The following is a 134,599-nucleotide window of genomic DNA, read 5'->3' on the forward strand; positions in this document are numbered from 1 at the left end:
AGACTTCTCAACTAGTTTTACGGAAAGCTGGGAGAAAAAACACCTGGATCTTTGGAGTCACGTTACCTGTTGCTTTCCAAGAAAAACTTGCTGGTATGCATTGTTGTAGCATTGAAACCTGGAGAATGGTTGGTACCAAGTCGTTTTCATTTCAAACACATAAAATATTTCACCCTGAACTTTCAGTCTGCCAGTTACTGGGATTATGTGATAATTTGCTCCTCGTGCAAAGTGTATTTAAAAGGCAGTCCGGATGGAGCGTGCTTTCTGGCTGGTGTGGGCGTTGTCGCTGTTGCTGCTACTGGCCGTGGTTGCCCGTCCCACTCCCGCCCCTTGGGTGCGTGTTGGCGCCGACACACAGGCAGGGAGGGGGGTTTCATCCCCCTGCGAGCGCTTCACTATTAAAACTCCAAGATCTCTCCCTTGCAATGGCCGGATGTCCACCATAAAGCGACATGCGAGGCGACATTGAAGCGTTTTGGGTCGGAGCTGAGCCCGTCCGCTCCCTCCGAGCCTCTGGGCGCCGGCCCAGCCGGCCCTGGGGTGGAGCCCGCGTCCCGAGGCCGGGTGACTAACTGCCCGGCCCCGGGCGGGGACTCCGGACGCGCCGCGGTTTGCAGCGGGAGGGAGCCGGAGCTTGCGGACCGCCCCCGGGTATCTTGAAGGAGGCCGACCCCCAGCTCGCCCCCTGCCATGGCAGCTCCCTCGCGGCTCCTGATCCGCGGGGGCCGCGTGGTCAACGACGACCTGTCGCAGGCGGCCGACGTGCTCGTAGAGGACGGCGTGGTGCGGGCGCTGGGCCGCGACCTGCTGCCGCCCGGGGCAGCGCCCGCCGGGCTGCGGGTCCTGGACGCTGCGGGCAAGCTCGTCCTGCCCGGCGGCATCGACACGCACACCCACATGCAGTTCCCCTTCATGGGCACGAGGTCCGTGGACGACTTCTACCAGGGCACCAAGGTACCCACCCTGCCGCTCCCTCACCCCGACGCCCGGTGGAGCCCTGGGGCCCCTCTCCGGCCACCCCGCGCCTGCACAGCGGCCACCGCGCCGGTGCTGGGCCGGGGTTCAGGTTCTCCACGCCGACCTCGCTTTTCTGGGGTCCGCTTCTCGGCAGTATCAGCCCACCTTGCTACGCAAGCTCGAGGCAGTCTGTTCCCTTGCCCTCGTTTGTCCACGCCTCTGTCCTCCTGGCCCCCGTTTTCCCTGGTGTTTGTTGTGTGGCAACCCGCAAGCATCTGTGCTGTGTTCAGCTGGCACTCCCAGACATTCCCCCTCACTCTCGGTTTCCCGCCAGAACCAAAGGAAAACTACTTTCACCTGGTAGTTCCTACCTTGACCCAGAGTTAGCAGTGGGTGGTGGGCAGTGGGTGGTGGGGTGGGCTAGCACCAGCGTGTCCACCGTGTTTGCCTCCACCCTCTAGTAGAAAAATTACAGCCGGGACAAGTGTTTCCAAGAGAAATATACCAGATGCGATCCCCGCAGCATCCATCCAGGTGGCCTGGTCCCACCTCTTCTCTGCCTTGCTCTTCGCCCCTTCCTGCCCTTAAATCCAGCCTCGGGTTCCTGCTTGGGCACCTGCAGCTTTGCTGCTGAGACAGGAGGGGCAGATCCCTGATCTCCTGTGAGAGAGCTTGGCTTTCTCCAGACAGAAGAGACTTGCAGGGGTGTCCAACCTGCGGCCCGCCGGCCGCGGGCGGCTCGGGATGGCTATGAATGAGCCCAGCACAAAACTGTAAATTTACTTGAAACATTATCAGATGTGTGAGTGTGTGTGTGTGTGTGTGTGTGTGTGTGTGTGTGTGTGTGTGATTACGTGTTGCCATGTATTTAATGTGTGGCCCAAGACAACTTCTTCCAGTGTGACCCAGAGCTGCCAAAAGGTTGGACACCCCTGGAAAGGCTCAGGTGAATGAAAAGAACCTTAACCCTTCCTCCAAGGCTCCAGTAGGCAGGGTTTGGAGATGAGTAGGGCAGCCGCACTGGAAGGTGTATTTAAAACTCCACTTTGTCCTTCCCCTAAAGCCAAGCCCTCACCCTCCTTGAGGTTGGTATTTTTGGCTGCATTGAGGGAACTGAAAGAATTGATACCCTTAAGGCCTAAGCTCTTCACTCAAGCATGTGCTTGAGATTTTCCCAAGCCTCATGTGTGAAACACTCACAGCTACTTATTCCAAGTATGGGCAGTTCAGCCTCTAAAAGTAGTTTTGACCATAGTTTGTTTACCCTGATGGTTTCTAACAGTTTTATTCTCCTTATATCTCCTTCTTCCACATTCCCTAAACACCTATGACTGACCAGAATATTTAACGGAAGAAAAAGAGAGAATGATTTGACCCAGAGAAAGGGGCCTGGGGCAGACTGCTCACACCGGCCTTTGGAAGTCTTCCTCCCAGTTACTAATTGCCAAATTGCACCATCAGGGCAACGGTCAAAGTCTTTTGTAAGACAGATGGTTATTTATTTTGAAAATGGAATGTTCATTTTCCCCTTTTGCCAAAAACTGAAATTTGCTAAATCTTAATGAACATATTTTTAAATTTTATGTGAAATGTTCAGACATCGAAGCAATACAATTATTAAAAATTGGAAAAATAACTGGAAAGTAGAAAGAAGAATAATGTTGCATAGTGTCCCATCCGACAACTGACACTTTAGCATGTTGCCTTTATGCTTTTTAATATGCTTTATTTTACATAGCTGAGATTGTATTGTGTTGTGTATACCTGTCCACAAACTTTTGTAAGCTGTTTTCAGTTATAGTACAACTATAACTGTTATCTTGGGCTCATAATTAACAAAGTGCTTTGTTGAGGGCAAAGTATTTCATGGACACCCCCATTTGCCAGCTGGAAGCCCTGGGGTTTGGCCAGGCCCACTAGCATCCTTTCCCCTCATCATTCCCTGTCTCTCATCAGGATTCTAGAGAAAGCAGCCAGGCAGAGGGGCTGGAATCCTTTTCTCAAGATCATCTACGTGTGCCCCAAGGTCCTAGGAGGTGACTCTCAGTTTCCACCTGTTCCTTGGCCACTCTGGGATTTGCAGCACAGATTTACAGCTCCATCCGGAGAAGACAGTTCATTGTAACACACCATATGGTCTGTTGCCAACATCTGGGAGAACTTAGGGCCAGCTAATTCTGGAGAATTTGTATACTTAGAGGTTGTCAAAACATTCGACAAAAACACATTCTTCCCAAGCTTAGGATCTTACGCAGAAAACAAGGTAGTCAGTGTTGTTAAGGTCAATGATTTAGCAATTACCGAATTCACATTAAATTTTAAACTGTACTTACAAAGGGGCTAAGCAACAGAAGTCTACTCCAAAAGCGGTTGGTTGGACCCCAGGGGATAATCAACCCCACCCCTAGGAGGAGCCGAGGCTCCCTCAAAGGGAACCAGATGGTCACACATAGGCAAACAGGAACATTAGAATATTGGCCCATGCTCTGAAGGGAAGGCGTGATGCGGTTATTTTGTCCTCTTGTCTAGAGTCTTCGCAGTAATTCCCTGGGCAGTGGTGGTGGGGTTTCTGACTTGGGGAAATAGGGACAAATAAGTCTTCTGCAAGTGCTGGTTTTATTATATATATTAAACTTGAAAACATCTTATTAATACTGTTAAGTAACATTTATTTTATGAAGCACTTATGCTGTACCAGGCACTGCAGCAAGCTGTGCGTTATCTCCAGCAATCCCGGGGGCCATTACTTAATTTTTACAGTTAAGAAACCTAAGTTGCTCAGCTCTTCAAATTCAGGACCGCCTGTCACCACACTAGAGGTCTTCCCTGCTAGTCTCTCTTCCTTTCCAGTAGACCCATTGAAATAGATCTGGTGTTTTGATTGATCAGAGTGGCAAATGACGGATGAAACCCTGTACAAGTTATGTGCTAATGTAAGATGGCTTTTCTTAAAAATAGAACAAAGTCACTGTTAAGAAATACGGTAGCCCTTCACTTTCCCAATGTGAAGGCAGTTAAGGTTATCAAAATGGACATTGCAGGGATTAGGTTTGGGGGGCTTTTCTACTTGCATTTACAGCCACATCATCTGTCAGGCACAGAGATGGGCACCTTAAATACAGAAAAGCGATAAGATAAAAATGATATTTCATGTCGTTGATATAAGAGGCATCCAAATATATAGATTATTTTTTATAAGAGTTCATTTGAGCCAAACTGATGACAATTGCTAGGAAGCAAGATCTCAACTTCTTCAGAGGATGACAGTTTTGCAGTTTCTCTTATGTACTTGAGATTAGGGAAGGAACATAAGGAAGGTTACATGAAGGTAGGAGAAAGCAAGGCAGGGGTTGGATTGCAGAATAGTTAACAGTTCTACTACCTTTTTGTGGGGTGGTTATGCTTATTTCAAAGGTGTGTTAACCTACAGGCACACAAACAGTGGACAGGGCTGACTTAAGACAAAGAAAAGCCTTTAACTAAGGAAGTTAGAGGCCTGGGCATGACTGCCCACCACGACCTGCCCAGTTAGGAATTTATGATCAGATCACCCTGTGAGGTGACTTTCCATAGAACCCCCTTTGTGTTCACAGTCCCTTCTCGTGGTAATAAACCTATCTTAAGGATGCATTGATAACCAACCTTTTGGTTGGATAGTGTGGTCTCACAGCTTTAGGAAGACTCATACGTAGGAAGTCTCAACTGAGTTGTTTTGTTGAAAAGATGGACCACTGGGGATGGATTAATACCATAACCATGGGATGTGAGTTGAGGCCAAATTTTCCAATATTAAAAAAAAAAAAGGAACGGGCAGGTAAGTGAAAGGTAGTTATGTCCTATGGCCTTCATTGCAAAAACACTGTGGGTTATTTCTACCCTGTGAACTATCATGATTCAAATTTTGCCTTCTGTCTCACTTTTCTGCAGTTTGCATCTAGTAGGACATTTACATAGGCCATAAAAAGAGCATTAATAGTTATCTTATATGTGCTCGGTAATCACAAGTGTGAGACTATATAAAAAAATCCAATGAACAAGTATAACTATTATTATGACTCATATCATTAGTAGAAAGGTAAAAACAAACAGTTGGTTTCTGAGTTTAAGTATCAATTGAAAGGTATACAGTCTCCGTCCAAGTCTTGGGGGAGCTGGCCACCTCTGATGTCAGTGACTTCTCATCCTAGCGGAGTCTTTGATGTCCCTTGTAGGTGGAGGCGAGTGTCAGGGAGAGGCACAGACGTGCATTCATGGTTAGGCACCTGATGAGGTTCCTTCCATCAAGGGTGGAGAGTGTCTTTTAAATGAGAAAAATCTCCAGGTGACAGTCAGTAATCTTTAAGTCTTTGTCTCCTGGGAGTCAGCTGTGAAAGGAAGCAGTTACCAATTTGACTTTTCCTTGAAGTGACTTTATCAAACCTTGGCAACAGGGTACGATGTCTCCTTCCTAGAGTGTCAGCTCGTACCTCCTTCATCTCATTTAAGTCCTGCTTAAATGCATTATGATGCATGAGGGAACGCAAAAGCAAAAAAAAAAAAAAAAGGGTGTTGCCAGGAGCAGAGCCAAACCAAGCTGCCCGCAGGGGTTTCTCATAGCCCTGACCATCATTTAACGTGCAACCATGAAGTTTTTCATCGCTTATTTTACAATGCTCCCCATGCAATTTAACACAAGAGCAAATTTGTTGAGGTGTCCCTTGTGGAACACTATAAAGTTATTCCTACACATTTTGATATTTTAACCCTTAAGTTCTCAATATCTAGTGAAAACTAGAAAGCATGCAGGTAACATTCTGCAGGCTGGCAGATTGATGGAGCTATTGTGTAACCTCCAGAGACATAGGCTCTTTCAGTCACAAATACATTACATAAGCCCAAATGTTCGGTAGTTAATGATTATTTTTGTAAGCCCGAGTAAAATGAAAAATGTCTGTGTTGTACAAACCAACACACTTAAACTAGCTTTTGCTCACTAAAGATTAATCTTAGATCACACCAACTTAGAAAGCATTTGAGTTAGGTTCCCTATTTCTGAGAATTTTAGGATACCCAATTCTTATAAAACTCTTGCCTTTAAACTAATTTTAACAATACCATTGGGAGGTAGAAAGTCATCTTCCATTTGCAACATAATGTATGACTGACACAAACAGAGACCTTCTACCCATCAGAAAAACTCACTAGTTTATAAAGAACAGTTGGATTCAAATTTTCTCTGGGAGGCACTTATGACCTACATTTCCTTGACTAGTCGAGTTTCAAATGACCTTTCTTATTTTAAAATGACAGCATTTTTAGATTTTATTATTTACTTACTTTTGGAGAAAGGGGACGTGGGGGAGAAAGAGAAGAAGAGAAACGTCAATATGAGAGACACAGTGCACGCCCACCAACCAGGGATGGAACCTATAACCCAGTTCCGTGCTTGCCCTGACGGCAGATTGAAGAGGCAACCATTAGCTTTGCAGGACCTCACCCAAGCATCTGAGCCACACCAGTCAGAGCATGGACAGCCATATTTAATACCCGAAAGAATTGGGTTGACACCTAAATGACACCATAGGTCGATCCACTTATCCAAATCCTCTTTTTGAAGCTTCAAGAGACCAATTAAATATGTTATTCATTCATTCTGCCTAAATTTATAACCGGCTTTTTCTAATTGTGATTGCAAAAGATTAATTTAGAACTGTCAAAGAATCGTCATCCTGGCCATCTCAGTATTAGTGGGAGGCTGATGGTCCCGGAGCTTGTCAGCCTCACAGATGTGATTTCCTGAGATAATTTCAGTTTTTCCTTTGGGATCTGTACAGTGGACACATTTCTAGGGAAAGCCAACCTTTACAGGCACATCTCTGGACAAGCCAAATGTAATGGATGTCCCTACAGAATTGCTTCTCGCCCAGGAGGAAGTTTTTCCTCAGGCAACCCAGCTAAGGTGCTTAGTCACCTCTGAATGCCCAAGCAAGGCTCAGAGAGAGCTAACCGAAAGCTGTCCAAGGCACAGGCCCCATCCCTCTCTCAGGGTGCACCCATCCCAGGGTGCCCTGCCCTTTTCTCCCTGGGGCTCCTGCTGGCTTCTCTGGGATCAGTTATCACACTGGACACCTCGTAACACCCACCTCTGCCACGCCGGATTCGGGGATCTGCAAAAGCTATCTTCACCCCATGGAGTATTTGAGTTTGGAAAGCAAGTGTCCTTTCTCTTTTGGAGCAAAAGAGAGTTATCTCTCATTTAAGCAGGAAGGATTTGTTTAGATTCTCAGTAAGCAATCGAATTACAAAGCAGAAATTAAAACCAGCAACTCATTTTTTTCCCCTTTCCCTGAGTTATCTCGACCTTCATCCATCTAGAGGATTTTCTAAGAACAGCTCAAATAAGTCGTGGACCTAGTACTTAAAGTAAGGAGGCCTGGGGTTTGGAGAGAAAACTCCTGCGCCCCCACTGTGAAGTTCACCCACTGTGAAGCAGGGAGCTGGCGGCACACGCTGGGCCCTTGCTTGTACCTAGCATGGGAGCTTGTACCTAGCCACACGCTCTTGTCCTGGCTGGCTTCTGCAGGGTTCCGTTGGCCACTCCAAGTAAATGTCGACATAAGGAATGTCCAAACCGGTAGTGAATTTTTATGAGCTGATTTGAGCCAAAGTGACTGATGACAATAGCCAGGAAGCAAGACCTCAAATGCTTCAGCAGTGACAATTTTGCAGTCCCCTTTATGCATTTGAGATTAAGGAGGGAACGTAAGAAATACTACATGAAGGTGAGAGAAAGCAAGGCGGGCACCGAGCCACAGGATATTTATCAAGGTTACGTGCTCTGTTGAGGGTGGTTATGCTTATTTCAAGGCATGTGGATCTAAAGGCACAGAAACAATGGTTGGGGCTTGTTTAAGGCAAAGATGAACCTTTTACTAATGACTCCCCACCAAGACCTGCCCAGGTAGGAATTTCTGATCAGGTTATTTTCTGAAGAAGGCCTTTTTCATTCAGTCCTTTCAGGAGATGACCCCCCAGAGGCTAGACCAACAGATCAATAGCTGTTTGCTTTCTGCATCCACCAGGCTGATCATTTATAATATCTGACAAATAGGAGGGGTACTATGAATGGTATTTTATTTATTGATTACTAGGTTATAAGGGGGCCCAATTTTAAAAATGAAATATATGTCAACCCAAGGTTACATACTTTGCAAATCTAATTTATGTCAGAGGTTGGTTTAAAGCCTATAATCAATTTACTTAATTAAATGTAAAAGCTTTCTATCTGCTATAACTAGTGAAAGTAATGTTCTGTTTTAAAGAAATAATATTTTAGTTTGTTGGTCTATACTAAATATCTGGTGGCCTTTTAATAATTTAATATCTGTGAGGAAAGACAATGGGATTTCTTGTTCAAGTGGACATTGTTAATTAGATAAACTAGGAGAAATTATGACTTTGTTTCTACTATATCCTATGGTAAGAGATTGAATTACAAAAGTCAGCCTGCTTTCAAATTCATGTATTTATATTTAGAGTAATACGTAGCTTGGAGTGGGTGACTTGTGTTAAAAACCTGGCAGTATCAATAGCTGGAGGGGGATTTTTTTTTAATTGGGAATACACACAGATCACTTTTTTTGTAAAGGACAAAAAGTCCTCTAAGTTGTGAAGAAAGAAAATTATACCTTGCTCTGAAACTTTTTGGTAAAATGCCATCAAGATGATCACTTATAATAAGGCAGAGGAAGGTCTGTGATTAAGCACACATTTACGGTTGTATTTATAGAGCTTCCTCACCTTGTGGAAGAGCTGTGCTCAGAAAACGTGGCTGCTTAACCCAGTCCCTTTTTCTGCGGCTGGCTGGGGCTCCAGGCTGGGTTTCAGAGGCTTTGTGGGATGGCCATTTGAACTTGAGCTAGTCGACTTCCTCTCTCAGGGCTATTATTTCCTTACTTGTGCAATGAAGCATTGATAAACAACTTCAATTAAAAATGCTTTAAAACTAACTAGAACAATATGTACTCATCCTCCAGCCCTGGGGAAAATTCTGGAGCATTATAGTTGCTCAATATATATTAATTGAATGAATAAACTGCTATTTTTAAAAAGGCAAAATGTACAAAGAAAAATATGTAAATCACCTATAATTCCAACATTTTGCTTCCTATGCTTTTAGGTTTTTCTTTTTTTGGGGGGGTGCATATAAACATTTTTTTTCTTCTACTCAATTGTGCACACTCTTTGGAGTCAGCCTTGTTCATTAAACACATCCCCATGACCCTAACTGCCACCGAGGAACGTGATTTCCGTGACCTCATTATCCTTTCCGAGTGGGGTCCGAGCCTCACATCTTTTTCTCCAGTCTCATTACTGCCCACAAATCAGGCTCTCCTGCCTGCCTTTCTGAAGATGCCACAACCTGATGTCCCAGAATCACCTCAAGCTCAGCATGTTCCAAACCAAACTCATCCTTCCCTCCAAGCCCCTCCCTCATTTTTTATCCTGTTTCCCAAGCTATGAACAGCCTCACTCCCTTCTTTTCAGTGTTGGACATTTGGGTGGCTTCCAGTTTTGGGGAGGGGGGGTTGTCTTTGCTTGTGTATAACAACATGATGTAAATTATTACTCAGATTCTTGATGGTTGACTTAGAAATGACCCCTAGGAGTGAAATGACTGGGCCAGGGCATATGAGATACATCTTCAAGGAGCTTAATACAATCATCCAGATCGCTCTTTAATTTCTGCTCCCACGAGCAATACATTATAATTCTCATTTCTCTGCATCCTAGCTGCCTGTGAATATTAACTTGAAAAAATCAATGCAAATTTAATAGAAAAAACATAGAATTCCTTAATGCTTTTAAGCAAGCATTTCTTTAATTGCTGGTGGGGCTGAGCTGTGAAGGTTCTTGATATACCAGCCAGAATGGTTCAGCTCTGACTTTCTAATTCTATGATTTCCTTGGATGGATCTTTATTGATTACAAGTTAACCTTTGCACTATTCATTAGAGGAAGGAAAAAAAAACATCTCAAATGTTCACTTGAAACTACTGGATGTTAACTAGGGCTTTGGCCTTATCGAGGGCATTGTAGTTAGGAATTATTTCACTGAACCTTACAAAATCTAGGGCTTGCTTCTTTCAGCATCCCTGCTTCAGTTCTTTACAGTATTCAATTCCACCACTGTTTTCTCCTTCAGTCTCCTGGACTGGATGTTTTCAGTATTTAACAGAATAGTGTAAATAAAAAATCAAGGTTTTCAAGAAGCTACTGTTTGGGAGGAAAAACTTTTCCTACAACCTTTTAAGTTTAGTTATCCGTGTTTGCAAATTAAACTAACAAAAGACAGATTAGAAAGAGAAAAGGGAGATTTTTAAAATTCAGATACACCCGCCCTGGCTGGTGTGGCTCAGTGGACTGAGGGTCTCTGGTTCTATTCCCAGTCAGGGCACATGCTTGGGTTGGGGGGGCAGGTCCCCAGTAGGGGGCGCACGAGAGGCAACCACAGATTGATGTTTCTCTCCCTTTCTCCCACCCTTCCCCTCTGCCTAAAAATAAATAAATAAAATCTTTTAAAAAATAAATAAAATAAATAAAATTCAGATACATGCAAGTTCCCCAAAAATATGACTCAAGGAGAAGGTGAGAATTGGAGACTTACACACTGACTTCGCAGGGGAAAGGGTGGAGGAGAAAGGCTCTCATCAGGAAACAAAATGACCTTTAGAAAAGTCAAATAGGCCTTTAGGAAATAGATGGGACATATGATAGGTTTTTTTAACCTTTAAAACATGGAATGCTTCTTGAATTTGCATGTCATCCTTGTACTGGGGCCATGCTAATCTTCCCTGTATGTTCCAATTTTAGTACATGTGCTGCTGAAGCGAGCATGAGATATGATAGTTTTGTGACAAAGGCTTTCAATGGATGGTTCAAGCTTCTCGTCTCAGGTGACGCATCAGTCTCCCCAATGGTGACCCTTCTTGTAAGAGACGATGCAACCGGATTCCTTCGGGAGGCTCTGCTTTTCGGCAAATAAGGGAGTTTGCAGGGGGTGGGGTGGGGGAGCCTATTCTCAAATTCCTTCAGCTCAGGATGATTTTTATGACACAGTGGCATATTCCGAACCCTGTCACTGCTGTCTAATACAGAATAACCCTAAACTAAGAATATTTCAAGTTGATGGTTAGGTTATATTAACCCAGTTGACAAAGATTTCTTGGAAACCCACTAACCGTCCGGCATTGTGGTTGGGGTGATAGAGATGAAAACGATGGTCTTGGTGCTCAACAGCGACAACTAGAGGCCGCAGGCTCCAGTGCATCCTGGTGCTGATGCATTATAGACGAGAGACTTTGGGACTTGGAGACTTAACTGTGATGACTGTGACTTTTTGGAGTGAACATTTGAGGTCTGGCATGAAGTCGCCAGTCATAATGCTTGCACCACCAAACTGTGTTCCTGAGCGGGTTGTTTCACGAAGTGAGCTTTGGCAATCACCCAAAGTCGACTCCTCACAACTTCAGGCTCCTGTCTTCACACGTCGAGTAACAAACTGAGGGAAGACACTTCGATATTTCACTCATGCTTTATTTATCTGAAAGGGAAACCGCATGTTCTGGTGATGGTCACGTGTTCCTGAACCCCAAGGATCTACTCATAGACAAAAGCAAAGGCCTTAACAATTAGCTTAAAATAAGACAAAATATAACCTTTTTTAAAAGAAGAAATTACTTGAGACATGGACAAAGAAATAGAGTATAGTTCTTTTGTCTTAAAAGTCTTCGTTAGCACTGGTCGGGTAATGGGCTTTGGACAAGACTAAGCATTCTGCTTTCAAATGTGCTCAGAATCGATATTCCATGCTAACATTTTCATAGAAGCATCCAGGCTAGGACTGGCAATGTTGTTGACAAATGAAATCTCAAATTAACAGGCAATTACACTGCTTTTCTATTCTGCTGTTGGAACAGGGAACCATCATGGTTATTCCAACTCATAGCTTTGGAGGAAATTCATTGGTCCCCCCCTTCCTTTCTCCCTTAAACATCTAAAGAATATTCATGTAGCAGGCTCTGCAATGGGCACAGGGTACGCAGAGATGAAACTACATCTGAGATTCTGGGGGGTTGATACAAATGTTCCCTAGAAGATGCCTGGGTTAAGCTTCACTGGACTGAGACAGGAGGAACTGGGGAGGGAAGGGCACGAATGACATCACCCAGAGAGGGCCTCAGAGGGCTCCCAAGAGACAGAGGGACAGTGTCACTGAAGTGGGAGGAATGGGACGGGAGGGGAGGGACTCAATACACAGCTGAGGAAATATCTGAAGTTCGGATCATGCAGAGACCCTATGGGACATATAATAATTGCTTTTTCCCTTCATCCTAAGATCAAAGGGAAGTCAGTGAAAGATTGGAAGTGGCAAGCATGGCTGGGGACAGGGTGACATTGCAGAGGTTGCTGATCTAGTCAGAACGTGAAGGTGGTGCTGGGCAGGGAGGCAGCGACGCAGGAAGTAAAGAGACTCCCAGAAAATGGAGGTGGTAGCCTGGGGTGGGAAGGTTGCTGATGGGTTGGATTTGGGGAGGTAGGGAAAGGAGAAGTAAAGTTCAAGGGGGACTCTTAAGTCTGGTTCGTGCACAGTTGGGTGGATGGTGGCATAATTAATATTTCAAATTTGGGGAGATAGGAGATGCCCATGGAGAGACCACGTCTTTACAACGCTGAGCACACTCTGGCCTTGAAACATAAATTGGGGTCGTGAAGCTTGTTTTTATATGTCTCAGTGCCTCTGAGAAAGCTGGAAATGCAGCCAGGGTTTTTCTCCCTGGAGCTCAAGTGCACTGTTGGATTCCTTTTCACTTTACTGGGGTTGAGCAAGTTCTGTGACTGATTTTAGTGAAATAAAGTCACTTGTTTCAGGATGAACTTAGAAAGGAAAATTCAATGACACCAGAAACTGCTTGGGATGCTTTCGGTCATGCTGTACCATCAAATGCATTCCTAAATACAGTCTTATGTTGCATGAAATGTCGACCCCACCATCAGAGCTGATCGCTATTTAAATGCCCTGATATTTGCACCTCAGACGGCACATGCTGTCTTCCCAGGAAAAGATTTCAGATCAACTGGAAGGCTTTCAAGGGAGAATAGCCAAGGTAATTAGGAGCTGAAAGAATTGATTTATGAGCCCAGATTAGAAAAGGTAAACGTATTTTGTTTAGCAAACTACATGTAAAAGGGGAGTGAAGTCAATCAGCAGTGAAGACAAAGGAAACAGTTAGGCTTTATGTAGAAATTTGAAAGACATTGTCCCCCTTTACGACTTCTCTCTCCAAACTCTCTTCATTCTTCAAATGTTAGGTAAAGCCGGAGGAACGTTTTGTGAAGTCAACCAAGAAGCATCTGATATTGAAAGAAATGAAAGAATATTGAAAATATCTGAGTGGGCTGGGCCTGTGGTGTTCTAACCAGCCGCTTTGCTGGACAAAGCTGACTCCCTGGTGGGAGATAGCTGTGTGAAGGCAAAGAAGGCAAATAGCTATGTGAATGGGCCTTTCCTGATAAATCTTTTAGGGGGATGTTACTTCATTAGCAATTGTCACAGCGATGCACATCACATGAGCTTAATAAACTTGCATTTCAGAGTCTGATGATGGGGTTTGTTTTGTACAGCTTGGGCTTCCTAAATGGTTGATTGATTTTGCCAACCTCTGCCTCTGTCCAAATAATGATTCCTTTAATGGGTTGGGGCCCCAGGCCAGAAAGCAGATCTCACCAAGTGGGAGATTGGAGAAGGGGGTGGGTGGTCTGCAGGGGGTGGACGCCCACAGCAACCTGAATGTCAGACCTCTGGCTCAAAGTTGAATCTTCTTCCTTGTGAGCAATGAGAATTTACCAGCTGTGTGACCTTGGAGAGTCATTTGACATCTCTGAGCCTCAGTATTCTCAACTGTAAAATAGGAAAGCAGTCCCCACCTCTCCAGATATAGCAAGGCTGAATTAAATGGGCTAATGAGTATAAAATGCTTAGCCCAGAATTGGGTATTTAAACAAGTACCCCTTTTAAGAGGCAAGTAACCCTAGAGAGGAGTGGGTCTCCTTCCCACCTCGGGGCTGGGCAGCATCCACTTGGGATTACAGCTCTGCAGGTCCACCCTGCGGCTCCTTGGCTCGAGTCTAAAGAAGGGAACATTTCAGATCTCGAACTAATATTCAGGGGTCTGAGATAGCTTTGGGCAACCAAAGGACCCAGGGCCACCAGAAAGACCAGAAGAGGAAGCAAGAGGTTCAAGAGGAAGCTCGGGCCAGACAGTGCCTGCAGCTGTTTGCCGAGACCCAGGGCAGCAGCTGAGATCCCTAGAGCTAGTGGCTAATGTCCCAATGGTTTGGAAAAAGGCAGGTTCCGTTTTTTATCCATTTGCCCATGCTGGCTGAGGCCTTCCTCCCATGCAGTAGAGTTTCTCTAAGTTCATCCCCATTGGGAGGGTGAGGAGAGGCAGGAAAAGTGGACAAGAGAAAGAGAACAAGCAGGAACAGAGAAAAGACAACTGGCTGCTCCCGCCCCTCCCCGTCCTGCTCCTCGTTAATTAGGGAGGTGGAGCGTTTGTGATAAATCTTACTCAGGAGCTTTCACACTGGAGCCCCAGGAATTTCCATCTGCTGTAGTGTTAGAAAAATGAGCCTTTGGCCATCACACATGTTCGTCTAGTAAGGAGACCATCAACAGTCTGTGTACTTATCCACACGGCATGCACATGTGTACGTCTGCAAAGCATCCTTTCTCCTTCCATAAGTTATGCATTGTTGTAGAAGATTTAGCAAAAACTGAAAATAAAATGTAACTGGAGGGAAATTGAAACAACGTGAAACCATGTCACGCAGAAGCAGCCACTGTGCTCGTTTCCCTGGGCTCAGTCCTGCCTTGTTTTCACGCTACGTGCATGTTCTGGAGCGTGTTCTTGCGGTTCCTGTTGTCACGTCTCGCTGCTCTTCCCACGCCCGGGACCCCTGGCACGCTCTCCAGGGTGGCTGCCTCGGCTTTCCCCTGCCCTTGACTGCTGCTCAGCATCCGGTCTGCGTGCGGTTCTGCCTGTATGTCAGACACGTGCCCGAGCCACTCCCACCGGGATGTTCCACGCGGAACTCGTGCTCCCCTTTCCCGTCCCCTCATCTGCCGCCCTCTCAGTCACCCCCATCAGAGTCACCCACCCCCTTACCCCCGTCTCACTGAGCCACAATCCCTGCTGGTCTTCACAGCCAGTAGTCATGCGGACTTCTCTCCCTGGTACTGGAACTCTGAGCTGGGGGTCCTGGTGGGGGCCCCCCCCTCAGAGGGGTCCTACGCAGCCAAGACAGGTCTTCTGATTTTTATCCACCATGCCACCCGTGGGTGTGGAACCAGCCCACTCCACGTCTCCACCCCTCCTACCAGGCTCCATGTGACTTCTTCTTTATGTCCTTAGTCCTAGGGCTTCAAACTTTAGTTTATGGAAAGTCTGCGTACGCCCCTCTGGGTCTTTTAAAGGCAGTTTCCGGGGCCTACCAAGTGCACCCAAGTGCTGGCAAATAAATGCACATTGTTCACGGAGATAAATGGCTTAAACGGAAAGCTGACGTCTCACCTGCTGACACCCTCGTGTGCTTCCAGGCCGCCCTGGCGGGGGGCACCACCATGATCATCGATTTTGCCATTCCTCGGAAAGGCAGCTCCCTCATCGAGGCCTTCGAGACCTGGCGGAGCTGGGCGGACCCCCAAGTCTGCTGCGACTACAGCCTTCACGTGGCGGTGACATGGTGGAGTGACCAGGTGAGCCTCCTCGCGGTCTGGTTGCTCCATTTAGTTCCCTAGTCCTTGCTCTGTGCACGATCAAGAGATTGGGCCACGTCAAAACACAGGGAACTGCTGCGAGGCTGGGGGGGGGGGGTGCGGGGAGACTCTACGTTCTTTCGTACTTTTTGAATTTTGATTCCTGTGAAGTATTGTCATTTTTTTAATGAAAAAATTTTAAATCATATGCAGATAATAGCAAAAATGCTTCATAATAATTCACCATACACTTTCCTAATATTTAATTCATGACATGTCATTTTTTTTTTTAAAGTTCTGGTCTCCCTTTCTCTCAACTTCAACCTGCCCTGATCTTGTAAATGGTATTTTTCCATAGTCTAGGACTTTAATTAGAGATGTGGAATTTTTGGAGAAAAACTGAGGACACTTCCATTTAGATGCCTCCATTCCCCACTTTTGGCCCCTGCCGCCCACCCACCTGTGCACTCCAAAGAGGAAGGGAAAGACCAGGAACGTTTTCAAGGCCTCCTCCCAGCCCTCTCCTGACCTGGCGCTTTCGCCGGCTCTGCTGGTCTCACCACCTGCTCAGATCATTTCGTGATGCAGCTTAAAGCAACCCTCCGCGCCTGCTAATTGCTGATGCCATGGCAGAAACGATACCATGGTAGAGATAGGAAGACAGTTTTGAGAGAGGCTAAAGTGTGTCCATTTCTCCCCATATAAATTTAGAATACATTGTTACTTGTGATTTAAATCAACATGATTTTCCCACATTGGACTTCAATCAGAAATCTCCTTACCAGGAAGAATGCACAAGGGTGACTTTATTTGACGTTACCGGGTCACTTATGCCTCCATCTCCCCCTAAAAATTGGGAGGCTTTAGACATCAAGTTAATATAAAATAAGTCATCGGTCTTCAACAGATAGGTCAGCAAATATAATAGCAAGGTTCATAGTCCACAGTTAAAGTTAATTTTTCTCCAAAAATGCCATTCTGAGTGATGCACCTGATCTCTTCTGTGATTTTAGGGTCTTCCTGTCTTCCTTGTCTCTGCTCTCCCCCTCCCTCCCCTCTTAATTCTACTGAAGCAGAAGTGATGATGTTTGCCCTTGCCAGCACTTCTCACACTTTAATCTGGAAATGGTTACCCGGTGAATATTGTTAAAATACAGATTTTCTTCAGTAAGTGTACTAGTTTTCTGGGACTGCTATAACAAAGTCCCACAAACCAGGGGCTTAAACAACAGGAATTTATTTTCTCACAGTTCTGGAGACTAGAAGCCCAAGATCAAGGTGTGGGCAGGGTTGGTTCCTTCTGGGGGCTGTGAGGGAGCATCTGTCCCATGCCTCCCACCAGCCTCTGGGGGTTTGCTGGGGATCGTCAGCCTTCCTGGACTCGACTCGGTCCAGAATCTGTCACTGTCTAGGAGCTACCAACGGGCAGATCTGCACCCTCTACTTCCTCTCTGGGAACTCACTCATCCTGTGGGTTTCCGATTTGAGTCTAAGCCCTTTATCTCACATGAGCTTTGATTCCTTCTAGGGACACTATTGTTTCTGTTGCTGCCACAGGGCTTTATCTTTACTTTACAAAATAATTTCCTCATATTGGGAGATAAATGCTAAGAATTTATATCTAAGTATAGAAGCCAAGTACTTTGGGGAAAACTATGAACTCTTCCATAATTTCAAAGTCTCGTAGCAGCAGACGAAATGGGGTCTAACGGGAAGAAATGCTCAGGGGGCCTTAATTGCTTTTCATCCGGAGTTAAGCTGTCCTTATTTTTCTTAATTCTCCAAATGCAACATTTTGAAAAATACTGAAATTATCTTTAAATGAAACAGTGACACGTTCTTGTTGTTATTTCCTCTTAGGTTAAAGAAGAAATGAAAGTCCTTACCCAGGAAAAAGGTGTGAACTCCTTCAAGATGTTCATGGCCTACAAAGACGTGTACATGGTAGGAGACGCGGAGCTCTATGCCGCCTTCTCTCGGTGCAAGGAGGTCGGCGCGATCGCTCAGGTCCACGCGGAAAACGGAGACCTGATCGCAGAGGTACAGTTGCCTTCCAAAGCTCCAATCTGCAGGAATGAAAACGACCGTAATTTTCTAAGGTGACGATGATTCGCCCTAAGTAGGTCAACTTCAGGCAATGCAGTGAAAGAAACTAATTTTTTTGAGTTTGGGAAACAATTTTGTTTGCTGAGTCCGTGCGCTGAGCTTTATTCAAGTGGTATATGCATTTGAATATGGATTTTCCTTTTCTAAACCAGCTATTATATTAGATACGTGTTTTATTAGAAAGTACAAATATGTTTCTTTGGGTAGCCCAGCACTTTTCGGGCGGGGGCAGCTCAGGCTGCTGGTTCGGAATGCCGGAGTGCGGACATCAGCTTGACCCCAGGATTTACGCAGTGTGTTAGGTAGTTGTTTAAAGTTCCACTCTTTTCAGAAACTGGGTATTGAAAAGTGCTCTGGAGAAATCTAGATGATATTTGTTTCTCGTGTGAGCTCCATCCTTAATGCGGGGACGGTGCACCATCTGCAAGATTTAAAGAGCTGTCTCGTACCCTTTACATTAGTTGATCTTTTCCCTCCCTGGGCTCAGTTCCCATTAAAGTCAGAGATGGAGGCTCATGGCCGAGTGGCAGTGGAGGATGAAGGGCGGAGAGCGTGAGCTGTGAACTCAAACAGACCAGGGTCTACACTTGACTCTCCCACTTGCCAGCTGTGGGACACAGGGCACGCCATTTTCCTACTCGTGGCCTTGACTTCTTCCTTTTTAGTCAGAAAGAGGGAACCGACTGGAGAGCGGAAATGCCTGGTCCAAAACCATTCAGTGGGTGGGAGGAGAGAGCGGAGAAGACTGACTCAGTAACAAGTAGAATTAACTACATAATATATTACCGTGAATCACTTCAACCAAGATCTAATACTGGGGATTCTCATATTTTTGCTTTGTTTTATTTTGTTTTGTTTTGAACCATCATAAGTCTTAAATGTAAACACTGCTTTTCAAAGAATGATTAGAACTAACCTCTTATTATTTTCATCTTTTCAATCAAAATAATTTAATTGTGAAATATGTCTTTGAAAAATGAACACACACCATCAGAGAATTAAATTTATTTTTACCAAATACACGCACACACACCTATACCTGATCGATCTGAAAGTCGGTCTGTGTATTTCTTTTGCAGTATGATAACGGCCTTTATCATTAGTAAGTGTTCCTTGCACATGTGTGTGTTCCTGCTGCCTTTGCAGGGAGAGAAGAAGATGTTGGCGTTGGGGATAACGGGCCCCGAGGGCCACGAGCTGTGCCGCCCAGAAGCGGTGGAGGCCGAGGCCACCCTGAGAGCCATCACCATCGCCAGCGCCGCCAGATGCCCTCTGTACGTCGTGCATGTGATGAGCAAGTCCTCGGCAAAGGTGATAGCGGATGCAAGGAGAGATGGTAATTCCTGAACCACACCCTCACTTATAACTCTGCGTTGGCTAGAGAGTAAGGTGAAATACCTGCAGTCTGTCTTTTGTTAATGAGAAAGTGGCCCGTGAACGTCCACAACTGATCATCCTCCCCTACCATCCTTCCCTTTCTCTCTTCCATCCTTACACGGGTCTGTTTCTGTTCTCCCTTGTGTTCACCTTCGCGCCTGCATCTCCTCCTTCCGGTTATGTTCTCATCGTCCTTGGAACTTCAAGCCATTCCCTCGAGCCACAGATCCCACCCTGAATACCACTAGTGGCCCATTTCCTAACCCGATGAACAAAGGCAGCCTCTCCGGTCAACTTTAAAGAAGCTTCTCCATCTCTTTGGCATCTCCACTATCCCTCCCAGAGTCCGAATCAGAGTGGCGCAGGGTGTGTAGCAGGTTTTGAAATTTCAAAAAAAAAAATTTTAATGCATTGGTTTGTCTCATAACAACTTGGGTGTTAGTACAATTGAAGCAATTATCCAAATGATATTTTTATGACAATTATGTTACAACTTTAAAACCAAAGGTATTTTTACCCCAAATTGCTTGATTGCCTCACTTCTTTAGTTCAATTGAATATGTAAATGGTCATGATAAAAGAAAGAGAACATTGATTTTTGATACAAATTGGGTACAGAAATAATTTTCATTCATTCGTACTGGTTGAGGAAGGAAGAAAACCAGTTAAGGTACATTTTATTTGATGACTTTAGACCCTCTTGGGATGTGCTAGCAGTTTCTATCATCTCCCTTTTAGAAACCGGAATAATCAGATACCCTCTCATAAATCATCCTGGCTGTTTGTTTAAACTGAAATGGGCTGCATCTTTATAATATAGATTATAAAAAACCATGAAAATAGATTTAGCATGTCTATAATTGACACAAAAATACATTTTTCAAAATTGGCTTTTGTTGCATGAAGTTCCAATAAGGATTTTGCTCCAAAGGAATGCATTCTTCAATTTTTACCAAATCATCAGAGAAAATGTATTTAGAGAGTCACAGAGGTAGTAGACTGGGCTGTGTAGGCTCAGGAAACAAGTCACAGAAACAAAAGGAGGGCCTTGGAGTTTAGGAGAGAGAATGCAAAGGTAAAGTCAGGTTAGGGTTAGTAGGGTGGGGGAGGAGGGGGCAGGGAAAGGCGGGGCTTGCTCCCTAGAGGAAAAGCTGGCCAAATGCATGGCAGTCCAAAAATATCTTGTGTTACGAGTAAACTCGGTTTCACACAGGAGTTGATAAGGACTTGCTACCAGCCATTTCTGGTTGCAACCCCCACCTCCACTCCACATGTAATGTAATTTCAGTTAAAAGAGTGCAACACTTCAAAAAGAAAATTCTGCCGTTTTCAAGTTACAGCATTAGGTTTTTGCCACCAGATGGCACTGTTGCCAACCCTATGGAATGGGCTGCTCTCTAATTATTTGCTTTGTTCAGTCATGTACTATTACCGCTTGTCAGGTCCATAATGTCAGAAAATGATTTAAGGAACAGCAAATTCAGCAGAAATGGTCAATTGTAGCCCACCAGCAAGTTACAATTTTGACAGTTCTGCCAGGAAACAGTTTCTTGATCTTGGGTATTTGATTTGCTTTGGGGTAGAATTCCATTAGGAGTGAAGTAAAAGTCTCGGGAAGGTTTCATAGGCAGAAACTCCAGTGTAAGCATTTTCATTTAATTTTAAATAATTTTACAGTTTAATTTTATTTTTGAATATGTAAAACATTACATGGTCCAAAAGTCAAAATTATATACTAAATATTCTCAGAGAAGTAATCATTTTATTAATTTGTTTCTAGTTTATCTTTATAGTGTTTCTCTTGGTGAAAAAAAATAGAATATCTATAATATTTTTACTTCTCTATCTTTTCTACATGGAAGGTAAAGTACCATACATAGTGTTCTGTATCTTGCTTTTTCACATTCAAAATATGTCCTAATGGTCAGCTAACATTAGGAACAGAGACTCCCCTCATTCTGTTTTACTGGTGGAGAATATGCCACTGTAGTTGTTCAGCTAGTCTCTGATGATGGGCATTGGGTTGTTCCCAAACTTCAAGCTGTTACGAACAGAACCACAGCGATGGCCTTATGCGTGCGCTATTTCCTATTTGTGGAAGGTGAGTCAGATTTCTGCTGCTGTCTAACAAGGCTACACAAACTTGGTGGCTTGAAGCGACACAGTTTTCCTGTTGGGTAGTCCTAGAGGTCAGGAGTCTGGTCTCATGAGCCAAAACCAAGGTGTCAGCAGGCTGTGTTCCTTCCGGGGGCTCTGGGCAGGAGCCCTTTCCTTGCTTTTTCTAGTTTCTGGAGAAGATACGAATTTCTTGGTATGAACCAGTTTCTTGGTATGTCCCCTTCCTTTATCTTAAAAGCCAGCCACGGTGGGTGGAGAACATCACCTTATTCCGATCTCCCCTTCGGCCTCTCTCCTCTTCTTTAAGCTCCCATGGGTGACCTTGAGCCCACTTAATTAATCCAGGATAATTTCTCTGTCTCAATGTCCATAATTTAATGACAACTGTGAAAGCCACATTCACCATGTAAAGTGACTTCTTCCCAAGGGATGGATGAGGGTTAGGACGTGGGACATCTTTGGGGCACCACTGTTCCACCCACCACAAGATTCTACGTCAGGATGGAGTCCTAGAAGTAGGACAGCAGGTTCAAAGGACAAATTCAATGTACATTTTGGATGTTGCTAAATTCCTTTACAAAGGGATTATGGGCATGGAATATTTAAAATGTCACCCCTACATGTCCTAGGTGAGTCAGATTTATTATAACAGTACTTGTGAGAATATGCTAATGCACAATTGTCAAAGAGGTAGCAGATCTCTCAGAGTAAATTAACCTGACAGATTTCACAGACTGGCATGTGATCCCTGGCAGGTGATCAAGGCATGTGATCAAACAGGAACCCGAGAGCAGGGGAGGGTTGAACAGGGAGAACCACCAGCCAGCCCAAGGGCACGTCCCTGAGGGTACAGAGTGCCCAGAGCTCCAGACCACACCCTTCACAGAAGACTCATTTACCCTGTCTGCACTAGTGTATTATCTAGCATCATTTCTGAACACTAACAAGCAGTACAAACCTATTGTCATCTTGTTTACATAAGAAACATTTATAATATGAATATTTTCTATCTGTAAATACCTTTGCCAGGCCATTCTATCATCCGGGGCTTTGCCACTCAAAGGGCGGTCCCTAGAAGGCAGCACCAACATCCCCTGAGAGCTCATGGGAAACACACAGCCCTGGACCGCATCCCGGACCCACTGAATCGGAATATGATAGAGCACAGGTGATCCAGATGCATAGTACAGCTTCGGACTCACTGTTCCTGCAGGCACGAAAGATATCCAATTATTAAATGCCTCTATTGTAGTTATCTGGATATACAAGGCTACTGTTTGATTGTATTGCCGAATTGCCAACTATGCAGCCAAAAGGTAGTGACGTGAGGGTCAATGATTGTAACAACCCACATTGTCTGTTCAGTGCTTAAGATGTGCCTGGCACATGTTTGAATAGCTTGTCTTATTTCAGGTTTTATTATCTCCGCAGTGTGTTTTAATATACATTGTCATTTTAATTGTCATAGCAATGCTTCACACTAAATTTTATCACTGTTTGTGACTTATGAAATTGAGACTTTGGAAAGTTCAGCAAATTAAGCCCAAGATCACTTTAGTAGTAAGTGCTAACCCTGGAATTCAAGCTCAAGTTCGCATGACTCCAAAGCCTACATTTCTGGTTACTCTGCACTTTATTAAAGGAGAAACCAGTTTACAAAGTTGAGGAATATGAATATCACGATTACATTTAACCAGTTTTGGTTTTTGGCCTCATATTTACAATTTTTATTTAAAGCACTATCATCATTTTATTTTTTTAAACCATTATTAAAAGAAAAACACATGCAAGGGATGGAAATGATCAAGAACATATTAAATGGAAAGCATTCACTATCTCCCCCAGTGCAGTCCTAAAACGGGTGATGTTTAACCATGCCTGTCTTTAGATTTTGTGGTGGCTGCACCCAAAATTCTAAACCGCAAATTTGCAAGGAGAGACTTACAATTTTTGATACTATCAGTTTGCTGGGGCTGCTTGTCCTCAAGACCTGGGGGTTTAAACAACAGAAATGTGTTTTCTCACAATTCTGGGCTCCCGAAGCCTGGGATAAAAGTGTCAGCAGGGTTGGTTCTCTCTGAGGACAGTGAGGAAAGGACGCACTCCAGACCTCTGTCCTCGTTTTCTCGGTGACTGTCTTCTCCCTGTGTCTCCTCATAGTCATCTCCCTGTGTGCGTCTGTGTCCAAATGTCCTCTTTGCATAAGGACCCCTGAGTGATTATTGGATTAAATTCATATTAATGACCTCGTCGTAACATAATGATTCTGTAAAGGACCCTATTTCCAAATAAAGTCACATTCTGAGATATGGGGGGGGTGTTACAGCTTAAACATTGGAATTTTGGCAAGGGACACAATTCAGTCAAAATTGTGAAGTGACTCTTGGATTCCAGGAAGATGCTAGATACCTTCAAATACGTTAATTTACTTGATCCTCTTAAAATTGCCACACTAGAGGGACATTGTGATCCCATTTCATAGATGAGAAAAACTGAGACTAAGAGTAAGGACTCATTTTGCCCAAGGTCACCAACTAAAAATGAGCAAAATCAGGATTTGAACCCGAACTTGGTTGATCTACTCTATTATGTTGCTTCTGTGTATTTTCCTTCTCAGTGATCGTCCTCCTTTGTAAATGTACTGTTTTAAATCAAAACAGACCCTTCAAGCTAGGACAAATTATTTTTGTCAATGTGTTTGGCTTTCCCTGTGGTAACCACTGCTTCCACTCCTGGCACCTTCGCCAGCTTCTCCGCCTCTCTGACCTTGTCCGACAGCTCTCAGGACTTGATTAAGTGCTGCTTCCAGATCCAGACGAGGTGCGAACATCCGCTCTGTCACTCTCATTTAATTAATGGGCTATCTGGCCAGGAGGGAGTTTAGATTGTTTTCACATGTTTCATTATTTGAAAAATCTTTAGAATTCCCACATGGCAAAATTCCTGTAAGTGGGAGATTGCATCATAAGTGTAGAGTTGAAGATTTTGTGTTGTTTTGGTTTTGGGGTTTTTTTTTTTTTTGGTTTTGAGCCAAAGGGTGGAGGAAGAAGGAGAGAACATGTACCGGTGGACAGGATACAACATAATGCAAAACTTGCTGAGATAGTGGGAGATTAATGGTGAGGACGTCCTATCTCCCGAGAGCTGTGAAACCACCGGGTCTGGAATGTAATCGAGCGGAACTAGACGGGATCAGATAGAGCGCTTTTCATTACCGACCTGCTAAGAGTAGTAAATGAAACCAGCAAGTGAAACTGGAAAATTGCTCAGCCACATCCACATATAGTTTGTGGTCGACTTAAACATTTAAAAATACATGCTCTTACAGTGTTATTTACAATAGCCAAGATTTGGAAGCAGCCCAAGTGCCCATCCGTAGAGGAGTGGATAAAAACGCTGTATTGCATTTACACAATAGAATACTATTCGACCATAGAAAAGAAGGAAACCTTACCCTTGGTGACAGCATGGATGGACCTGGAGAGTACTATGCTAAGTGAAATAAGTCAGTCAGAGAAAGACAAACGCCATAAGATTTCACTCATATGTGGAATCAAATGAACAAAATAAACTACCAAACAAAATAGAAACGGACTTACATAGAGCAAACTGGTGGCTGTCAGAGGGGAGGATTATTGGGATCTCTGTGAAAGAGGTAAAGGGATTAACTAAAACAAACAAACAACAGACGCAGAAAACAACAGTGTGGGATTGACAGAGCGGAGGAGGGGTGAGAGTGGGGGGGGGTGGAAGCAGCAAAGGGGGGATAATGGTGGTAGAAAGACACTTGACTTTGGGTGGTGAGTGCAGACGATGCAGTGTGCAGACGATGTTTAACAGAGTTGTACACTTGGCATGCATATGGTTTTATTAACCAGTGTCGCCCCAATAAATTCAATTAAAAAAAGAACAAGAAAAGAAAAAGAAAAAATAAAAGTAAATGCTCTTGCCTGGGCTGGTGTGGCTCCATGGATTGAGCACCAGCCTCCGAACCAAGAGGTCACCAGTTTGATTCCCAGTCAGGGCACAGGCCTGGGTTGCAGGCCAGGTCACCAGTTGGTGCAAGAGGCAACAGATCGATATATCTCTCACATATTGCTGTTGCCTCCTCTCTCCCTCCCTTCCCTTCTCTCTAAAAGTAAATAAATACAATCTTTAAAAAAACGCTCTTTACCAAGAAATGAAAAATGAGATTTTTCCTAGTTACACAGAGCATACACATGATATCTTAGCAGAATACTAGGATTTTAATTCTGGTGCGCCACTCACTACCCCAGTGTCTTGGGCACTTTAGTTAGCCTCACTGAGTGTCAGCTGATTGTCGAAGCAGCATGAGGGTTGCCATGAAGGTCAAGTGAGACATACGACTTTCCAACTATATTTGCAAACTATAGAGTGCTATACGTGTATTAGTTATCTTTCAGTCCAAATCTAACAAAATCCGCAATTATGCAGAATTGTGTAGTTTGAGCCTCTAACTTATGGATTATCCAGGCCCTTTTTTTTCTTTCCCCTTCTTACCTCTTGCATGCTGTTTAGTCCTTCGAAAATATCTTAGATCCATTGGTAAAAAGGAGAAGAGCCGTTAAGAATTTTTACTCTTTCATTTTTCAATGTTTTGATATTTACAGATGCTTAATGGAGAGACTGTTAAAAATAGCCCAGCTAACCAAGAGCTTGTGGTCTATACCAAAGAGTGCCTGTCCCATTTTAAAGAAGCTAAGCCCTTCTGATGAAATTGCCCGTTATCTGGCTTCACCAAAGTCCTGGCAGGGTCCTGGTAGATGCTGACACTTTCCATTTTTCCTGAACACTATTAAAATGGTAGAACTTTTGGAACAGTATTCCCCTATCACCTCGATGGGCCAAATGATGGAATAGAACGTGTGATAAGGACCTTTCCTCTGTGATGAAGCACCATGGAAACTCCTGAGCCGGCAGCTTGCTAAGTGATTGCTCATCGAGTTTGAGTTTCTCATTGTTGGAGCATCTGTGAGAGGCTCTCTTGGAATAGAAAGGCCTCTTCGTACCTGCAAATAAAATAGTGTCCATCCTGTTGTCTCTCCAATAATTAACACATCACCTCATAGTTTATATGAAAAGAACAACTTGTTGTTGCACACATCAGAAAGAGATAGTAATGGTATTTCCCCTTTTCGGAGACTGGGATCAGTAACAAGCAGGGAGAGGGGGGTAGCATTGGTCTAATGGGTGCATATCATGAGAGCGAAGGATCTTAGCAGTGGCCAGGTCCCTGGGGGTGACTTTTATTGACCGTGGTCTGATCCTTGGCTACTTCAGAAGGAGCGTTTGTTAGGCTTCCATAGGCCTTGCTTTCCTGGCTTTTCAAATTCCTAGACCGGCTAGAAGACAGCGGCTAGTTTGGGGGAGAAATGATCTGGGAGGTAACGGGGTGATACATTCCGATTTAAGATGACTCAGGCAGCTGGTGGCCATCCACTGTCAGTACTCCCTGTGGAAATCAGTTAATCACAGTCATATATCAGGATTTTAACTAAAATCTGACATCTGATTTACTAGAGTGAACTAATTTGGTGCGCCAGCCTCTCTTTGCTGTGCACTCCCCTTTGTGATTACTTGGATGCGATCGGAGGATGCCAGGGAATCTGTTATTCTGAAAAATGCTAATCAGAGATGGGATTCTCATTTTAAATGCAAATTCACTTGCACTATTAACTTTTCTAACATTGTGTGTGTGTTTGATGGCCTCATTTGCATGATTTTTTAAATATGCATTTCTGGCTACAATTTTATCTGAGTGTTCTTTTACTTGAATGTTTTTAGAGGCAGTTTTTTTCTTTTTCTTAAGGGTGGGAAAAGGTGATCTACTTGCAGCAGAGATACTGAGGTTGAAAACTCCACATGACCGTATGGTGATTGTCATCAGAACAGGACAGCACAGAAGTTAGGGCCTCTGGAGTCACATTGCCTGGTCTCCAGTCCTGCCTCCTGCACTGGGTCTACATCGCATGCATGTGATGAAACTGTAGAGAAGTGATTTAACCCCACAAGCTCTACCCTCACCTTTTAGTGGAGGTAATAATAGCATTGCCCAGGTAGGCTTTTGAGAAAATTCCACTAGAATGGCACATGTGTCAGCCAGCTTTTGCCAGGTCACACTGCAGTAACAAATGACTCTGCAGCAGCCGTGGCTGATGACTACAGAGACTCACTTCTCGTTCATGCTCATGCCCATCAGGGGTTGGCTCCACCTCTGCTCCATATTCTCTTCAGTCTGAGGCACAGCTGAAGGGGCAGCCTTGGCTGGTCTCATGACAGAGGGAAATGGGGATGAAAGAACTTATTGTGGCTCTAACAACCCCTGCTTGGAAGCAGCACACGTCACTTCCATTCATGTTTAATCAGCCAAAGTAAATCATGGGGCCAAGTCTGGTCTCAGTGAGTGGGGACAATCATCTACCCTAACACGCAATGCACACTGGAACTTAGTAAAAGGGTAGTTTTTGTTTTTAAATCCTACTCACAAAGGGTTTAGGATTCTTATTGTCATTTACAAAGACAGAAAAGACCAGTATTTATGTGTGTGTCAAATGGTTCTACATTTTAAGGGCAAACTAAGGCGCTGAGCTCTTCCTCCGAACTTCCCAGGGCAGGTGGTCTACGGAGAGCCCATCGCTGCGAGCCTGGGCACCGACGGCACGCACTACTGGAGCAGAGACTGGCGCCATGCAGCCCACCACGTCATGGGACCGCCCCTGAGACCGGACCCTTCGACTCCTGACTACCTCATGAATCTGTTGGCTAAGTAATCATTCAGCAGATGATCATGAAGTGTTTTGCCAAAATAAGGTGCTTTCTGAGCCTCGAGTTTGAGTGCAGGAGACCTTGTCTTACCATCACCTTCTGTTGACTTCTCAGTATTCTGCTCTCCTTGCCCTGACAGGCGCTGGACCCTGTCCCTCATGTGGAGACCTACAAGCATTGGCTTCATTATCTTATGATATATTCTCAAAAATCTCTCCTGGAGCTAAAGAAATCAAATTCTTTTTGCTGAAACTTTACTCTTTCCTGGTTTTTTTTCCTGGTCTTTCCCATCTCTTGTTGCCTACAATCAGGTCTCATCACTACACTTTATTTCTATTGTTCAGAATGTTCTTGACTTTTTTCCTGTGCTGATATAACCTGGGAGCCAGAAGCACCTGTTGTCCAGGTATATGAGGTTGTAATGGAGGGCAGCGTCATTGCAGGGGGGGAAGGTGAAATCCTACCCTTAAGTAATTTGTCCCCACAAAAGGCCATCCAAACTATTTTCAGAGACATTACTGACTGGGATATTATGATCATTTTTTTTTAGAATTACACCATTCATGGACATCCTATCACTCCCCATTCACAGACTCCCATACCCACGTTAACAAAGAGTTTTTCAGAACAGACTATACAAGAGTTCACTTGCCCTTTCCTCCTTCCTCCTTCCTTCACACTCCTACATCCTCAAGATTATTCAGAAGTCAAAGCAGGATTCCTGTCACCAGTGACATCAACATCCTCAGCCAAGGTCATGTCTCTGCTGCCCTCAGGGTTCCCAGCTGGCCAGGGGCTGCCCTGGAGGCCTTGTCTCTGTTCATGTGGATCACCACGGCATGCCTCCGTATAGCGCTCTACTCACAAGGAATTTTCACTTGAATTATTGCCTGGGACCCTGACATAACTGTTATCAAGTACATATAATTATCAATTTCTAGATGAGAAATTGAACATCGAACAAGCTTGTAATCACAGAACCCATAAGTAATGAAAGTGAGCCTAGAATGTATCATCACGCTTCGTGTGAGTGTCCTCCAAAAGCGCCTCCTAGACTAGGGATGGGGGCGGGTGAAATGTGTCCTTGAAAAAGCTGCTCCTTTCCCACTGCAGTTTCCTGCCCTTAGCTGAGATGGGAGTCGGGAGATTAAGGAAAGTTACGGTAGCATCCTCCCAACCCACTCTGCCTGCTCACTCCCTCCCATCCCTCTGGTGTGTTTTTCTTTTACAGTGGTGATCTAACCACCACGGGGACGGACAACTGCACCTTCAACACCTGCCAGAAAGCTCTTGGGAAAGATGATTTTACTAAGATTCCTAATGGGGTGAATGGTGTCGAGGACCGGATGTCAGTAATATGGGAAAAAGGCGTGGTGAGTTTCGCAAGATCCAGCCTGCTCTGCCTACCTCTTTGATCCAGTCTGTTAAGGATAAGTGTGCCTTAAACCTTCATAGAGAAGCTTTTTGGTGGCTTTTACTGTGGTGGAGACTGGGACTCCACACCATCATCACCACCGCCCCATGCCCCAGGACAATACTAAGACATAATTGTCTTTTCTGCGTGGTTTGGTTTGGAGGACGCATTGCACCATTCCACACACATTAGGAGACAACTTCAGACTGGGTGTCAGTGTAGACTCCTGAAGCCTTTGGTCTCTTATGTTCTTGAATCCCAGCCCCTTGTGTGTCATTGATATAAAGTCTTGGAATGATTGAAAATACATGAAGGAATTTTATTCCGTTTTAACCCCTTTTTAATGAAATATTTGTAGATGTCCCTTTTTAAGAACCCTTAGATGTCCTATTTTTAAAACAGTTGTATGAGGGCACATAAGTAAAAATTTAAAGTCTAAAAAAAGATTTTTAAAAGTCTCATGATTTAAAAATTTCTTCCTAAGGACGGAGAAGAATCAAATAGCTAAACATTCATACATTAACCGGTCTGGCTGGTTGACCTGAGTAATTGTAAAGGTTAGCAGGAGACATCTTCCCGTGAGACCGGAGAGGCCCCGTTACCACACTGTTTGCACCCATCTCGTAGCAACCCCCCCCCCTTAGGTGACACGTTAATCACGTCTCATTTCTCAGAATCCCCTACACATACCATGTACTTCTAACCCAGATCCAGTTATTGTCAATATCCAGATCCGGCTATTGTCAATTTTATTTCCACAATGCCTCCTCATTTCCATCTCCATGTCTGCCACTCTGCCCGAGGCCCATCTGTCGTGTGGACAACTGCAGTCCTGTCTGCGGCTGGTGCCCTGGCCTCGAGTCTTTCTTGCTGCGATCTAGTCTCTGCCCCTGGACCAGAGTCACCTTTCAGAAATGGAGGTGTGCTCATGCCGCTGTCCTCCCTAAACCCTTTCGTTTTCTCCATTACTCACTTATAGGGTGGTGTTTGAACAACAACAACAACAATATATATATAATCTTTAAAACATCTCTATAGCTGTCTTCTAGTAATAATTCTCTTCACCCCTTGTCCTCTACCCAAGCTCTAACCAACCCAGATGACTTCTCTTCTCTCTCTTCTCAGATTTTCTTGGTAACAGTCCATCCTTTCCCTTCAAACTTGTGTTATTATGATGAATATCTTCATTACCACAGATTTTCATAATCTCTTGCATTTCCTGAGTATGTAAACTTCTTTAAAGTAATTAAATAGGTCTTAATAACATACAAAAATCAATGTTATTCCCTTGTTTCTTTTGTTTTTAAATAAATTTTTTAAGATTTTATTTATTTATTCGTTTATTTATTTAGTTATTTATTTATGTATTTATAGAGGGGAAGGGAAAAAGAAAGAGAGGGAGAGAAACATCGATGTGCAGGAGAAGCATCCATCTGGCAGGGTGTCCAACCTGCAGCCCAGGATGGCTGTGAAGGCAGCCCAACACAAAATCGTAAATTTACTTAAAACATTATAATTTTTTTTGTGACTACATGTCACAATGTATTTAACGTGTGGCCCAAGGCAACTCTTCTTTTTCCAGTGTGGTGCAGAGATGACAAAAGTTTGGACCCCCCTGAACTGGTTGCCTCTCACATGCCCCCAACTGGAGACCTGGCCCTGCAGCCCAGGCACATGCCCTGACCAGGAATCAAACCAGCGACCTTTCAGTTTATAAGCTGGCACTCACTCCACTGAGCCAGGGCCCGTGTTATCTTCTGAAACTTAAGATGATATACCTATGGGAATACTAGTTTCAGAACACAGTCCTTAATTTTGTTTTAAATAAGGATGCTTGGATAATGAAATAAACCTTAAGGATGCTTTTACCATGTACATGTTTGTAGAGATAAACTCCCAACATCAAAAAAATAATAATAATTTTAGTGGCATCACAGCCCTCCAGTGTCTGCCCATTTAAAATCTCTTGTGCTAGACTGTTCATGATTGTCAAATCATGTAAAGTTAATTTCACAAAATGCAAACTCTTGAGCTGATTCTTTCTCTTTCAAAAAGTGCTGCCACCTGATTTAAGCGTCTATCTTTCCTCAACTCCATAGTGTTCTGTCTAATGTCTGCACGATCGCTCGTGCATCTTGGGTCTGCAGTGAATAAGCCGCATCGTAAGTGTAGTAGGTGGTGGTGGTAAACTGTAAAGGAGAATTGGAAATACCATTGCTGCCATTTAGCAGTTGTCTATGTGATTCTGGGAAGGATGAAGAAATAGTGCACATTTTTTTAAGTGAATATTTTTGAAAAGAGGCAATCAATCAATGTTTCTCTCTGGCACTAATGTTTCTCCTCCTCTCTTCCTCCCTTGCCCTCTCTCTAAAATCAGTGAGCATATCCTTGCATGAGGATAAAAACTTTTTAAAAAAGAAATTAGATGCAGTTCTATGTGGTTCTCAGAGATATGCATTTTGTACTTTGATTGACAGGTTTTAAAATATTGATCATGAGCACAAATGTATTTTCTTCCTTGAATGGTTTTGCAGCACAGTGGTAAAATGGATGAAAACCGATTTGTGGCCGTTACCAGCACAAACGCAGCTAAAATCTTTAATCTCTATCCAAGAAAAGGAAAAATAGCTGTAGGATCAGATGCTGACATTGTGATTTGGGACCCAAAAGCTACAAGGTAAGTCTAAGTTCTTGCATTTCTTGGATTCATGGTACAGAAAAAGTACTAATGGGGCAAGAAATGATGCATTGGCCTTAATCAGCCGTTTCTCATTAGGTGATTTATTTAGGCTCAGGAATTTTGAGCCTGTGCACAATATAAAGCTTTTGATGTACAAATACTCCTTTGTTTTTCCTGGCATAGAAGATGCAAAAGTCGCGTTGCTTTCCATTCCCTGAAAATAGATATATGTATAAAACCAGTTTGAATTTACCACTTCAGCGCTTGGCAAGCACCTGCATTCACGCGGAAGAAAGGTACAGAGAAATGAAGAAAATAAAAGGCTTATTCTGAAAGGACTGAATTGAAAACTCAAAATAATTACAGCCTCTTTAAAGCTTTCAGATAGAAAAATTCCAGCACAAAGGATGTCACTTTCAGTTAGCCAAATTTTCCAGCTGAGTTCATCTCGAGCCTGTCATTCCCAGTAGACTCCAGCTTTTTGTTTCCAATTTCCATAATTCTATGTTAATATTGCGGGTCTGGCAAATTCCAACTCAGGAATGCATTTAGTAGGAGCTGAAGCTCTGCTAATTTCTCCTCATAGCCTGTCAGCCCAGACAACACCTGCATCCTGATTTGTGGTTTTCAAATAAACTTCGCAGTTGTAATGGAGAAAATTCCAAAAGCTTTCACATATTATGTGTGCATGCATGTATAGGTATTGTTTCAAAGTCTATTCGATTTTTTCATTGTAGTAAGAAGCAAAAGTCTGTCACTTCCTGGGGGTGATATTATATCACAAAGACAGTTTCAGTTGAAATGCTCCTGGGGTATGTACCGGGGAGAAGACCATCGGAGAAGCACTAGACTGCCATTGCTATGAGCTCAAAATCAAACCCCAAAGAGTCCCTTAGAAAATATTTGTGTTTTTCAGCTGGACACTCTCCACTCTCCTCTGAGCACTACCTGTCCCGACTTCAGGGATCAGTTCATGGCTGGCAGACCCTGGTCCTTGCAAGCAGCCTTTAGAATCCAAGCAATGCAGTAAATGGTGCTATGAACATCTCATCTACATAAGATGCCAGCGAGCTTGAGGCACAACTCTGAGTCTTTGTCATGTTAATGAGGAACCATTGCCCATTTAGGGACAAAATATATGATTGTCAAAGATTCCAACCTCTCTCCCTGCATAAGAAATGAATGCGTCATTCAGTTGGTTGGAGCGTCCTCCCATGAGAAAAACGTTGGGGGTTCAATTCCAGGTCAGGGCACTTACCCAGGTTTCAGGTTTGATTCGCGTCCCCAGAATGTACAGGAGGGGGCCAATCGATATTTCTCTCACATCAATGTTGCTGTCTTCCTCTCTAAAAGCAATAAAAAAAATGGTCTCAAACAAAATGCAGGTAGGTTCTCTACAAGGCTAGAAAAATTGTCATTGGAAAGACAATGGAAAAAAATTGCTGGGATTTGGATTGGTCTGTGGATGAATTGAGCACGTTGTGGTTAGAAGGCTCCTGATGTTTTCAAGGTCACTCTGCCAGGGCTATTTCACACTGCAGGGGTCTGCCCAGGGTCGTTTCTGCTGCAACTCCAACAGTTTATTTAGGCTGCTGCCAGCGCTGGGACCAGACAGGTCTTTTGAAATGACTGGCAGTTTAAAGAGCTTATGAGACTGAGTCAGAAAATCTAGGAAATTTTAAATGGGGAAAAACCATCATGTAAAAAAAAAAAGATCTGGGGAAAGTGGTGTTTTTGAAGCATAGCATCTGACAGAGTCCTAGTAATGGTTATAATTAGTAATAACTTGCCTGTGGGAAGCTCTCAGTAGTTTTAAAAATGCTTTAGTGCCTGGACTGTGATTTACAAGGTAAGACAATCACGATCACCTTGCGGCCATGAGGACCCTGGAGCACAGCAGGCTCTGGACAGCTTGGAGATCGGAACCCTGATCCAGGGTCTTTGACTTTGCAAATTCGTCTGCTTTTCATGAGTTTTGGTGCCATGCTGTCTCCTGATGTCAAAGCAGAGCACTTTGTACCGTCTCGTACTAGATTGTTCATGGTCTGTTTTCTTTTTCAATCAAGGAGTGCAGTAACTGACAGCTTTTTTGGATTTGGTTCTATTCTTTATCGCTCCTCTTCAAAGGTAAGGGAGAAATATAAATACTCGAGTGAAAGATGTGACTAGATCACCATGTAATTCTCGGTGTTGGAGAGCACAAGAAGCCCTTCCCCGTGGTTCTCTTTTTAACCCAGCACCTGGGTGTCTCTGGCAGCCCCCAGCCTTAAGGTCTCCTTGACTGTCTTAATTCCTGGGGGCGGCTGCAGCTCAGGTGTGAAGCGCTGCCTTCCATAGACAACTGGACAAAGAGAAGTGACCTGGACCTAAGGTTATGCATAATTCACTTACTTTATTCACCACGTATATTGTTGCTTGGGAGATATTTATAGGCTGTGATTATGTCTCCTTGAGTCACGTTTGTTGACGATATAAATTTAGACCACTTTCTCACGTGTCCGCTACCGGTTTCTATAACATTGTTCGTCTTTCCTTTCCTGTTCGGTTGTTTCGAAATAGCACATAATGAAACCAGATGTTTAGTTTAATTTTCAAAGGTCTATATATTACCTGCTGTATTCCCCTCGCTTCTAGTCTAAGAATAACCAACTTAAGGTCAAGCTACAAAGCTTTTGTGCTTTTTAAGTTTCTATTTCTTTCATCAGTTCTTTGATATTTCTTACAGAATACCTGTCCTTGTAACAGTAATGATAACAGAAAACTAAACACTTACATGTTCATTTGTGTGTCTTTTGGGGTGAAGACCCACGCTGGCATTTAATTATTAGCACTAAGTCTTCCCCCTGTGTTTGCTGGCCATGTGCACCTGCCCAGGCGCAGAACGGAAACCGGCCCAGCCCCCGCCCTGCTGGGGGAGGGGCCCACACAGGTCACTTAAGGTCTCTGCATGCCCACTGTCTCGTGGGTAAGGCGGGACTATTAATAGTTGTTCTGCCTACATTATGTTTCTCTTAGAATCTCATGAGATACTATATGTGAAGATGCTCTGTGCACTAAGAAAGGGCTACACAAGCCAGGTGTTACTGTGGTTCTTTCTTTTCACCTGGTTTAACTGGTGTCATTCTTTGCGGCTCATTTGCATTCCCAGGTATTCTCAGCTGTGTTGCCAGTGCTGACCAGGGAGGCGGGCGAACTGTAGTGTTACCGAACAAGAGGTCCAAAAGGGGGGGTAATATTTTGCCCACCTAGGAAAGCCGAAAACTGCTACAGAACAGGGGCCCCTCCCAAGGACAAAATAATAGTATCTACTGGGCTCTTCTGTCCACCACCAATTGGAAAGACATCTCTCAATGCCAGAGATTTGTGAAAAGGAAACATTCGTTTAATGCTATTTAGGCTTAATGCCTCCACTAAAATATCAAAGTCCTTTAGGGTGCACACTTACACCCACACAGCTCTCCCTTCTCCCACTGTCCCAACTCCGGGTACCGTAAATCAGGAAAAGAGCACACGTCTGTTTTTCAGGCCACTGGCACCATCAGCTGTATCACCATGCAGGCAGGATCTCTCTCTAGTTGATCCAAAGTACTGTGGTACCCTCTCACGGTACACTGGCAACAGTTCTTTGTACCCAGTTCCAGTCAAAGTCTCCTGCTTTCCAGGCCACGCGGCCAAAGGGGGCACCCAAAAGCTGCACGGGCCTCTTCTACCAAAGCTGCAGGGGTCCGCACTCCACCAAAAGCATGTGTCTTTCTCCCCACCTCGCCAAGAGGGGATCCTTACTCTGCTGAAACTGTCTGGCTCCCCTCCTACATGACTGCAGAGGTGCTCACTCTGCCCCCAAACCGCAGGATTCTCTTCTCTCACGGCTGCCGCGTCTCGGTTTAAATGTCCGCACCCATCCTCCTTTGCGACTCCATTTCCAACTCCTCCTACAATCAGTTACACCTGCCAGGACTCTCATACCCTCCCAGCTTTACTGGGCTGCCATCATTAGTCGGGGCAGGTATTACCCCATGTCCTGGAGCCAATCAACTCCAAGTTCTCACACAGGCGCTGTAACTCAGGGGACCAGCCCCCAGTTACATCCTGGGTAGAAGCCACTCCCTTCTTCCTGGCTCAAAACTTGGCCGCAGCTATTTAACATATCTATGAAACCAGTTAAAGGTTATAGATATGTTAAATAATCATTCCAGAGGTTAGCTGCAAAACTGTTGCTATGCAAAACAGCTCTCAATGGCCCTGGCTCTATTTGTCCCTTTCCCCCTGGGGGGCGGGGGGAGGACATCTTATATGTCTCTCCAATATTCCTATACACTTTGAATTCTGGACACCATTCCAAAGCTTTTTTGGGGGGGCAGGGGGGGTCCTTGGCTGCACCCTGTATCAGTAGCACTATGCTTTTCTGGCCCTCGGGTTCTTAAAAAAAAAACAAAACTGGAAACCTTTTTGTTCTTCTTTTCGTTTTAAACTTTTTCTTTTTTGAAAAATGAGGAAAGACTGTGTTTACTTGGCAGAATACATTAAAAAAAATTTAATCCCCTTTGGATTTCTTTGAGTTCTTCCATTTCTTGCTTCTCTAACCCTTCAATTTAAGGATTTTCCCTAAGCCACCCTCGGAATTAGTTTCACTGTGGTTATTCATCTTTCTCAGTGTGAAAACTGCAGACTGCAGGAAACGGGAGAGAAGGGGTGGTTGACAAGGAGGCTTTGTAGCATAATGAATCTAAAAGAATGTTTGAACAAGGAGAAAGCGCGTTTGTCGAGGTTCATACTGAAAGAGAATTTCGCAGAAACTGGGAGCTCGTTCCTTATCTAGGTCGATCACAGCGCCCGCTCTCTCTGTTCTTGGTGATAATAAGAGAGTTGCTCCTCCAGGCAGGCTGTTCCTGGCCAATGTGGGCGCTGCTGCCCCAGCGAGGACCTTTCTGGCGAGTGACAGCACGTTCAGCCTTGTCTGACCACGCGCACATTGCCCACAGCTCCGCGCTGCCTCAGACGCCGCCCCACCACCTCACAGCCAGCCTCTGTCACCTTGCAGACTGAGTTCTGCTGACCGCTGCACACCACTTACAATACTGTGCCACAGTTTTTCTTTTTCTTTTTTAATTGAATTTATTGGGGTGATACTGGCTAGCAAAATCATACAGATTTCAGGTGCACAGTTCTATAGCACATCACCTGTACACTACTGTGTGTTCACCACCCAAAGTCAAGTCTCCTTCCATCACCATTACCCCCCCCCCATACCCTTCTCCACCTCCGGGCTCACACCCTGCGATCACCACACTGTTGTCCATGAGTCTTTCGCTTTTTTTCTTTCTTTTTTGCTCAAGCGCTGCAGCCCCACAGGCTTCTCCCCCAACCGTCAGCCTGTTCTCTACCTATGAGTCTGTCTCTCGTCTGCTTGTTAGTTCATTCTGTCATTAGATTCCACGTGAGGGAAAATCACATGCCTGTTCCATAGTCTTTACTCAGTGTTTTTGTCTCTCATTATCATTCTTGAACTCTAATCCCATTAAAAAAATAAGTGTTCTATTTTAAACCAGATTTGGAGTCACAGGAAAGTTGCAAAGATAGTGTGGAGTTCTCAGACACCCCACACCCGGCCTCCATTGTTCTCTCTCCTTAGAGGTGCAGTGCAGTTGATGCACCGTGGAGGTATGTTGCTATTAACCAGAGTCCATACCTTACTGAAATTTCTTGAGATTTTTAAATCCTTACCCAAGGATATGTTTATCGACAAGAGAGAGAGAAAGAGAGAGAGAGAGAAACATCGATCGGTTGCCTCCCACATGCACCCCAATGGGGGATCAAACCAGCAACCTAGGTACTTGCCCTGACTGGGAATCAAACCCGCAACCTTTCGGTGTACAGGATGTTGCTCCACCTAACTGGGCAACGCGGCCAGGGCAACCTTTCATTAGCTTTTGCCTAGTACTCCTTTTCCCACTTCAGGACCCATGTGGGATGCCATATTACCTCAGTTGTCGTGTTTCCTTAGGGTCTTCTCTGTGGTCTGTGACAGTTCCTCTGACTTTTTCTTGTCTTTGATGACTTTGACCCTTTTCAGGAGTACTAGCCAGGTATTTTGAAGAATGCCCCTCCGTCTTTTCTGATGATTTTTCTGATGTCTTTTCCTCATTATTAGCCTTGGGCGGAGGGTTTGAGGAGAAAGACCAGAGAGGTGCATACTCCTTCATCACAGCCTTTGCACAGCACACGCTATCACCATGACGTCCCACTGCTGAAGCCGGCCGATCAGCTGGCCAGGGGAGAGCTGGCCAGGTTCCTCCACTGTACTGTTGCTCCTTTCTTCCCCTTCCCATTGAGGTTGCACTTTGTAGAAGAAAATCACTATGCACAGGCCACAGTTAAGGAGCGGGGAATTGTGCTGTAGTTTTACATTTTAATTAATCCTATATCTCCGAGGTCCGGCCCACTCCACCCCAGAGCACAAGCCCAATCAGTATGGAATGGGTGGAGGGCGGTTCCAGCCTTCTACACCACACGGAAGAATGGTGTGCTTAAGAAATGACATAAATCTATTATATATGCAAAAGTTTCTAAGAGATCTTAAATGTTCTCACCAAAAAGAAATGGTAATTATGTGACATGATGAAAGTGTGAGCCAGCTATGGTGGTAATTATTTTGCTATATATAAGTGTATCAAATCAACACATCCTACACCTGAAACTCACACAATGTCATATGTCAAGTGCGCCTTAGTACAATGGGAAAAAATAAAGAAATGGCATAAAGGAGAATTGGAAAGCTTTTCTTTAACACCAGTTATGATGAGGGGAAAGTAAGAAAAGCATTTTTTCATCTCCTGCTTTTAATTTATTGCAAGTTATCAATAAATTATGTTGCAAGAAAGAATGAATGAAGAGGAATTCATTCCTCCTTGGAAAACTCGTTGAGTGGGTTTTCCAAGGAGAAGAGAGGAAGGTCTGCCACACTAGGCTTATTTTCTTCGTGTCCCCTTCATTTTTGAGGTTGGGGAACAATTAGCTTGTTAAGCAGCTCTAATAAGGGATAAAATGAAGTTAGAAGAGAGTTGGCTTCCTGGGCTCCTTAACTCACACACTGACTCAGCGCTGGGGCACCCCTGTGAGCCAGGCATGGGGGCCATAGGGGGGCGGCCATATACGAGCCAGGCCCTGCATTTAGGAAGCTGACAGTCTAGAAGGAGGAGATGAGACATAAGGTCAAAGGTTCTCAGTCTACGGAATGTGTTAAGACTATCACGTGAGAGGCAGAAACACGATGCCACTGATGTTCAAAGAAGAAAGACCATTCTTTTATCAGCACAGGCATCTGCATAGGACCACTTTAGAGAGAAGAGTGAGTGAGATGTCTGGCCCTGAGAGTCCAAGACCAAACATGCAGGACAGAGAAACTGAGGCACAGATAGACGGGTTTGGGAGAAAGCAGTTAAGGCTAGGGATTAAATGAAAGAGAACAGGTTCAGACTATGCAAGGGAGCGGGAAGGTGAGGAGGTTGTGAGCTGCCTGTCTCCAATTTTAATTTTGTTTGTTAAGATTTTAAACAGAGCTGATCTAGTGAAGAAGCATTGTTTAATCAAATTAATTGATATATCAATAGTTTTTCTAACAAGATATTCCCGTTTATTTTACCTACCTGATTTTAATATTAGCTTAAGGATGGTTATGGGAAGGTTTTCTGTCTGGCCACCCCATGAGAGGTTGGCCAAGATTTCCCTCGAAATTTCCTGCAAGGTTTTAGCAAAAACAATTGCCCAGCTAACTAGCTAGTATCAAAAATGAGAGCAACACGCATTTCACCCAAGAGCCTGAAGGGGGCGCCCACAGCCCACACTGAGCTCCAGCCCCAACCAGGCCATTAGAGCTGCTGGTTATGCAAGAACCAACCAGCCTCCGGAGAATGGATGCATTTGCTAATGATTTTTGGCTTTGTGATACATAGATGTTTTCATTTTTAAAAATTCTCATTACTTATTAATGGCATGTAGAAATAAGTATGTTTGCAACACCATCTGTAGCCTTACAAGCGGACTGCATAGAAGTGACTGAGGGAGATCAGGAGAAAGAAAAGCAGCACAGCCCTGCTCTTTTTCTTCCAAACCTATAAAAAGATGGATGATCCAAGGGTGAGAAACCTGACACGTGGTGATGGATGGTTGGGAGAGAACTAGGAGTGGGAGTCAGTGGAGAAGGTTTGCACATCCAGATGAAAGATTACCTAAGACATTACCAGCCTGTAAAAAGTTCCCGCAAAAATCAGCTGCAGTAGCTCTTCTGCGTCACTGCACAATAAAAACAAGCTGCACTCGGTGCAAACGGAGCGTTCACCTTTTTCAGAAGTACAGGGAGTCTGCTGTGTTTGGCGTGACGGCTCATTGAGCCCGTGTGTGTCTGTTGCTTGCCACAGAGGTTACATGTCCTAACACTTCACTGCTTGGGTCAAAGCTTCAAATTTAAGGACACTTTCCTGATCTAAACGTTTCTGTAGAATATCTTGGTACTTAGAGACAAGGGGAAGAAATCAAGGGTATGGTTTTCATGCAGCATCAAGACAGAATCTTGTGACACCATGTGGTCAAGGCAGAGGCTGGTCAGGTCGGCCAGCTTGTTGAATATCTTATTAGAGAGGATGGCATTTGAGTTACTTGCAAGCCCATAGCAGCAGCAGTAACTCATGTTCTGGCAATTTAAGACTATCCTGTGAGCTTCAGTTCTTCAGTATTCATTAAATAGCACTTAGTTACTATGGCAACTGTCCGTTTCCAGTATTTATGAGCTCCAGGATATCTCGCAGAATCTCAGGCACACAAACACACAGCTAACACATTGTGTGCACTGGAACATTTAATGAAGACTTTTAGCTGCAGTGTATTCTGCAGAGCAGGCACATTTTACTCACAGATATTTTCACTTATTTTTTTTAAACTCAATTATAGCCGGCTTTGACTTTGAATGCACCATTCTCAAGGCACTCTGCTGTCTTTCCTGCTTAATTTCCTTCCTATTTTCATTGAAGAAAGAGATAAATGAATTTCACTTTACATTCAGGGAAGAGGAATGGCTCACAGCTTATTAAAGGGCCCCTCTGGAGTCCAGAAGGGGCCTTGTGTGCGGAAGAACACAGGGGAGGAGTGACTAGTTCACCCTCGGGTCATGGGGGTTGTGAGGTCTGGGGGAATGGAAATAAGGACCAAGGTGTCCTTTGGCAAATGGTGATGATTATGGCTTATTATTATAGGTATATTAGCAGTGACTATCTCACTAGATGCTACTAGGCATTTTCCCTTGAAGTTGCACATTGTGCCTCCTTTGCCTAATTGATACACTATAACTTTCCTTCCCCACAAAAGAAACATATGCAGACACACACTGGCGCACACTCACACACATGCAAGTGAACGCGGCAGCCCTTTCTACTTATAAAAGTTGCTGAGCCTGAAGACTTTACCTTTAATGTCTCTTTCTGAGAGTGTCTATACCTAACTCCTCCCCAGACCCCAAACCCACACACTCCCAGTGCCCAGAAGGAGGGAGGGGTGGCCCACCCAGGCCAAGTACCACGTGCGTGGTGGAATGAAGAGAATCTGCGCGGTGATTTTTCACCATAACCACGTTGCTCGCATCCGTGGAGGCAACATGGCAGCAGGTTAAGGTTTCCAGGTTGTGTTTTGCACAGCTGCGGGGGCACCCATCGCATGGTGGGCACTGTAGATTTACACAGTAATTGTGACAGTTTTCTGGCAGGTGACAGCGAAGGATCTTGAGGACTAATACAAGCTCTTTGCTAATCCACCCCAAATGTAGGCCATCAGCTTGGCTGCCAGGGGCAGGAGCAGAACCATAGTGTAAAGAGAAAGGCTTTGGGGTTGATTTTCTCCTCTGCCCCTTGCTCACTGGATGTGAACTTCGGGAGTTTATTTATTTCATTTTTTGAATTTCAGTTTCTTTATTTGCAGGACAGGGATGGTGGTGGCATTGATGTCATAGCATTGTGGTGGATTGTGAAGACAGGGTACATAAAATGCTTTGTGCGACAACAGAAATGGAATCAAAATAACTAAAATGCTTGGCACATAATTGATGTTCAGCAGTGCTTGGTGTGCAGCAAGTGCCCAGTTGGTAGTAGGAGGAGGTCAGTTAGTAGTAGTACCTGGTCAGTGAGTAGTACGGGGACAGTACGGGGTCAGTGGCAGCAGCAGGTCAAATTTATCAAATAAGTGAAAGCTGTTCTCAGCCAAAGTCGTGACTCAGAAGTCCTTGCAGTGATGACTTAGTTCAGACATGAACAAAGGGCACTAGAACTGGATTTCGCATGAAAGCTCCACCTCTCCTGTTTCCGTCACCGTCCAATTTTCACCAAGAATGGCTAACGTGGAGAAGTTCGGATGGTTTCTTTTGGCTAAGATAATCTGATATAATCAGAACTCTTATGTGGCCCAAGAGCTGACTCCTTTGAAAAAGTATCTGCGATGAAACTACTACAACAAACCACCTAAGATTCATTTTGTGGCCTTCCGACGACATTTGCTGTGAAAAAGTTTTGGACCATGCATGAAAAGAGCTAGCTTTGCTAATTACATATGGGTAAAAATTTAACCACCCTTTATTCCAGGTTGTTTATTTAAACATGTTCTTAGGCAACGGAACCTTTTCAGTGAACTAGAAATGGTTTCCAGTGACTTCACTACTAATGACTGCAATTTTCTTTCAAATTATGAAAGAAAAGCTTCTTAGAAACAGATCACAGTGACCCATTCTATCATTAATCATTTGCCTCTGCCAGAGGAAGCACAGTTTATTTCGAGCATTGGGATTCAGGCAAAAAGTAAGCACCAGGGGGAGGCGGTTGTGCAAAAGGCAGGGGTTTTCTAACTAAGCACCGGCTATATATTTGTTCCTACCTGACATATATGTTTTTCTGGCTTTGGCATCTGCCTGCCTTACTTACAGCTGTATTCCTAGACTCCAAAACAGTGCCAGCTACATATAGCAGCTCGATAATTATTTGTCGAGTGAATAAACCAGACATTAATAGTCTTGGGCCAGTAAACAAATGTGCGATTTAATAATTTTGGTTGGGCTTTGTTTATCTGCTTCTGGAACTAGTTCAAGATCCAGATTTTACATTTTTCCCCCTTTCAATTAAAAAGAAAAGAATTCTTGGCACTCCTGCCTCTCCTCCCCCGGATCAGTGCTTGACAAAGGGGTGTTTTGGCATCAGTGGTGAGTAGCATCTCCAGACCTGGCCATGAATGGGATTTAATCCAGGTTGGATCGTTTTGTGGTCAAATAACTGTTCATTAGCCGCAGACTCACTCCTAATTATCCTAAAGACATGGGCCCTTGGTTATGGAGAAAACAGAAGATAGCATGAAAATGAATTAAGGGAAATTTAATGTCAGTCCCTGAAAAGAATCCCAGGGTCCTTATATTCTTAAAGCACAGCAGGGAGCAGGGCCTTCCTGCTTGGAAAGCCAGTGAACAGCGCCCACCCCTTTGGAAGAGGATCACTGTGGAAGTCTATTTGGAGGCAGGGAGTAACTTACAGAAGGACAATCTTTTGCAAAAACTCAAACAAAACATTTTTAAACACCTTAATTTAAGCTTTTTTGTAAAGAGCGTTAAGTTCTCAAAATATGGCCCTTGAACCACCAACATCAGCAAAATCGGGGGATTTATTAACATGCAAACTCTCAGGCACCACACAGACTTGCAGCCTCAGAAACCCGGGGGGTGGGGCCCAGGGCTTCAGCAAGCCCCCCAGGGGCTTACTCGGGGCTTACTCCAATGCCCACTCAAGTTTAGACTCCTAAGAGTCAAATAAGATTTTGAAACTCGCGAAGTCCAATCAGGTCCCCAAACTGAGTTCTCTATAACCTTCCTTGATTACTGCTAGTTTTGGGGAACTTACTAGCTAACCAAACTTTTCAGTCCTTTTTGGGATGGCTGCGTTTATTAGGATGCTCTTCCCTTGTTGAATTAAAAAAATACCTTCTTTCAGCTCTTCTTTCAACAGGTCTGGACTCTGGAACTATACAGAATATATCTATGCTCTCATACAAAAATCCATTCATTCATTTGTTTATTCATTCACTCACATACTCACACATTTGAACAAGGTTATTGGCCCCCATTAAGCCATCCCATCACCAGATAAGCACTCCCAGATCCCTCAACAAATCCTTACGTCCAGGGTTAGCAGAATCCCAGCGTCTCAACCACTCTCCTGTCCTCCCTTCTCTTGACATACCCTTGTCCATGTTTTATGAACACGTGAGTCCCAGAACTGGACACAATTCTGCCTCTCATACCACCACTGCAGAAACAAGTGGGGCTGGTTAGTTTAATAACGAAATGTAGAACTTTGCATTTCGTTATTATGTTTTTCTAGGATACATCTTGTGAACTTGCCATTTGTAGGTTAACACAGTAAACAGTGGGCAATTGCATGAGGCTCTAAAATCATGTTTGTTCATTTGATAATTAAAAACTGGCATTGGATAGTCTGTTGTCTGTGCCAACATGAACAGGTCTACAGACAACAGCTGCTTGTCGATGTGACAGCTGTAAAGTGCATTTGGGCAGATAGTAATTTACAATGCTCATAATTTTTAAAAGAGGCAATATTTACTATGAACAAAAGGTACAAAGGATAATGCAGTTAACTCGGTCTGTGAATATTCCCGATCCTATTCCTTCCCTGCACTTGATGTTTATTACATCCATGCATTTCTGCATTTCTTTCTATTTGTACTATATGTCCATGTATTCCCAAGCCACATATATACACACATATAAAATGTGTCTGTTTTAGCTTTGTGTGAATTGATTGTGCTCTACCTATATTGTACAGCTTCATCAATATTGTATTTGTGGTACTTACCCATGTTGAAGTGTATAGGTTCGTTTCATTTATTTCACTGCTGTATAGTATGCTATCTTCTGAACATGGCATAATTGATTACATATTCTTTTGCTAGTGAAAATTTAGGTTGTTTCCAATTTTTCACTATTTCAGACACTGTGTTCATCCTTGTACGTGAGAGTTTCTCTAGGCTAGACATCTAGTCCCTGATTTGTTTTACATGAAAGGGGGTCAAATTTTTCCCAGGAGAGCCCTGGCTGGTGTGGCTCAGTGGATTGAGTGCCAGCCTGCAAACCAAAAGGCTGCTGGTTGGATGTCCAGTGAGGGCACATGCCTGGGTTGCAGGCCAGGTCCCCAGTTGGGGGCACATGAAAGGCAACCACGCATTGATGTTTCTCTCCCTCTCTTTCTCCCTTGCTTTCTTTCTAAAAATAAAATAAATAAAATCATTTAAAAAAATCGTATAGTTAAAAAAATTTTCCCAGTAGAGACATATAACATTGCTTGATTTTTGTAACTAAATGCAAAACTTTCCATTTGTCTATATTACATTTTATCTTGTCCCATGTTTGTTTATTCTTCCATTAAAAACCATCTCTAGAGCCCTTGCCGTGTGCCAGAGACCCCAGTAGACAGTCGAGGACAAGTGTGAATAAGGCGTAGTGTCACTGTTCATTCTGAGTGGCAAGGCCAGGGCTGGTCGAGACATGGTGGCTTTGCTTTTTGCTGCAGTCGTTGTTTTGGGAGTGTGAGTCTGATGTCCCAGTGCAGACCATTAGCTCTCACTGCCAGAGAGAGAGGGGATGCAGGGCTGGGGTGAGGGTGGGGCGGGGGTGGGGTCAGACCACTTGGGCTTAGGACCCTCCCATCCCTGAGGTGACACAGCAAATAGTCACCTTTTTTTTTTCTTAAGATTTTACTTATTTATTTTTAGAGAGAAAGGAAGGGGGAGAAAGGGGAGGGAGAGAAACATCACTTGATCACCCCTCATATGCTCCCCATTTGGGAACCAAACCCCCAATGTAAGCATGTGCCCTCACCAGGAATGGAACCAGTGACCCTTGCTTGGCCTTGCAGGATGACACCAAAACTGAGCCACACCGGTCAGGGCAAATAGTCACCTTTAGAGGACCTGGGTCTGTACCTGTTCTGTTTTGTACCTGTGTACCCAGCCCCTGAAATACAGATTCTTGGCACCCATCCCAGACATGTGTACAGACAGACATTTTGACCTGTGATTTCTGAGTCTATCACATGTAAACTGAGAGTGAAGACTGTAGAATATACAGAATACAATCATATATGATGAAAGAATATTGAACATATATACAGGGTGGGGCAAATGTAGGTTTTCATTTCATATGGAAAATAATACAATAAATAATGAATAACAATACAAGAATAAACTTTGTGTTCTGCCTACTCACAACTGTAACCCTACTTTTGCCCCACCCCGAATATTCCTGGGGGGTGATGAGCTGGAGGTGCTGAGCGAGCTTCCTGCTAATTCAAGGTCAGAGCTTCGTCACAATGCTGCTGGGCAACAGATTGCACACCCTGTCCTCGGTGACAAGTGTGCACCTGGCCCGCATGTGGCATGGGTTCAAATCTGCCAATGGTCCTGGAAGTTACTTCTCACCACACCCTGCTAGCAGGGGGATTCTTTGGACACCAGAGGGCAGTTGCCATTTTCTTTGAGAGATTTTCCACGTCTGCTGCACACTTCCCAGCGCCTCCCCAAGGAGTGGCCTGCTGCGGACCAGAGAGAGTGTGGGAAGCAGAGTCAGGGTCCATTAGGTTTATTTTGCAGCTGCAGTTGGAATCACATTAAACCTATTGCCTAATTTCCTTTGTCTGAGTTGATTTCTCTTTGGCCAGAAGGCAAATGGATCAATACTATTTTTTATGCCGACATTATATTCATCCTGAAGGGAATTTCCGACCGGTTCACCGTGCCGGCCTTCAGTCCTGTAACGGGCTGCGTGCTGTCTGGGCACGAGGAGCCCCAGGGTGCCCTTCAGGAGGGGCCAGGCAGGCTGCCCTCTGAGGCAGAGCTGGACATTCATGCCGGGGCTCTGCGCCCATGTGTTTCCATCCATCCTCTGATAGACTCCTCTGTCTCTTTCCTGAGAAGCCCTTTGCTCTACACCTTTCTCTGTATTTGGAATGCTTCTGCCTCTCCAAACTTTCTTATGGATGCTTTCTTTGCATTTCTATTACAATATTTTCTTCCTGTCTTCCCCCCGACCCCACCCACACTGTGATTCCGCCCATAACTTACTGCAGGGGAAGGAAATGTTCATACTTGGCTCCCAGTTGGATTCTCCTACCAGACGTTTAAGGAGAGCTAAGTTTCTGGAGGCAGAATAATGAGAAGGCAATTTACTCACATGAAAAAAATTGGGGCATTTATCTATGTGGAAGAGTTGCTCAATTCCTCACATGGTGGAGGGGGACAGTATTAATCAGTTGTCTATAAACATATATTTATTGCATGTTTGCTCTGTATAACAAATGTATCAGAAACATCATTGCTGAGTGTGCAGAGGATGTAAATGTAAAGTCTAATAGCTGCCATCAAAAAGACTGTATTTTGTTGAACAGATGAGTTACAAATGTGGGAAAGAAAGGCTAACTCTTGGAAGAACAAAATAGTAAGAGTTCAACACATCACCACAAGAGGTGGGCAGTAAAGCCACCCACACGGAGAAGTCAGGGGTAAATTAGGGAAAGTGGGAAGGACACATTCAAGGGACAATGGAGAGACTGGAGAGGCAGAGGGACCAGGAGACCAGGCAGTTGGAGAGCAGACGAGTCCTGGCCGGACCACCAAGAGCTCCGAGCGTGAGTTGAGGTACAGAGAGCCTTCGGTTGGACAGAGTGAGCTGTTGGATGTCTGAGTGAGGGTTTGAACTGCTCTAAATCTGCGCTTCTCAATTTTCCCACGGCACAAGGACAAAATGATCTTATTTGTAGGCTACATGGCAGAAAGAGAAAGGAATTTGGGAGACTAGGAAGAGAACGTAGCATAAACGACGTGTCCTGCTTTGCCTAAAACTACTTTAGTTTTAGCGGTGAAAAACAGTGTCCTGACAAATCCTTCCATCTAAACATACACCAGGCCTGCTTGTCACCTGGGGGCATGCCTTCGGTCAGCAGTGACGAGCCTGTGGGCTCTGTCCACACCTGGCCCCCCGGGGGTCTGAGGGTCCGGATCGTGTATCTGGGCTCATCAGCTGGGAGGCTGATCCAATAGCGTTCAGGGTGACCAGTGTGCAGGGTGGGCTGGAGGCAGGGAGGAAGCTCCTCTGGGAGGCTCGAGGGGATAAGGAGTCTGGCAAGTTAATAGCATCGAAAAGATTGATTTAAGAGATTTTTTTCTCCAGTCAAGAAAAATCCTCCTAGACAATTTGGTAAGAAAGAGGACTCAGAATTGACTTTAAAACAACTTTAGTCTTGTTCATCAATAACCCAAGCATTTATTGAGTGCCTACTGGCTGTGATACATTATATTCAAAGTTGAGTGAGAAACACTTTCCTCTAAAGTCACTTAGGATCTGATTGGACCGATAAAAATCACTCCAAATAATTAAGATAACCAGGAGATAAGGTAGAAGATCTGGGCATGAGGTTCAGTGGCTAAGGGGCCTGGGATCTGGCGCAGAACTGGGCCGCTGGGTTCAAACCCCAGCGTACCCATACGAGCTACATGATCTTGGGCAAGCTACTCACCTTTCCGAGACTCAGTAAAGAATATAGATGTGCTAATAATAGTTCCAACCTCTGAGGGTGTTGGAAGGAGATAATACCCTCAACATGCTGCATGGCATACAGTAAACCCTTAAGAAACATTAATACCAATATTACCATTATTTCAGATAAATTAAGACACTACAGATTTACACACTAGAAAGTATCAGAGGTATGGAAGGAAATGGTATCAAAAGAAATGACCTTCATAATGTGGCATCCTAGAGCAAGAAGCTTAGATGGAGAAATCAACAAGTCCCAGAATTCCACTTTGTTTTGTCCATCATAGTTTCAGGTCTGTTTATACAGGGGCGAAAGTAGGTTTACAGTTGTTCGTATGGGAAATAATACAATAATTAAAAATAATACTAAAAATAAACTTTGCTTACTCGCAACTATAAACCTGCTTTTGCCCCATTCCATGCATGTCCTGTTCCTCTCACTTAGTTTGTGATTGGCTTGTCGACGGGGCACGACTGTAGCTGCAATTTAAGCAAACGTCCCTGAGGCTTTACTTCGAACAGGGAAGTGAAGACAGTCTTCAGACGTCAGACAGCACATGACAGTAGTTTCCAGGGAAGACTCTCTCTCTACATAATTTCTTTGTGTTGGGTCTTTTATCTAGGTTTCAGAGTGATAGGGAGCTTCTACAGTTTTTACATTGTTTTGCTATTTTAAGTCCAGATTTCTGGTTATTCCCGTCGGAGGGATACTAAAAGAGGAATTACTGGGTCAGAGGGGCACGCATTTCAGGCCCCTGTGGTTTCCACCTCTCGGGCCCCTCGCCAGCTGCGGGAACAACCCTTTTTTCCTTTGACTTTTGTTACTTTTGCAGGGAAAAATTGTTACCTTGTAGCTACAAACTGCGCATATTTGAGCACTAGGGAAGTTGAAGATTCTCTCTTGCGTATTAGTCATTGTTTTTTTTTCTCTCCTACAGAAAGATCTGATTATGCCCTTTGTCCATTTTTCTTTTGGTAACATAATATTGTTTGTCTCTCTCTTTTTTTAATCCTCACCGGACATGATGCTCATTGATTTATTTTTTTATTTTTTAGAAAGAGGGGAAGGGAGGGAGAGAGGCGGGAAGAGAGAGGGACAGAAACATCGATGTGAGAGAGAAGCATCAATTAGCTGCCTCTCATACGTGCCCTGCCTGGGGACTGGACCCACAACCTAGGTATGTGTCCTAACCAGGAATTGAAGTTGCAACCTTTGCATTTATGGGATAATGTACCTACCAACTGAGCCACACCAGTCAGCACTGTTTGTCTTTTTATTTAAATGGTCCATCCTATTTCCTGCAAACTCCACAAGTGTTATTTTTAGGAATAATGCTACAGTTACCTGAAACTGCTTCGCATAAAACTATAAAGCATTTTATATATACGTGTTATTATTTATATATATGTTATCATTGAAACATGGACTTTGTTCATATGTTCCATTCATATTATAACAAACAGGTCCTTGAAAATTCAGAAATAGGTATGACTGGACTGTGAGCTTAAGTGGGGCAGGGATTTTTGTCTGTTTTATTCAATACTGCATCCTCGGTGCTTGGAGGAGCACATGAATGAATGAGTGTATAATAGGCCCATAGATCAGTAGGGATTTTCTACAAGGCTCCATCGAGGTGACTTCTTCATTTCATCTTGTTTGCCTCAAGCCAGAAGTGAATAGAGTAGTATGTAGCTGGGAGGCCAGAGCTGTGAAATAATGGTCTTAAAATCCTGATGTTAGGAATGTTTTTTTCCTAGAGCCTAACTTTCTTTATGGAAACACTGTAAACCTAATTAGTAATGCTACTTCATTTATTTAAGTGATAAAGAGGAGACAGGAGGAGTTTAATGGTGCAAACACAGCTTTCAGCAATATGACAAAAGACCCAGGTTGTTCTGTCTGCAATATATCAGTTTCTTAACTCCTAACTATACGGCAAACCTCCTAGTCCTTCCATGCCTTATTGGTATTTTTCAGCACCTATGAGAATAAATCGTACACAAGGTGTAAAAGAAAACATGATGCTGTGTCTTAAAATTGATTCATTCTTTGGCTGCCTATTTGGGGGAAGGTTTTCATATAGAAATTCGTGCTGGTAGGTATAATGTCCTGTAGAGACCTAAATTCAACTACCTGGGACCACCTTCTCTCTTGAAGTTTTTCTGCTGTTCTTGTCCCTAATTACATTTTCCCGTGAAGGTGCTTTAGTGTTTCTGAAGAAGTCGGCGTAGAATTTCATATAAATGCACATTTTCTCCAGACTCATGCACTGGATGCACCACTTACAGTGGGAAGCAGTATATAGTGGTTAACAGTACAAGCCTCATAGACCGTTGATTACCATCGTAGGGGAGTGACTCAGTGTCTCCGAGTCTCAGTGTCTCCATTGAAAAGTCCTGTAAGATAGGTGTTTTTTTTAAAGCCTGCTTCTATCGCATAGTAAGGAGAATTAAATAAAAACAATATGAAAAGCTTTTACCACGGGGCTTGGCGTGGAAGCGTGCGGCAAGTGCAAGCTGCAAGCGCGTCTTGTTTACTGTCGTCCTGTCCGTCCCAGATGACCTGGCCATGGCTGCCAGCCCCTGAGCTGCTGTCAGTCAGTGTAAGAAAAGCCAGTGAACATGGCAAAGGGGGTTAGTTTGGTAGCACCGGAAGAGAGATCCCTGGCAGAACCTCTCCTGGAAGTAACTCATCTGGGATATAAACAGAGGGAAGTGGAACCACTTGGAGATAGATAGATATAGAGATAGAGATAGATAGATAGATAGATAGATAGATACTTACATATACATACATGTACATATATCTGTGTACATATGTAAGTGTACACACATCTGTATATGTGTGTACATAATATATCCATGTGTACACATATATACACCTATAAACATACTCACATGATCTGACCTTCTGTGATTGCAGGAGCTGGTTAAGCACTGTCTGCAAAGTTTGCTACCTTTGCATCTGATGCTGGAGCTTAAGTCCAGCAGGCAGGCCTTTGAGAAGGGAAGATGGGGGTCAAATGGGAAGAGTTCGGACAAGGCTGAACCACAAGCATGAGCTGGAGCCCCACAGAAAGGGGGTGGCACCCGTGCCGGTCTTGTCGCCTCTGCCCTTGGCAGTGTGAGGTGGGCGTCTACCATTGGCCATGGGGCCAAACACACACCCCTGACCCAGGGGTCAGAGCAGCTGAAGGAAGGTCAGGGGAAGGCAGAGGAGGTGTGGCCTGGGCTCCTCACGCAGGAGATGAGCCTTAGGCAACGTGAGCTACCAATGGGTGGTTGTTGCAGGTCAACCGTCCAAGGAACAGATGCCATTAGCGATATGGGGATCCATTTTAAGGATGACAACACTGAGGTTCGGAGAGGTTAGTCATTTGCTCCAAATCCCACAGCTGGAAAGGATTCAGAACAGGCCTGGTTGACTCCAGTGTCTAATCTCTTAAACCGTGCAAGATACAGCCTCCCAAAAGGTCAGGGAAGGATGCAGGGGCACCTACAGCACAGGAGTTAATACTTGCTCTCTGCAGCCAGACCTCCTGGGTTCGTAATCTGGCCTCCCTACTTAGTGACAATGTAACCTACAGCAAGTTAATTTACCTCGGTTTGCCTCAGTCTCCTCATCTGCCGAGTGGGCATGATTAGAATGCCCATAAGCAAAGGTTGCTATGTAGAGTCACGGTGTTAAGTTTTGTGAATTCTTTGTAACAGTGCCCAGGGCTTTAAGCACCCAGTTGCCAGTCATCACCCTGGTTTGCCCAAGTCAGCAGATTCTGCGTCTCTGCGGTGGCAGATGCCTCGTCACGCCCTGCTGAGAGTCACTCCCTCTCCCTGCCTCCAGAATGGATGAGTCTGCCCTGAGGCGAGCGTGGTGGTGCTGCTGAGTCAGTTTCCTGGGCTGCATTTCTGCACCTTTTCTGCCTGACCACCTTGGACCCTGAGCCTCATGGTGCTGGCTCCAGGCAGACGGAGGTGACAATGCAGTGACTGTGTTAGTCCCAGCACCCGCGCCCGTCACCCAACAGCACGTCCAGAAGCAGATGCCTTTGGGTCTGGTCAGGCTGGAGCTGTGCAACTTTATTGCTAATCGGGACTCTGGGGCTACACTTCTAACTCTGCCAGAGCATCACAACGCTCTGTTTTAGGAGGGTCGATGAAACACTAGAGTGCACCGTGGCTGAAGTTGATGATTAATTGTCACTGAGTTCATGCCCAGATAGTTACCACTAAAGGAAGGGAAGATAATTACCACTAAAATTCCAAGTTCTGGTGACCTTGTGAAGGCATGAAGAACACAGCGCTCTCATCCTATGGGCAGCAGGTGGCTGCTGATGGCTGGGTGGGGTGGAAAGAGATTGGAGTGGGGCCAGTTTGCTTGTGTGTTATTTCTGACCCTGCCACTTACTCATTAGGCAGCTCAGTCTCCATTTCCTCATCAGTTAAATGGGGATAGTAATATGGGTGCTGAGAAATTAAGTGACTGGAGCACAGCAGCTACTTCGTGGGCTGGGGCTGCACCTGGAACTGCTGGCGTGGTCGCTGGGGGCCCTCTGCCTCATCTCTTTCCAGTTACCTTTCTCGTCCTCCTTTGCGCTCTTTTTATTATTTCCTTGTTTTTCTTTCCACCTTTTCTGCCTCTCTTCCTCTCTGGGTCTTTTAATTTTTTCTTTGTCTTTGGCTGTCTCCCTTGTGAAGCTTTTTGGTCTTTTAATCCTCTCAAGAGCCTCGTTTTTCTCCATCCCCAGAGTATTTAGAGTGGTGACCAGCAAACTCCTTTTGTAAAAGGGCAGGTAAATGTTTGGGTCTTTATGGACCAGAAGATCTCTGTTGCTGCTATTCAACTCTGCCACTGTGGTATAAAAGCGGCCATAGATAATGCATAAATGAATAAACATGGCTGTGTTCCAATAAAACTTTATTTACAAAAACAGGCTATGGGCCAGATTTGACCTGCAAGCCACAGTTTTCCAACCCATGACTTAGAGTTTTGGCAATTACAGACTCTTCTCACTGAACATCCAAAGTCCACTCTCTGATGGACATACTGGGTCTGCGTCCAGGTCCCGGCCCGACACTGAGGCAGCCTTTGGTGCCTAGTGGCCCTTTCTCCACATTTTCCAATTGCACAGTCTTTACACAGTGAATCAAGAAGTGATGGGAAAAGGTTCCTGTGTTCATCATAATGGAATACCATTCAAGCCTAGGAGATTCTAAAGAAATTCCATTCAGACACTTGGATCTTAAGTGGCTCCATTAGTTCAAAGCTGACTGGTGGTGTTTGCTGGTCAGCATTAGGTAAAGTGTGGCAGCCACAGCAGAAACATACCAGCGAGTTGCAGGCACCTCGCACTTCACGTGGGTGTCGGCGGACTGTCTCCGCCTCCTCCTCAAAGAGCTCATTCCTGGCACTGTGGTTAACACGAGCTGTTTTTCATCATTAAAGGAAAAGCCTTTTTAGTTCACAGACCTAAGTTCGAGAGCTAGCTTCCCCACGTGTTAGAAGTGTCCCAGGCAATTTAATCTCTTTCAGCCTCAGTTTTCTTATCCATAAAATAGGAATGATAATAACATCGATATTATGGCTTCCTGTAAGGGTTAAATGAGACAATGCCTTTAATACCTATGACAGAGCAAGGTAGTCTGTAAGCATTTGTTATAGTTTTGATTATACAACGTGTTTTGATGACTTTGGAGCTGCAGAAAGCCCTCTCGGTTGTGACAGGAGTAGAATCATGTGGCGGGCTCGCTCCGTCACCTCCTCAGGAATGCTGGATCCCACCTAATATTCTTTACTTTTTTATTGAATTTATTGGGATGACACCGGTTAAAAGTTAGATAGGATGCGGGGGTAGAATCCTATAGCACAACCAGCCTCCGTTCTGAGGGTCCCACAGCCAGACCTTGTCTCCGACCCGTGACCGGCGCTGCAGCCCGGCCTGCCTCCCTGGTCCTCTCCTTACCCGGCCGCAGCCTGGGCTTCTCTCTTTCACTCACGCGCCTCACTCGCTGCTTGTCGGGAAGTTATTTCCCAGCGTCAAACTGCACTGCATCTGCCAGTGTTTCTGCTTACTACCTCTTTTTATTCCCCTTAGTAGGGATCGAGGGAAAATGGGTCATCTTCTTTAAAAGGAAAAAAACACCCAGCCAAGTTAAAAGTCCCCCAGACATTTTGGATAACTAACTTTCTCTTTTCATCCCCTTGGATGAGAACCCGATTGTCTTCTTTTCATATTCCAGCCATTCCCTTCTCTTCTTGAACTAAGGCATTAGAGCTGAACATAATAAGAAGTCTCTGGGCTCTCTGAAATTTCGGGAAGGATATCCTGTGAATTCTACCCGGTGTATTTCTGGGCAGAAAACTGACCTCTTTTTCTCCCCAAGTTGCACCCACAGAGAGTCTGTCAAACAACGTCATCTCACTGAGGGCAAGGCAGCTCCCCAGGGCGGGTAACAGTATAATTCCAAGAACAAATGCATACTCCACCCCAGAACTCGGATCCACCTCTTTCAATACACCGGGCCAACGGCTCACCTTCTCAAAGCTGATCATCCGCCTCACCCATGAGCAGCCCTGTGTTTTGTATCCATGGGGTGCATTCATCCTGGTATCATGCGATCTTTTGCTGATTCACATTCAGGTCCTGCTCCTTCAAGACTCTAAATTAGTTTTAGTGCCCCACGTTCTGAAAACTAGTATATAGAACATGCAATATTTACGTGAAGAAGTGATTCAGAAATTTGCTAATAACTCCGTTTCCGATTAAGCAAACATACGTATAAAGCGCCATCCATGTGCTCAGCGCCGTGTGAGACACAGGAGGTGAAGACTGTGGCTCCTACCCCCAAGGCTGATGTTCTAGAGTCCAAATCCAGTTTCTCTAAGCATGAGCTGAGCCACCATCTGCAACTCCCACGACACAGCTCCAAGGACAGACTAGTAGGGTTGCCTGACCAGTTCATTTCTTTACGTCAAGGTTGGGGCCGCCTTTTGTAAATCTGCATCAAATGTCTTGTCATCCCCTGAACGCCAGTAGAGTGCTCAAGTTATTGTCCAATTTAGATTTAATGACAGAGCTGAAGCCACTCCTGTTTTCTGCTCTGTGGGAGGAAGTGGTTGTGGAAGTCTGAATAGAGGACGGAAGATTGATGGGTGCAGTGAGCGGCAACTCTGCTTCATAATGACAATGTACTTGAAGCAGCACCATTTAGCATCTCCAGAGACTTGGGGCTGCCTTGCTCCCCATTTATATAACTTGTCACATCCAAGAAATGACAAGAGAGATAGTTTGAAATAGGCAGTTGGAACACATGTCAAAAAAAATATCTTCTATTGTGACCACGTTGAGAATGACCAATTGCGGTTTAAGGAATTTTAAATAACATCCTAAAACCCTTGCTGCTAAACAGAAAACAGACTAGGAAAGTATGGAACAGGCTGCCTCTGGTGGATAAAAAATATTTCATTGATAGACTGCTTTCCTGGTAGCTTCCTGCAGAACTTTCAAGGGGCAATATTATCTAGTGGTTAAAAACCCAACCCCTGTCCCACCTGAGCTATATAAACTTACTAGCTCTGAAACATGGGGCGAGTTATTAATTTTTGGTGTCTCACCATCCTCCTTTATCATAGGGTTGTTGGAAGGATTTAATGATTACCGTTCTCTTGTGTTAAATATGAGGTGTCCTGCGACACCATGCAGAGAGATAAGTTACAGTTTTAAAGATGCCGCTAATAGTCCTGACATCACCCTATCAATTTTTCTTGGTTCTCACGGCAACCTGGTAAGACTCTATCAGTGCCTTGGACAAATTGGCTGAGTTAGAGAAAATACAACAAAATACTTAAACGCATCATTTCCCGGGGGCCAGGAAGGCCTTCACTGCTCTAAGCAAATCCTCTTTCTCTCCAGTGTCCTCTCCGAATGCACACAGGTGGAGTTGTTGTCTCCCACAGGCTTTGCTCCAGTGATTTTTCTCATCCGTAGGCACATGCGGCTTTTTGAGAGGAAGCTGTTTGCAAAGGAACAGAATGTTTTTTCTGCAGCTGTGGTGTGAGCGGTATCAAAGTTATTGACTAAGTTGGAAAACAGCTTAATGTTATCTTCAGGGCTTCTGCTTCCCTGACGGCTTGAGCCTTGGAGATGGGTATAACTGGGACTCAGCAAGACAACTGTGGCACCCCTGCAGAGGCTCAAAGAGTGCTCAACAAAGAGCAGCCCTTCCCTCAGGCAGAGTGACCCCTGGGACACCCTCCCTGTGACTTTGCTAAGGAGGCATCATCAGAGCTCCAGCCTCATTCATCGAATGGGGAGGCTTAAATTGTTCCTATCCCTCCTGTCACCACGGGGACAGGCCTGGCCATCCAATCAGGAATTAGAGAGCATCTATTTCTCATAAATGCTACTTTCCTAGGCTCACATTTTGTTACATTCGAAAAATATTTGATAATGAATCTCACAGCTCATGAGTTTTGCTTACAAATGGAATCAGAGCATTGCCCTACATTTGCATCTGTTCTGCAGACAGATTTGGTTAAAAATTGCTTTTAGGGATTTGTTTGTTGTTTTTTTTTTTTGAGTCAGACCTTTTGAACTCTGCCTCAGAGACACCCATGGGAGTTACTGTTTGTCGAAGGACGGGTCATTTTCAGGGGTCTCTGGCTACAAACCCCAGGAACCACCTTATTCTCACTCAAGCACAAGCACACTCTATGAAAGCCATGGGAACCTCAGAGGCAGAAGGAGCGGTCATGCTCCAGGCTTCCCAGGGGCAGCGGCCAGGATGGGCCCGGGCAGCCCGCAGCAGCAGCTGGTCCATGTTCAGGGGCGCACTCTCCAATCACTTTTCATCCTTTCCTGCCAAATGTTCAAATCCCTGGGGAAGAACACAGCACGTGCTTAACAGTCTTGCCAGATTCCCTCCAATGGGGGAGAAAAGCTTCTCAAAGACAAATCAAGGTGCTGACACCAGGAAAAAGGAGAATAAACACCAAGGAACAGAACTACTGCACGCGCTGCCCTGCACATCTCAGGATGGGAGCCTGTGTGTGGCTCACCCAAGAGCTAACAGGCAACTGTGAAACCCACCACGCCTGCTCCAATTTGTCTCACAGCGTCGCTCGGCCTTGCGGTGATGGTGTGCTGGTGCCTTCACCGAAACTCCCCTTCAGTCGGAGCCTGGGCGAGTGCATTCCTGCTGCCTCCCCAGCCAGCCTGCCAGCATCCAAAGCGCTGCCTGAGGCCACCGGCTCTGCAGGGGAGGTCACCCTCGTCTGGCCTTGGCCTTCACCCCCGGACCTGTGCTGCATCAGAGGGAGCCCCTTTGGGCAACATATGAAAGTCTGGAGGGTGTTTGGTTCTTTTTCTGTAAAGCTCTGAGAAGGGTCTGTCTGCTCCTGTGTGCTGTGTGACAGTGGCACTGGTCAAAAGCGGGGCTTAACACTCGCCTCTGCCCAGGACTTCACATGCGAACAAGGCTTGGATGGCCGCTGGGCTCGGGCTTCATGCTTAGGAAAAGCCTCAGATTTGTACTTCTGAGATTACCACAAAAGGAGAGTTTTCAAGAAGTTCCAGAGACATAGTGCAAGTATTAAAAGCAAAAGATGTACCAGGCAGGGTTCTTAGCTACAACCCAGTGAAATCCACTCTGGGTAGTTGCATAAGGGGCAGGGGGTGTTAAAAGGAACCTCGTAGTTCAGAGATGCTCCGGGAGGCACAGGAGATAGGCCGAGAGGCTGCCCAGCTAGGAGCACAGCCTCAGGTCTCCCAGGGTAACTCCGCTGGCCCCAGGCTGCCCCTGGGCACAGTCACAGGGTTCCCTTCACAGAGGTGGGGCCTGCACCCTACTTTCTGCTAAGCCTCTGCCGCCACAGATGGCCCTAAAAGCAGGCTTTGTCCGTCTCCACCCTCACCCACATGGATTCCTGTGGCACCTGCCTCCGCAGTCACCAGCTTGCCACACCAAGCCTGGTGCTAGGACACCACTTTGGAGGTGACCTTGTCACACAATTGGGTCCCAGTGGCAAAGAAGGCTGGGCAGACATGTTTCTGGCTTCTATCCTGAGACAGAAGGCCCTGCCTTGGAGAAAACGTGTTCCAAGGAACAACCAGGGTCCTTACAAAGGCTATTGTGTGACTTTGAACGTGTGCTCATTCTGTGATGGACCACATCTTCCATACTGCACTAGTAATAAATAGATTTTAAACACATTTCATGCTAATTTTATAAATCTTGTGATGCTGTTGCACTTCATTTTTGTTTAAAACAATTAACTCTTGAAAATGTACCGGAAATTTTTTTAACCTTCTATGGTACGGTTACAAATGTACTAGTATTCTCAGAAAGGAAAGGAGATCCTGGCTTTCTGATTCCTTCCATGTCAGGCTGTGTGACTCCTGGGGAGGTGCTCACTCGGCTCCGTCACAGCATGTCACCTGGGACACGGGCAATAATGCTTAGCTGCCTACTTCTCAGTGCTGATAATCTTAGCATTTCTAAGTATTGCTAGGTATTGATGAACAAGTATTTCGTATTGTTTGATAAGAGGCAACTAAGAATGGTAATTATAGCAAGTTTACTTTATTTATTATAGACTAATGAACTTGTACAGCTTGCCAGAAATGGTAAGTCCACAGCAGAACTTCGGGACTGGACACTTGTGCCCCATTCAATTCAGTTTTCGTTTCCAAACATTGTCAGCCACAGAGGACAGTGAAGGCAAGAAATAAAACCGAGGGGAGGAAAATTGTGTGACTCTTTTTTGTTGTTGTTCATTTCATAAATGTTTATTAAGCACCTACTGTGTACTGGGGATAAAACACCATGGCCTCGTTCTTTCTTAAAAAAATAGGTAGGTTTTGTTTATTCCAAAAAGTAAGACAAATGTCTGGTATACAGTTTTTTCATTATTGATTTTCTGAAGATTCTCATATATTGAAATAAAATTGGTTTCTTTGCAATTTCTCCCCCATTTACTTTAGTTTTACTGTGTGCAGCATAAGGAACAAATACAACCCTTCTCAAAATCAAATGTTGAAATGTTTGGAGGCAATCATTTTTTTCCAGCTTAGATTTGTCTTCTGGAGGCAGGTTCCCTAAGTTACTACCAGGGTGGCTCTTGGGGGACACACTCTGCTTCGTTACACTGCTCACGTGGTCTCTTTCTTCGTGTGCCCACCGAGCAGGAGCAGAGGGGCTTAGCAAGAGGTCATTGCAGTGGATTCAGATCATGACAATTGACAGAGCAAAGATGCGCAGTTTTGTTCTGGGTCTTCAGGGTCAGCTTCTTGGGACCATGACTTTTGTTTTTCCTTCTCTTTTCATTTTGCCAAATTTATTGAGATGTAACTGACACGAGACCAGGGTTCTTGAGCTGAGTGCTAGGGAGGGCAGAGAGGCAGACCTGACAATGAGAAGTGCATCCAGGGTAAAATGGAAGTGCGAAAGCTAGCAAGTTGAACTGCGGCTCTGGCTGCGAGGGAAAAGCTGGGGGAGGGCCGACACCCCTCCAGACACCTTCCGGTGTGGAAGTAGAACACTTTTTTTTTTGCTCTTGGCGGTAATGCCTAGAATTTACATTTTGTGTTAATTTGGCCTCATTTACATAATGCCTTATTATAAAGAATCGCTTAGATGTTGCCTAATTGCCTTCTTGCTCTTGCTTCCCGAGGGCTGAGATTATCAAGGTAACAAGTGACCTTTGCTTGGTGAAGGCAGAGAAATAGGATGTGATATTCCGTCATCACAGACCTTTTACCTTCATGTGTTTTTTTTTTATATTTGTTTTTTCCTAGCCCACAAAAACACGTTACGTTCTGTAGCTCCTTCTGTACGTGTCTGCTTTTATGTGTGCTTTCCTCGTAGACACGGCGTAGGTGCATCCTGTGACTGTTACATTCGATGTGGCTGTTGCTTTCTTTGCTTCTCCCACATATTCTTAGTTCTGGTTGTTCCTAGGTGCCCAGCGTTCTACTGAATAATCATTGGAGAATTATTATGCTTCTGTTTTTCAGTGGTTTATGCAATGCCATAATGATGATTTTTGCAGATTGAGCTTATTTCTACTGTTGGATCATTTTTCTAAGAGTGTCAATAACTCAGCTTCCCATTGGGGGAACATTGAGTTTTGTGATTTAGGGCTTTGGCCTCTCATTCTGGTACACCAGCAGCTACTTTGGCACCAACTTTTGGCATTCTCCTGTATCAGTCGGACCAGTTGATGTGACATTCTGCAGTGCAAGTCCAGACACCCCTGGTGTCGAAGGGACTGTGACATACAGGAAAACTGCAGCCCCGACTGTGGAAACACTGTCACAGAGAGATCGTCACAATCAGGGGAAAGGAGCCCTTTAACCTGAAGGGCTGAAGTTCCTCTCTATTTCCTCCTAGATTTCCTTTGAGTCTGCATCTTTCATCACCAGCTCAGAACTACACTTAGTCATCTTTTATATATTTTATTCACTTTTCCTACTTTGGTAACATAACTATTAGAGCAGAACCTTCTCTCCTTCTCAGTGTTTAAGTTATTGTTGCTGTGTTTGTCCCTACCTCCTATTCATTGCCCATCTTTTAAAGTTTTCCCTATATCAGTAAGTTGGTCCCCAAGGCCCCGGAGAGCTTTCTTGGTCTCCGTATACACCAGCCACGTGGTGCCAGGCCTGGGCATGTACACCAGAGAATGTTCACACAAAACATGGACCTGGATTTTATAACAGCCGCATTCATAACCATCAAAACTGGAAACAACCCACATGTCCTTCCACAGGGGAATGGAGAAGCCACAGTGTATCATACGTTGGAATACTACTCAGCAACGGAAAAGGAATTAACTATAAATACACACAAGCACTTGGGTAAACCTCCAAATAGTTATGCTGAATTAAAAAAAGTCAGTCTCAGGAGGTTACATACTGTATGAGTCCATTTATACAACATTGTTAAAAAAAGAAAGCTATAGTGATACAGAACAGGTTTAAAAATTAATATTAATTTGAAAAATATTAAAAATAGCCCATTTTATCAAACTATGTAGTCATGTGTCTTTTGACAAGTTACTTCACCTCTGTAATCTCAGTTTATTTACCTGTAAAGTGTAGAAAGTACTCTCTACCTTGAAGTGCTATTTAAAGATGAAATAAGATGCTACCAAGTATCTCCTTGACATGTAGGAGTCTTCTTTATTTTCTTTTCCGTGGTGATATTTCTCACTGGGAGCAGATTCTTTTTTGTTATTATCATCTCTCCCTGTGCGTGTGTGTGTTTTAACAGTCATTTGGGTCTTGGGGAACAGATTGGAGCCATTGAGGGTTTCAAGCAGGAAGGTGACATGGCAGGATTGTCATGTAAAATGACCATCTGAGCAGCTCTGTGAAGAGCGGTGAGGAGTGTGGGAGGGTAGGCTCGGTAACAGCGGGGACGGTAGAGTGTTGGGGGGTCACCCAGATTTGAGATGACAGTGGTGTGGAGCCATGGAGAGAGAGGTTTGGGATTTTTTTTTTTTTTTTGAGGTAGAGCCAACAAGCTTGATGATGGTTTGAGGGGAGAAGCAAGGTACATGCAGGTGTCATTTGCTGGAATGAGAAAGTGAGGGGAGAAGCAAACTTCAGTGGTCGGGTGGTGGCAGGCGCAGAAGAGCAAGAATCCTGTTTGGACACGTTAAGTATGGAAAGCAAGTAGGCAGCTGGGCGTGGGGTTCTGGAGCCAAGGACCAAGCCAGCCTGGCCCCCCGCATGTCGGGGCTGCGGCACACAGAAGCTGTGCACCTCCAAGCCCTGCCCTCACATGTTAGACATGGAGGCAGCTTTTATGGGCGCTTCCCTTGACCCTGCCTTGGGGTCTTTAGCCAAGTACTTATCTGCAATCGACTCCTGAGAAGGCTTGTCGAAACTTCTACCAGAATTCATATTATGCTCATATTATTCACGGCTGCCAGACCAGCCCCACCCCATTTTCCATTTAATGAGATTTAGGGAGACATCCAACATTTCCAAATATCTTGCCTGGAAGTTGTCAGTTATACTGTGTATAATCGGAAAGTACAATAGTGACCCCATTGTTTTTCTTTTTCTTTAATTGTACAAGGCTGATGCCAGGTAAATTGTATTATATTTAGAAAAAAAAGGAACAGGAAGTAAAAGTCAGTTACTCACAATGAGTGAGTGTGTTTAATGCCCCCGCAGCTCATACTTCTCTAGTGGCAGCATTTGGAGCCCCGGCCAAGCCAGTTTTAACACAACCAAAATGCTGGAAGGCAGGGCACTAGCCTGGGCCCATCAGGCCAAGGAGGGCGATGGAGCCCATGGCGCCCCTGCTCTGCTTGCTGGGTTCTCCTGTATAACAGCCAGAGGCATAAAGGACTCGTCCAATAATCTAGGCCAAGCCCAGGCTGGAGACTATTTGTGGGTAGTACACCCCTCCACCCCCCACAGCTAGGAAAAATAAGAAGGGAGGGAAGACTTCCAATGTGTTCTGGTGGGCCCGCTGGATAAAGTTGAAGAGGTGTCTGTTCTCCGGGTCCGAGCTGTACATGGTGGGATACTCCACTTTGTACTTCTTGTGGGCCTTGGTAACATCAATGGCAAGGTGGGCAGCCATGATGAAGCTGGCTGCCCCTTCGGAACCACGAACCTGTACTCCTCGGAGAGGACAGCCATCTTGGCTCCGGATCGCCTTGGAAGGGCTGGTACAGACCCCAGGCACACAGCGAAGTGCCAATAGTTATCCACAGAAGATCCGTTCCGAGACCCCCAGTGGACACTTGAAACCGTGGACAGTACTGAATCTTATATATACCATGTTTTTCCTTCTCACTGAAGGGAAACACTCTCTCTTTGGTGTATCCGAATTGCCAACATTACTGCATTTACGATTTGTTAAGTAGAGTGAGCATGAGCACAGTGACACCGTGACAGCTGATCTGATGACAGAGATGGCTACTAAGTGACGAATGGGTAGATGGCTCCAAGCACAGCATGGACACACTAGACAAAGGGATGATTCCCGTCCTGGTCGGGACGCAGCAGGATGTCACCAGGTTTCATACTCAGAATGGTACAGAATTGAAAACTTACAAATCGCTCACTCCTGGAATTTCTCACTCAACATTTTTAGACTGCAGTTGATTGTGGGTGATTTAAACCATGGGTGAGGGGGCACTACTGTGTCAATGAACCACTGAGAGTGAGGATGATGAACGCGCAAATGCACTATACGCATTACTCTGTGTTTTGTTATCTTTGTCCTCCCCCAATTTCCAGTCTTGCCTCAGGCCAGGGGAAGGGATTCCAGATATAATTTTGCGTTGACAAATATCGAACTCAATGTGTTGAGTATCCACTAGCCATAGGCCCTGGGATGGGAGGGACAGGGAAAGTGTGGGGAGAGGTGCTGAGGAAGTCCCAGGCACTTGTGAAAAGTTCAAGTTCCGTGAGGCCAGGTATTGGGTCAGTGTCTTCATCTGACTCCTCAGTGTTGAAAAACTTTGATAATTAATAAGTGCCCTTTAAGCACACAAATACTAATTTTAAAATTTACACGTGAAAGACCATGCTTCCCTCCACCCACCCCATCCTCATCAGTCACCGTGAAGAACGAGTGACTGGGTTTTTCTCTCAGAAAATGTAATTACTGCGTAATGAAATGTTAATGCTATGTTCTATTCTTAAAGTCACTTGTTCCGGTGATGAAGCTGTGCCCTAATAGAGTTGCTGAATTTTCTTCTCAGACATTCTTTTAGTGTTTTCTACTTGTTGGATGTGCTGGTGATGACTGGGGCTTCTTCGTTTTCACCAACAGGACTATCTCGGCAAAAACGCACCATCAGGCCGTCAACTTCAACATCTTCGAGGGCATGGTCTGCCACGGGGTGCCCCTGGTGACTATTTCCAGGGGCAAGGTGGTGTACGAGGCTGGAGTTCTCCATGTCGCCGCGGGACAGGGGAAGTACATCCCGCGCAAGCCGTTTGCTGAGTATGTTTACAAGAGGATCAAACAGCGGGACCAGGCGAGTTGTGCCTCAGCGACAGTCACCCCGGGCTGGACTGTCAGCCGGTCTGGGTGGTGGTGGTGGTGTCACCTACACTCAATTCAGCGCGCTCCCGGGACATCAGAATTGACAGGAAAGGTTCCAAACCAATACCAGCTTTCAAAGAAAGACTCGTTATTGGATGGTTGCGTTTTCCCTTGCAGACCGGCATCCATCCGTTCAGGGTTTCCTGACGGACCAAGGCAGGTGTTCCCAGGCGATGCAGGGACGCCGGGGGCTTTCGGCAGCTGGGTTAGTCCGGGTGCTCTGAGAAGCAGGCGCCCACGTGAACAAAGGTGTGGCACTTCCCCTGCGTGGTAGGGTTCAGTGACCCTCCGTCTGGCAAACCTACCAAGGGAGCCAGCCTTGAAATGAGGGGGCCCAGCTTTGCCACATTGTCCAATCGAGGCACCCCACAGAGTACGTTTTTACCCTCGCCTGAGGGAAAATTTATTGACTTTAGAGAGAGAGGGAGAGAGAGAGAGACTGATGTGAGAGAGAAACATCGATTGGTTGCCTCCTGTACAAATCCCAACTGGGGACCAAACCCACAACCTCGGTATGAGCCCTGACCAGGAATCGAACCCATGACATTTTGGTGTACAGAACGACACTCCAACCAACAGAGCTACCAGGTCAGGGCCTCACAGGGTATTCTGAGTATTAAATAAAAACATTTCGTAGATTGTAAAACATATAGAAAAATACACCTTTTCACGATATAGATCACCTCTGTTGAACCCCGAGGCTGCTCAGATCCTAGCCATTCACTGTCCCTGTGGAGGTCCCTTCAAAATGTGCCGATGCCTGTTGCTCAGCAGGCAGGCTCGGGTTCACTCTCAGGGAGCTGCTGTTAACTGGACTGTTCCGTGCTGGCCGATGTCTGCTGTTTGGTATTTGGAAGTTCTATCGACTCTATTGCTTTTTTAGCACCTTGGCCTCCGTGGGAAGCGTGGGGCCACAACCTTGTCCACTCCCGACCCTTGGATGCTTCGCCCTGGTCTGTGTGTCCGATGCTGCACAAATGTCCTCTAAGCATCAGACAGACACTCGGCGGGGAGACTGGAGGTGGCGTCCCTGTGGTCCCCGAGCTCCTCTGGGAAACCGGGGGAAGAAGCCCACTCTATTTTTGCCGCAGCCACCAGGACAACCCGCTAGTACTAAACACTGGTCCCCCCTGACGTGGGCGCTCACGTCAGGGCCTGGCAGCCCACCCTTCAGATGGAGATTCGTCACTGTCACTGGAGAGCACTGGCAAGCCCACTTTCCCTCCGAGTGGTAGGCTGAGTCTACCGAGAGAACAAATGTGCACCCGAACTTCTTAATTCCACGGGGAGGGCTGATTCTGCAGCACCGTCACAGTGGCCATCCACCGAGGTCCTAAAATATGCACAGCATGCGGAGTCGGGGGCGTGCGCAGCATGGAGGTGACCGGGGTGTGGCTCTGGCATGGAAGAGCTTACGTGACCCACCGTGAAAGAGGAGAGAATATTAAAGGGTTAAAAGTACTGGGCAGCCGAGACCAGAACTTAAACAGTCTTTGATTTCTGTCAGTTTATCTACCGAAGGGGGAGATGGGGACACGTGGGACAGCAGGAGACTCCTCGAAGAGGGTCTGTTTATCTCCGAGGTGGCGGTGCCCACAGCAGTCTTGGCCGGAAGCCAGGCCCCGCCCTCCTTGAGCTCCAGGCAGATGAGGAGGGAAAATGTGTGCGGATGAGACCTGGCCAGTCGGGTCAGAGACATTTGCTGGTCACTGTGACCAGGGTGGCCGGCCAGCCTGAGAGGTGCCTGGTGGCTTTGGTAGTTCAGAGACTGAGCAGTCGGAGCGAGGTTCCTAGATCACCAGGGCAGCTGAGGCCTGCCTGGAGGAGGCGGCCAGCCGCAGAGAGAGGGAGGCCTGAAGAACAGATAAACGGTGAAGCACAGCTACGAAGTGTGGGGGAAATCGAGTCAGCCCAGGCGGGGCAGCCCGCCCTGAGCAGGGAAAGCTCAGGTGGGGATCGCCGCCCGTGAACAGGTTGGTAGGAGCTGATCAACTGTTTACTGAGCACTTGCTATGGTGAAACAGAGCAGCTCGCTGGCCCTGAGCCTGATGGGAGAGACAGACAAGTAGACCACTGGTTACAGAAAACGGTGCAAACAGGACGGTGGGTATGGCGGGGAGGGCGGAAGCTTCCATGGCTGATGGCTGAGTCACAGAAGATAAACAGGAGACACTCGGGCAAAAAGGAGGGTGGGCAGAAAGACCCAGGAAGGGGGCTGACCTGCCTACTTTGAGTCCTGTACCACCCCTGAGCCTGCAGCTGGGTTCAGGAAAGCATCTTGCGAGCCACTGACCTGCTCTGGAGCAAGGCCAGCCCTGAATGGGGAGGATGGGGCCACGGGCTTAATGGTCCTGCCTAAATCATCAGTGTTGGCGTTCAGTTCCTAAGGACACCCAAGGCAAGACAGAAAAGTGACAGCTGAGAACCACAAGCAGAAAAGTTTCAAAGGAACCTTGGGGCCAAAGGGAGATGAAGTAAGAGCTGATGAGGGACACACAGCAGGAAGGCAGGTGACACAGAGACCTGCCCACTTACGTCACTCTCTCTGGGGAGAAAGAGGCTGCGGCAACCACTGTCGATTGAACTGAAATACGGCACCGGGTTTTGCTGAGTACAAATGCCCAAAGGAAAGGAGAGGAGGCAAGATCTTAGATTGTAGGCAAGATGAGGGGTAGCGGGAAGGGGAAAATAAATCCTGGTTTGTTTGGCCAGTCCTGGATTACACCCATTAATTCCATTCGGCACCCTTTATACTCTTAGAAGTGTCCCAGTTTGAATGATAAATTATACAGTCACCCTAGGTTTAAAGACACACCATCCAGTCCGGCTTGAAAAGGAAACCGGGAGAGGAAAAAATACAGAGACCGAAGACCTGAGAGTGAGGATGTGGTCAGAGTGAGGGCTAGTAAACGAGTCGAAAGTTTCAGGGGTAGATCAGCTCCAGTACCACAATGTCCAGGGGCTGGGGAAAGCTGGCACGTCATTTCCCCGTGTGGATATTCTTCCAGATGATGACAGGATCCGGGATGGGGAAAAGGACTGAGTCGATAGTGAGCCCAAACGGAAGTCCCACCAAGCATCTAACCAGACACAGAGGGGGACCGAGGCTCACACGGGGCGGGGGGGGGGGCAGGGGTCCTCCCGCTGACTGAGCACCCAGAGTGACTTCTTCTTGGCTTTCGCCTGTGTGCCTGCATTGTCTATGCTCCATAAATACCTTCTGAATGATTGAAGGAAGTGCTTTGTATCTGAGAAATCTCATGCATCTGGGAGAGGAGTTTTATTCCCTCCGTTCCAGAGATGCATGGATAGGCTCAGAGGGGCATCGGCTCGCCGGGTTCCTGTACCCAGTAAGTGGCAAGGCCAGAATTCAGACTTAGATCTGTCTTGGTCCAGTCACTACAATATATTAGTCTGGGGGATCAAAAGAAGACCTACAGTAATTTGTTACAATTCGTCTGTGTGTGTGTGTTACATAAAGAGACATACATGTATTTCATTGTAAAGAGCCTATTATGTGGTAGGCACTTTTCTAACTGCCTTATTTATATTTAATGCTCTCAGTGTTTCTAATCTTCGAGACCACCCTATAAAGGAGGAGGCGTTACTGCCCCCAGTTCACAACTAAGGGAACTGAAGCATGGTGTTGAGTAGCGCGCCCAGGGGGTCTGCTTCCAGAACCCACAGCCCAGACCACTGTGATTGGCTGCCTCTTGGCTTGTCAGTGGATTCGTGTGTGTGTGTGTGTGTGTGTTTACAGTTTGGTTTAGTTGCTCCTCGTGAGTCCCTTTGTTTGTGAAGTCCAGATTTGAACTCTCCTCATGCAGTGAGTTCATTCCAGCTGAGTCCAGCCAGGGTTCTGTGAAGATGTGAGAGTCTATGGAAGGCCTGTTACCCATGGTGGCCATCAAGAAAGTGAGAACAGAAACCCACAAAATTGCTAGAATCTGAACCAAAATGACATGAATCTTAACAGAGGTATAGCAGAGCACTTCAGGAATACAGATGTCTAGAATGTTTGAAAGGACAAGGTGGTGATAGGACTTAGGGGCGGGAGGATGTGACAGAGGCCCCGGTAAAAGTTGGAATGGAAAGATGATCATTAGAAAGTGTTCCCTGGGGCCTTGTCCAACCCAGAGTAACTCCAGCAAAGAGCAGGGCAATGCAGGCACCCGAGGTTTCAGAAAACTTCTGTGAAGGGGCCAGGGTTTGGAGGCATAGGAGAGGGTCACAAGATTCATTTGTGCTCTAACAATTTAATAAGGGAACTGCACTTAGCTTTGAGTTCAGGAAATCAATAAACAAACCACAAGAGAAAAATGAAATATTCTTTTTCAGATTTGCACACCCACCCCCGTGGAGCGTGACCCCTACAAGGGAGAAGTTGTGCTACTACAACAGTAGAGAAAAACAAAAGAATCCACAGCTGGAATCGGGAAACAGACCTACCCCTGACCAGAGGGCTGTTGGTGGAGGAAGAGAGTATCCTTGCATGACAACATATAAAATTAACATCTCTCTCTTCATAAGCATTTGAAGAGTCCATGGTCCCATGGTCAAGGTCAAAGGCTTCAAAGTGATATATGACTCAAGGACAATTGTGTGAAGGGAAGACAGATAAAATACTTCTCGACGCAGAACACTCAGATGAGCCTCCAGATTGAAGGAGGCCTTGGGCTAGAGATTAGTTCTCTGGGATGTTAGGACAGTCGACAGCGCTGTAGGGAATCAAACACAACCAAGAAGCAGTAGACTGGTAACACCGACCACCTGTTATTGGGGAACAGTGCACTGCCTAACACAGGGAGTATGTTTCATGGTCCAATGTATAAACTGATGGAGACTTTATCTGGAAAAGCCAATCTTCATACTGTAAAGGCAACTATGTTCTAGAACTTAGAGGGAATGAAAAAATGAATCATGTGGCTTTTAGGGGTATAATTTTTTTTGTCAGAAAAATTATTTGATGGTATTTGATGTACTTTATTTCACACTTAATTTTTGGAATGATATTATAGATAGGGTCATTTCTGAATAAATGTTTTTGCCTTTCATCAGTTTTCTCTTAGTGGTTTTTGACATCTGAAACTTTCTATTTTGTGTACCTATTACCACCATCCCACAAATTTTCTTCTAATTCTTTTTTTTAGTCGTTTTCTGGTCCTGCTGTGCCAGAGATCTATTTGATGGTAGCTTTGCTGTGATTTAGGCCTCTCTCTAACATTTCCACTGACTTCATGAAATCTGCACATTTTCTGTTTTATAATTTCACTTGACTCCAAATTTCTAAAACCCATGATACATTTTCAGATGTTTCCAAAGAGTGCCATCTGCAAACTGTTACCCAAAAGTTGACCTGAGGGATAGATGTTCGGGTCAACTGGGGTCACCGCTTGCCAGAGGACCAGGACTAACAGGCCCAGTTCAGCATTGCACGTTTTTCCATGATGATAACCCATGTTTTCCTCCGTAAACTCTGTGACCTGAACAACACGGCTTTGTGCCTTCTGGGCTCTGCCCTCTTTCACAATTGAGGGTTGAGTCTTTATCAGCGCTATAGGGCCAAACATTTCCGCTTTCTGGCCATTTCCTGGCTATTGAAATCATTCTTGCCATCCAGGAAGATGGTGTGAAAAATCCAAAGGAAGATTAGCCAGAGGAAGGAATTCTGCTGAATGCTCTAACATGCTTCTGGCAGCATTTGGGGAGCAGGGCAATGTTTACTTTGAAGACAGCATTCCCTGAGGGTTAGGCTAGAGCCCGGCACCTGTTTGTGAAAGGGACTGTTACACTGAGTTCCTTTCATTCTGTTCAAAAGCAGAGGCAGAGAAAGGACGCTGTGGTTGCCATCACAGCATCCGCGTGGAGAAGCCAGCCCTATTTCAGCTCCCCGAGGTCCTTCTGAAAGAATAATTGCTCCAGGCCTCTTTGGTTTTTTTTCAGAAGCAGTCACTGTCGTTCTTGCTGTGACTTTGCTGCTGTGTGAAATTGAAGATATAAATGAATATTACTGTGACGGGAAGTCGGTCTAAAAATGCATTGATGGTACCTCAAAATGTTATCTTTGCTTGTACTAGATTTTTTACTTTGAATTTTTAAAAAATCCCTTTTTTTTGTTTGATGTTCTTTTAAGGGCAACATTTGTTTAATATTAGCAAGCTATGATTTTACATCCAGTTGTAATTAATAAACACTTAGTTCTCCATTATAATTAATAAACACTTAGACCTTCATTTTATATCCGAGTTTTCTAACTAGAAGAACAGGGACACTGGGAGGTTGGCTCTGTTTCAGAAGCATCATTCCCTGCATGACCTTTGTTCCAGCAGCTCCTGGAAATCAGGTCCCTCAGCAAACACCATGGAATCAAAGTGGATACTCAACCTTAGGGTGACTCCAAGGTCGGTTATCCACTCGCTCCCCCTGCCCCCCATGAATGCAGGACCTGAGAGAATTCAGGGGAACCGGGATGGCTGAAAGGTGCCCTCTCCCCTGTGCTTCCTGGTCTGTACTGGGATCCTTCTGTGTGCAGAAGCTGAGCTTGCATTTATTCTCCTAGGTAAACAGGTCAAGAGGAATTTATAAAATGCGGATCAGGCGACACTCAAGGCAATCATGCTCTCATTGCGGGGTATCTGCCCCCGACTTACTCACTTAGATCATGCTGTATTTGGCAGAGGGCGGTGGGAATACATTCACTCAACCGTGATTTGTATTGAACACACCTGAGAAAGGACAGTGACCTACACCTAACGGAGAACCACGGGTCTCTTTTTCCTCGGGTAAGAAATGCATTAAAATATTTTATTACCTGGGCTTCCGCCAAGATGGAGGTGTAGGTGGAAACACTATACCTTCTCCCACAACCAAGTTTAAAAACAACAAAGTTTTAGCAAGAAAAATGCAGCCAAACTACAGAAAATTGAACTATACAGAAGTCTGACAACAACGAACCTTTCAGCCAGGCTGGTAAGAGGGGCAAAGCCAGCAGTGGAGCGGGTCCAGTAGGAAAGATCCACCGGTCCGACCAGGGTGCACGACCCAGGCATGCAGGCAGCTGTGGGCGGATCCCAGGTGTGGAGTAGCAGCGGGCGGATCCACTGAGGGTGCAAGGCGGCAGGCTGACCACGATCACACATTCTCGCGCAGATAAACCAGTGAAAAAGCGAGCAGTGAGACGAACGGCGAAGGCCCCAGCAGCAGGGAAGCAGCAGAGGCAACCACTATTGTCCCTCTCTGACCCCGCCCCCACATGCAGCGTCACAAACCAGCGACCTGGGTGGCCCCGCCCTGGTGAACAACTAAGGTTCCGCTCCTCATATATAACAGGCACGAACAGACCAAAACATGGCTCAAGAAGAACTCAAAGCTCCAGAGCCAATAACTCTAAGTGACCAAGAAATAGCCAAACTTTCAGATGCACAGTTCAAAACACTGGTGATCAGGATACTCAGAGAACTGGTTGATTTTAGTCACAAATTAGAGGAACATATGAAAGCTAAATTAATTGAAATGAAGGGAAATGCACAGGAAACCAGTAGTGATGGAAAGGAAACTGGGACTCAGATCAAGGGAGTGGACCAGAAGGAAGAAAAAAATGACCAAACAGAAAAATGTGAAGAAACAAGAATTCAAAAAAATGAGGAGAGGCTTAGGAACCTCCAGGACATCTTTAAACGCTCCAACGTCCAAATTATAGGGGTACCAGAAGGGGAAGAGGAACAGCCACCAGTGGAAACCTTATTTGAACAAATAATAAAGGAGAACTTCCCCAATCTGACAAAGGAAATAGACTTCCAGGAAATCCAGGAAGCTCAGAGAGCCCCAAAAAAGTTGGACCCAAGAAGGAACACACCAAGGCACATCATAATTATATTAGCCAAGATTAAAATGAAGGAGAGAATCCTAGAAGCAGCAAGAGATAAGGGGACTGTCACCTACAAAGGAGTACCCATCAGACTGTCAGCAGATTTCTCAAAAGAGACCTTCCAGGCAAGAAGGAGCTGGAAAGAAGTATTCCAAGTCATGAAAACCAAAGACCTACAACCAAGATTGCTCTATCCAGCAAAGCTTTCATTTAGAATGGAAGGGCAGATAAAGTGTTTCTTAGATAAGATCAAATTCAAGGAGTTCATGATCACCAAGCCCTTATTATATGAAATGTTAAAGGGACTTATCTAAGAAGAAGAAGATAAAAAAGATGAACAGTGAAAGGACAGCCAACTCACAGTTATTAAGAACCACACCTAAAACAAAAGCAAACTAAAGGGACAGCTAGATCAGGAGCAGAAACATAGACATGAAGATCACATGGAGGGTTAGCAACAGGGGAGTGGGAGGAGGAGAAGGGAGGAGAAGGTACAGAAAATAAGTAGCATAGACGGTAGGTAGAAATAGGGGGGAGGGCAAGAATAGTATGGGAAATATAGAATCTAAAGAACTTGAGACACGTGGTCATAAACTAAAGGGGGGGAATGGTGGGGGAGGGGGTTTGCAGGGTGAAGGGGAATGAAGGGGTGAAGAGAACAACTGTAATTGCATAATCAATAAAATATTTTAAAAATATTTTATTACCTTTCTCTTCTTCTTTGGTTGCCAGTAGAAACTCTATACTTAACAACTATAATTGAACAACAATAAAGTAATTAAAAAAAAAAGAAACTCCACAATTAGATGACAGAATCCTTGAGGGAAAAAAAAATCACATGGCTTTCTAATTTAGAAGCCAATTCTCACTCATCCTTAGTATTCATCTGAACTGTCACCCCCTCTCTGAGGTGTTCCCAGATTCACCACGGGGGGTTCGATCCCACTTTTATTCTCCTCCTTCACAGGGCCCCGCATACGCCCAACCACAGAACCGCGTCTTGTTGCACAACCATGACCTGCTGTCCTGCCGCCCTCCTCCAGGAAGTGGGAAGCTCAGGCAGGGCAGGGCCTGCCCAGGTCACTGTGTTCTTCTGGCATATAGCTCAGTGCCTGGCAACTGATGGGCATTTGAGGGACAGTTCATTTTTAAATAAAGGAGAGGTGAAGGAGCTCCTGCTAAGCTCCTGAGTTGATATAGATGGAGTTAGTGAGCATTCTCAACAAAATCAGAAACACATTTTGTGGAACGTGTTGGTGTAAGGTAGGTTTAAGTGAAGAATGCAGATTCATGATCAGTTTAATAGATCTATTATTGGGTAGGAGGCAAGAGCTGCAAGACTCTGCAACAACAAAGTCATTTGAAATGAGAAGAGGATCCCTTTCTTGCTTTTATTAGGCTTTGTTGCAAAAATTTTGCAGAAACATATTTCTAAATAATCATAGAAGGCAACAGGAAAACTATTAATATCTCACACTGTGTTGCTCAGTGTGGCCTCTGGTGGACACAGTAAAGGGCAGACGGACTGAGTAGCACTCCTTCTCTAATTCTCCTTCCACTGGAAGCAAAAAAAAAAAAAAGTTGGGGGTGGGCTCAAAACTTCTATTTACTAGCTGTGAGGTCTTGAGTCATTTTTTAAATTCAAATACATGGTGAGCTTATGAATACACAAAAAGTAAATATTTAACATAACCATACCTATGGACCCATTATCCCAGTTAAGAAATAATTTTTTTTAAATAAATTTTTACCAGTACAGTTTAAGTGCCCTGTTTCTTCCCCTTTTCTTCCCCCTCTGCCCCCAAGGGCCCGATGTCCAGCATCTGGAGCTTTCATCTCATGTGCATCCTTCACGCCCCTGCTCTCCAGGCACACCTCTGTGAGCATGTGCTGTCCACAGCGAACCTGCACAAAAATATCCTATAGTACGTCTTGTTTTTTAGTTTGCTGTTTTTTTAGCATGAATTGTTTTCATTTCTGCTTTTTTTCGGTCAATGTGTTGGGGAGCTATCTGTTTCGATAAGTCTGGCTGTCATTTCCCATTTTATTGCTAGATGATATTTTATCACGTACCCATATTCAATCATTTTGCTCATTTTCCTGTTGATAGGCACGTAGGGCGTTCCATCGCCTCTTTGTCATGAACAGCGCTGCTGTCAGCATTTGTGCGTGGGTTCCTTGTACCCACTGCGAGGGCTCCTCCAGGCCACATGCCCTCGGCAGACAGGAGTGGGACCGATGGGTCCTCAGGTGTATACGCCTTCTCCTCTTACTTTGCCCCTGACAAGTTGTTCTCCTAAGTAGAAAGTTGTGCCCTCAGTAACAGAGCGTAAGCATTTCCATTGGCTCACGTTCTCACCAACATTAGGTTGTGCCTCAAACTTGTGGAGAAAGAGAGACATTTTCTCTTTGTTAAACCTCAGCAGAAAGGGGCTCAGGCAGGTCTTTCATTCAAGTAGGGGAAGTGAGGGACAGAAAATGGGGAAGAAATCAAGGCCACACTGGACAGTGACAAGAAGGGTTGACTGGAACACCAACCAGCCACTGGGCTTGTGGGCCACAGCTCTGCTCTGCAAGGGGAGCTACAGAGCAGGAGAGAAGGCACTCAGTCCTCTCCCCGCAGGGAGCTTTGGTATCTTGGCGATGTGTGCCAGGCAGCAAGCTAGGTTTCAGGAATATGCCAATGAGGGCCAGCTCAAAGTCCCTAGAGCTGGACAGGTGAGGAAATCAGGGTCCCAGTGCAGCGTGGGAGGACTGTGACAGCGGCAGGGTGCTTTGGAGCAGAAGGGGAGGGTGCCAGTCAGAGGCCTCCTGTATCTCCAACCTTTTCTCCATCTTCCGCACCCGCCTCTCTTCCACTGCCCTCCCTCCTGAAGTTTCCTCCAGCTCCTACATCTCTTGAGTCACACTGTAGTTATAGTCAGCCCCACACCCAGGAAAAACTCTCCCATGTGTCACAGTGGGTATTTTGCACATGCTGGGGTCATCTTCTCAGTACCGTCTCCTCATTGCCAAGACCCAGATCTTCTGCTTTCTTTTTATCCCTCATTGCAACCTCCATGGGTAAATGTATCACAATTCCCAAGTACCTAACGTAGTACCTGGCACATAGTAGAAAGTCAGAAAAAGCTTGTTGAGTGAACACAAGTCAACAATGAATTACAATGAAACAATCAGTGTAATTAATAGAGACCTCTTGAGAATAAAATCAACCCTTCCCTTTTTGAGATTGGGGGTCCTTTTATGTTTTGTTGTGCTTTTGGAATAAAAAGATGGTATGGGGGGCACACGCCACTAAATAAACAGTGAGTATTACAGTTCTCCTGGCTTCAGTGTCTATTCCAAGCCCCAGAGCAATCCTTGACTTTCAGAGTTTGTCCTCCGAGTTTCTAAGGCGTATAGTATGTAGTTCTGATTAATTACCAGCCACGAATATTCTGGGAGTTTGGAGATCTAATATCCCATAGAACTGGCCCCGTTACAGGCTTGACAGAGTCTCAGAAAGGGTTGAGTTCGTGCAAATAAAGTCACCAGTTAAAACACTCCCGTTATGGCCCAAAGCACATGCCAGTCTTTCTACCTGGGCTACGATTCCCCTGGGCAGATGCCATGTCTTTGCCCTCTCTCCAGCTCCAGCGCCTGGCTCAAGGCCAGGCCGAGAACAGGCACAGCGTGGAGGACAGTGTGGCAGGTCCTCAGGAATTTAACAGACTTATCAAATGGCCTAAGTATGTATTCCAAATAATCAACAACAGGTGTTCAAGCAAACACGTGCACACGAATTGTCTTCTTAATTGAATTAATTGGGGTCACATTGGCTCGCAACAATATTTATAACAGCGAAAATGTGGAAGCAACTCGAATGACCACCAGCCATTAAATGCATAAACAAAAAGATACCATATCCATACAATGGAATAGTATTCAACTGTAAAAAGTACTGATGTGACACAGGAAAAATTACAATACGTGCTGCAACACAGATGAACTTTGAAAAACACGCTTAGTGAAGGAAGCCATCCCAAAAGCCCCACACTGCAGGATTCCGTTTATAAGAAACACCCTCCAGAGAGACAAAAAGAGTAGTGGCTGCGGGGCCTGGGGCGGGGGAGGGGTGGAGAGTGACTGCTCCAAGGGTACAGGGGTTCCTCTGCGGGCTGATAGGGATGTTCGGAAATTAGAGCGTGGTGACAATGAGCAGCACTGTGAATTGTGTGAGAAGCTACTTTCAAATGGTCACACTGGTAAATTCGATGTGGTATCTGTATTTTACCACAATACAAAACTTAAAAAAAAAAAACAGGAGGTGCACATAACCACTTTCAAATAGGTTGGTGGATGTAAGTGAGGGATCCAGGAGCTCAGGTGGTTGGAGAACATGAAGACGAGGAGGAGAGAGGGGCAAATGTCTCTGAGTGACGGTGACACCATTGAAGAAGCCCCAGGGCAGCGCCCCTCAGCTCTCTTCTCCGAGTTTAAAGACCGAGTCTTGCAGTGGTCAGAGACGGACTGTGAGGTGGTCGGAGATGGCAGCTTAGTGATAGCCACTGTGAAAAATGCCACTGAAACCAGAGCTGGTTTGGAAACAGATTTGTTATTCCAAGTTGTTATCATAGCACTTCCCTGGATCAAATTCATTTGTTAATTCTACAGAAACCTCTGGTTCACCACCAGCACCAACTCCCCCACCTCCCACCCCACTCCCCCACCCACCTCCACTCCCCCGCTGTACCCCATATTTACTGCCTCTGGAGTCTGGTGCACTGTGCCCACCCCTCACGCTGAAACCCTGTGGGGCGGGAACCTAGGGGGAGTGACTTTACACGCGTCATGAGATGTGGCTAACGTCAGATTTGCATTGAATAGGCTCCTGAAACCATGTCCAAGGGCCTGTGTTCTCCACTGTCCTTTGTCCCTTTCTAGTTGTGTGACCTTGGGCCATGCACTCAAGCACTTTTAGCTTTAATTTCCCCAACTGGAAGTGACGACGTTCACCCAGTATAGTCGCAGGGTTATCGTGAGGCGCATGTGAGACCAGGTCGGAGAAACTGGCAGACACAGGTAAGAGACAGCGCATTTTTACAGGGGGTTAAGGGCACAGGTTTTAGATTCTGCAGGCAGGAGACTGTGGGCAAGAGACTTGACCGCTCTGAGCCTCAGGTTCCTCCTCGGTCAAAGGGGACAGCAGCACCGACGTCAGGTTTCTCCTGAGGTTCAGAGGAGCCTACACAGGAGGCAGCCAGCGCAGAGCTGGAAGCGAGTGAGCAATAGGCAAATGACAAGTTCTGCAGCAGCACCACTTCCCTGAGTCACTGCAGGCCCCTGGAAAGAACGCCAGTCAGGCAGCCTCCCACACACCCGTGTTTGTCCCCGTCCTGTTCTGTTCAGCAAGATTCCAGCGAGGCCCGTCACCAACTCAGGCGCAGTGGCTGCGGGCCCCGCAGAGCTGGTCAGCCCTGGCGGACGAATGAGCGCTGGGCGGTGAGTTGGCTGGTGGCCGGGTCCCACCGACTTCAGGCCTGGAGCTTTCTAGACTCTGCTGCACACGGCAGTCAGACATCACAGAGTTACGTGTTCTCCACTCCCCCTCCCCAAGGTCTGTGTTCTTTTCTTAAGTGGTTTACAGTGCTCTGAGTTTCTTCACACTCTATGGCCAACTCACTGTAAATAATTCTCTAGTCTTGGGAATTCCAGTAACAAGACTTATTGCTTTCTCCACTCTAAGGAACAGGCAGCAGCCCCACCAGTCAATATTCACTGGCTGTGCCCTGGTCTGCTGACACTGAGGGGGCTTTGTAACCCAGTGAGATGTAGACTCTGCCCTTCCTGGGAGAGGAGTCCACAAGTCACTAGGCTTCTTGAGACTGTACCCACCCATGGTTACTATGCAGAAAGTGTTGGGATTTCAAGAGCTCCCGAATAAAAGATTTTCTAGTTGTGGCTTCTTTCCTTTCCTTTCCTTTCCTTTCCTTTCCTTTCCCTTCCCTTCCTTTCCTTTCCTTTCCTTTCCTTTCCTTTCCTTTCCTTTCCTTTCCTTTCCTTTCCTTCCCTTCCCTTCCCTTCCCTTCCTTCCTTCCTTCCCTTCCCTTCCCTTCCCTTCCCTTCCCTTCCCTTCCTTTCCTTTCCCTTCCCTTCCCTTCCCTTTCCTTTCCTTTCCCTTCTCTTTCTTCTCTCTGTTTCTCTCTCTGTTTCTCTCTCCCTTTCTTTCTTTCTTTCTTTCTTTCTTTCTTTCTTTCTTTCTTTCTTTCTTTCTTTCTTTCTTTCTTTCTTTCTTTCCTTCTTTCCTTCTTTCCTTCCCTCTTTCTGGAGGTAATGAAGGAAAAATAGAGCCTCCTGAATCTTAATTGTAAGACCCCAGACTCTACCACTACGCCACTGGATCGAATGGGAAAGGAGGGAATGAAACCATGCAATGGTGTTTCTGTTTATTAAAATTCTTTGGCTTTACACTAAAAAAGAAACACCTTAGAATAAAAGTGAGGCATCGTGTGGGCAAAGACTCCAAGCCCAACAGGCGGTGCTTCGAGCACCGCAGGACCCCTGACACCGGCAAGGAGCACGGAGCTTGGCAGGAAACAAGGGCCTTCATCACTCCTCGGTGTGTGGCCGGGGAAAGTCACGCAGCCTCTCTGAACCTCAATTTCTTGGTCCCTGTTTCCTGCATTGTCAAAAGAACCAAATGAAGTTTGTGAATGATAAAACAATATGCATATAATGGGTAGAATATGATTGCATCCATGTTATGCTCAAAACCTTTGTTGCTCTGGACAGTTATTTTGTAGTAAAAAAAAATTCAGAATGAAAGCAATTATAAAGACCATGGGAAATGTAAAAATAGATTGGTGAGATCGCAGTAACAACAGAAGGACACTTTCGAGGGGAGGGTGCCAAGAGATGGAGAGAATAACTGGGACCTCGACAGGAAGCTCAGCGGAGGTGACAGAGGAGGAGGAGGAGTTGTCAGGAGCCACTGCAGGGAGCTGGCGGATCTGTTCGCTGAGATGCGGTGGGGTGGTTGGGGGGGGGGGGACTGGGGAACAGTCGGTGATGTGAGTGCCCTCCCTGAGTCATTGCGCCATCCATACTGAAGGTAACCTGCAAAAGCCAGGGTCAGGAACAGCCGTGCCAGCCAAAGCCAGGACTGCGCCCAAGAACCCGTGGAGAAGATGCGCTGGCCCAGGAGGATGGTGAGATGAGTGGGATGCCGCAGGCAGGTTCAGGGAAAGCCCAGCGGGAGGCTGTGAGAGGAGGTCAGAGCGAGCACTCGGGTGTCTGGGCAGAGGAGAAAGCTGGCAAGTGTAAGGACCCGCCATGCCCCCAGGATGGGGGTGGAGCCAAAAAGACCAAGAAGTCCGGAAGGAGCTGCAATCCAAGGCTGGGTGGTAAGGACGCTACTCCTCCATCAAGGCAGGAAGCCTGGCAGGTCCCCTAGAACGGGAGCAGAGCTGCAGGGCAAGGGGAGGGTTGATTTCCAGAGTGAGACTCCAGGACTGTGTTTAGGTCTTGGCCCTCCAGAGAACAGGTAGAGACAGCAGGCTCCTTGTGACCTAGAACGATGTCCCTTTCCTCTCCGCAGCCTTACCGCCCAGCACAGCGCCGGGCGTTCAGAAGGTACTCAGCCAGCGTGTCTTGGAATGAACCAACAACTGAATGACAAATGAATACGACCAAATTCGAAATACCCAACATGCTTTGAATTTTATTTCCCCTGTTGGTGGCTTCTGACAGCCTTCGGCTTTCTTTTCAGTGCCAGAGAGCTGATGTGGACAGCACCCCCACATCCCTCCTGAGAACTCCTGGCCACGGAGCAGGTCTTGGGTCTCTTCCTTCCCTTATATTGTATATGTTCTCAAGATGGCTGGGTTCCATTTAGGGGCTTGTTTCCATGGCAACTTGTTCCCTCACCATGTCATACCCAACCTGTCTCTAGTCACCAGGCTGTACCTTAGTCAGTTCCCAGCCATGTTTGCATCCTGTCCTGATACAGAACGTCTCCCATCAAGGGAACATCGTCTTCTCAGAAATTAACTTTAAAAATGCATTTAAACACATTATGGCATGATGTTTTTTTCAACTAGAAATATAAAATTTCTCTGTGGCTTCCTTGCCAAGAAACAAGTTTCCTTGTCAGCTGTTTTCCACAACTCTTTTCAAAACTTTTTTCTCCACGCGTATGATAAGCCAGCCTTGGGGGGAAGCGTCGGGCTCCCAGACTGATCTGGCTCCAGCTTTCACCTGGGACCGAGCACTCTGCCCCCTGCTGGCCGCCGCTGCGACCCGATCCGCCTGCCCGCAATCCCAGCTTCAACCGTGGAGATCCAACCATCTCAAGAACGTGCAGGCACCACAGTCACGACACACATTCGATTTTGTCGTTTTACTGTCATTTTCGGCGGATTGGTCCATTTGTTTGTCAAGGCTTCTGACATGGTTTTCGTCAGTTGAATGAAGGAGGGTCCATCTGACCCATTCTTAGAATTCAGCTTGCTCTGCTCCTGGAGTGTGTCTTGACCATAGTTCCTTCCTCAGCCATAAACTTGTGAGATTTTTAGGAAACACTCAGACGGGGCCAACTAATACCAGTTGAAAATCATCTTGTCTTTTCTTTTCAAGATGGACACTCGCATCAGCTGACAGAATTCTCTGCCACACAATGACCCCTGTAGCCAGGTGTGGGTAGGCTATTCCTCCGGCCAGCAACTGGTCCTGTCCATCACTTGGGGCTCCTCCCACCATCCTGTCTTCCAATAAAGCACCAGGTTGATTCAGGCATTTGGTAGCTTTCACCAGGTCTCCCACGGCTCACCTCAGTGTATTGCTGGTGTTCTTCTTGTAGATCCTTTCCTTGGTGCTGAGTGAGCCTCTACACAGCGACCATATATTGTGGCTAAGGTGTAACTCTGTTCCTTAGAACAGCTTTCCTCTATCTTTGCATCAGAAACCCGATTTTGATTTCTCCTGCCCTTCTCATGCCTGCATTTAGAGCTAAGGTGCACCAGAGGACATGTACAGTTCATCCTGTCTGTGCAGCTATGCTATGACCAACTTGTAAACGATATTCTCTCAAAAGCTGAGTCTGCATGCTGTGCGTGGGGAAAAGACTTTCCCCTACCGGTCACTCACTGTACTGGGTTGAATTGTATTCCCCACAAAAATATGTTCAAGTCCTAATCCTCAGTTCCAGTGAATGCAACCTTATTTGGGAAGAGGGCCTTTGCAAATGTAACTAAGTTAAGATGAGGTCACACTGGATTGAGTGGGCTTGATCCCGCCACTGCTGCTCTTACAAGGAGAGAGAATATCGACACAGAAGGGACTAAGACGGACATGGGGCTATGAACACAGAAACTGGAGTGATGCAGCCATAAGCCACGAGAGCAAAGGCTCACCAGCAATCGCCAGAAGGTAGAAAAGACAAAGAAGGATTCTTCCCTAGAGGCTGTGGGAGGAGCACAGCCCCTCCGACACCCTGAATTAAGCTCCTAACGTCCACACCTGTGAGAACGTACATTTCTGTTGTTTTAAGTCACCTGGTCTGTGGTCATTTGCTGCAGCAGACCTAGGAGACCAGTCCATTCACCAGCTGGAAAACCAGAGGAAGGTGAGAGGGCTGCATCTCTGGAATCTCATCCCACCTCCAATACTCACACCCGAAGGATAAATGGAAATATCCTCATTTTGTTTCCTGGACAATAACACTTTTCATACTTCTGGATGCGAGAAAAAATAGTTTCTCCTCCCCGATGTTGGTAACATTACTACCCACAATGCATTAGAACACTTGTTTCTGAGCTGTTGCTTTAATACACATAGCTCTTCCCGGAGTACAAATGCCTGACATCCTGATGAGCGTTTCCTGGAGAGTCCTCGTGACTGTGCCACACACCAGGGGGCCTCCCCTCATGCTGAGATGAAATGGGACCATCTGAGTTAACTCATTAGCCTGCAAGGGCAGCAGGCAACTGGGGTTCGAGGTGACCAGTAATGGGAATTATAAATGGCCGTTGCAAAATCTCTTCCAAGGAAAAGCTTCGAACAGAGTGCTTAAAAATTTTTGTTTGTTTTATTTTGGAGAAAGAGTTCTAGAGCTGGGAGGGGACAAGGACACTGAAATAGGGACAGGAGTAAATGCAGTGGTTTGGTAAGAGATGGTGGTGGCAGTGGCTGCTGGAAAAAAAAGAGAGTTAAGGGATGCTGCCACAGTAGAGTTGGTTGTGCTGGCTGGAAGCCGACTCACAAATAAAGCTGACTCCCAAGCTGAGAAACTCTGGAAACTATTTGGGTCAGTGAATGTGTTGGGGAACTGGTTTTTGAGATCAAGAAGCGCAAGAAAGAGGGGAATGAGGATGAGGAGCTGGAGAGCTTGTTAGAGCCCTCCAAGTCACTGACTCTACACACCACATTCTGCAGAAGAGGAAGTGAGGCCCTGCGAGGTGAAGCGCTTCAACCGCAGATCCGTGACTAGCGAAGGGCAGAGCCATAATCACATGCCTGTCCTCCTTCCACACTGGGAATCAAGAATGTGAAACAGCAGGAGAGCTGAGGCTGTGGATTGTGTAGAACCCCGCTTTATAGCTGGTAACACATGTGTTCCCAGCCCACATGATGGGGCGGGGGCCACACACCACAAGCTCATGGTTTGACCTCTATTCTACTTTTCAAAGTTAATATTTGAATTCATCTTTAACATTTAAAGGTCAGGCAAGTTTCCATAAAAATCTACATACCTGGCTGCTCTGGGGAAGGTCAGCCCATCTGCAAGGAAGTGAGTAAGAGCTGCCCTCCTTTCAGATGGGGCATCCTCAGGCCGGGTTGCCCCATCCACCTGGCAAGGTCCTGAGGCTCTTATACCACCTTCACAGCCCTGCAGGCCTTGGAGTTTGCAAGCCCCTGGGATGGGGGAAGAAAGGCAGAGGCCCTGAGCCTGGGGCTGAGTGCTGGGCCTGTAAATGCCAGAGGGTGAAGAAGCCAACCAAGGCACCTGGAGACAAGCAGGGCCAGAAAGCCCCGGTCACAGAAGTCTCGACCAAAAGTATTCAGCGACAGAGTTTTCATCTGTTCTTAGGTAAAGTAACATGACATGGAAACTGAAAAAAAGAGGTCAGTTCTCCGGTATTGCACAACAGTGATGACTTATGCAAAACATCCTGTTTCCTATTTTTAACTGGATCACAGAAGCTGCGTCACAGGACTTGCTGCTGACTAATCCAGACGAGGCACCTTTCTCTGAATTGCATAAATGCCGTTTACACAGGCTGGAGAACATTTGAGAAGGAAGAAAATAGCCTGTAAAGACTACCGCACACGGGGCAATTTTATAAATAGTGTTCTGAGTGAGATCGGGGTGTTCTGGGCCACGACTCCCTGGCAGTTGTCAGGATTTCAGGGTTGAAGGATGCACATGCTCAAAGAGAAATCCTTTGTTCCTTGAAGCTGAATTAATGATCCCATGATATTTTTGTCCTCTAAAGTTTAGTGAGGACTGGTTTCTAGTGTAGATGACACGGATAATTAAGACAATTTTCCAGCAAAACTATGTTCTAGTTGTATAAATATTCCTGCACCAGGAGCAGACGTTTTACTGGGGTGAAGGAATTGGGACTGAGAACAAAGTGTTCTGAATGCTTTATGGGCAAGAACCACGTCGTGACAACAGCAGGACGTGTCAGCAGGGACCATGGTGACAAACCATGCTGCTGAGGGCAATATGGAGCCGTCCCATTGGGGTGGTGGCCCTGCTCCAAGCCCCCAGGCTGCACTGCACTGCATCGCCTGCCAACTGCCAGTCCCTGCATCTCTTTGCCTGGGGACCTTTTTCAGAATTGGGGAAGCCAGGTGTGCCAGGGAGTGACACCACCCAGAAGCAGCAGCAGCCCATGATCAGCACCTGGCAGAAGCTGGTAAACAGCCCAGCCCCCCACCCTCAGTGGGAAGACCCCCCCCCCCCTTGCAGGCTCCACTGTGGTCTAGCACAGAGGGAGTGGGCTGCTGGCTCTGGCAGGTGAATATCTCGCCGGAAGTTCATATGCATTGATATTACTTTATTTTCAATGTGTGTGTGCACTATATAGTTTATCTATGTATCTATACAATGTATATACTGTGTGCATAATATATGTGTCTAATATGTACACATAGTAAATAATGTAAATATGATGTGTGTGTATATATATATATATATACTACCTTCTATTTATGGAAAGCGATGTTGTTTTTTTGTTTGTTTACAATGATATTACAAAGTTTCCTTCTAAAATGAGCTTATTTAAGTAAAAATGCCGAGTTGGTTACAGAACATTTAGGTAAACGGCAGACTATGACCTACGCCAATATGATGAAGCGAACAAGCTGCGAGGCTGTGCGGGAACGGCTGCGTCGTCCCGCTTCCTCTTGCAGGTGCCTCGGGCGCCCCAGGAACGGCCCAGGTGGGCGGGGAAGGTGTCTGTTTCGAGGCGGGCAGCTGTGTCTTTGCTGGAGTGGGTCCTGGTGATCCGAAGAGTGAATTGGAGGGAGAGTTTTACTGCCAAAAAGAATAATAGTAAGTTTGAAAACTTCAAATGAAGTCCGACACTCAATTGAGCAAGAGACTGAGGCCCAGAGAGTTTAAATGACAACCCCCGGTTCCCACACGGAGCTTGTGACAGAGCCCGGACACGACCCCATTTACAAAACTCCCTCCCGTGCTGTTCCCACTCTGCTCACTTTCTGGGGTGGCAAGACTTGCCCAAGTCCTCTTACCCAAGGACGGGAAGGACGGAGGAAGCGAATGGGGAGAGGAGATGGGGGCGTGCTTTACAAATGAACAAGTCCAGGAAAGCAGAAGTGTGAAGGGGGATGGGCGACTCCTGGGGAACAGGTGGAAACAGGTTTTCAACCAAGGGGAGGGTTCAGGCAGAGAAAAAGTGTGGATAAAGGTGGAGAAATAGGCTGGGATCTGATTGGAGGGGAAGTCGACTGCTTGCTGGGGGGATGCTAATTCAGTAGGAAGTGCGGGTCCAGCTCCCTGGGCGGGAAATGACACATTAAAGCCACGCCCTGGGAGGCCGCATAGTAGAGAGTAACTGCGCTCTGTATTACTCCCAGCACACACTGTGCACAAGTTACGTAGCCTGTCGGTGCCTCGGCTTCTTCATTTATACAACAGCAATAGCGTCAGAACTACCCTCGTGAGATATTGGTAATGGAAATAATACACCAAAAACCGTGTTGGGTACCCAGTAAGAGCTCAATAAATATGTAATAGCTATTACAATATTTTCTATGAAGGACTGAATTGTGTCGAAAGAAGGAAGTGCCTCGGCTAAGCTAGTCAGTAGCAAAGCCAAAATTAGAAGTCAGTTCTCTTTTCTAATTGGACACTTTTCTTTCATGGCATCATGTTTGAAACACTGTATTGTTTATTTTTTTGTATTAGCATTTCCATAGCAGCCTTGTCTCAGTACAGACATACCTTCACAATGGTTTCTTTCTGGAAAAACAATTTTGATCTATTTCTTTCATTCCCTAATTAATGTATCACATCGAGTGTGAGCGCCTGGCTCCCTTTGGAGAGGGGAGACTTTTCAATTTCCAGGCCCTCAGCCACTGACATTACAGCCTGACTTTAAACAGTCTGAAATTACCTACAGCATTTAGAATTTAATAAGTAGTCTGATTGCTTTTGTGTCTGTAGAAAAAAAAATACTATTTATTTTGACCAAATGTTATTTTTTCCTTTTTTCATCAAATAAAATCGTACTTATAACCCAAGAGCTTCTGTTGTTCTTTATGACTCATTGATCAACCATGAAAGAACAAACAAATCAAATGCTGAAACCTGGGTGGCAGCCCACTGGGGATTCTCTCTAGGAGGCTGCAGTTCCCCAAACAATGAAAGACTTCAGCAGACAGCAGCTTCCTCCAAGATCCCACAGCCTGGCTCCTTCCTCTCTACAGATGAGAAAGTTCAGCTTGGAAAGGTGAAGTGACTTTTTTGCAAAGTCATTTAGCTGGAAGGATTACGGACCCATTTCTTTTCTGATTTTGAATGGATTTCTAAAACGTCTTCCTGTGTTATTAGGCAGGCCAGTCCAGGTTGCCGCTTGTTTTTCCACATAAAGTTTTATTGCAACACGGTCGTGCCCCTTCATTTCCTCGCTGCCTGTGGTTGCGTTCTCGCTACAGTGGCCGAGGTGAGTACTCATAACAGAGGCCCTGTGGCTGCAAAGCCTAAAATATTTACTGTCTGTCTCTTCACAAAAAATTTGCCAATCCCTGTTGTGTATCAAGCCTGGTTGAAGTACTTTTTAAAAAAAATTCTTTTTGTATCAGACCTATTGCTAAAAGTTAAAGGAATTGGGGTCGGGCAGGAAACGATGAAAGAAGAAAAGGAAAGAGCTAACACTTATTTATCTAATTTGGGGAGATGTTGTATGTGTCATCTCAGTTAATTCTGAAGAAGATAATATCAGGTTGCTATTTTAAGCCTCATCTTATAAGAAAGAACAGAGGCTCAGAGAGATAGGAGCTAACGTGCCTAAGCTGATGTCATGGAGATTTAGCGGAACTAGGAGTTGAGTCCAGCCTTCCCCATTCCAACAACCAGCTCTTCCTACTCTATTGTGTAATTTCCAAATCGAGGTTAACGTCTATTTTTTTAAATTGTGATAGCCCACCCCCTAAATTGAAATAATTTAATTAAAAGATAATATTGGATATCAAATCATGTTTGATAAATAGTTAGCTGCCAGTTAAAAGTGTCCAAGTTATGACACCACCATTGGCTGTGTGCTGCTCAGGCGCTCATTTACACCAGTGTGGGGGTTGGATCGCAGGAGAGGAGAACAATGCAGTTTTGACAATTAGTCTTCTGCATTGTTGAAGAAACTTGATGGATTAATAGTTCCTTCAGCATCAGCTAGAGTGGGAGTGCTGTGTGTATATCCACAATACTAATTACGTAGATACTGCACAGACGTGGGTTGTTGTTGTTTTTACAATAAACCAACAATCTCTCCTCTCCAAGCCTTGCTGCAGTCTCTAAAGCCGTGGTTACAAAATCTGCTGAATCACCTCAAGCAACCGTGAAGTCCCTTAGAAAACAGATTTCCAGGACCCTCCCTGGACTCTTCCAGGGGTGTCTGTCCCGCATTTTGGCGTCTCTGGGCCACACTGGAAGAAGAGTTGTGTTGGGCCACACGTTACATACATTGTGACATGTAATCACAAAAAAATCTCACAACGTTTTAAGTAAATTTACAATTTTGTGTTGGGCCACATTCACAGCCGTCCTATACCACATGTGGCCCGTGGCCCCAGGTTGGACACCCCTGGAAGTTGCTCAGTATATCTTGGTTTAGGTTTTGGACCTATAATTTTATTTTGCTTTTTAACCTTCAAAAGGCAATTCTGATGACTTTGGGAAGTGAGTGGATGGACATCGGCATCCTCATGTCAGTCCTTCCCGCCCCCTGTGCATCCCCTAGGCCTGTCCTCTTCCTCAGCCTCATGCTGCGGGCCATGGGCACAGTGTTCCTTGTCTTTGCTAATGAGGTGGGGGTGGGACACCTCCCAGGCCACACTGTGTGTTTCCTCAGCATCTGGTCAAGGAATGCAAACATGTTCTGCCCTAATTGTAGTCACTGCAGCTAGTTACGCTTTTGTTCCTACCATTGCCTTTTTTGCTTCCCATTTACATTTACACAAAGACCTCAATGGACAAATTCACTCTGCAAGTGTGAACTTGTCAAGTTCTTCTGCCTTCTCACTGTAAAGGTGAGGTTTATAGATGCCCAAGGTTTAGATGATGAAAGGTTATTATCCTCTGTATCCTGTTATTCATCTCCTTTCCCTGCTTTTTAAAAATGTCACTGCAACCAAGCACTGGTGATTAAAACCAAAAGAGACTTGGAACCCTGAGAGTTTGGGGGTCTCAGCCACCTACTAATTTAAATCTTTCTTCCCCATTGTGTGGGTGTTATATTGGCCCAATTTAACAGGCTTTTAAATATAGATATACATCCACAGTCAACCCACATTCACTTTTTTTAGCCAGTTCCTTTCTCATCTATAGCATATGTTAAATAAAACAACTTCAATGGTCTTTGTCATTATTACTGACTTTAGGTGGGGAAGCTAGCTCTTACTCTCTAAGATATGTTTGTTTTTTTCTTTCTCAGGTGAATTAAGACAAAAATACATAAAGTGTAAGACATCAACATATCCCATAATATAATCAGGATTGGTTAGGTTCTAACAGAGAAAACAGCAGATATAAAATCTTAAAAAAAAGAAGACCATGTTTAACATCCCAAGTAGAACCATAAAAGAGATCTGTGACCACGAAGGTGTTTGGAATGACGGTGTTTTACTGTCACGGAGAAACACAATGGACACCAGATCCAGAATCAGTGAGGTCAACAGAATGACACCCGAAAGACTCACAGAATACAGCCACCACGCTGGGATTCATGAAATGAGAAATAGTGACTCTGACTACAAGGCAAAGTACTTTTATAAGCCATTGAAATTAGAGGTGACAAAGGAAGCTCTATTAAATCACATTGGGCCGTATCTTTCTGCCTCGACCAGATTAACAAAGCACATTTCCCCACAGATGTCTCAGAAAATTTAACTGACCATTCATTTAAATCTGAAGTGGATACGCTGCAGTTACATAAGCACTTTATCTCCCGAGTTAGACTGGTCCGAATGAGCAAGTCTGAGTCTATTTTCAAGATCAAAATTGCCTTTTGTGATAGCACCTCCCTGCCAGCCTGTCCTCCCAAGGGGCCAGGCCAGTGCAAGGACGAGCTGGCCTAACAGAGAGAAACAGGAAGACATTCTGCAGAAGTCTTGTGAACTGGTCAGAGTCAGTCTGCTGGAAACAAAAAGAGATTTTGCTACTTCAGAAAAGTAATTTTAATTTAAAGACTAAATCCCCTTCACCAACCTCTCTAGTGCCCTCCTCGTAGAAAAGAGGATAGACTGGTCACGGTCCCACAAAGGTGCCGCCTACAGCTGCTGTATATTGTCCCTCGTTACCTAAGCATCTGTCATTCTTCCTGACTACGTTAAAAACATGCCAAGGCAAGGACTGGGGGCAGGGGGAGGGGGCCGGGTGGGCATCACCAACACCTTCTTTGAGCCCTGTTCAAATGTTCGCTGTTGTTAGTCAGATAAGTGAGTTAATTAGCAGAATTTAGAAAGGCAGATGCATCCAATTTCCTCTAAAAATTGAGCAGTTGATTCTTTGTCTTAGTAATGTGGGGAAGATCCCTTACCTCAAGGAGGAATAAATACACAGTAAATGCAAAAATTCACATATTGTATCAGTTTATTAATATATACATTTCTTTAGAAAACACAATAAAGCATGAAATCAAGAATATTTAAAGAAGCCAAAATTATAAATGCATATTCACCTTCTCTGATTCTTTTTTCGTTCAAAACTTTACCAATTATGTCAGCATTTACTGGAGTATGGACCGTAGAACTGGTCCTAAGTGGTGATAACAGTTATTGCTGGTAAACTTATTCCATGATTTAGTAATTTGGGGACATTCTGCATGAAACGAGGTTAAAAGAAATTTCTCACAGTTTTCGAATTATGCCCACACGCTTTATGTGCAAGGTTCGAAGGCAGATGGATGGTGTGGATTTCCTAGTATCACATGACTCCTTTTGTGGAGCAACTAAGGAACCCATGGTTTCAGGAACACACTTTGGGAAATGCCGAATCAGACACATTTCCAATTAGGCTCCTTACGTGAGAGCAATTTCCCCAGCGAAGACCTGAATGGAAGGACCTGCGGCTCTAAAACTTGCCAGGATGTTGGATCTCCATCCTGGCTGCCCCATTACAACCACCTGGGGCTTGAAACACGTGAGTGTCGGGCCCCACCCCAGGCCAGCTAGTCAGGGCCTTGGAGGGTGAGATTCCTGACCTATAACACGGGAGAAATTGTACCCTCTCAGGGCTGCCATGAACCAGAAATGAGGTCGCGTGTGTGAAATGCGTACTTGGGTGCCTGAAACAAAGTTTAGTCTTCGAAAAAAAGTTTCCTTCTGGGGATAGTGTAGAATTCCAATCAAGACATGTTGAAGATACAAAAGTAGAAAACCACTGCTTGGTGGTCATGGTTCTGCATCCACGAACGCTAAAATCAGAGCATGAAGTGGGGATGACAGACAGGATGTTTGCATGGTCTCAAAGCATTTCCCCTTTGAGACCATACTTATTATGATCACAAAAGGAAACAGTGATTGAGCACTAGGGCAGACCCCACCTGAATCGAGGCTGACAGGTAACCTCACCAGCAATGAGACACGCCGGCACCATGCACCTCCGGACCTCACCAAGAAGAGTGTGGCATCGGTTCTGGAGTATTCTTGCCCTCACGGCATTATCTGAGTTTGCTTACAGGGGTCATCAGACAATCCCAAGTCAAAGGGCACTTTACAAAATAACTGGTCAGTACTGTCCAAAAGTATCAAGATAATGAAAGAAAAAGGAAGGAGTGAGGAACTGTTACTAATCGGAAGAGACTAAGGAACCATGATGACTAAATGCAGTGTGAGAGCCTGGATTGAATCAAGAGCTATAGTGATAAGGAATATAGAAAAGGGATGTAGTGAGGCAACTGATGAAAAGTTCAATGAACTCTGTAAGTCACACATTTTTTCAGTATCATTTACTCGGTTTTGACAACTGTGCCATGGTTATGTAAGATTTCAACATTCGGGGCTGATGGGTGAGGGGTAAATGGAACTCTGTACTACTTTGAAACCTTTTTGTACGTTGGAACATTTTCAAAATAAAAGTTAAAAAGAAAAAAATAATGTTTCTTTATTTCTTATCCATTCTTGGACTTTAGAGATAATAAAACCAGAGTTCGCGGAGGCTTTTCTCCTTCCTCAGTGTTCAGAGTACAGAAGGAGGCCTCCGTACATAGGGTATGTACTGATACAGTGGAAAAAAGGCCTAACATGTACATTTTAACAAAAATTTTATATGACTTTGATAAATGTGGTCCCTAAATCACTGTGGCTAGGAGATTTGGTAGGAGACGGAAACAAAGGGATCCCACAGAGGTGGTGGGGAGAAGAAATTAGAAGCTGCTGGAGATGGATTTGGGAAATGGTTCTTGAATAAGGGAAGAGGGGAGAGACAGTTGTGGGGCTAGGGAATAGCTATGAAAGACACCCAGAAGGGCAGAAAAGGGATTCAAGGCTAGAGGTATTTTACTGGCATTATGCCTGCATATTCTCCTTGGCATTTGTTTGTGAGCCTGCAGTAGAGATGTCAGGGGGGTTTCCAATTTTTTTTTGTTTTTTTCTTTAACTGTTACTCCATGCTAAGACTTATCCTCGGAGGACTTGGTTGTAGTGACACCGACTAGATCATGTCCCTCATGTGGAAGAGATGACATAACCATTTACCTGCCAGCCCTTTGGCCTTTACGGAGAAAAGTGGTTTGGCCACAAACTCAGCCCTGAAGGGCCACGCAGTGTAGTTAGTTGTCTGATGCTGGGCATGGGGTTGGGGGGGACCACCCTCAGTGGACCTGGGAGAACGGCTGGTGAAGGGTGGCCGAGACACGACGCTGGGGTCTCTCATGGATTGTCATCACCTGCAGTGTCCACTTGCTTCTTCCTAATCACTCTCAGGACTGGAAGCCAGAAATGAATCTGAAGAGACAAAAAGGTGAGCAAATGAGCATCAGAGCCCTTTCAAATGCCTCCGACATAAAGTTCTCATCGTGGGGATACTGCTGTCAGGAAAAATTGCAGAAGACTCTGAAATGACCAGAAAACAACCATCCTTGTGGGTTTTCTTGCTCTTTCATTGCCCATGAGCTATTTTCCAACTGTGTACCTTGTTGACGGCTGATAGCAACAGCGCAAAGGATTCTTGTCCAGGCACCTGCAAAAAAACCCCATAGAGTACAGTTGACCCTCCCAATCACCCTTCCAAAGGAGTCAGTTTTGGATCTACGAAGTGAATTAATTTTGGTTTTCCTGATGGCCTGTATGTATGCGCACTTTGAATTGCTCTTCGAATTGGTTGGATTTTTTACTGTTTTCTTTTCATTAATAAGTCAAATAAAACCTTTGACAAGCATTTATTTTATGTGTCTGAAAGTCATTATATTACTATACATGTGTATAAACATACGTATATATCACATATACATATATATCATACTACACATCATATACATACTTTAATGCTGAAGAATGAGCAAATTCTTTGGAGTTTACCAAGCTAACAGAGCAAAGTTTCCCTCTCTATTATTTATTTATCCTTAACCTGGTAAAGTAACCCCTTATTCATTGCAAAGGGCCTTCCCAGGAGTCTCTCTATAATATGACTAAGCATACTCACTTGCAGTCATTGTTTGGACAATCTTGTAGAATCCTTTAAACCAGGGTGTCAAACTCATTTTCACAGGGGGCCACATGTGACTTGTGGTTGACTTTGAAGGGCTGAAATAATTTCAGGACTGTATAAATGTAACTACTCCTTAATGGTTAATGACTTGAAATTACATTCAGCCCTTTGAAAGCACCCGCGAGGCTGATGTGGCCACTGGTGAAAATGAGTTTGACACCCCTGCTGTAGACCAACACCTAAAATCACAGAGCTAAGAGCTTTAGCCATGTTTATCTGTTAACTCCCCCACCTACATCAGTGTCCCACCCGTTGTGGAAGATACAAACCTAATGTGAAGTTAAAGAATGCTTTGAAATCCCGTTTTGCCCTTTAAACTCAGAATGTCCTTAATTGCAGGTCACGCCTCGTCTCGGCCTTACCTTTGTGAAGTACAGGTTCAGCGGCCTGTGCACTTCCCTTCCCGGCTGCTCCGCCCTCTTCCTCAGCAGCTTCGCATGCAGGTACTGGACCCGCTCCCCCTGCACGCTCGGGTAGAAAGATGCTGAGACCAGGATTTTCAGTTGCATCAGGAAGGGGGACGACAGTCCTAGCATCACTAGCATCACAAGAATAATGCTGAGAGGAATCCAAGTGGTAGAGAGAAGGAGCTTCGGTTTAGGAATGCAGTTGGGTTCAAACAGAGATATATTAAAAGAAGAATCATGGATGATGTTTTGAGCTCCTTGCTCCTGAAATAAAACAATAAAATCATCAAGACCCATGCTATTTCATGTTCATTCCTTGTCTTTGTCACTACTGCCCTGTGACACATAATACCATTTGTCTTAAAACGGGCAGGGGGCATGGGCCGCAGGGGCTGCCGCAGTTTCTTTCGCGAGCTGTGACTGGTGCAGAGGCCCAGGGGAGGCCTTATCAGTACCTACCCCAGTGTTCTCCAAAGTGGGCTTGTGGAAACACAGGTTTCCTTGAAAAGGGTATCACATAAGTTTGTCTGCATATCCCCTCTTTGGAGAGCCATGGTGCCCATGAGACCTCTGAAGGCTCTGAGAAGGCAGAGAAATCCGTGTAACGTCAGCCAGCTGTTATCCTAACAAATGTGGCCACATAACCCATTTTTATGGAGCACCTGTTTCTATACTCTAGGCCATGTGGGACTAATGAACGATGGTTTTAACTCAAATGGGAGCAAAGATTTTTGGCGCATAGCCCCTTAAGATCCAGTCATACACTCCCCATGAGACCACCAGGTCACAAGGAGAGAGGGGCATTACATTATGTTCTAAGTCAACATTCTAGAGCTGGTAGGGAGGGGGAATTATTCCTAGTGACAGAATACTAAGAATAGTATTTACTGAAGATGGCTCTAAAGTCCTATTTTTAGAGGTCTCAAAATAGGATGTTTTCTTATCTCTTGGATGCTCCAGAAAGGCATTCCTTCCTGCTTGTAAGCAAGAGACGGAATCAGTTGCTCTCAGCAAACCAGTACAGAGGACAGAAGATGACATTCAGCCACCCAGCCAAGCCACCGATGAGAGAGGTGTGTGCTGATTCAGCTCTTTCTCTTCCCTGACCTGAGAAAGTCATTTAATCTCTCATTGGATTTGTTTTCTAATTTGGTAAAACAGGAATTAATGGACCAGATCCTGCCCATGAATAAACTACTCCCAGGGTAAATTAAACACCTTTGGGATGGAGCATTAACCTTACAGACTAGAGCCATTAGTAAGTTATCACCGCTGCATCCCGGTGTCCTGGGGCCAGGACTGTCGAGAAAGAACCCAACCCACCCAAAGAACACCAAACACCGTGGGTCTACTCTAATACCTGTGTAGAGCCTAGAAATCCCAAACCAGGGACCTCTATACAAAAGTGGAATGAAGTCTGTAATTTCCCCAGCACTGTGGCTGAGCAATGAAAGGCATTTGTGTTGCCTCTCCTCTTATTAAGATAGTTTGCCTACAATTAAATAGAGAGATTTCTATCCCCAGAGCAAAAGCATGCACTCTGTTTAATAGCATTGAAGAAACAAACACATCGATTGAGTCAGTGATGAGAAATCCTGCAATAAGAAAGCGGCGGGTGTTCGGTCTGGGGAGAAGTTATTTAGTCTGGGAATCTAACTGGGGATTTTGCAGTTGGGAGTCAGGGCTTCATAAAGACTGAGTCAATATTTTTGTACAGAACTGGTGGAGGGTAATGTGGAAGACAAATGGACTCTCTCAAAATCCAGAACAATACACTAAATGGTACCCTTATGTTTTAAAATGTGTTTACTTCTTTTAAGTAAACAGTTTGCCAAGATAGTGCTGAGGAATAGACAGAGAACCTGCTCTGGCATCAGACAGTCCCGGAAAGTTAATCTAGACAAATGCTACTCGCATAGTAGGTGCTTAATGAGTAGCAACTATGGCTCTTTTTTCTTACAATGCTGACCCATCCAGTGAGCTCAGTTCAGGTCATTCCCCTTCTTTCTTTTTAATTTAAAATTGTATGAAAGCAGGAGAGACACATTGGCAAAACCTTGAGCTGAGCTCTCTTCCTGCTGACTTCTCCTTTGCAAATCTGCAGCGGTGGAGAGACCAGGAGCCTCCGAGGGCATCCTGGGGTAAGGGCAAGGCACTCCCAGTGGCGAGGACACTGCTGGTGGCACTGTGTGCGTTCCAGGCCCCATCGGAGAGAGTCTGAGCGGAGCTCTCTCAGCCACCTTGGCCTTGCATCTGTTCCTGCGCCCACTGACCTGCTGTTCCTGTGCATGGACGTGGTGGCCTCCCCCTCCAGGACTGAGCCCCTCCACGGCAGCTGTCAGGGTCCAGGCATTTTTTCACCCCCAGGACCCAACGCCCCAAAATTTATTTGTGAGGACATTGCCATTGGAAAGCTTCTGGGCCTTTTTCAAAGTCAGAACTTAACATTTTTTCCCTTGTGTCTAAAACAGCAAGAACTCGCAAAACAGGCATGAATGTTGACTGAGAGAAATAAAGGAGCGAGAAGCAAAACTAGAGAGAAGGAGAAGGGGAGACCAAAAATAGAAATGGGAGGCAAATGGAGGGGCACGGGAGGACAGGGGCCCTCGAACTAGCCACCCCCCAGGATCAGGCCTGTCTGAAACTCCTGTTTGACTTCCAACTGAAGCACAACTTCCATTATCCACTCCGCTCCAGACACCGACAGCAACAGTGTTCTTGTAATTAACTAAATTCTTCAGGGGACGCAGAGGGCTCAGAGTAATCAACTCGGAGAGGCAGCCCAGGGACAGGAGGGGCAGCCTCCTGGACAGGGCCTGCTGAGCCAGAAGAAAAGGGGCGGCAAAGTGGGCGAGCAGCTGGAGGAGCCCCGCCCAGAGATAAAGAGAGATGGGCAAAGTGGGGCTTCAGAAGAGGACTTGCGGGCAACCCCTGGTGCCGAGATTTCCACCACACCGGCACCAGCTATGGCGCTCGAGAAAGAGAGGGGAAATCAGACATGAAGAAGCAGCTGTCTGGGCTAGTGCCCTCCACCCCTGTGTGGATGACTCTCTCTTTCTGTCATGCACACACATACACTACACAAGCACGTGAACATGTATGTACACAACACATACATGCACACATGTATGTCCCATCTAGCTCAGTTTCACAATTTCTGGGTGACCAAAAAAATAAGAATCTGACACTACCCAGATCCTCTGAAGTGACCCCATAATCACAGTTCTCACAGGGATGAAGGGAACAGAGAAGAGATGAAATGCAGAAGACCACAGCTTTCTCTGTTGGAACATGGTTGCTGAGAGGAGTGAGAATAGAAGGGACAAAGGCAGGTGCCCCAAGACTCAGGAAGAACAAGTTCAGGAGGCACAAGCTCAGATAGATGGACTGTCTTGGCTAGTGAAGATTTTTGTGGCTCTATTCGGTGGCGCCGTTCCTTGGGTGCTGGGTTTAGAACAGTCTTTCTCAATCTTGGCCGCACATGAGAATTACTCAGGAGTTTTTCTGAACCTCTTGCCCAGGCCTCACCCCAGTCTGGTTAGATCCAAAGGGCCAGGCCAAAGCATGGGACTAGTTTGCCTGTTTACTTGTTTGGCTCCCAGTGAAGATACCGCACCAGGGCCACTGGTCTACAAGGTCTTTGCTCTCCAGCACCTGAGGAACCTGCATTTTTCCACGTGTGGTCCATGGACCGCCTGCTTTGAAATGAATGAAGTGCTTACTAAAAGTGCTCCCTTGTTTAAAACGGAATCTCTGTACATTGAGACCTAAGGCTCTGCATTCACCCCCAGGAGATTCTTAAGAAACTTAAGGTTGACAGCACTGATCTAAGCTGCTTGAAAAACAAAAGTGTAGCTGGTTCCATTTATTCATGGCCCTAGCAACAGCTGTATTTTTTGATTACGTAGGAGCCCTTTTACAAACACCATCCTCTTAAACGCTGATGTATTAGGGTCCCTCCTGTTTGAGAAGGACTCAGGACTGCAAAAAAAGGAGTTCTCATTCACAGTAGTTGCTCACAGCCTACTGGCATAACAAGCCTGAGGAGAGAGGAAGTCAAGCCCTGAATCTGGCCTTTTAGGTTCACGTCAGGCACCCTTGCTTGAAATTCAACTTCGTGTTCCCCATCAGAGACCCCTAGGCCCATATTTCAGTGCCTGCGGAATGTAGGAGACTAAAAGATGGGCCCCCCAACAGTATAAATTTCTAATCCCCAAATCTGTAAATGTGGTTTTAGTTAGGGGGAGAAGAGGACTTTGCAGATGTTATTCAGTGAAGGACCTTGAGATGGAGAAATTACCATCCTGGTAAGCCCCATTGCAACCCCAGGCATCCATTCAGAGAAAGACAAAGAGAGGTTTGGCGTTCAGTGCTGAGAAGGCGATGTGGAGACAGAAGCAAAGATGGGGTGGTGCAGGCACATGCCAGGGAATGCCAGCGGCCACCAGAAGCTGGAAGAAGCAAACAGTGGCTTCTCCCTCGGGGTCTGCAGGGAGCACGTGGCTGCCAACGCCACCCTGATGTCCTCCTAGCAACACTGATTTCAGACTTCCTGACCTGAGAAGTATTAGAGAATGAGTTTCTGTTGCTTTAAGACACACATTTATGGTCATTTGTTACAGCAGCCACAGGAAGCTAACACAGTGACAAACGTTTTCAGAATGATATCCTCTAACACTGGGACTTTAATTTAACCACCATCTGATGGGCTCCTGTACGTGGGAGGAACCGTGCCAGGCACCGGAGATCCAAGGTGGTAAGACACTGCCCTGCCTTGGAAGGTTTGTGATCTCGCAGAGAGACCGGCTAACAGCCAGGATACACCCTGAGAAGAGCCCGTGAGCACCTACCTCCCTGTGCAGTTTTAAGTGAACTTCCAGTGCTGGCAAGCTTTGAAAATGTCTGCTCACGGAGAAAATGAGCCAATACAGCAGAAAATCGACGGCTGCAAACAACACCCATATGTACAGGTGGGTGAGTATGGGGAGGAAAAACAGCCCCAGCTTCTTCCTTTCTTTAGGAGTGAGCCGGAAAGAAGGGATGACCACATACTTCTTCCTTTCCTTCTTACTCAACGGGAGGACACAGGGTCTCTGTTGGTGCCTCTCCCTTTCGTCAAACTGAACAAACTGTTTGGTGATGTAGATGTTTTCAAACTTCCAACCACAAGGGTCCAGAAATCGCTTCATGAAAAGGCCAGTGCCAAGTAGCACCAGCAAAAGCCCTGCAAGGGCAAGCAGCGGCTCTCCCAGAGAGGACAGCATCTCTGTCGTGGTCACCATTCTGTATAAGATCCCCAGGACCTCGCCTTTAGTGTCGTTTAGCTGTGCCTCCAGGGCTTGGCCGGGACTGAAAAGAGAGACTGCCAGAGTCTGGTTCCAAGAAACAAGATCATCAAACAGACTCAGGTGAGTAGTAAGGCTGTAAATCCACTGAATTGCTTCAATGTACCTTTTCAAAAGTGGCAAATGAATAGAAAAGCTCTTTGCCCTTAGGTTGCAAGTCATACTGTCCAACAGACTCTTAAAGTTGTGAAAGATGTTTTCCACATGTCCAAAGATGACTGCCCCTGTGCCAGCTGTGATCAAAGCATTCCTGCCTTCACGCAGGCCACAGGAGAGGAAGAGGAGAAGAATGAAACATCTCACATGCTTGGAGCAGTACAGCAGGACACACGTGATCACCCAGGAGGTGGTGAAGACAACAGATGATGACAGAAACCAGGAGCAGGCCACTGAGAGGAGGCCCACGGAAATGAAAGCAACAAAACAACAAACTCCCAAATGTTGCATACAGTCCTTCCATCCAGGGCTTCTTGGAGACACATAGATTCCCCAAAGACTTAGGAAGATATCACTGCCTGAGTTCCAGAACCCCATGATCCCTGTGGCCCTGGAAAGGAGAAAGAGACCAGGGTCAGATGTTGCTTTTGAATGTCCTCTGTCATTTTGTAAAGGGCATGGTGGTAGATTCATCACAACTACCCTTCTTGGTCCCTGTACCCATTTGCAATGTGATTTACCACCTTTATTCCATCAAGAAGTGAGAGAAATAGAATCATCAAGAGGTGGGGTCTATTTCTCCAACCCTTGAGTTTGGAATGAACTTGTGATATCTTTGGCCAATAGAATGTGGCAGAAGTGACAGTGTGCCAATCCGAATTTATGATTCACTCTTGCCCTTCTCTGGGCACCTGCTACTAACTTTTTAACAAGTTCAGGTGTATTAGTCTCCTGTCGCTGCTGTGAAAAGTTACCACAAACTTAGTGGCTTATAGAAACACATATTTATTCTCTTATAGTTCTGGAAGACAGAAGTCTAAAATGGGTCCAGACTTCTGGTCAAGATGGTGGCAAAGATAAACATGGCTTACCTCCTCACACAACCACATCAAAAGTATAACCAAAATATAGAACAACCATCACTCAGAACCACCAGAAATCAAGTCGAATAGAAGTCTGACAACAACAGGTTTAAAAAAATACATCTATCCATACTGGTAGGAGGGGCGGGGATGTGGAACCAGCTAGTCCCACATTCACGTGTGGTGGGTAAAAATTCAGGGAGGATATCTCACAAGTGAGGGGTCCCAGCCCTACACCACATGCCCCAGCCCAGGGTTCCAGTGCCAGAAAGATAACTCCCCATAACTTCTAACTGCAATAACCAGCAGGGACAGAGTTGGTGGAAGAAACTTGTGGAGTCCCAAGGAGTTCCTCATAGAGAACCCACAAACGACTTACTCAGACTCACTCCCTCTGAGCTCCTGCACCAGGGTAGCAGCTTGAAAGGCACTAGTGGCATATGGGAAGGAACTGAAATGTCTGGCATCAAGGCAGGAGCTGGAGGACAGTTTTTCCCCAGAAGGAGAGGTGGGCAGAGGCCATTGTCCCTATTCTGAACTCTCTCTCACAGAGCTGGCGAATAGGTGTCATATCTGAGATCCATCAACCTGGCTAATACTGTTTGTCCTGCCCTGGAGGTCCCTTGAGGCTCTGTCCCACCCAACTTAAGGGCTCACCCAAAATGTTAATAGGGACTTATCTATATGAATGACTGGTCCTGTCTCATGGTTCTCAACTTCCTAAAGCCTCTCAAATGAATAACAGTTGGCCTCAGTGAGTCCCCAGCCCCCGTACCCCTTGCTAAGAGGCCCCAGGCCTGGCATTAGCAGTAGCCAGCCTAGAGTCACCACTTGGCTTCACCTGGGAAACCCCAAGCCCAGCACAAGTAGCACACATCTCAGATTGCTTTATAGCTCAGGCAGGGTGGCCTCAAGCAAAACACAGATGGGCGCTGACCTACGCCTGGAAAATCACAGGACTCATACACCCAGTGGACACCTACAGGCCATGTTGGAGCATCACTAACCTGCCCCCACACAGCTGATCCTCCATGGAGGGTGGAAGTTGGTGGTCAGTGGTCACAGCCAGTCCTTGCTGATGACTGGCCTGAGTAAATTCCTCCCATTGACCTACCAAGAGTAATCAAGTCTCAACTACAAGAGGAGGGTGTCTCAGCCCACACAAAGGGTACACCTTGAGTACACAGCTTGGGTGATAGGGGAGGCTGTGCAACTGGACCCTAAAGGACACCTACTTAGTAGGCCATGCTACTAAGACAGGGTGTCATAGAAGCTCTATTTACAATACATAGAAACACGCACAAGGAGGCTGCCGAAATGAGGCAATGAAGAAACATGGCCCAAATGAAAGAATAGATCAAAACCCCAGAAAAAGAACTAAATAAAATGGAGATAAGCAATGATTTGGGACACAAGGAAGCAAAAAACAATCAAATAGAATAACAACAACAACAAAAAAGAATCCCCAAAAAGCAAGGATAATATAAGCAGCCTCTGGGACAAACTAAGAGGTTCAACATTTGCACCATAGGGGTGTCAGAAGGAAGAGAGAAAGAGCCAAAAATTGAAAATCTATTTGAAAAAATAATGAAAGAAAAATTCCCCTAATTTAGTGGCAGAAATAGACATAGAAGTCCAGGAAGCACAAAGAGTCCCAAAAAGGTGGGCACAAAGAGACCCACTCTAAGACACATCATAACTAAAATGCCAAAGCTTAAAGATAAAGAGAGAACCTTAAAAGCAGCAAGAGAAAAGCAGTCAGTTACCTACGGGGGGTTCTCATAAGACTGTCAGCCGATTTCTCAAGAGAAACTTTGCAGGCTAGAAGGAATTGGCAAGAAATATTCAAAGTCATGAAAAGCAGGAACCTACAGCCAAGATCACTCTACCCAACAAAGCTATCATTTAGAATCAAAGGGCACATAAAGGGCTTCTCAAACAAGGAAAAACTAAAGAAGTTCATCATCACCAAACCATTGTTATATGAAATGTTAAAGGGACCTTTTTAAGAAAAAGAAAATTAAAACTATGAACAATAAAATAGCAAAAAATAAGAATCTATCAACTGAATCTAAAAGACAAACTAAGCAAACAAGAAAAATAGAGACAGAAGCATGGATATGGAGAACATTTCAATGGTTTCCAGATACGAGGGGGGATATTGGGGAATGGAGGAAGAGGTGAGGGGATTGAGAAGTACAAATAGGCAGTCACAGAATAGCCATGGGGATGTAAAGCACAGTATTGGAAATGGAGTAGAGGAAGGACATATATGCATGACCCACACACATAAACAATGGTGTGGGGATTTCCTGAGGGAGTGGGGGCTTCTGTGTGGAGCGGGGACAAAGGGGAAAATTTGGGGATAACTGTAATAGCATAATCAATAAAATATTGTTAAAAGTTTTAAATTATAAAAAATAAATAACATAAAATAAAGTGGGTCCAGAGGGCTGGGTTCTTTCTGGAGGCTCTGGGGGGAACTTGTTTCCTTGCCTTTCCCACCTCCCGGAGCCTGCCTGCATTCCCGGCCACACATGCTCTCCTCCATCTCAAACTAGCAATGCTGCATCTTCTTCTTTCTCTGACCTCTGCCTCCATCCCTGTATCTCCTCTCTATGACTCTGATCCTCCTGTCTCCCTCTCATAAAGATCCCTGTGATCATATGGGCCCACCCAGATAATCCAGGAAAACCTCCCATCTCAAGATCCTTAACTTAAGCACGTATGTAGAGTAACTTCTGCCACAAAGGGTAACATTTTCACAGGTTCTAGACATTCAGACACGGGCCTCCTTGGGGTGGTGTGCATCATTCAACCTGTCATATACAGATTGGGATGTGGGATAACAAGGGACACATGACCAGTCTATCTCATCAACTCAGCCAATAGCCAGCTAACTGCCAGACTGTAAAGAGACCATCCTCGACCAGCCAGTCCTTTGCCAGCCCAACAGCTGATCAAAGATACTTGTTCAATAACAAATGTTTATGTATTTTAAGCCACAGAATTCTGTGCTGCTTTATTAGCCAGCAGTTGTTCCTTGGTGAGAGCAGCAAAACTGTGTCATCGGTCTTAAAGGTTGCAATGAACCCTAGGCTGATGGATGAGCTGAAATTTCAATGATCTGCATTATTATGTAAGATCACTTTCTAATAGTCATCCATTTTCTTGTGCTCAATTTTACAGACCAGAAAGCGTATCAGGGGCACCCAAACTGAAATGCGGCATTGGCTTGAGGCCACTGCATCTCTGCTCTGTAAAAACCAGGTCTTTCCTCTCCTGAGACTGTGATGAAGGAAACAAGAATGTTTTGTCACTGAGTTCATTATCTTTGCTGTTTCTCCAAATCTGGCATAATGAACATACGGGTGCTGTGGGGCTGCTACCACCCTGTCAGCCACATAGATTTAGGTCTGTGATGAAATTGGGTTCGTTTGGAACAATGCAACATCAATTTGAGATGTTTCTTTCTTGATTGACATGAAAATATCTAATGAGCATTATACCATATGTATGGGATTTCAGTGAAGATACCGATCAGTTTAAAACCCCCTCAAATAAATGTCTGCTCACACCAGATACAATGGGGCTGGATTTATGGAGCATCTCAATACTGTCTGAGACAGTGACTTATCCCCAGGGAGTGGGGTGTCCAGGCATGGGCTAGAGGGCGTGAACCGAGCAACCTGGGATGAGGAAACGACTCTTCCTCTGTGTTCACGGAAAATGTAGTTAAGGAAGTGCAGAAATGAGATGGGAAAACAGGAAGGTTAGGAACAAACCTGTGGAAATTCCTCCGGCCATAATATAGAAGGCTCATCACTCCTGTCGTGTAATCTGAATGGAAGTGCTCAGCACAGAAGGGAGCTATGGGGAGAAATTAAGTGTTGAAGAGAGGACATTGCCGTGTGGGACTGGCCTTATCAGAGATTAAGACGCTCCAAGGGAACGTTCTTATGTTGTCAGGAGGGAAGGGAATTGGAGCCGTCATTAGAATGGGGGCCAGCAAAAGCACGCAGTTCTTTTCCCTCCCACAAGCTGGCTTCCTCTCAGAACTGGAGGCTAGTTTGAAGGTTGGCAGTGCTCCTGTGCACCCACCCGACCCCCAGACCACTCTGACCTGGGAACTCACGATGGGCCCCGTGCTCTGGCCCCTCCCCCAACATGGCCCAACATCTCAGGTGTGTCACCTGAGACCCGCTTCTCTGCCCGAACAAGAGGACTCGAGCCCTCCCTCGGTGCTGAGCTGGGGGCAGAGGACAGGACAGTCAGCACCAGAGCAGGTCGGGATGCACCACCTCTCCTCTTAGGTTTGTCCCCGTTCGCTTCCTTTTTCATGGCTCGGGATTTGACCTCAAACCATTATTTGATAACTTCACACACTAGTAGGTATCCATTGCCTGTTGTGTCCTAGGCACTTCGCCTAAAGCCTCCTCCTGCAGCCTCTGGAGACAGGTGCTCTTCGGACTTCACACAGAGGACACGGAGACTCAGAGGGCTCGCTGAACCGCGCCAGCGACGGCACAGAGAGTGGGTGGCACAGTGGGATTCAGACCAGGTCTCCCCGACTCCGGCCAGCTCCCTGTCCCCTGAATTATTCTCAGATTCCATGACTCGATTACGAGACAGGATGCTCAGCTCACTGTGTATCCACCGGAAATACATGCCACTGTCTGCCAGTGACTGTGTAAGAACCGACCTGCATAGCACAAACCCACTTCTATCTGCTCACGTGTTCCCCTGCATGGTAATAGTTGATTCTGTAAGGGTATGTCTCAAATCATGAAATTTTCTCCAAAGCAAATCAGAAATCTCACTCAGCTTTTTAATTTTTTCTATTATCTTTTATGAGCACCATTTTGCTTGCTTCCTAAAAAATTAATAATGTACATGTATGATTCATTTTTTCCTTCTCTTGTACATTGTGTTCTTAATACAGATCTTTCTCTGAAAGTAAGAAACAGATTTATGGACATATTAAAGTTTTAACATTCAGCAATAAAATCTAATATCAATTAAATAAGATCTATGACTGCAATTTTGTCCTGTAAGAGGGCCATGTTTTCTTAACAAGCAACAATTCTAATATTATCCCTTTTGTTTTTGTGCTGGAGACAGCACATCACCAAAAGTCACCAAAACTCTCCGGGGCAAGAGGACTGAGAGCAACCTCTCCTGTTTTATAGCTCAGGCCGGGGAACTGAGCATCGGACGCAGACACTGGTGTTCCAGCCTACCCTTCCTGCCACTGTTGAATATGACCTCGATTTCTTCTCCGATCTCAGTTTCTCATTTTTCCTACTTGAATGAAAGACCTGTCTTTGCCCCTACCTGCAGAGACTGAATGAGCAGAGCTTTAGGGAGCACCTCAACACACCCTGGGGAGAAAGGTGCCCAGTAGATGCAATCCACCTGCTGCTGCAGAAAATGGAGACCCTTTCCTCTCTGAAGGTCGTTAGGAAGAATGGGACGCCCCCAGCTGATGAGAGACTTAGGGACAGAAGCTGGCTGGCACCACCTTCCCAGCACTGACCCTTTGCCTTCAGATGTCTGCCAATCTCTTCCCTCTTGCTCCCGCAGAAGGGCAGTCATCTGCGGAAGGGCAGTCGTCCTGCTGGTCTTCAGCTTTCTCCATCTGTCTTCAGCCGCATGCCTTCATCCTCTGCACATCAGTGAATCAAGCTTTGGGCAAGACGGTTGTTTATTTCTTTCTCAAAGACTTTTTCAAGCAGACACCCAAATTCCTAAATTTTGTTTTTAGAGCTAGAAGAAGTCTTAGTGATCAAGAGCTTCTTCAACTTGACTATACAATCGCTGGAGGAATCCCGTTGAAATGCTGATTTTGACTCCCAAGAGAGTCATCTGAGCTTTTGCATTCCTAATGACCTCATTAGGAACTCATCAGTCCCAGCTGGGGCTGATGCTGCTCCACTGACGACCAGACCTGGGCAGCAAGCTCGAGTGGTCAGCACTGTCTGACAGCACTGTCTGCGATGATGGAAAAGTTCTGCATCTGTGCTGACTGATACAGTTGGCACTAACCTCACATGTCAACTGAGCACTTGCACTTGAAATAGGGCTAGTGCAACTGAGGAGTTGCACTAGCCCTATTAAAACGAACTTTCTTTAGTTTTAATTAATTTAAATTTAAGTAGTCACCTGTGGCTGGTGTCCATGTATGAGCTGCACAGCTCTAGATGACTGACAGCTAGCCGGCTGGCTTCCCCAGAAGAGGAAGTGAACATCCACAAAGGCTAAGGGACTCGCTGAGCCTGCCTGGCGTTGGAGGTAGAACTGGGAGTGAGCCCCTAGTGCTCCACCGCTCAGTGACCCAACATAGCCGCACTTCACCTCTGCCTTTTGTGAACCCCATTTAAAAATCCTTAATAGGGAGGGACTTCCGCCAAGATTGAGGTGTAGGTGGAAACACTGTACCTTCTCCCACAACCAAGTTTAAAGACAACAAAATTTTAGTAACAAAAAACGCAGCCAAAACACAGAAAATTGAACTATACCGAACTCCGACAACAACGAACCCTTCAGCCAGACTGGTAAGAGGAGCGAAGCCAGCAGCTGGTGGAGCAGGGTTGCACAGGAAAACTCGGCTAGACCAACCCAGGTGCGTGGTCGGCAGTTGGTGGATCCCAGGTGTGGGGTGGCAACAGGCAGACCCAGTGAGGGCACAAGGCAGCTGGCTGACTGCAGTCACACACTCGTGCACAGATAAACCAGGAAGGAGCGAGCAGTGAGATGGACCGCGCAGGCCCCAGTGGCAGGGAAGCAGCAGAGGAGACCACTATTGTCCCGCTCTGACCCCGCCCCCACATGCAGCGTCACAAACCAGCGACCTGGGTGGCCCCGCCCTGGTGAACAACTAAGGTTCCGCTTCTCGTATATAACAGGCACGAACAGACCAAAACATGGCTCAAGAAGAACTCAAAGCCCCAGAGCCCATAACTCTAAGTGACCAAGAAATAGCCAAACTTTCAGATGCACAGTTCAAAGCACTGGTGATGAGAATGCTCACAGAACTGGTTGATTTTAGTCACAAATTAGAAGAAAAAAATGAAGGCTAAACTAATTGAAATGAAGAGAAATGCACAGGAAACCAATAGTGATAGAAAGGAAACTGGGACTCAAATCAATGGAGTGGACCAGAAGGAAGAAAAAAATGACCAAACAGAAAAATGAAGAAACAAGAATTTTAAAAAATGAGGAGAGGCTTAGAAACCTCCAGGACATCTTTAAACGCTCCAACAGCCGAATTATAGGGGTACCAGAAGGGGAAGAGGAACAGCCACGAGTGGAAAATTTATTTGAACAAATAATAAAGGAGAACTTCCCCAATCTGGCAAAGGAAATAGACTTCCAGGAAATCCAGGAAGCTCAGAGAGTCCCAAAGAACTTGGACCCAAGAAGAAACACACCAAGGCACATCATCATTACATTAGCCAAGATTAAAATGAAGGAGAGAATTCTAGAAGCAGCAAGAGATAAGGGGACAATCACCTACAAAGGACTTCCCATCAGACTGTCAGCTGATTTCTCAAAAGAGACCTTACAGGCAAGAAGGGGCTGGGAAGAAGTATTCCAAGTCATGAAATCCAAAGACCTACAACCAAGATTGCTCTATCCAGCAAAATTTCATTTAGAATGGAAGGACAGATAAATTGCTTCTCAGGTAAGATCAAATTCCAGGAGTCCATGATCACCAAGCCCTTATTATATGAAATGTTAAAGGGACTTATCTAAGAAGAAGAAGATAAAAAAGAGGAACAGTGAAAGGACAGCAAATTCACAGTTATTAAGAACCACACCTAAAACAAAAGCAAACGGGGAGGTCAGCTAGATCAGGAGTGGAAACGTGGAAATGAAGATCACATGGAGGGTTAGCAACTGGGGAGTGGGAGGAGGAGAAGGGGGGAAAAGGTACAGAAAATAAGTGGCACGGAAGGTAGGTGGAAAATAGATAGGGGAGAGGGTAAGAATAGTAGGGGAAATACTATTTCTTTAGGAGAATCTAAAGAACTTGAGACTTGTGGTCATAAACTAAAGGGGGGAAATGGTGGGGGAGGGGTGTGCAGGGTGGAGGGGAATGAAAGGGGGAACAGAACAACTGTAATGGTATAATCAATAAAATTTTTTTTAAAGTTCAAAAACCAAAAAAAAAAAAAAAATCTTTAACAGGGTCCCTGAGCTAAATAGAGCTCCAGTTCCCACATACCAAACATGCCCAACCAGTAGATGAATAATAATGATAATGGTTATCAAGTTGTTAACCGAGTGTCTGGCCACTGTTTTAGCATCTGATACACATTATTCTTAACCTTCACAGTGGCTCTGTATTATATCTAAACATTGTAGATACAGAAAGTGAGTCTCAGAAAGATTAGGTAACTTGCCTAAGGTCACACAGAATAACTGGAAGAGCCAGGATTCTAACCGATGTTTAAGTGACATTGAGGGTTCAAGATGGCCAGCTTCTCAGACCCTCTTTAACATGATCTTCAAAGGGTAGCTCCTAAGTGTGTTGAAATATATCCCCGGAATCCCAATCATGATGCATGCATCCTGAAATGCAGATTCAACAGTGCTGGTATAAGCTCTCCCGTCATTGTGACCTGCCTCTGGTGTCCCCCACTTCCTCTGCCAGCACCCATACTGACCCCGCCAGCACTGACTGCAGGTCCCCATCCTGGCATCAGGCCCATTCTGGTCTGAGGTCCAGGCTGCAGAGCCCTCCTTCTTAACTGAGCCATTGGTCCCAGGGTCAGGGGTCAGACGTTAACCCCAACTCTGTTGAGCTGGGGGTCAAGGTCGGGGCTCTTCCTGTGCTGAAAAATCAGAGCAGCGCAGGCAGCGCTCAGCATTGCAGATGCCCACGGGGCCACACAGACACCTTAAAGAGTGAAGGAAATCAGGAGATAGTTTGGGGGACTGAACAGCAGGAGGTGATGGGCAATGGAGAACCTGTGCCCAAATTTAAGCTCCAGGGGTGGCAGCCCCCAGCCAGCAAATATTACTCTAGACTATACAGAGACAAGGTTGTAGAGTTGCCAAGATTTCTGATTTTTTTTTCAAGAGAAGCCAGAAATCTAGATTTCTTTAGGTGACATCTGATTTTTTTTAAAGGTAGGCTCAAATTATTTTTAAACCCTCTGGCTGATTTTGTCCACTGGTTGCCAGTTTCCAACCCTGGGTCTTTGGGGAATCCTGACATTACTGCCTGCTCTTGTCTTTGCTCCATCTCCCTCCCCACCCTATTCTTTCTCCTCTCTGCTTATCTGAATTACCGCTCCCTCTTTTGATCCCCTGGGACATTTTTAAAATCATGCTGCAGGCCAGTTTTCAGTCGCATGCATAAAGGTTTTTCTCTATGCCTTGGGAATATTTATTTTTGCCCAAAGAGCTCTCACTCTATTACATTCCCTTCCCTTGTGCTACAGGGTCAAGCCCCTCCCTCCCTCTCCGTTGCTTGTTCCAGCACCTTCTAAAAGGCTAACCTGATTCCTTTAACCTGCAATTTCTCTTTATTTTGCCTCCATTATCAGTAATGTTTACTGCCTGACTCAACATCCTTGTCTCCCCTATATCAAGTACCTGCTTCTTGCTTCTACCAAAAGCATATCCCAAGAGTAACTGCCACTTTCCTGCCTTGATTCCTAACCTGCACTTTGTACCACATCCCAGTAGGGAGAACCACAGCTGGAGTCCTCAGGGCAGTATTACAAGCTGAGCCCAGTCTCTCCTTCTTAGGGATAAAGCACCTTCTGTGTGACTGAGTGGGAGGGAACAAGGAAAGGGACAGGGCTGGTGACGAGGAGCCCCGGTCCAAGCCAGGAGCCATGCAGAGCCTCAAAGTCTGCGTATCCAGCCTGAGCCCACACTTATCTGCTTTCACGCAGAGCTAAGCCGTTGCCACGGGAGACGGAGTGGCCACACTTCTCCATCAAGCCTGCACATGCCAGCAGACACCAGCTGCAGGGTGCGTTCATAGTGGCTTCAAGCATGTTCCCTGGGGGAGGGGGAGTATTAAATGTCAGTGGCAGCAACAAAAGCCCTGGCATGGAGTGCAGGGGCTCCCAGCCATCATGTCCACCCCCAAAGCCCCTTGTCCAGCCTCTTTGTTAGGGAGACAAGGAGACCACCATTCCTGAGCACTGTGCTTTGAGCACAGGTCACCCTCAGGGTGCAAAGAACACATCCTTGCTCCACATGCAAGGCCCAGCTGGCAGTCATTGCAGATGGGGCCGTGAAACACTCCTAATCGAACCTCCACGTGGATGGCCCACCCTGGGGGCCTTCTGGTTGGGGGATATTGAAGATGCCCATCACCGGTGCCCACTCCAGCACTGGCCAAGACAAACCCAAGGGCTCGCTGCTCCTGCAAGTGCAAGAGAAGTCAATGTGGCCTTCTTCTGGGAAGGACTTGGAGATGGGGACCCTGGGGCTGTCCCGATACTCCCTTCTGTCCCCACCTGTGGAGCATTCGCCTTGTCTGACATCCCAAAACTTCTATTAAGCAAGACCAACTCTTTCTGACCGTACACCCCATGCAGAAGCCAATGGCTCATGCTCCTCAAACACAGATACAGTCTGCAGACTCCCTGGGGAAAATAAACCCAGATGGACAACCTCTCTACTCATTTGGTTTCCCTGCAACCTGCTCTGCGGATCCCCTATGGGTGCTCCTCGTCTACACCCCTCAGCCTCTCTCACTGTCTTCAGGGCTTGATGGGAAACTCATTTGAAAGGAAACTGGACAAAGGCAGAGTGGGATAGGAGGAGAGCATGGGCAGGGAGACGGGCGGTCCAGCCTGCCTTCATCCAGACGGGTTGTGTGACCTTGGACAGGTCACTTCACCTCTCCGGGCTGCAGCTCCCTTGGGCTAGCCCAGTTCTAAGGTCCCTGCTGCCCAGCAGTCTCTGGAACAAGGCACAGAAGAGCCCAGAGCTGCCTCTGGGTGTTGGCATCTTACAGGAGCCCCGTGCCTGGAAGAGGTACAAAAGAAGAATAAAGCGTCTCTTGTCCTTCTCCCTTTTTCTTTCTCTTTTTAAAAACTCTTGCAGACTTATCATTGGGTTCTGAACACACTGTTCTCTCGGCCTGCCAAAATAGCTTGAGCCGGTGCGGAGGCCCCGGTCTGAGGTAGAATGAATCCCTCGTAACTTTGTTTTAATCATTCTTGCCTTGGGAAAGCCAGCAAATGCCTTCCTCTGTGAAAGCAACCTTCACACAAGAAAGGAAAGATTAATGAAAGCTACTGGGTAAACAGAACAGCGTTTACGGAACAATTCAGTCTGTCGCCCTGCATCCTGCGCTCGGCAGCGGGACCTGGCCAGCCCTGCTGCTCACTAACCCCCACCCAGGCTTGGCTAGCAGCGATTAATTCCTCAAAGGCTGGGGAGAAGCATAAGTCTACACTAGCTGCTTTGTTAAGAGGATATTCCTGCCAAGGTCTTCCCTGAGATGAGGGTATTCACATCCCCCAGGCCAGCGTTAGCGAAGAGTTTCTGATATTTCTGCTTGCAGGTAAACTGCCAGGGTAGAGGAGCGGGGTGAAAGGACCCTCTGGCCTCAATTGTTTATTCCAATTTACTAATATTTAACAACTTCTTGAAAAAAGGCAATTTCAAAAATAAGAGTACTCTGCAAGTTTACTTACAGGTTCGTCTCAGGTTCTTCTTTGCATGCAGAGGTGCCCTTCCCGAGGGCCGGGAGTCTGATATAGAACAGAAAAAAAGGAAGCGGAGTGACACAAGGGTCACATCACCATGAATCAACTGGTTTTATTTCCCACACAACGTGACTAAGTCATTTAATGTTGTCAAAGGGACAGCCGATGCAAAGGCACTACCTACTTCTTTGTAGTGTTTTCCTCAGAATAGATGGTCTAGAAAATAATGGAATGGGATATTTGCAAACGTGAGGAGTAAATGATGGAATCTTAAGTGGTCTCTTTTCCTCTTTCCTCTTCTCTCTCATGCTCCTCACCCCCAGTGAGGGGGCAATCACGGCAGTCACAATCCTTGCTCTCGTCCACAGAGGCAGAGGCAGATTGCATAAGGAACGACCTCTGCAGGGGCGACGGAGACAAGAGGAAAATCTGCCATGCCCCCCAATCTCTCCTGGGACACTCCTTCTTGGAAACTGGACTTCCAAGTTAAGAGGACCAGCTTGTGTGGTCTCCAGGAACTGGGAAGACCTTCAAACCCGTCCACAAAGTAGTTCTTTACCTTTTGATGGAGAACCATAATATAACCGCAAGAGCCTTTATCTTAAAACTCATGAATTCCTGACAAAGTGCAAATATCCCTGAGAAAAGTTGATACAAAGAAAAATATGAAATAAATAATTGTATAGATGGAACCCTAACAGCTGCTGTCAGACATCATGGGAAAGATACACAGACACCTGATGTCTGGGAGACACAGCTGCCAATCAGTAAACAATAGGGATCTGGCAATCGCTGTGAGCAAATTCCCATTACATAAAATCGGAGAGCACCACTGGCTGGGTTGGAGGGGAGTGAGCACAGGGGCAGGAAGCTGGGTTAGGAGGCAGGATGCATGGGAACCGAGTTGGTCAGGGTTCCCCTGTTGGGAACCTTACCCTGGCTTCTAGCTAAAAACATTGAGTTGATTACAGGAACCTGTGCGCTCCACGAGCCAATCGGCTACAGGCACATGAGGTCACCTCAGCTACAGGCACATGAGGTGTCCACGAGTACCAGTTGCACCCAAGTAATCAATAAGCGGGCCCTTCTTTGTCTCAAGCTAGCCAACAGCAAGCAACCTAATCTCTCCCTCCCCCCCTATATATATATACCCAGTTTGGAAAAATAAAGTTTGCAGCTTGATCAGAATCTTTTGTCTTGCTGCCATTCTTCGCGCCTTTTGTCCCCCCAACCCATTTGTTCTAGGTAGGTGGTCGAGCCCCAGTTGACTGCTCCGCGGGCCAGAGCATTCCCCAAAGAAACAGAACCAGAGCGTGTGTGTGTGTGTGTGTGTGTGTGTGTGTGTGTGTGTGTGTGTAGGTTAGTTTTAGAAAGTTGACTCTGCTCATTTGCGGGGCTGGCAGCTCCAGAATCTGCAGGGTGGGCCCTCTGGCGGGAGGCCCACAGGAGAGTTGATGCTGCAGCTTGAGTGCAAAGATGGGTAACAGGCAGGTTCTCTTTTTCCTGGGGGGACATCAGTCTTTTTTCTTTTTAGGAGTTTGGACCACCCACACTATAGAGGATAATCTTCTTTACTCAAAAAGTTTACTAATTTCAGTGAAGAGCATGGGGTTTCCCAGGGAATGTGGCCGGAGAAGCCAGGCCCCAGGTAGACGTCTGGATGGAAGTATCCATCCCGTGGACAGCCAGGAACACGGGCCTGGGCTTAGGAGGAGATGTGGGCTGTAAAGACGGCTGGTGATTAGCCCGACAAAGGCCTGCAGCACAGCACCCAGGGCATTCTGTTGGACTGAGCTGCACGTTGAAACTGAAACCACAGGGATTTTCAGAAGGAGGCTGTGAAGAGAGAGAAGAGCCTAAGAGTGAGAACGTCACGGTTTATCGTGTACTGGGCTACTGGGTCCTTTCCTAGCAGTCCAAGTCCAAGGGTCGGGTGACTGCTGAGTCATCGAGCTCATACGACACTTTCAGGGAAAGCCCAGGAGCACAGCTGCCTCTGGGGGACAGAGAAGAATCCCAAGACTGGGGGCGGGGTGGGGGAAGGGGCATGGATGTGAAACAGAAAGACATTCCAGAAGGAGGAAATAGCACTTGCAAATGTACAGAGAACATTGAGACAGTTGCAAAAGTCTAGATGTGATTGAACTGCTAGAGACAAGTGATCACAAATGATGCAGGTAAACCTGCTGGGACCATACCCCTAACAGCCCTGCACACCAAGAGACCACTTTAGCCCTAAAAGTGAGGAGAGCCGTGGAAGCAAGGTGTTTTCATTCAAACAAGAAGGTCCAGACTGCAGCGTGGATGCCCGACTGGGTAATCCAGATGCAGTGGCTGTGGCTTCCAAGAAAGAGGACAGTCAGGGCATGGAGAGTCATAGGCAGGCTGGGGACGGTGAGGGTGGGGAGAAGAATGAGCCCTAGGAAATGGCCCTAGACATTGGTGATTAGGTCACTGGGAGGGGCTGGGAGTAAACTAGAGCCCAGGAGGGGAAGGGCAAGGCAGCAGTGACTCTGGTAGTGTTGGGGGTGAAATGGAGAGAAAGGGGGCGATAGCAGAGATGCAATGGTTTGGCTTTGGAAGAACAGAAAATCAAGCATACGGCCTCACAAAGGAGAAGGGACACAGAGAGCAGCAAGGTGAGGAGCAAAGGAGAGAAGCTGCTGAGGGTGGTCTCTGCCCTCCTGGGGAGGGGAGAAGCTTCTACGCAGACAGAAGGAAGGGGAGACAGAGGCTGTGTGGTCCCTGGGGAACAAATCTGGGAGCGGCTGCAGAAGTAGCACCCGCAAAAGGTAACCCAGCACCAGGGACCATCACGGTGGGGCAGTGAGCGAGTTTTGTGTTTTTTTTAAAGCTCCAAGCTTCGGAGTAGAAGAAAGTGGCCAGCTGAGTTTAGACCTTGCTGCCCCTTAAAAGTGGGCGAAGGTTAATGCTAAGGGGCTGGAATGTCTGTGGGGCAGGTAAGATTCCGTTGTTGCCGCAAGATTTCTTTCCTGGGCTTCCACTGGACTTGGAGAATGGAAGAGCTATCCTCAGCTGATAATTTTAACCTGATTCAGCTTAAATGTTCCTTAATGGTTTTGAAAGACCGCAATTAGTGGCTGAACTCAGTGTCTGTACTCGTAAGATAAAAAACTTCAGAGCAGCAGTGGTGGAGAGGGACCGATACTCAGGAGACATCCCGATTCTAGTGCCGGGGCCTGGCGGCCACCAGCCAACCACAGCTGGGGTCCAAACTGCCAGGGTGTCGCTAGGCCTCTGCCTGGGGTGGTCAGCCATGCCGAGACTTTACCATGTGATCCTTGGGTCAGGGGCACCTCTGTCTCTCTCCTCCACCCCCTCTCTCTCTCCCTCGCCATGAGGAACCTCTGTGCCACAGAAGGGACTTCCAAGGAGCTGTGAGGCTTCCCTGCAGACCTGTGATTCATCCAGAATCCCTCTGGGAACTGAGATAGGGCGAGGGTGTTTTTGAGGCCACAAGGCCTCGCCTGGACAGTGCAGTCATTTTGCCTATTGAGTAGCTTTTAACCCCTTAAATACTGTTGGGATCTTTAATGCACAGCCTATTAGAGGTAATGAGTTTCATTCACAGGTTGAAGGAACAGTGCGAGAAATCTGTCCCTTGAGGACACACAGTTGTGCCTTCTCTGCTCTGAACGTGTCTCCTTTAAATTTCAGAGTGACATTCCCAGGTCAGTTTTTCTGAGACCACTGGAGTTACAGCATTCACAATTACAGATCATTGCTGCTGTGTCTACAGTGAAGTATTTCAGTGTTTCACACTCCCTTCTCCACTGACGCTGCTTCTCTCCCCCAGACCCCGCCCTTTGCCTTTTTGTCCTTTCTGGGACCTCGTGTAGCTCCATCAGCTTGTACTCCCGTTCGAGCCTCCTTTTCAAGCATCACTGTGTACCAGGCCTGGGCAAGACCCCAGGGCTCCCCTGCTGACTGGGGTGTGATTCCAGAAGCCCATGTCTGGCTGTTAAGACAGATGCACATGTAAGGGAGTCAAGACCCAGGAACAAAAAAGCTGCATAGAAAGGTATGTGCGAACGCTGAACCTTCTCAGGGGTAGAGGGTAGAGTAAGGGAGAACCAGAGAGGAAAGAGAGGACGAGGCCAAGGTCACTGGCTGGGGAAAGCGGGAGGGACATGAGCGAAGCTACCGGACCCTAGACGTACCAGAGTCTGGCCAAGGCGGATGCTCTCCCCAGCTTCTTTGCAATCAGACCACGGGTGTGTGACTCAGTCCTAGCCAATGGGAAACAGAGGCAAGTCTTTGAGGAAGTTTTCTGCCCTCTTAAAAAGACATGCAGAGGGAGAAGTAAGTTCATGTTTCCTGGACATGCTTGTGCCTCACTGTGACTTCCAGAAGAGCTGCAATCATTTTTGTGACAGGAGGGAAGGCAGAGGCAAAATATGGGAAACCCCTGGGGCCTCAGCGGCACTGTAGCCACTGAACAAATCCTCCATCTTCTCTGCCCCTAGACACCTCCTCTCGGAGACAATAAATATCCCAATTGCTCAAGCCACTTTGTAAAAATAAACCTGAGTTTTCAGAGCAGTTCTAGGTTCACAGCATAACCGAACAGGAGGTACAGAGATTTCTCAGATGGACTCGGTCCTGCATCACTTCCCCCACTGTTGACACCCCGCTCCCAGAGTGAAAATTTGCTACAATTGGTGAACCTACATTGACACGGAGTCACCCCAAGTCCATAATTTATATCACAAATCACTGTTGGTGCTGTCTGTTCGGTGGTTTTGGCCAAATGTATGACCTGTGTCCAGCATGACTGTGGATATTCAGCCAAACAGCACAGTTTCATGGCCCTCGAAATCCTCTGCGCTCTGCCAGTCGATCCCTGCCTCCCCACTACCCTTGGCAACTGCTGATATTCGCAGTGTTTCCACAGTCTTGCCTTTTCCAGAATGTCATATACTATGCAGCCTTTTCAGATTAGCTTTTTCCACTTCGGACTATGCACTGAAGTTTCTCCCATATCTTTTCGAGTTCGAGTCACTTTCAAATACAACTATATTCAGGTATAACTGACATACAATGAACTGCACATATTTAAAATGAACAGTCTGACATATATGCACACGAAAACATCACCACAGTCCAGATGCTGACCATGTCCAGCACCCGAAGTTCCCTCAGGCATCAATGTGACCTATTCCTCCTCCTCCCCCTCCCCCATCTTCCTGCCGCCACTCATCCACTTTCTGTTACTATAAATGAGTTTGTATTTTCTAGAATTTCATAGATGATATCATATAGAGTTATATACTCTTTTTTCCTTTTGTCTGGCTTTTTTAAGGCAGTGTAGTTATTGTGAGATTAACCCATGTTGTTTAGATATCAATACTTCATTTTGTTCGTCACTGAGCAGTGCTTCATTGGTTGAACTACTACAGTTTGTTTATCCACAGACCTGTTGATGAACATTTGGGTTATTTCTGTCCTGAGGACATTAAAAATAAACCTTCTGTGAACATTTGAATGTAATTCTTCATCTGAGCACATGCTTTTATTTCTTTGGGGAAGACACCTAAAGAGTGGAATGGCTGCCTCATATGGTCGGTGGATGTTCAACTTTTAAGAAATGGGCCAAGTTTGCCAACGTGGCTGCACCGTTTTACATCATCTCCAGCAGAGTGTGAGTTTCAGTGGCTTCATGTCCTCACCAACTCCGGGTACGGCCAGTCTTCCTAATTTAACCCACTCTAAAAATGGGTGTGCAGTGGCATGTCATTGTCATTTTAATTTGCATTTGTCCAGGGACTCATGGTGCGGAGCATCTTTTCATGCGGCTGTCCACCATCCCTGTACCTTCTCTGGTGAAGTGCCCACACCGTCTCTAATTCACTTTTATACAACTGCCACAGTGACTGCCACGGGCTTTCTTTCTGTTAAAAGATATAGTTTCCTTACAAAACAATAATGCCCACTCATTGTGGAAAATCACCCTTAACTTGACCATTCAAAGATAATTCTCTGTCCATTTCATACCATTTAAATATTTTTCCAGTTTATAATTTCCATGTTACCTTGATTTATAGGGCTATTTTGTTTATATAGATTTTTTAAAAAGGCTATCACTCCTTGTCTTTGATGCCATACTTACAAATTTCTGCTCGCTTCAGAAGTTTGTTTTGTTTGTGTGTGGTGTTCCCATTTAAATATTTAATCTATCTGATATTTATTTAATACATTTTAAACTAGGAACTCATATTAGTTTCCAATGGATGCTGTAGCAAACTGCCACAAACTTAGTGGCTTAAAGCAACACCCATGTGTTCTCTTCCAGGCCCGGAGGTCAGAGGTCAGAAAGGGGTCCTACGGGGTTAAAATCAGGGTGTCCACAGGGCCGTCTTTCTTTCTGGAGGTTCTAGAGGAGCATCTGCTCCTTGCTCTCTGCAGGATAAGCTCCCAATGTCAGAATTCCCAATTCAGTCACATCTGTTTGCTCTGTAAAGGAACAAGTTCTGGGGAACAGGACAGGACCTCTTGGGGTGGGGGTGGGGGGTGGAGGGTAAGATTATTCCATCTGTCACAGGATCAATAGCTTCTTATACAAATGGCTCACCAGTTGGCCCAACATTATTTGTTAAATACTTAATCCATAATTTCTCTGATTGGAAATGTCAGCTCCATCATGTAAGAAAATCATGAGATGTACGAGGAGAGACACCCCCCAAAAAAACCCTGGAATTTATTTATTAAAAACTGTGTATTTATTCTCATGTGTTCAAACTTCAATCACCTTCAAAGTACTCTCCATTTGATGCTATATACTTTTTGAGACTTTTTTTGCACTGCTCAAAAGAGCTTTTGAATTTGTCTATTTTGATGCATTTTTAGTGCTTCGGCTGTTTTAGGTTTCACCTCTTCCACACCAGCAAAACTTTTTTCTTTGAGGACTCTTTTCATTTGGGAGGAAAAAAAATTGCCTGGGGCGAGATCAAGTGAATAGAGAAGGTGGGGCATAGGGGTCATGCCATTTTTGGTCAAAAAATTGATGAACACTCAGCGTGAGGTGGGCAAGTGCACTCAAACATCACCCATCATGAAATGGGCAAAGGCTTTGAAAAAGTCTTCAAAAAAAATTCACTGAAGCCAAGTGTATTCTCTCACAACGCCAGCCAGTGCATTGACCAGATGGGTTCCTGGAACACTCACCAAGCCGGGGGAGTCTCACTACAAGGGGCCCACCCCCAGGACATAATGCTGTTTTTTTTTGTGGTCCCCCCACTGAAATATTTATTTCAGAGCTTTTATTCTGTTCCTGAGTAGAACACACTTTCTAACAAGCACACCTGGTCCCCATGGCTACAGGCCACCGTTCAAACTCCTTTCCACAGCTTTTGAGACCTGCATGGCTCTCTCTCTTGCTTTTCTCTCCGGTCACATTGCCCTTGTGCCCAGAAGGCCTGCTGGGCTCCAGCCAGCACTAGAGGAGTCTAGTGATCTTGTGACCTGTCTAACCTGCAGGCGGCACGACTGTGTGCGAGTCCCACTTTCTAAAGGGACACGGAAATGAAAAGATAAGATCTGTGAAATGCGCAATGAGAGGGTGCCATCCTGCACTCTGGGAAGAACAATGAGCTATATTCTGATATTTCCCAGTGTTGGCTCAACAAATATTGACTGCGAACGAATGATGCACCAAATGCTAAGCTAAGTCCCCAGTGCTGTAGAAAGAATAAGACACTGTCTTTGACTTTGAGGCATTCCCAGCCAGGGGGAGAACTCAAATTGCGAGACCAGGATTTTAGCACAGAGAGATGGCTGTCAGGATAGTGGCATGTTTTAGCTCCCCCAGCAGGGTTGCACACTTGTTTATCTTTTCTGGTGTTTCCATTAAGTTACCATTTATTAAGAACCACCATATTCTTCACTTATCAGATAGCAGAATCTGTTAAAATTATATATACAGTGTCCTTACCGGCATTTCACTAGAATGATAATATCTTACAGTGGTCATTGGTAAAATTATTGTGAATACCCTGAGCTCACTGTAAGGGGCTGTCTGGTGTTTACTTTCTCAGCTACATCAGCTGCCTGGTGGCTTTGTGTCTAGCATACAGGGTAGGAAATACCATGATCATTTTTCTAGTCATTAGAGACATCTCTGCCACTAACTGTCAAGTTGTATGTTCTCAAGCAAAGCACGTAACTGCTCTGTGCTTCTGTTTTTCATTTGCAACACAGCGGGGTACAACCAGATGACCTCTAGGATCCTTTCTAGGCTTAAAATGTGATTATACCAAGTCTCATTCAATGCTATGGGGGATGCAGAATGGTATAGCTACATTGGAAAACAGTTTGGCAGTTTCTTACAAAACTGAACATCTCTTACCATATGATCCAGCCATCACACTCCTTGCTGTTCGCCCAAAGGAATTGAAAAATACGTGTCCCCACAAACACCTGCATACAGGTATTTATAGCAGCTTTATTTGTAATCACCAAAACCTGAAAGCAACCAATGTCCTTCAGTAGGTGAATGGATAAATAAACCATGATAGGTCCAGACAATGGAATATTTATCATCCAAAGAAAAGAGCTGTCAAGCCATGAAAAGACACGGAGGAATTTTAAATGCATATGACTAAAGGCTACATATTGTATGATTCCAACGACACGACATTCCAGAAAAGGCAAGACTATGGAGACAGTAAAAGATCAGTGGTTGCCAGGGGTTGGGGACGAGACTGACGAGTGGGCGGCGCACAGAGGATGTTGGGGCGGTGAGATGCTCTCTGTGGCTCTAAGATGGTGGATTCGTGTCATTATACATCCGCCCAAACCCACTGAACGTGCAAGGGCAAAAGTGATTTATAACGCAAGCCGCGGCCTGCGATGTGTGAACCATGTGTGAACGTAGGTTCAGTGATTGTAACGAACGACCTTCCCCCTGTGTTGGGGGCGGGTACAGCAGGGGAGGCGGTGCTCGTGTGCGGCAAGGGGTGTGTGGGGACTCCCTGTGCTTTGCGTTCAGTTTTGCTGTGAACCTGAAACTGCTCTAAAAAATAAATTCTACTTTAAAAAATTCTCTAAAGCCATGGTCCCTATTACTGAAAAATCTCCTAATGGACGGCTCTGCGTGACATCAAAAGTCATAGTACTTCCCAATATCTTTTCTCTAAACTCCCCAGACCTGTGGTCTCAAATCTCATTGAGCTGAAAACAGAGGTGCTCTGGTGCTGTGGAATCACGGACGGAGACGGTAGTAGACCCAGGCCCCTGCCTGCATGGAGCCGCCTGCACCGCAGGTAAACCCAGCAGCCTGTGCAGGGGCAGACGGAGGCTGGGCAGGGGCCCTGCCAGATAGCGGGTCACGCAGGGTCAGCCTTGGGGCCGGCACCCGCACTGGTCACAATCTCCAGCAAGAACCAACTCGCTCCCCAGCACTGAAAATGCAGTCCACTCCGGACCAACGGAGAGTTCAGCCAGATAGACGATGGAACTTCTAAAATAAATATGGGAAACAAGAGAGTGGAAAAGCACTTGCCTCTTGAGATTAAAACATAATTTCACACGGTGTCTTCATACCATGGAACCAGAAATAGAAATGAAGAGGCTCTGTATATGCTGAAATGAAATAATCTCCAAGAAAGACTGATTGCAAATAAAAATGAGGAGCAGAATGATATGTATCGTATGCACAATTTGCCTTAAAAGAATATAGAGGCATATGATTTTGCCTCTGAGCTGCCTCTGAAAGGTCACATGAGGAACAAACCAGCCGGTTGCCTCTGAGGAGGGGCCCGGATGTCAGAGGGACAAAGGGGGGGGGGACTTTTCACTGTGTTCCTTTGGTAGCTTTTGAATTTTGAAATAACGTAAAAGCCTTAACAATAACAGTAGCAATGGTCATTCACTACAAAATTATAATTTAATATAGTATACAATTACACAAATACATGAAAGTTCTATTAATTATATAAATATAGTCCTATGAAGGTGTAAGCCAATAACATTAACACAAATCTCAGGAAAGCAAGTAAATACTGAAGCAGGTGGACTCGCGTTTGAGGCCAGGCACTGGTCATGTGGTCCTGGGCAAGTAGTTCACCCTTCCTGAGCCCTCCGTTTCTCTCTGGGCACAGTGAGCTCTATTACTCCCGTGGGAATTAAAATAAACAACAGCTGTAAATTGTCCCTGCAGGGGCTGGCACAGAACGTCCACGGAGAGCTGGTGGCTGGTGTGCATCAACTCTGGGACCCGCCACCAGGCACCAAGGCGGAGGACTGGAGGACAACAGAGTGGGGCCCTTCTGTGGCATGAGCCCCTCCTCTGGGAAGCTGTCCTGTGGCCGAGAGAGACGACTCCGAAACTCTGCCCGAAAGCCTGAAGCGTTAGTCCCCCTCCGGGGCTCTGATTGCCCCTGGCCTCATCGTCGTCCCCTCTGTTCCTTTGGACCACCAACAGGCAAACACTTGGAATTTACACAACCCCAGCAGCTAACAACTTCCTGGCTGGATCAGCGACTGAGAAGCCAGAAGGGCCGCGTGGGCCCTTCCTTACGTCCACTGTCTCTTCCCAGCCCCAGGCAGGCGCCCCTATCCCCCCCACCCCACCCCGGGGAGCGGTGGCCGCGTGGTTGGTGTGCGGTCAGCGCCTTTGCTGCAGTTCTTAATTTCCAAGGAGGAGAGGGGCGGTGAATCCACTTATGGGCCATCGAACAGAGAAGTGGCTTCTCGTTCTGCTGCTTTTGACCGTAGGTAACAATGAGGCACCAAAAGCCTGAGTCAAGAGGGCAGTGCAGGGAGGCTGGGCTGTGGGGAACTCCGGCCCTTCCCTATCCCCGCCCCCGCCCCCGCCCGAGCTCTGTCTGCGGGCCTCTCGGCTTTTCTCTGGCTCTTTGCTCATTCTGTTAGAGGAAATGAAAGGTTGAAATAAAGATTGCAATATAGGAAGGGAATACAAGATTACTTGTTTTTCATCCAGTCTCTGTAGGTCCCCCCCAACACACACAGTTGTTCATTTGCAACCACCAATTTGGGTTTTTCTGGTACAAATAAGCAGGGGGAAGAAAGAGGAATGTCATGATCCGTATCGGGTCTTCTCTGTAGGCTCACTCAGTGGCCCCTTAGTGCTCTCAAAGGGCCAGATTTAGAAGAAATATTACTTCAGCTCTCAAGATGGAAAAAAATCTAGCCAGAAGGCAGAGACTCTGGAAAATTGCTAATAAATTGTTCCTGCCTGCTATTTAAAGGATCGATAAGATAAGGGCAGAAATGACGGATGGGAGGGCCTTGGGCTTTGAGTGCTGATGGGGACGTGGCGCCTGACTGCTCAGAACTGTATCTGGCCGGGCGGGACCCGGCTCACTCCCGGCCCTCGGCACCGCCTCGGAGGCTGCCTTCATTACCTCGAGGATCCGTAGTTATTAGTGGTGGTTATGAATAATTAAATCAAATGGCGCGGTGGGGAGGTGTGGAGTTCAGGGATCAGGAAGATTGCCTGATGTACATGTGCAGCATTGAAAATGCTCCAACATGCCTCTTCTACGATTTTATTTGTGATGTTCTGCGTTGGGCAGAATTAGGAGAGGGGGCACTGGTTCCTTGTGAGGCTGCCCTAGAGACAGGAAGGAGTCCAGGCAGACAACTGCCTCAGCCTCCACTGCAGCCCTGCCCAGCTCCTGGAGACCTCCCCTTCTGTCTGTAGGTGGCGCTGATGGAGGCGGCGTAGGCCCTACAGCCACATCGGTCCTTGAGGGACCAGGCTCTTCTGTGGGACCGGCCTCTCTTCCAGCCGGCAGACCTCCTTAGATACATGAGGATGAATCCATGTACCCAACGGCCTGGCCTTTCCCCCCGCACACATCTCTGCCCATTTGCTCGCTTATTTTGTGGTAGACGGCTGAGCCAGCAGAGAGGCCTGGGTGGGACTCCAAGGTGTCCCGGGAGCCTCGTGAGTGAGCTGGAAGTCCTGCCTGCTCTCCCCACCCATCCCCATTTTCCCATAGGGCCCCAGGCCTTGGAACCACCAGGATGCCTTGAAGAGACCACATCTTCCTGCCCTCCATTCTCCAGGCACCCAGGCGTGTTTGCACCCTCAGGGGTCAGCACAGGGGATCAGCTGCCCCTACAAACAGCAAGGCCATGAGGTGATGGACCGTGAGTGGGCTGCAAAGTGGGGGGCCAGGGCTGTGGAGGGTGGGTGGGCAGGAGACTCCAGAGTCGGCACTTGCTTGAGGATGAGCCATCTTTGGCCAAAATAACCAAACAAGCAAGTCCTTTTGATACAGGGTGCAGACAGAGGGGCCCCCCCAAAAAGATTTAGAAAAGTGTCCAGAATTCAAAGTGTATAGGAATATTGGAGAGACATATAAGATGTCCTCACCCCCCCCCCCCCACAGGGGGGAAGAAAGAATGGAGCCAGGCCATTGAGAGCTATTTTGCATAGCAACAGTTTTGGAGCTAACCTCTGGAGGAATGGTTATTTAACATATCTATAACCTTTAACTGGTTTCATAGATATGTTAAATAGCAGTGGCCAAGTTTGGAGCCAGAAAGAAGACAGAAGGGAGAAGGTTGTGGCAGAGACTCAGAATGTAACTAAGGGCTGCTCTCGGGACTGAGGATGGAACTAGGGGACTCAAGATGGGAACTAAGGGCTGCTCTCCGGAGTGAGAAGGGCTTGGACTCAGGATGTAACTAGAGGCTGCGCTCCTGAGTGAGAAGGCCTGGGAGAGAGAGCCACGCGGTTTCAGCAGAGTGAGGACCCCCTGTTGGTGAGGTGAAAGAGGGAGCCACGCGGTATTGGCAGGGTGTGGACCCCCTCTTTCCCAGGTGAAAGGGAAGAACCACGCAGCTTTGCCAGAATGGAGATCCCTGCAGCCAGGTGAAGAAGACAGCCACATGCTTTTGGTGGAGTGCGGACTCCTGCAGCTTTGGTAGAAGAGGCCCACGCGGCTTTGGGGTGCCCCCTTTGGCCGCGGGGCCTGAAAAGCAACAGAGACTTTGACTGGAACTGGGTACAAAGGACTCTTGCCAGTGGACCATGAGAGGGTACCACAGTACTTTGGATTAACTCGAGATCCTGCACAGTGACACAGCTGACGGTGCCAGCGGCCTGCAACACAGACGTGTGCTCTTTTCCTGATTTACGGTACCCGGAGTTGGGACAAGAGGGAAGGGAGCGCTGTGTGGGTGTAGGTGTATAACCTAAAGGACTTTGATATTTTAGTGGTGGCATTAGGCCTGAATAGCATTAAATAAACATTTTGTTTCCTTTTCACAAATCTCTGGCATTAAGAGATGTGTTTCCAATTGGCGGCGGACAGAAGGGCCCAGTAGATTTTAGTATTTTGGTTTTTGGGAGGGGCCCCTGTTGTACAGCAGTTTTGGGCATCCCTAGGTGGGCCAAATATTGTATTGCCCCTCCCTTGGACCACCTCCTCTTGTTCGGTAACACTTTGTGAGGTCTTTGCCACTTCCTCTTCACTTCCTGTCCCAAATGTCTTTCAGTGCCTCTCTCTTCCACTTGAGGGAGCTCTGGATTTTGTTCTTGTCTTTTTCAGTGGGTGCCTAGGCTCAAGGCAGCTCCCCTCCCTTTTGCAGATTCAGACAAGCCCAGCCTGCTTGGCCTCACACCCAGCCAGCCACTGTGCTCACCAAGCTGCCTGTGTGTTGTGGGCTTAATAGTAAATCATCTCGCAAGCAGCCGAGGAGCAGGGGGAGCAGGGAGAGTGTGCAACGAGCCGGGAGTGCTGAGGGGCTCCCTGCCTTCTTGTTTGCTCACCTGATGACAGCTAATGGAGCCACCGCTGTCCTACTGTGCAGGGAGTATCTGGAGGAGCAGAGCTGTCCTTCGCCTGAGGCCTCACAACACTCAGGTTCCGGGGCCCAGATCTGGCCCCAAAATGAAGATCTCTCCTGAACACCTCACCCCTCCTCCCCCTTCTGCAGGGACCTGGGAAGATGGGTCTCTCACAGGGACAGGGGAGGCTCCAGAACAGGTGTGATGTAAGGACCCAGATCCTGGACCTTCTCTGAGACTGGCAGGCAGGGACATCAGGAAAAGTCAGGATCTGAGGAGACTGTGGCTGGAAAAGGACCAATATCAAAGACTCTGGCAGCTTCTTCAATCACCTGGGGCTGTCTGGTCTGCTGGGAACAATGGAGATGTGCCCATGATCTTGGGAAATGCAGCCCAAAACACCTGCTTCGAAAATAGAGAGAATCACAGCAGTGAGAGGGCGTGCCTGGACAGAAGGCCCTGGGTCGGCAGGCTGCACACATGGAAGCCTGCTCAGCCCATGGTCCAAGCCCAGCCTTCTGGAGACCCACATTCCTGGGGTTCACCAGACACCATCTAGCTTATCAAGGCCAAGTACAGCCTGCAGCCCTGGGGTCCGCATTTCTACACTGTGGAGTAACCACTAACTAGGCAGCTGACCCTGTGCCACAAAGAAAATGAAGAAAACACAGAGGAGTGGCTGACAGCTGTGTGTCCTCCTGCCTGGGGATGTCATTTTGGGGGACAGAGGGTTTATCCATGCATGCTCAGAAGCCGGACCACTGAGGCAGTCAGCAGGCACAGGATCTGGCTTTGCCATGTGCAGGGGCACGATTTGTGAGGTGTTGGGTCCTTCAAGGGCCCAACTGGTGGTGGCTGAGCATTTTAGGAAAAAGCTCTGTCACCCACGCTTGGCCTGCAGGTGGCATCTCATCCCGTGTCTGAGAGGTCTGGAATTTCCTTCTCCGAAGCCTCTAGAGCAGGCCAGCTTCTCTCCCCAGGACTGTCCCCAGCCTTCGGAGGTTATGAAACAGCTTCACCTCTGTTTTCCGAGATTAGCTGGTGGACTCATCCACAGGCTCACCACTCCGCAGCCTGGGGTGACATGGAGCAGCCCCTGGCCAAAGACTTAGCCCTGCTGCCCTGCCAGTGGGCCCTGGGGAGTCAAGCCATCGTGGATATGAACCCATGCAATGCCACTCGCTAGTCGAGTGACCTTAGCCCAGTGACTGAACCTTCTGAGGGTGAAAATCAGAATTCCTGTGATCTCCCTGCCTGCCTGGTCTCCTCAAACAAGTGATCAGGCTCAGCAGGCCAGGTGGGTTGGAGAGATAAGGATGGAACCTGTGAAAAGATAGAAGCACTCACTGTCCAACGAAATCCTATACGTGGGTGCCAGGCAGTTGGCTTCCGGTGGACTCAACATGAACAGCCAACCTCTTCACACACGGTGCGGCTGAGATGCAGGGCGCCCCTGCTGGGCACGATGGGGACTGCAGCTCCAGCCTCCACAGCCAGGCCAGCTCCGCCGGTGGGAGGAATAACAGTAATGATTACAGCCACCACCTGCTGAGGCCGACTGCAGTTGTGCGCCCAGCACTCTCCCAGGCAGTTTATATCTGCTGACTCATTTAACGCTAATAATGGTCTTGGACTGCTGGTATCCAATTTTGTAGCCGAGAAACCGAGGCCCAGAGCAGTCAAAGAACTTGCCCAAGGTCACCAGGCTAGGAAGTGGCAGTTCTGAGAGTCAAATCCAAGGCAAGAGTGCTTTCAAGAGCTAAACTGAGATGACTCTTAAAGCTACAGTCAGCAACGCTGTTGGCAGAGGCCAGAGACAGAATCACGAAGGGACAGTTTTCATGCATTGGAGTCTGTTCCATGTACAGGGCACAGGTCCCTGTCACTTGGCCACCAGATGGAGAAGGGATGGTCCAGAGCCAGGAAGCAGCCAGTAGAGCTGCAGGGAAGCCCACATGGGGTGAGGGGAGGAAGGAAAGCTGGTTAGGGAGCTGGTGCCCTCCAGGGCCCATTCCATCCACACCTGAGCACTTTAATTCTGCCCCAGCCCCTGAAATAGAACAGCAGAGGACCTGACAAAGCCACACCCCCTGGGGAGGTGAGCCTCGAAACTGGAACGATGAATGCTGCGGCCACTGTGGGAGCTGCAGAAACATTAGGATGGAAATTAAGTTGGAGAAGAGAGAGCTCAATGGGCCTTGGGGACTGCTGTTTTCATTCCACGGATTGCCTTTCAGAGACAAAATTAAACACTAAACACAAAGCAAATGTTCAAGGAAGAAAGACTCTGCTGTCCTGCTGGCAGCCTAGATGTCCCCTGAGGGGCCTGCCCCTGAGGCCATGAATCCTGCAGCCTGGTGCCGGGTCTAAACGTCCCTGGCCACCTTCCACAGACCCTGTGGGTGTGAGGGTGATGAGGGCACCTCTACACATAACTCACCTTCAGCAGAGGGGGCAGCCATAATGCCTCAGCTGAAACTATAGAGCCACTAATTGCTGCCTGGGACGATCCAGGCTCTAAGCGGGGCTTTGATGAACCTGCAGAATTCCCAGGGAGCCCGCAGGACTGCGTCATCCAGCGTCCTGCTGCAGAGAAGCAGCAGCCATCCCACCAATCACAGTGCCCTCGACCTGCCGTCCCTTCCTGCCCCCCTTTCCCACCCCCGCCCCCCTCAGTTCAGTTCCCAGCATCTTACAGCCTAATTATTCCTAGGGTGGGGGGTGCAGGCAGAGGTTGGACTCTCATAATTATATTAAGAGCTTCTGACAGGACCAACCTTTCTGTCTTCTATTTCTGTCTTGTTGAAATTCTGCTGCACCGCGTTAATGGCAGAAATAAATGTGAGGGGAAGGATCCAGCCACCCTTTCTGGGAACAGGGGAGAGAGAGGAATGTGTTGTGTGCCCGGCACTCATGTCCACGGGGAGATTTATAGCTTGTTCTCTTGACTAACAGGAGGACTGCCCAGACTTAGGGTGGGAAGGGAGGTGGTGACCCACGTGGTCTCACACTGAGTGAAACTGATATTAAATCATGTGGCTGAAAGGGGCCTTCAGAGGGAAGCTGGCTGCCCCTTCCCTGTTTTGTGGGCTGGCTCTCTGCTTGCATCCCTGCTCCTGTCTTGACCTGACCCTGGTCGTTCGCCTTGTTATGTATAAAAAGGTTGGAGCTGGCAAAGTCCAGGCTGCTGGCCAGGACCTTCACTGGCATGCTGGCCAAGGTCCTGGCTGCCTTGCATCCCCAGCCACCTGCTTCTCTGACCACAAGGGGAGCTGACAATCTAAGAGCAGAACGGCCGATATTGCAGCCTCCTGCACAGAGCAGTGCGGTTGGAGGCAGTGAGGCCTTCTCGGTGTGCAAAAGGTTAAAGGTCAAGAGAAGCATCGTAGACAAAGAGCCACCTGCCCCTGCTAAAGACCCTAACGATAACCCACAGTATCAATTATACACCGTATGCCAGGGCCTGAGTTACACACACAACACAGCTCATCTAATTTAAGCCTTGGGATGGACAACACTATGAATTCAGCCTTATTAGCCCATTTTGTAGATGAAGAAGAGGCTTAGAGAGCTTATGTAACTTATCCAGTGTCGTATGAAGAGTAAGTTTCGTGAGTGGAATTGTATTCATAACTGAGGTTCACAGCCGACAGTCTGAAGCCTGAACTCGTGGCCTCCGACTTGCTTTGTCAATTGTACACCCAGGTGGGGAAAGAGAGTGGGGGAGCAAGGCGGGCGTCACACAGAATCGCCGCATCCCCCATTTCCTGGCGCTCCCTGGGAATTATCTCTTGGGGTCTGCAACTTTCACTTCTGCCCTCCCCCCTCCCTCCCCAGGGAGGTTCCCACCAGGCCCCGACGGGCTCTAGCAGGGTCTCAGAGGGGAACCGCAGCCCCGACAACTTTCCTCACTGGAAGCCCATCGAGGCTCATGTCCTGGGCTTGCCATCGGTCTGCCCCTCACACTTTTTTGTTTGGAGAAAGGAAACACCATGTCGCATGAGGGCAGTCATCCCGAGAGTTTCACAGTCACACCCAGGAGCAAAGAAATGCATGAATTTGTATCTCAGTGCTTAATGAATCGACAGGCACAACATGACCTTGGGATCACAGGCCACGCTGCAGTCTCACCTTCGAGGACCTGCGGCCGTCCAGGGTGTGCTGGGCTGCGAGTGACGGGAAACCAGACTCACAGAGGCTGAAACACAAACAGGTGTGTTTGGCGCACATCGCAAGAAGTGTGCGGTCAACAGCTGCCCACGTTGCTCCTGGCTCAGTGGCGTCAGGGCCAGCTGCTCTTGGCTTTTCTGATGAGGCTGCAAGACGGTCCATGCTACTCCAGGCCGTGGCCCTGTCACCAAGAGGTGAAGACCACAGCCTCGTTCTGTCATCAGAAAGAGCAAGAACCTCCCCGCATGCTTCTAATGAACCGACATCCCACCTCCCAGAACGGGGTCGTGAGACCATACCCAGGACTGAGAAAGGCAGCCTTTGTCCTTTACAATGCGGGTGTCGAGGAGAAGGGGTGGGGCCATCGGTCGAGTCGGTCAACAAGTAGTATCCTTGGGAAGAACCATTTCTCAAACATCGTCTGCAGCCAGGATCCCCACTGGGCCTCTGCCGCTTCCTAGTTTTGTGACGGTGGGAGGTTCACCTACCTAGGTATCCCCAGTTTCCTCATTTATACAATGGGCGTAACGGCACCTACTCAACAAAGCCGTTCTGAGAGGTAAGCCGTGTGATAAACATAAGTGCACCGACCGAGTGCCTGGCACGTACTCTCACCGCTGGATCCCCATCAAGCTAACAGGGACAGATAGCAGAGCTCAGGCCCCAGCTGGCTTCCCCAGACCCCTTACCCCTTTCCTGTCTGTCAGTGGATTCTCTCGACTGCCTTGTGGGGCAGCCCAGGATGGATGAGCTCCAAGGATGAAAGGTAGGAAACCATGTGACAGGCAGTGGAAGCACAGAGGTCAGAGGTGGGGCCTCGTGCCCAGAGAGGCCTGGTTTTGAATCCTGGTTCTGCCCTTCCAGCTGTGGCCTGTGGAGAAGGTGCTGAAGTTCCCAGAGCCCTTGCTCCCTAAGAGGGGGTGACATTGGTACAGATATCATTGGATCATTACGAAAATTAATGCAATAATGCTGGTAAAACCCAAGGTCAGACGTAGAGCAAGTCACTACTAGAGATGTGGACTGGACTCCCCCAGGGCTAGGCCACTTGGGGGCACTAGCCAGTCCCACTCTCAGCCTTGCGCAGCCAGAACAGAGCCCAGCAGAAGGAGCAGGCCTGGCTTGGAATCCTGACTCTGCCCAGTTGAGCCGCCCGGCTGTTTGGGCCTGAATTCACTTGTGTGACGAGGACAGAGCCTTCCCCGTGGCTACCTGGGAGGACGAGAGAGAGCATTGGAAAAGCACCAAGCCCAGCGCCAGGTGCAGAGCAAGCTCTCAGCGGCCAGCCGTGGCTCTCTCTGCTGGGGCATAATCGGGGCTGCCAGGCTGTGCGGAGCAGGGCTCAGGGGCACAGGGGCTCTGACTATGTCTTCTGAGGGACAGCGTAGACTCCTTCGGCAGTCTTTGACAGAGCACTTGCTCTATGACAACGCCACAGCCTCTGGGGCTCAGCCACAGCCATGGGCCGGTTAAGCAGAGAGGAATGGACGTGGGGATCACGCCAGCCCTGCCCTCCCGGGCCCACACTGGCATGGGATTGAGGCCGAGGGTGTCAGGGCTGCTGGCCGCCACACCAGCAGATCACTTTGTGAGTCTTCCTGCAGCGGTCTGGGGCCTTTGGCAGGGCAGGGAGGCAGGCAGGACGTCTGAGACTTCTGTGCATCTCTTTCCACAGACGGGGGAAATTTGCTCTATGGGGAAACCTCATTGTGGTTCCTTGTGACTTAACGCAGAGCACGACGCTCCCTATGGTAGGAGATAGTCTATTCCTGGGCTCCGGGAAAGGGCTGCTGCTGGGAGTTCACATCATCGCTCGGCCCGCTGCCGGAACAGGGCGCCAGAGAACCAAGGAGCCTCCAGCCCAGGGACCAAGATGCAGACTCTGCTTGTAAGATACAAAGGGGATGCTATTAAAGCTGATGCTGTTTTATGCCACCACCTGAAATATTACTTCTCAGGTCACCAGTAGTTAGGATAGGCCTTGCTTCACCAGCAGTTAAAACAGACACCGTTCATTTGCATGGTACTTCTTACACAAACTAGGGGAGTTATCAAGGACCTTCCCATCCAACATCACAGGAGTTGGTCGGTACTATGAAAACTGGAGAAATAAAGAAACCGGGGCACCAAGAGTTGTTATACAAGGTCCCTAAGGTCATGAGTAGAAATTGCAGGAGGGGTCACAGGTCTGTAGACTCCACTCCTTTCGTTATGCCATTTTGCTTTATTCATTAGCAAGTTTTGAACTCATGCCTGGGTAAGTCACATCAGCAGCCTGTGCCTTGACTTCCTCATCAGGGGCATCATAAGCACAGGATGGGGACTCCGGTGGTGGCTCTGCCACTCACTGCTCACGCTGTGACCTTGGCACTGCACAGAGCCTGCCAGTCTTTCATCCTGATGGGGAGTGTACCTCGTGTATAACATAGTTGCCCGGCACATAATAGATGCTCAGTAAATGGTGTCATCATTATTGTTACTAATAATAATATCCTTTAGTCCAGTCTTATTTAATAGTTCAGCTCCAACATCAGGCGTGAGCCTCTTGCACCTGCTGTATTTATTTACTGATCTATGTAAACTTTAGATGGTTACTTAATTTGAACGCAAGCCTCCGGGGTTCAGGGACTCTCACACTTCTCTGTGATGCCAAACCTCCCCCTTTCCTCATCACCTCGGGACCCGCCTTGTATATATTTATTAATTGTACTAAAATTAGGTGACAGAAGGATTGAAACTACTGATATCCACATGTAGTAACACAATCCCCATGAAATGTCCCCCCCAAAACCCACAGAAAGCTGGGTGAATTCATTCTAGCTCTTAAGTAGAGGAACTGAAGAAAGGGTCGGAGGGACCGGCTTCGGCTGAGCCTTTCGCCTTGGTCTCAATGGTCCGTGCTCAGGCGCAGCCTGGAACAGGCCTGGCTGAGTCACCGTGCTTCTGGGCGCTACAGCTGTGCCCCACAAAAGGGGAGACACTGACTCTGAGACCCACCCCCCACCATCCTGCTGACGGAATCACAGACAGACACCTCTTCTGGCAGGAGAAAAGCAGCAAACAAGAGCGAAGGAATTTCTCTTCCAAGTATACAATGTGGTGTATAGAAAATCAGAATCGGGTCTTTGGGAGAAGCCTCATTCCGGCACAGATGGCCCTGCCTGACGGTCCCAGCCAGCCTTTGGCGTGAGGGTTGAGACAGACCTAAAGGAGCAGGACTTTCCACCAAGGTGAGTAAAAGGCTGTGTTTCAAGGGGAAACGATGCTCTAAGCTTGAACGTCCTCACTCAAGTCATTGGCTCTCTTGGCCTTCCCTTTTCTTTTCTTTTATTAGGTTCATTTTTCTGAGCTCTGCAGCAATGTTCTCAAAAGGACACCTTTTAAAACACTGTACTTTGCTCATGACAATGAGGCGATGATCTTGTTTTCCCTAAATTGAAGCAACCACTTTGTGTTCTGTCTCTTCCTCCTGCCTCTGGACAAGCCCTTCCCTCCCCCAGCTCTGGGACAGGCCCAGAGAGACCACGGCAATGAGGAGCCACCTAGGGGCAGCGTGGTTCTGCCCCATTCTCATCAGCCCGTGTCAGTTGCGGTGGGAGGGTCTCAGGGCTTATGCACAAAGGCTGTAAGTAATGGGGTGCACTCAGATGCCTCAGTTTGTGTCCTGGCTCCCCACTTAGCGTTTCGTGAGCTTGGGCAACCTACCAAAACTTTCTGTGCTTCAGTTTCCTTTTTGGTGAAATGGTGATACCTCATGAGGTTATAATGAGAGCCAGGAGAATTAAGCAGGCTTCCCACAGTGTCCAGCACAGGGAAAGAGTGCTCGGTGAGTGGTATCTTTTATTGATAAACATTATTAGGTGTGGAGTCCATGGAAATCTCGTAGGTCTCCCCACTCACTTCATCCCAAAGACTGAGGGGCGTCCTGACCACTACTTGTGATCATCAGGGATTATGCCCTTGGGGCACAAGAGCCGGGTGTTGTATGAAACACTCTCTTCTTAGAGAGGGGTTCACTGAGGCCCAGAGGGGTGCCTTTGCTCAGCCACGTGAGGGCCAGAACTGGAGGTCAGGTGGCCTCATTCTTAGGCTGATGTTCATTACCCACCTTAAGATTTTAAAATTTTGGCAAAGGAGGAAGCACTGTCAAGATGTAAATCACGTGAAACCCAGCCTGGGTGTGTGTGCTGTACTTAAATGAAGCAGCTTATGACGTGCGTATTCAATTTCTGTAATCTGTTCTAAATTTAAGCATGCAAAATGTCAAGTTATCTCACTATTTTGCTTGGGTTAAAATAAAAAGGTTTCTATTTATGGCCGGATGCTGTAAGAACCACTGCTTCGTTCCCAACCCTAGCAGGCCCCTCAGAGCAGCAACTGACCAAGAAGTCACCTCTTGAGCTGAAGGTCAGTGCGTTGGCCCTGGAATGAACCAAACTTGCACGGGCGCAGGAAAGAGCCTGACTTTCTCTCCTGCCATTTTAGGGTGGGAGGGGTGTCTTGAGGCTCCAGCTGTTCCTGGTACCACCTGTGCACCCCAAATCACCCCGAGCCCCTCCCCTGCATTTGCTGCCACAAAGTGCTGCCACGGCGCCGCCCCCGGAGCACCCCTGTAAGACCTGGGACGCTGCATCCCCCTGGCTCTCAGCCCCTTGGCAAAGGTGTACCCCACTGGGAAAGGCTGCCCTGGATTTAGTTCTGGGGCCTCTGGGACCGTGTCTGGCTTTGGGATCCAGAGTCACTTTTCAAACGCCCCTGCCTGTCTGGGACCAGGGTAGGTTAGGTATGTATCTCCTGGTTTGGTTTTCTTAGGGAACAACCTTTCACAACATGCCATTTCCTTATCAAAGACCTGATAAGAAAAATCTTCGAAGTCTAAAAATCCTCTCTAAAAAGACAAAGGAAATGGGACCTGTGAGCACTTTCTGCTCATTTTCTAACCAGGTCTGGTTACACCCTCTGTCTG

General features: G+C 46.5%; 2 protein-coding genes, 1 non-coding gene and 1 pseudogene across 5 annotated transcripts; 1 reads left to right on the plus strand and 3 right to left on the minus strand.

The window, feature by feature from the left end:
- Nucleotides 1–238: 238 nt before the first annotated feature.
- On the plus strand, nt 239–69,987 carry DPYS (dihydropyrimidinase). 3 transcript variants are annotated; one of them, XM_037133367.2, is made up of 9 exons: nt 239–337; nt 15,599–15,757; nt 17,618–17,797; nt 19,010–19,199; nt 27,989–28,145; nt 29,376–29,517; nt 32,093–32,235; nt 64,658–64,831; nt 69,272–69,987. In XM_037133367.2, exons 1-9 carry the CDS (start codon nt 254–256, stop codon nt 69,468–69,470), a joined length of 1,428 nt encoding a protein of 475 aa, XP_036989262.2. In that variant the 5' UTR covers nt 239–253; the 3' UTR covers nt 69,471–69,987. The 3 variants fall into 3 exon arrangements, with proteins under 3 accessions (XP_036989262.2, XP_036989260.2, XP_036989261.2); XM_037133365.2 differs by lacking the exon at nt 239–337 and adding an exon at nt 355–957; XM_037133366.2 differs by lacking the exon at nt 239–337 and adding an exon at nt 356–957 and having other exon boundaries at nt 64,658–64,865; nt 69,272–69,422.
- Nucleotides 10,731–10,836, minus strand: LOC119040418 (U6 spliceosomal RNA). Its single transcript, XR_005080859.2, has one exon. It is a non-coding gene; the product is annotated as a U6 spliceosomal RNA (small nuclear RNA).
- On the minus strand, nt 63,054–63,516 carry LOC119040396 (microsomal glutathione S-transferase 3-like; annotated as a pseudogene).
- A 20,131-nt stretch (nt 69,988–90,118) lies between the features above and the next one.
- DCSTAMP (dendrocyte expressed seven transmembrane protein) lies at nt 90,119–111,717 on the minus strand. The gene is made up of 4 exons (XM_037133340.2): nt 111,672–111,717; nt 98,489–99,530; nt 93,594–93,902; nt 90,119–92,468 (listed from the first exon to the last, which is right to left on the minus strand). The coding sequence occupies exons 2-4, from the start codon at nt 99,515–99,517 to the stop codon at nt 92,394–92,396; spliced, it is 1,413 nt and encodes a 470-aa protein (XP_036989235.2). The 5' UTR covers nt 99,518–99,530; nt 111,672–111,717; the 3' UTR covers nt 90,119–92,393.
- Between the last annotated feature and the right edge of the window lie 22,882 nt (nt 111,718–134,599).

The sequence above is a fragment of the Artibeus jamaicensis genome, unplaced genomic scaffold (genome assembly GCF_021234435.1).
Source record: "Artibeus jamaicensis isolate MK-2021 breed Jamaican fruit bat unplaced genomic scaffold, CSHL_Jam_final scaffold_916, whole genome shotgun sequence".
Classification (NCBI taxonomy): Eukaryota; Metazoa; Chordata; class Mammalia; order Chiroptera; family Phyllostomidae; genus Artibeus; species Artibeus jamaicensis.

Coding starts and splice junctions, on each gene's coding strand:
- DPYS (XM_037133365.2), top strand. CDS start 694: ATGGCAGCTCCCTCGCGGCTCCTGATCCGCGGGGGCCGCGTGGTCAAC. Junction 15,758..17,617: donor TGACATGGTGGAGTGACCAG/GTGAGCCTCCTC, acceptor ATTTCCTCTTAG/GTTAAAGAAGAAATGAAAGT. Junction 17,798..19,009: donor ACGGAGACCTGATCGCAGAG/GTACAGTTGCCT, acceptor CTGCCTTTGCAG/GGAGAGAAGAAGATGTTGGC.
- DCSTAMP (XM_037133340.2), bottom strand. CDS start 99,517: ATGGGGTTCTGGAACTCAGGCAGTGATATCTTCCTAAGTCTTTGGGGA. Junction 93,903..98,488: donor ACTTAAAACTGCACAGGGAG/GTAGGTGCTCAC, acceptor GTTTTATTTCAG/GAGCAAGGAGCTCAAAACAT. Junction 92,469..93,593: donor TGAACCTGTACTTCACAAAG/GTAAGGCCGAGA, acceptor TTGTCTCTTCAG/ATTCATTTCTGGCTTCCAGT.